Raw genomic sequence first — 120973 nt, 5'->3', positions numbered from 1 at the left:
GCATACCCGTAATATCAGAACAAAGCAAAACTCACACAAATAAAATATTAGCCAGACATGGTGGCACACACGAGTATTCCCAATACTCAGGAGGATGAGGTGGAATTGCCACAAGTTCAAGGCCAGCTTGGTCAATGAAATGAGTTCCAGACCAGCCACAGCTACCAAGAGAGATCCCGTCTGAAAAAACAAGCAGAAGTGACCTCCTAGGATGTACTGTACCGGCAGTGGCCAACCAATGCTAGGAAACACGGGGATGCAGCAGAGACAGGCTCCCAGGCCCAGAACTGTTTTGTGACTATAATCCTCCATGGGTAACTTAATCAGAACAGAGCCATCTCCTAGGCCATCCAGAGGATGAAATCTCAGCTACAAAGCCCCACTTTGTAATGCTCTGTCAGGAGTTCTCGTCTGGTATACAAATCTTCAAAGAAAGGTCACACACCAGAATAGCAGGAGGCTGCACGTCCTTGCCATCATTCTTGTCTCAACAAGGCCAACAGCCAAAGCTGGGACTTTACCAGATCCAAATCACATGTGTCACATCAGGTCCACTTGTCCATCCAGCCCAACCTACTAATAGGTAGGTTGGGTTTAGCTAGCTAGGGCTCAGTTTGAAATGGTTTGCTTTTATTACCTACAATACACACAGGCTGGTTCTAATCAACAAGAACACAAAACAAAAACTGATCATCACACATACTCTTATCGGGTGTGGTGGCTCACACCTGTAACTCTGCCCTCTGGAGGCTGAGGCAGAACAATTGCTGTGAGTTTGACACTAGCCTGAGCTACACAGTAAATTCCAGGTCAACCTGGAATATAGACTGAATGAGGACTGTGTCTCAATCCTCTCCAACACTTCTCTCCTAGGACCAAGCTTACCTGTCAAATAACTTATATGACCATTCTGTTTTCATTCTTACCTCCTAAATAGCCTCTCTCTCTCTCTCTGACACACCATTTTAAATGGGACCTATGATTATTTTTCTTATGACAGAAGAGGATTGAATTTACTTATTCTACCCTGTCCTTCCTAGCATTCATTACTATGCTTACTCCACAACTGATTGAATGGTACTGGGGGGTCAAACCAAGGGCCTTGCACTTGCTAGGTCTTAACTGCTGGTTAAAACATTTTATCTATGAATTAAGGATGGTGACTTAGCATGTGGGAGGCTGAGGCAGAAGGATCATTGTAAGTCTAGTCTGGGTTACAGAGTGAGACCCTGTCTCAAAATAAACAACTGAGCAACCAAAATAAAAAGCAAAACAAAACAAAGCAAGGCATGGTGCTGTGCACCTATAACCAGGAGGCTGAATTAGAGGGCTGATTTGAGTTGAGACTAGGCTTGGCTACATAGCAAGGCTTTGCCTCAGCCAAGAAAAGGAAAAGCAAAGCAAATACACACAAAATTAAATGACACATATTTAAATCCCTTAGTTCCTAAGCACTAGATTTGCCTCAAGATCACACTTCCTAGTCAGTATGGGTTTCCTACTTTCTTCCTGAATGTTCTCACCCTTTCCCCTTTACTAAGCCAAATGGCCTTACAGGTAGTGAGAATTGACTAGCCTTGCCCATATTTCCCAGGCTAAGTGGCTACGTGATCCTCCTGGCTCAGCATATTCCAGATGCCATCAAAGTCCAACAAAATGGCAGGGCATACAGCAGAATTGTTTATTGCCTTAGCCATACCTTTGTCTATTTAAGGAAATGCAGGCTCATTAAGCCACAGCCTGTGGAACTGCAGAGGAACCCGCAAGCAAAGGTTCGTGGGAAGAATTCTATTATGGATCCCAGCAGGGCTACATGGAGATGCATGCTAATGAAGACCTCAGTGCCCGAGTTTAACACGCTCCCCCACCCACATGTTCTTTTGAAAACTCTGAACAGAGATGGGAGGATAACCACTTCAAACAATTCCCTGCTCTGAGCTGTATTATTATTGTCTATACAGTATGTTGAGATTTTGCTGAGTCACTTATGAGTTCACTCTTTTATGTACCTGCTAACTCATAAGTGAACAAATTAGTATTGTTATTTGGAGACAGGGTCTTGCTACAGAGCACAGGCTGGTCTCAACTCTCCTTCTGTCCTCCCCAGCCTCCTGGGGTTATAGGCATTGGCCACTACACTCAGCTTTTTAAATGTTTTAATTAGAAATAATCAGATCTTTTAAGGGAAGCTTCGTACCTGGGCAACTAGTTTACTGTGACAGGATCTGCTGTTGCCAGTTCTAAAATCTGTATCACCTACATTTTGAAAGAACAAGCCAGTTCCATATTATATGTGCATATGCAGACTACAGGACCCTACAGCTTGATGTGCAAGCTCAGGCCTTGTGGTATGAGTTTGTTTTGCTTTCTGATAGAAAATTTTGTGACAAGTGATAAGCACATGGATAGAACAGAAATAATTATTACAAAAATCGCTTTATTTTTCAAACCCAACATCTAGTAAGAAGAGCAGCAGTGTCTGTCTTTATTACAAATCCCACAGAACAGTTAAGGGCAAGCAGTTCTGGTTGAGTCTATGAAAAATGGCCTCATCAAAACCTAACACACAATAGTTTCTTATGGGTCAGTTGCAGTGTGGAATCTTAAAACTGCACCAAAAAATGTTTGACTTGTAATGTGAAACATCAAGGGTTTATTGTGCCCTTTAAAAGTCATCTGTAACATTATGCAAGTGTGTGTGGTGTTTGTGTGTGTCACTAGTTCACTGAGCTATGTAGACCTTTCAGTGTTGGTATGTTTTATTAGCCAGCATTAAAATCTTGTCAATATACCACTAATCTCAAAATGGACTCCCCTCCCACATCCTCTTGGAGCTCTCATTTTATTGGAGAAAGTAAACAAGAGACAGGTAAGATAACGGGAGGCAGCTAGAACAGAGGATGGTGCTGGAAGTATGAGTGGCACGGCAGCCTTCAGCTGGCCAAGCAGAGAAACCTGAGTTGCCGCCCAGCAGTGGCTTTTAGAAACCACAGCCATTGTGCTGTGGCATTCACAGCTGTGGTTAGCTGCACAAGACAAACACTGGGAAGCGTGGCACTCATGGGAGGATATTTTCCAAAACTCTAATTTTAACTTCTAGAGTCTTACCATTCCTTTTTAAGGAACACTTCCTTCTGTTTAATCATGGTTTGTGAGTCATTCTCTCAAGTAAAAATGATGTATTAAAAAGATAGATGGCTTCACAGGGCCACAGCCCAGGTGATTTCCCTGGAGATGAATACTGTATTGCAGCATGTGACAAAGGCTGTGTGGGTATGACACTGAGAATGTGTGTGGGTTGGTTTTTGAGACAAGGTTTCAACTGGGTGGTGCTGGTTAGCCTGGAACTCCGAAGCAGGTTGGCCTTGAACTCACAGAGATTCACCAGCTATTGGATCCTAAGTCCTAGGATTATAGGTATGTGCCACCATGCCCAACTCAGAATACATATTGAGACCAAGTAGTAGTCATCCTCTGATTTCCACAAGTGTGCTGTGGCATGCATCTCCCCCTCCCTTCACACAAAATAAAAAATATGTGATAAAAAAGATACTAGTACTTGATATAAAGAGATCACATAATGTGGTAAACCAGCCTTTCAATGGGGACCCGTGACTTCCCCATGGTTGCTTGTGCCATCAGTGCATCTGTGAACAGGGTCAGCCATAGCTTTGTTCTTCTGCATGGCCTGGATGGTTAGGGGATCCATCAGGAGTGTGTTTAGAATCAGTGATTTTTCTAGGTAAGTTCTTGGGCTTCCACATCCAGCTGATTGGTAACTGGTGTGTACGGGTTCACTACTATCAACATTATGCAACTCGATTTCAAATGCTACTATTTTGGAGTTCTGTCCCCATGAACTCAATCAGCTGCAGTGATCACGTGCACAACCCAGACCCATTAACAGACCATCACAGGGTCTCCCTTACCCCAGGATAAGCAGGTGGTTATTGGCTGTTGAGGGAATAGATTTTGTTAGGTGTTGCAGTCACTTCTAAGTTGGTCATGTTCCTGTAGGTAACCCCAATTAAAATCAGTGGCTCACCAATCTTGATGTGGTGGACTTGCCTTTTGGCCTGCTGTTGGAGCCGGAGCTGGAGTGATTAATGTTTCTCTTTTGCCCCAGGAAAGTCCACACAACAGCTTCTCAGTTTATTTTGAGAATTTAAAAAAAGTGGATCAAATTTATATCACTGAGGCTAGGAAGAATCAAGCATGATGCAAACACTTGAATAAGCAATTAAAAAAAAAATTTCTGGCATAGGTAGCTTTTTAAAATTTGGGCTAGGGGCTGAAGAGATGACCCAGCAGTTAAGAGCACTGACTACTCTTCCAGAGGACCCAGGTTCCATTCCTAGCAACAACATGGTGGCTCACAACCACCTATAGTTCCATTTCCAGGGGATCTGATGCCCTCCTTCTGGCCCTCAGGTACCAGGCATGCAAGTGGTACACACACATACATATAGAAAAACACCCATACACATACACTGAATAAATAAAAATCTTAAATGAATAAACAAATAAATTGGGCTCATCCTAAGTTACCTTTTGGTTTAACATTCCCATGGCAAGGTTCATGTTACCATGGAGACTTGGTTTTTACTGAATGCATATTCCAAGCACAGAATACACTGTAACTTAGTTGCCTTCTCTCTTTCTTTACTGTGAACTTTGAATAATCACATGAATTCACTGATAGAACATTTTATGTATTATTCAGCTACAATTTTGACCTAGAGGAATATGAATTACTTCCTATCAGCCAAGATGCTCAGACAATATATGAAAAATGTATTAGGAAGGACAAATGAATTGTAAAGGTATTTTGAAACTGCTTATTTATCATTCTGCTTGGAAAGTTTCACTTTAAAACAAGGAGACACTCAAAATCATGACGAGGTTAAAAATCAGACAAGCCTTCAAGGCAACAATGCCCCACTGACAGGTGGGCAAGGACACTCCCGAAATATCCTGCCTCAGTGTCTGAGGCACCAGTCATCAGCAGAGCAGGATGGGCAACACTGCTGTGACATGACTTAAGTTCCCTGAGTCCCTCTTAGAGATGTGGAGGTCAGTGAGACTCCTGAAAATTCCTTAAGGCTCTGAACTCATTCATTTGCTGAGTCACTTGGTAGTTTATGGTACAGCTGTGACATCGCCAGTGTTTAATACTTCTGTTGACATGCTTCTGTTTACTCTGTTGAGACGGTTTTGCTATGTGTAGTAACTTTTCTCACTGTTCTGATCAAAGTCATGGAGGAATCATGTTTTGCTGTTGTTTTCTCTTTTGAGACAGCTTCTCCGTAGCTCTGGCTGGCCTGGAACTCACTATGGAAATCAAGCTGGTTTGGAATTCATAGAGATTTGTCTGCTTCTGTGCTGCAATTAAAGGGGTATGCCACCAAGCTTGGCCTGGGAACTGTTTTTTGGTTCACGGTTTCAAAGGATCAGAATATAGTCACTTGGCCCCATGTGCTTATGGGGAGTCCTGAAAGGACCTGGCCCCAAGGAAGGAGCCCTGATAAGATCTCTGCAAGGGGCCTGGTGGTGGTGGTGCACGCCTTTACTCCCAGCACTTGGGAGGCAGAGGTAGGCAGATCTTTGTGAGTTGGAGTCCAGCCTGGTTTACAGAGTGAATTCCAGGACAGGCTCCAAAGCTACAGAGAAACCCTGTCACAAAATCCCCCCCTAAATAAATAAATAAATAAACAAACAAACAAATAAATCTCTGCAAGGATCTGGCCTCAGAGACCTACTTCCAAATCCTGTCCCACCTCAAGCTTCTACAACTACGTAAAATAGCACTACCAGTTGGGACCAAAGACAAATACCAGCCTTGGGGAGTATGTCAAGCTGTATCATTAATGTAGCCCAAGCTGGCCTTAAACTTGCAACCCTCCTGCCTCTGTTTCTGAGAACTAGGGTCACCAGTGTGCAACTATGCTTGCCTCTTGCCTACCGGGGTGTCTGCTGATCCTCTTGGAGCTACAAAGTTGCAGTTTCCTACATTTTTTTTTTTAAACAGAGTAGTAACTGTTTAGACAAGATTAAAGTAGACAAATGTAAAAATTATCTTCCATCCCCACAGATGGACCTCTGATTGCTTCACTTGCTCCATGTTTTCAATTTTAAAAAGCAAAGTCCTGGTAACCTCTGTCCTGCTGTGCCTGCCTTCTCTGCAGTGATCAGTCATGAGTCCTAAGAGGGAGTTGTTCTCTCATAGCTGCCACTAAAAAGACATTATTCCTTTCCCAAGGAGCTTTTCTATGCAGATAAACCTTACCTCAAATTACTTCACCCAGATTTTAGCTCAGTCTCAAGTGAGGAAACCTGGTCTCTAAACACTGTCATTGAGTTAACCTGTTCTCACAAAAATGGAAAGCCCACAACAAAGGAGAGCATGAGAGGAGCTGAGGAGCCTATTGGAGATGGGGGCAGGGAAGTACCATTAGCCATGTGAGCCACATCACAATTACCAAACTCTGACATGGGGGTGCAGAGCAACCGTAGGAAATTCAAATAAAAAAGGGGGCATCCTAAGGGCCTGAACCAAAGTGGCTACACTCAGTGTGCATTAGACAATCTTTGACCTTGCCTCTCATCACAAACTGGTCTCCCTATGAGAAGAGACAAGTACAGACTAAATCTGTATCTTTGTGAGCCACAGACAGTCTTTACAAATGACCTAGGCCTGGTCTCCTTGACAGCGTTGGATGGCTGACATGTCTTGCTGTTTCTCTGGGTAAAACTGTTAGCAGTAGTGTAACACTCTTGGCAGAAAGAGGGGTTACAGAGCCCAAGACTGATCTTACATATCTAACTTCACATGTGACCCTGGTTCTTCTACCCTAAGGGGAAGGTACAAGTGGGACACATAGGTTAATTCCAAAAGGTGGTCAGAAATTAAACAGACTACTTAGGAGGTGAATGTAATGTAAGAGGATCATCTTTGGCTACAATACCATCCTTGGATAAAAGCAAGTTGAAAGTTGACTTGGGTGACATGATACTCAAAAAACAAAACAAAAACAAACAAACCCAGGCAACCTTCCCCTAAGGAACACTCTCCGTGACACACCCCAAAAGCCTAGAGCATAAACTGAACTCAAAGCTCCCAGAGAAACCAGCTATTTGGAAACTGCAGAAAAGCAGCTGCCCAATCGACACCCAGGGGTTGCAAAGAGACAACAGACCCCAGTTTCAACACAAGTGTGCTAAAGAAAACAGCAAACTCCCCCATTCTGCCCCTAATGAAACCCCTCTGCTTCCCTATACTTTGCCACAAAAACCCCAGCTTGAAGCCAGCCTCCTTATGTAACCAGGCAGGCCTCAAACTCATACTAAAGATCTGCCTGTCTCTGCCTCCTGAGTGCTGGCATTAAATGTGTGCACACCCATACTTGGCAAGAGGGATAATTTCTGAGAAATACTTTTTTAAATAGTAGAAAATATTTATTCACTGAAAGGAAAGAAAAAAAATAAGGAAAAGAAGGCTGGGGCATAGCTTAGGGTTTCCCTACTATGGATGAGGTCCTGGGTTAAATTCCAATACTGCGAAACAAAATACAACACAAAATATGATGAGTTATCTCCCCTCCGCTGACAGTCCAGTTCTTTTCTGTTGTAATCATTTCACTCTTCTTGTGCTGGGTATGAGCCAGCCTGCTGAGGCTGGTCCTTCATTCCATGTTACTGGGAAGAGCTGCTTCAATGAACAGTGACAATACTGTCAACTGTCACTTATTGAGGCCCTGACCTGAACACCTGAATTGTACTCACATAACCAGCATCTCATGAAAGGAGATGGGCTAAGGAAAGACACTAAGATCTCACTGAGATTTACAGATGCATGGAAATCCACCTTCTTCAGAGCTAGGCTGAGATCCTGCTGAAGTCTAGTTTGGATAAAGAACATGCCTGACTCACCTGCGGAAGCCACTATTTTCTTGAAATTGACTCCTTCCTTGACTTGTTAAAGGAAATGCTTATGACCTCACAACAGGAATCAGTGTGATGAGGAAGCTTTCACTTTTTCAATAGTTATACATTTTATTGAGTATTTTCATTCTTTCAGCCTGAATAACAGGATTTTCTATTAGCAGATGCATGTGTGACCTTGGTACACAAACCTAGTCTGAAAGGCAGCATTTTAGAGAGGTATACATCTATCTTAGCCTTAAGAGGAATCTATCACTCCTAGGGTAAGTACTGGATTAGACTCCCCAGCAGTGCTATCGATGGCTAGAGAGGACCACTCAGCTTCTGCAAACAGGATGTGCAGGAGCTGCTGCTCTGTCCTGTGCACTGGCTCCCTAGTCTTGAGATACCCTGATATTACAGCAAAGAGTATAACCAAAAACTGTTTCTCCAGAAAGAAAGTCTACAATAAAACACTGCTTTGTGCTGCTTGTTATTAAAAACAAAATTTATAGGAATTTATCTAGAACTACTACTATTCCAAAGTCAGCCAATTTAAATGACTCTCAGTCTCCCTTCAGCTAATCTGCCAAGCAGGCTTCTGCGACTAGGATCCACGCAGCAGAAGCAGTAGGAGGGCACAGTCTTCCACTGAGCTCCCCACTCTATTTACCTTTCCTACCCAGGAGCTGCAGCCCTGTGGAGCCTCCCCCACCACTGACATTGGACCCCACTTTAAAGATGGAGAGTTGTGTGTGCTTCAGGCTTTGTGGCAGCTGGAGACCATGATGGTCACTGGAGACCGTAAGTCTGAGTTGAGCTGTTCAAGGTCAGAGCCACAATGAGGGAACGAGGATCCTTCTTATTCTTGTGAACTGTGATCTTTCCTTTCAAGGCTTCACCTACAACAAAAGGCAAAGCATCCAGTGAGAACAGGCTAGTGTGAACATAACATCCAGTGGTTCTCTTTTTCTGTGATCAGAGGTACAAGACATGACTGTCGGCCTTCAGTGTCCTGGCACTGTAAATGAGAACCTACATAGGTCCAACAGTGAACACAAACCGATTCCACCAAACCACACCTGCTATAGGGCAAAGCCAGGCTTTCCTGAAGACACAGAGGAATGTCTAAGTGACCTTCAGTATTTATCTCTAGAGCAGGAATGGGATTTGGGAGCTCATTCCCTATGGAGTGATACTCTCTCAGCCTATATACACGGGGGAGGGTCTAGGCCCTGCTCCAAATAATGTGATAGACTCTGATGATGCCCCATGGGAGGCCTCATCTTTCCTGGGGAGTAGATGGGGGTGTTAGTGGGGAACTTGAGAGGAGAGGATGGGAGGGAGAGGGAACTGGGATTGGTATGTAAAATAAGATTGGTTTTAATTTAAATAAAAATTTATTTAAAACAACAACAACAACAGCAACTCTGGTCTCCATACTCAAAGGGCAGGTACTTTACCAGCTCCTTTTTTTAGTTTTAAACTTTCATTTTATACCAACAAACTTGGTCTGAATTTATCATTTACTGATTCTGAAACTGGGAAGGAGATACCACTTCATGAATTAAATAGACTTGTTTTAGTACATAACAGAGAGAAAATGAAAGTTATGCCATGTATCTACCTAAAACCATGAGATATGCTACAGATCAAAATGAATGAAGAGACATGCACAGAGGATGGGCTCAGCACTGTGTGAACCACATTCTCCCCAATGATCTGTGGACTCAAAGCATCCTCATCCCGCATCCCAGTGGGGCTTATATGCAGAAGTTCAAATGCCTTTAAAATTCATATGTAGATGGAATCTGAAAGAGTCTAAATAGTTTGAACAAGTAAGAGGACTCAACGTTTTTAAAGATGGTGTCCTCCTGGCCTAAAGACAGATGCATAGATCAAGAGAACAAAGTGTGCGCTCAGAAAGAGGCCCATATACATATGGCCCATTAATTTTTGACAAAGGAGCCAAGGTAATTAAATGGGAAAAGGACACTTCTGTCAAGAAATGAAGATGGAACAACTGAAAAGATGAATCACTAACTCTTAAAACAAACATGAGATAGATTATAGCCTTGTTGACAGCAAGTCTGAATGTTCCAGAAGCAACACAACATCCTTGCTGGAATCAGCTGACGTTTTAGGATCAGCACGAAAGACACATGCCATCAATGACTGACATACTAAAACTCATAAAAATGGTCTATTCTTTGAAAGACATAGCAGGAATTGGAATGAACATATTATTAATGTACCTATTTGATAAAGAACTTGTTTCCATTTACAAAAACAATTCTTACAACTAAACGACAACAAATAACCCACCTAAAAATTGAGCAAGAGGGCAAGATGTGGAAGCACCTGACTATTGCCCAGAAGTTAAGGGGCAGAGACTGGGGCAGGAGGATAACACATTCAAAGCCAGCCTGGTCAAGCCAGGCAAGATACATAGAAAGACTGTCCCCAAAATCCAAATCCTCACAAAATTCCAATAACAGATGAAAAAACGCTGATGTCATTAGTAATCAGACGAATACAAATTACATATACAAACACAAAGCTGGGCAATGACCCAGCCATAATCCCAGTACTCAGGGGGCTGAAGCAGGAGATCCTGGACCATAGAGTGAGGCTATCTCAAAGACAACAAAGAAAGTACAGATAAAATTATGCACCCAACAGAATTGCTAAAATAACTGACTTTATTTGAAACAGTGGCAAGAACTCACAACACTGGTAAGAACATTAAACATGAACTGCCTTAAATATGAAGCAGACATTGCTGCTGTTCTCATGTTTGAAGATAAAACAAAAGATCTCTCTTCTGCAGCCGTCATTTCAAAGATTAGGGTGCAATACACACTTACTGAAGTTAATTAAATGGTGTGAAGGGTCACAGTGGCAAACACATAATTCATACTGCTGAGCCCCCTTCAACTGTCCATACCTAACTAAAGTGCCAAGGCAGTGGCTGTCACAGTGGGCTAGATAAGAGTAATTAGTCAGTGTCAGGCAGAATAAATAACCATTGCTGCCAGAAGCGTGTACGGCAAGCTCCTGCTATATAGAGAGAAAAAGCTTGAGCAAGCTCCTGTAAGCACCCTGAACAAGCTCACTGTGTGTATGAGCATCCTGAGCAAGCTCACTTTATGTGTAAATACCCCGAGCAAGCTCACTGTGTAAAGAAACAGTCTGAACACAATCATATTTTTAAATTTAAACATGAAACAGATCAGGATTTTTAATACAAAACTGTTGTATAAACTGTATTAAAAAAAGTGCATTATTTTCAGATGCAAAGAAACACCACACATTAAAAGAAGTCTTCTGCAACTAAACCTTCTATCCTGGAGCACCCTAAATTCTAAAGTGGGTCATTCCTTTGCAATTATTTTTAGAATTAGTTTGTAAATAAAATAAACAAAAACCTAGTGAGTTTTGCTCCTAGACAAATGGATTCTGGCTGAATTCTTATTTTTGACAATTTCTTAGTTTTGAGAAATTCTTTATCCACATCTTTCTCTTTTTTTTTCCCCCTTGTTATTTCCTTTTCTTTTGATTTCTTTTTTTTTTTTTTCTTTTAAAATTGGAGACAGGGTCTCACTGTATAGGCCTGACTAGTCTGGAATTCTCTATGTAGAGCAGGCTAGCCCTGCCTCCTCAGTGTAAACCATTTGGTTTAGTAATCCTTCCTGCTAAGTATTCAGTCTACCCTCACAAAGAATCAGTCTAGTTTACTAAACAACATTGGCCATTGTTGAAGATATAAGCACAGACACACAGACATATCACACACAAACAATCTAGGAAGAAAAACTGCATGGCTATACTTACAATATGTCCCATGAGTATATTTTAGTGCCCTGGTTAGCCTGTGATGTCTGGGACTCCACACTTCACATTCTAACCTACAGTGTTGATCTGTAACATGGAGCTGACATCATAGAAGTATGATGGTGCACACCTGTAATGTCAGCACTCAAGAGGAGGCAAAAGGATCCGAAGTTCAGTTATCCTCAAGTACACAGCAAGTTCAAGGCCAGATTGGGCTACTTGAGACCCTGCTTCAAACAAACATCTTGCATGTTTCACCATGGATACCAAAATTCATGTATTGTACAGTTTCCTAAATAGACTCAGCTCGAACTCTACCTAAAAATCCTGCAATGCATACAATCATTCATAGAAAATACTTTTCTGCTAGGAGCGACCATTGCTGTATAGGACCTCTTGTGAAGACTGCCAGCAGTTTTTGGAGTAGCCCATTATGTTAAAAGAATGGCTGCCTTCAGTCCCAATCAATCCTTCCCTCCCCAACTTCCTGATAAATAGCACCTGGGCTTTCAGAAGTAGCTAACAGTAAGAAACATTCCATGGTCGGGTTACTTAGCAACCCTTCCTCCCATGCACTCTCCAACCTAGCTAGCCTCCTGCCTTATCTGCACATGCACTTTCTGACCTTGCTAGCTAGCATCCTGCACTCTACAGTTGCCTTCAAGGACTCACGTACAGGGACATTCCGTGGTTTGGTTATCAGGCAAATGGCCTCTCCCTGCTGAGTTCCCTCCCCACCAAGCTTCCCACTTCAACCACTATATAAGGTCTCTAAGAAAAATAAAATTTTGCAGCTTGATCAGAAATCCTGTCTTGCTGTCATCCTTGCATCTATTCATTCCAGGGCCTTCGAGGTTCAGATTCTTGTTGCAGCCCTGCTGGCCAGGGCACTTTTCAGCCATGCAAGATAAAATCCAAACAACCTGCTCAAGCCCAGCAACAAAGTAGGGTCCCTAAGCACACTGGAGCTGGCAAGATGGCCACACAGTAGAGCTAAGTGCCTTGGCACAGTGCCACCTTAAAGGACAGAAGAACTGGACTCAGCAAGTAATTCTTCTTTTACTGTAGCCCCTCAGCACAGCAATATCGATATGCCAAACATATAAACAGATAACAGATAAAAACAAAAGGCTACTACGGACTCATGCCATTAAACTCTGAACAGCAAATGGCGACACAAACTTATGCTGTTAGAATTCAACACAGCCTAAGCAGATGGATGCAGCAGCAAATGTATGTACAAGTTGACCTGGATAAGACAGTAGGGAGCCAGTGATTGAGGACAACCAGTAAGACTCCCAAAAGCAAGCAGAGCTGAAGTGGCACTCACAGAGATGCCGCCACAACAGCTGTATATGTAGATTACCTTGAATAAATCCTTAAGTTCTTAAGAAAGCAGGACAGTCAGCTCAGAAATGACCAGTCTAGAAGCTGCAGAGATGCAGGTCAGTGTTAGAGCATTTGCCAAGGCATCTGTGAAGCCCTGGGTTTGATTTCCAAGCACCACAAACCCCCAACCAGAAGATGTAGCTGGAGCATGAGTTAATCAGTCTAAGGGCCCTTAAGAACGAAAGAATAGATCTCTTTATAAACAGCTGTGGGAAAAGTGTGAATTTCATCTGGATGAAATTGTCCAACAAGGGAGTTTAAAATTTTGATGGCAAAATATCTTGCAAACATTCATTTCCATAAGCCTGCCATTCCAAAAGTCTCAAAAGATATCTACTGACCATGTGTTTTACAGTTTAAAGCCTTTAAATTTACATATCTAGGTCTGGTATTGGCTCAGCAGGTAAAGGCATTGTCAGCAAGCTAGAGTGAAGACTTGAATTCAATCCCTGGGACCCATACTGTGGACAGAGGGAACCCTTTCCTCTGACTGCCACACGTGTATTGTGCCACTTGTGCACCTATATATACAAATAAATAAAAACAAATAGCACCTACAGAGTACACTGTGTGTTAGTTTTTGGGTATGGTGCAGAGAATGTACGCACCACATAGCACACCTCTCCATTCATTTAGCATTTAATTTCCCTCATTAATGTTCTGTAGTTCTAAGATGTACAGGTCTCAAGTATTTTTTTTTCCTCTTTAAAACTACATCCATTTATTTATTTACTTAATGTGTGTATGTGGACACGTTTGTCACTGTGTGTGTGTGTGCACGCGTGTGCATACAGAGATCAGCAACTGTGAGTTGAGTCTCTCCTTCAACAGGTGGGTCTCAGGGATTGAATTTAGACTATCAAGCTTGGCACCTGAACCCACTGAGCCATCTTGTCAGTCCTCTGATGTGAATGTGAGGCTCTTCTTTCTTCATTCTCTCTACGTAATATTTTCTTTTGGTCTGGCTTCTAGAGGTATTTTGTTAAATCTGTTGATAAGCAATTTATGCTATTTATATGTGTGTTTATCTTATTTAACTTCTAATAACTTCAGTCTGTGGGTTCTAGTTATCACATGTAGGAAATCTGGCTATTGTGTTGTTATTATTTTCTGTCCTAACCCTCTTTTCCTGCTTCTCTCAGGGACTCCTGTCATTAGACTGAGGACAGGACACTTAGAATTTCCCCATACAGTGAGAAACTTGAAGCTTGTTTGTTAAATCTTCCCCTCATTTTGATATCTATCAATCTATGACCCCTGTCACTCAATCATCTATCTATCAGTCTATTATCTATTTAACTATTATCCATCTATTTATCTGAGAGAGACTTTCTTCAAGGCAGGGTCTCATGTAGCTCAGGCTGGCTTTGAACTCACAATTAAGCAGGGGATGACCCTAACCACCCACACCTCTACCTTAGGCATTTGCCAACACGCAGCTCATTTTTAAAGCACTTTCACTGACTGTCAAGTTTAATGACCTGTCCTGCTACTAATCCCACAGCCTTCCACTAAGACACCTCTGTCCACCTACCCAGTGACATTCATGTGTAGTGTCTTCTCATCCACTCATGTCATGTAGAAAATAGACTTATTTCAATGTGATTCTCTGCTAATTAATTCTGTCATTTCTGGATCTTTATGAGCTCCTATTTTCCTGCATTTGGTGTCTGACCAAATGCCAGTTATCAAGGACTTCATGAGGAGTGTCAGGTTTCATCATTTCCCTTATAGTCACCATGCTTCCTGTAATTTAGTTCCCTCTGAGGTTCATTTCAATGGTTTGCTGGGTGTGTGCAGGTAACCAGGATAACACATTCCCACACAAAGGACTGGTCTTTCTTGAGTCCCTGCTGAATGAATACAGTTCATAAAAGCAGCACTTTGGTTATGGAAACCTACAACCTCTGAGAGCCGCTGGAGTCATGAGCTACAGTGTCTGGGTTTGTCTGTCTGCTCTTGTGTACCTATTCTCTGTGCTCTTTCACCAGCCTTCAATGAGGATTAGAGGTCTTGTCTGGTCTGCTTGTCCTCTTTAGACCTCTTCCCTACAACAAACTTCTAGTCTCTATTCATTAAAAGGTGTTAAGCTGGTGGGGCTAGAGGGCAACCTTAGCATCACACAACTGCTTCACAACACTAGGAAAAGCCCAGACGCAAAGCATGCACTAGTCATCTTAAGGGTACTAGAAGAGCAGGTGGAATTACACATTCTTACCAGTTATCAAGTAGTTCTTTGAAATTAGAAGAGAGAATTGGGAGGAGCATGCTTAAAGGCTATCTTTCATCTCTCTCTAGTCTAAAACACATGAGGTGGGCAGGCCTGCTTTTAAAGTTCTAGTGTTAAGAAGACAAGCTGGTTATAAGGAAGACCTGTAAATTTACATGCAAATTCAACCTAAGCAGCAAAAATGAAAACAAAGCTGCATCCAAAGCTCTGGTCTGTGTTAGTCTCGGGTCAGTTGTGGTATGCTTCAGCTTGCTTCAGAGAAAGTGACACTATCAAGGTCTCATTCCCCCAGACAGCTCTGAAATCTGAAGTGAGAGGGGCTGGCGAGATGCAGCTTCCCTCCAATGGTCTCATCTGCACCTACATTCAACTTTTGCAGCAACAGTGAAATCAAAGCCATCTCAGAGTGTTGGGAAATGGGATATAGAGCTTAGCATAATGGTAATATGCAGTCCTTGCTCGGTTTCATCAAATCCTGACACTGGAACACAGACTGCTCAATTTTAAAAGTAGCATTAAGTATCTCTGACACTTAATGAACCCCTTTTAGCCTACTATGTCTGAACAACTGTACAGAACTCATGCTCCTGCTGCTGGACTCTACCAAGGCTCCATGTCCCTTACACATACCTTTCCTGGTATTTTCAACAGTCTCTCAACACATGGTTTGCAGAAATGAGAAATGTGAAAACAAGCTGAATCATGGCAGAGAAAAGATGAGTAAGTAAATATGGCAGCTCCAAGGAAGAGGTAGAGCAGTCAGCATGCAGAGAGCTGGGACAGGAGGATTGCTCTGAAGGCCATCCTGGGCTCTAGAGTGAGACCTTGTCTCAAAAACAGTAACAAATATGCATCATATAGGTAATGCTGTGTGTGTAAATGTCATTCAAAAGCAAAATGATAGGCTGTAAAAGATTCTTCCAACACCCTGTTTACATGCAGTTTTACAAGTATAACTATTTACATATAAATATGTAGAAAAGGTGAAGCCACAATACTTAGGAATGATAGTAAATAGCTTCTGCATAGTCACTTCCTTTCCTCTACTGAAATTCTCCATACAAAGTTGCCCCAAGTACAGTAACTACTGAGTGAGTCTCATACATTCTATTGCTAAGTGGTTTAACCACTTAGGAAATAAAACATTTTCTCTTAGTCATATATGCATGCTATCACTTACTAGTTATCAACTAAAGAAGCACTGTCTGGAGGCTAGACAAATGGCTCAGCAGTTAAGAGCATTTGCTGTTCTTGCAGAGGACCTGGGTCCAACCACCATATGGTGGCTCACAACAATCTGTAATTCCAGTTCCAGGGGCTCCAAAAGGCCTCTTCTTATCCCCACAGGCATATGCATGTATACAATACACTTACATACATGCAAACAAAATATCACATACGTAAAATAACACTTGTAAATTACCTTGTATTAGCTTTGAGGTACATAATATTCTTTATTTATTTTAGAAGATAAAAATTAGACTTAAGGGTTGACCATGTTACTCAATGGTTGAATGCTTGCCTGGTATGTGTGAAACTACAGGTTTAATCTCTAGCTCCTAAAAACAGAGCAAAACAAAAGACAGAACAAGCAACAAACCTATGACAAAATTGAAAACTTTTTTTATAACATAGATTTTTTTAAAACAAACTTATTTATTTATTCATTTTATGTGGTGTGTGTGTGTGTGTGTGTGTGTGTGTGTGTGTGTGTGTGTGTGTGTGTGTGTGTGTGTGTGTGTGTGTGTGTGTGTGTGTGTACCTGCATATGCATTGGTATACTATGTATGTGTGGGTGTCTATGGAGGTCGGAAGAGAACATGGGTCCTCTGGTGTTGGAGTTATAGGCAGCTGTGAGCCTCCAGATATGGGTGCTAGAATATGAAGCTGAATCCACTGAAGAGCAGCAAGTACTATTCACAGCTGAGCCATCTCTCCATTCCCTAACATACATTTGTAATCAAACATTAAAATACTTTAAACACACATAGACAGGCAGCTCTAGGACCTCCTACCTTACCATTTGTTATGTTCTCCTAATGAGACGTGAGTGACCACCATTCCCCCAGAATGAAGGGAATACTTCTCACCTGCTTTAACTGGAAACGGCTTTTCCAGCAGAAACACTGTCTGTTTCCAGTGTGTTTTGGTGCTCTGAGGGCCCGTAGAGAACACGACCTGCATCAGTAAAGTTCAGAAGTATCTGATGAAGTACACGATTTTTAATATCATGGTACATTAGTCTACTATATCAAATACAAGCTGCAACTGCTTACAACAGCAAAATGTTTCTGATCAAACACCTTGGGGCACAAATCAAACAGAGCACTCTGCATAATTAATCCTTATGAATAACTCATGATACTTACCCTGTTGTGGCAATTCTTCTCAAAATATATATCAAAGTACCCAGCAACTGCCTGTGATTTAAAAAAATATGATTATTAAACTAATTACATGATGTAATCACTAACTATTCAGCCTTTTAAGACTTGACAAATTAGAAACTGAAAAGACTAGATACCTCAGAAACCTAAATTTTTCTAGGAAAAGATGCTGTTAGTAAATAAATAATATAATTGGCTTTTCCCCATAGAACAGTGTGATAATAAGGGTAACAAGGCTAATCAAACAATCAATAAACGGCTTATCAGAGAAATAGTCAAGCAAGGCTGCCCAAGGTGGGAGGCTAGAAACAGAGGCCCAGCCAGACTGGCTGAAGACTCAGTTGAACAGCTTGCAGACAGCAAGGGCATCCATCCTGTGCCCTCCAGCTCTCCTCAGACTTCAGACATCTGCAGCTGAGGGCAGTCTAGGAAAGGCCTGAAGAGCCGGAGCTCAGTCCAGACGGTGACTCACAAAAACATGGATCTATGAGATCGTGGCTACAGTTTGGTTTGGGTTACAGAAGAAGCACTCTAATGCAGCTCAATTTGTTTTCATCTAGTTAGTCCAACTTCAGAGCAAATTACAACAGTTTTGTGATGGGATCAGTAGATGCAATTTTTAAATGTTAACTATTCATTATAAAAACATAATGAGCATAAGTCCCAGTACCCAAATAAATCTGTGTTTACAGAAATATCATATGCACGTTTTTGACAAAATATATGTGGAAAAACATACATATGAAGAAAATCATTGTAAGTAAGTCTAAGGGTTCCTGGGACAATACAAGAAAAATCTCCAAAATAAATAAATAAATAAATAAATAAATAAACACAAACAAACTAACACATTCAGATAAATATATATCTCACATTTTTTGTTTGTTTGTTTGTTTGTTTGTTTGTTTTGAGACAGAGTTTCTCTGTGGCTTTGGAGGCTGTCCTGGAACTAGCTCTTGTAGACCAGGCTGGTCTCGAACTCACAGAGATCCATCTGCCTCTGCCTCCCAAGTGCTGGAATTAAAGGTGTGCGCCACCACCGACCGGCATATCTCACATTTGAAAAAGATTTATTTTTTATGTGTGTTTGCATGTAGGTATGGGCACCATATGGTAATGATTCTTGTAAGATAATTACTGAAAAACACATTGATTAATCCGAAATGGAAAGTTTTAAGTCTTTTTTATTGATGGCCAAACCAAGGTGGGCATGAGCCTCTGAAGTCTCTTGGTGCCCATGCTTAAGGACACAACATTTTAAAGGCAAAACCCACAAAGATACATCACAATTCAATGAGGGTCACAGTAACCTTGACACGTTCATTCCTGCCAGAGGACAGTAGTTACTTTAGATATAACTTGCCAATTATTTTGGTTAATAATTCTGGACCATAGTCAGGGCAATAGAAATCTCAAATGTATGCCAAGGCAGAAGGGACCATGGAGGGTGGAGGTAGAGGGCTGAGAACTGTCTAAGCAAACACAAAATGGAGTGTGGGCTTATCTTAGTCATTTCAATATGTGTGCCTGATGTTTGTGGCAACCAGAAGAGGGCAAAGATCCCCTGAACTGTGGATCACAGGGGATTATGAACTGCTGAATGTGGATGTTGGGAACTGAACCTGGGTCCTGGGCAAGACCAGCTCTTGCCATTAGCCACTAAGACATCTCTGCAGTCCAATTCCACCTTTGTTTGTTTAAAACTTAAATGCTACTACTATTCCCTTTTCTTTTATATGGATTAGGCAGACTTAATTGGTTTTCAAAACTGGTATTAAATTAAGCTTACAAAGTGCTAAAAACAAGACATTGATTATTGCAAATTCACCAACAGACCAATTTGTGTGCTCTGCTGCTTTTGCAAAGAATGTGGAATTTTATTGATCTTGGAGGTCTAATTCACATTGAGTCCAAAGCAAATCCAATACTTAACCTCGAAGTTCATTACATTTTAGACACCATGAGGGAACGGAAATGCCATGGATACTTCTGCCAAACAGAATCACAAAGCAGAGGTTCCCAGACACAGATTACACCAGAAAGCCACGAGGTTACAGTTAGCTCCTTATTACAAATCCCTGTGTCTCAAATACCTACGGCACCTTCACAGATGAAGCCAGCTGCTTTCATAAGTATATTTCTGCATGCTTGCCTTGTTCACCACTGTATTCCTGGGGCCTGGCCCACAGCATTGCAATAAAGGTTTTCTGGGTGGCACTGAATAGAGATACAACTTGACTACACCACTTACCACACTGATCACATTCTGCCCTATCAGACTTCAGTCTGTTTTAAGAGCAAGGTTGAGGCATAGCTCAAATTTCTAGAATTCTCACCCAGCACCATTTTCTATAGCTCTCAAACATTTTTAGATACACTTTTAGTTCCCTATCTCTTAGACCCAGCTAGCTATATGTAGTTAGGATAACTGACTAAATCATTGTACTCTGTATACTGATGATTCACCAAAGAAATGAATAGAGGTAAAGAAAAGTGGTAACAATCTAATGATGTATTACTATGCTTTGTTTTGTTTTGTTGTCTGTTTGGTGTATGTTTTTAAGGCTGGCTTGTTTAGAAAAGAAGGAAAATGGCCAGGTACAATCTTCCTCTGGGAAGAGAGAAAGTACTGAGTTCAAGTAGTAAAATCAGCCATGCCCACACAATAGAATCCTCATTAAAAACCCTCAGACTTGGGGATGGAACTGTGTGCTTGGACAGTGGCTCACACTACCTTTGTGACAAGGGCAACTCTGGTGCTGGGACCTTCCAGACAGTCCCACCCACTCTTCTTTTGCGTCTATCATAAGACACTGGAAAAAGCAAACTGCCTGAGACTGAGTGCTAGAATTAAATGTGCGCACCAAGTGCTTATTTCAATGAACTGTATTTCTCCCCTTGGAAGTCACTCAAACTCAAGAACTGACTACCATGACAGAGAACTGGAAATGATGACATCTAGGTAATACCAGTGAATGACTGGAGCTGAGCTTAAGGAGAGCAGGTGACTCAGGAGGCAGGCACAGAATACATTTCTGTTAGTTTCCCTTAAATATCTTGTCAGCAGCAGTAGGGACTGCTTGGAAGAAAAAGGTATGAAAATCAAGTATCAAAAGTAGCTGGCTAATCTACAAAGTCAGGGTGATAATTACCCCCTCACACACACAGCTGTATCAGTCAGAGAAGCTTGAACGGCAAGGCTCTGAGGCCAAGAGAGGCGGAATAGGCAGCCACCAACGCCATAGTAAGAAGTGAGATGGTTAAAGATGACAGAGGACAAGTATGAGAGGAGAGATTGGCGGACAGGTGACCACTCTTGACATTGCTGAGAATCTTTTGATTCTGACATTCGAGGCACACAGGGAAGTAAGCCTGCTTTATTGTGGAGAACACTGTTCAAGCAGGAGCTCACATCTCTTGTGGGTGTCACAGCGGAAGAAAATGACACTAAGCAATTATAAACAGAATCATTTGAAAAGTCTCAAATTTTTAAGTCACATTTTGCTTGTTTACTTTGTATGCATAAAAGTAAGCAGTTCATTTTATATTCATGCATTTGAGGAATAATGAGTTAGAATTAGACAAATGACTTTTTCATGTGTGTCAGTGCGGCAGGTCCATTTTACAAAGGGGACATGGGAGAAGATGGCAGCCAACGAAATGAAATCAGTCTAGACTGTATGAGGAAGAAGGAAATTAAAAATCTTCATGATCACTATCACCTGCAGGGGGTAATTCATCATTTCTGTTCCTCTTTGGTATCATGTTCCACCAGTGCGTGGTTACAGCAGATACAATTAGGCAGCTGGCCACAGCCGTGGAGGATAATGTGCTTTTGATGGAGTTTATTCAAGCATGGAGAAACAGAGCTTGTAATCCATGTGGCAGGATATCTGCAGCAAAAGCACAATTCATCTGCTGTGGAGTATTTCTTTCAAAATCTCAACACTGAATTTAAACTCCGACAGATGAAGGGTCTAAAGCAAGCAGCAGATAATGCAAGGGAGGGTTCAGAGCTTATATCATAATACATAAACGCATGAAAACACAAACACGGGCGACACGGTTGCTGAACAGACAGCAGTGCTGTGATGACTGGCACAGAAATCAGCAAATGTGAGAGCTACAGCTTCCTCCCAAGGCTAACTATGCCTTAAATTATAGAGTCTTTCTTCTTCAATTAATTTCTATTCTATCCCAAGAGTGAATTTGTGTCTCCATTTGCTGTTGTGATCTCTCAAGGGGACAATGCATGCTAAGTGCTGTGCAACTCCCAAAGGGCAATGCCAGCCCAAGTGGTGTTTAGAAAAGGACTGAAAAACATGGGCGACAACAAAACACAAAAAATGTCTAAAAAGACCTCTTTCTGCAAAATCTCACTATAATACTAACTTATCCTCAGATACTGGCTGGAAAGCCTTTTCAGGTTTAGATCACATCCTTATTATTCCAAATTGCTTATGAACATAATGTTAGGAGCAAATAGAATCATCTCTTCAGAGTCTAAAGTAGAGTCTACCTTAAAACAAAAAAAACACCCGGGCGTTGGTGGCACACGCCTTTAATCCCAGCACTTGGGAGGCAGAGGCAGGGGGATCTCTGTGAGTTCGAGGCCAGACTGGTCTCCAGAGCGAATGCCAGGATGGGCTCCAAAGCTACACAGAGAAACTCTGTCTCAAAAAAAAAAAAAAACAACAAAAAACAAAACACACACACACACCCAAAAAAAAAAAAACCAACCAACCAACAAAAAAAACTCCATGCTATGTTACCTAAAGTGAGCTCAGGTACTTCTGCTTCAGCCATCCTGAGTAGCTTTGTCTAAAGACATGCCCAATTGTCCTCGCCTAAAACAAATATCTGCCATTTTGTACACTGTTACTTTAACACACCTAATGGTACATTCCTTCTGTCCTGTAAACATAAGCTATTGTTTTATGTAGTTAGTATTACTAATTGGTTCTTTTGAAACAGGATCTCATATAGCCAAGGCTGGTCTCAAACTCACTAAACTTCTGATCCTCCCACCTCACAAGTTCTGGAATACCAGGCTTATGTCACCATGCCTGGCTCTTAATATATTATGTATATGTGAAAAAAATGCACTTGAGTGCACAATGCAATGAGCTTCTAAACCAACTGTAGTTGTGAAATTCAAATGAAAAAATAGAAAGCAGCAGGATGTGGCAGTGCAACAGCCTTAATCCCAGGACTAGGGAGGCAGAGGCAGGTGAATCTCTGGGTTCAAGAGCAGCCTCATCTACAGAGCGAGTTCTAAGACTGCCAAGGCTATACAGAGAAACCCTATCTCCAAAAAAAAAAAAAAAAGAAAAGAAAAGAAAAGAAAAAGAAAAGACAAGGTAAAAAGAGATTAGAGGCACATGACATTGCAATGGCACTTTGTTTAATTCTTAAAGACTTAATTGGAGTGGAGCTTAGGGTTCGTTTATTCTTTCAGTATTATACAATGGCAGAATATTTGTTGGAGTGAATGCCTTTTATTTTCTTTCCCTTTCCCTCCTCCCTCCCTCCATTCCTCCCTCCCTCCTTCCTTCCTTCCTTCTTTAAAGCAGGCTTTGTAGCCCAGGCTGACCTGAAAGTCACAATCCTCCTGCCTCGGCTTCCCAAGTACCGGGATTTTCTTTCGGGGTTCTATCATTGCCATTGAGAAGTTTACTTGCTGGCTTTAGGCACAGACCCCCATGTCCCACCAGGCCCCACTTGTTCCTGGCTTACCTTGTCTTGACAGAGAAACCTATTATTGGGGGACAGAAAACCTATTACCACTATTTTTAAAATTCTCTTCTTATATTATGAATTTCTTACAGAATGGGTCTAGGGCTTCTTCTTCCCTTTTAATTGAGACAGAATTCACATATCATAAAAGCTACCTATCTAAATAAGGGTAAAGGCACGTTCTTCAATGCAGTCAAGAGTCACGTAGTATCACAGCCCTAGAATATTCTACACCAGTCCATGCCTACATTTGCCTGGTCTGAATCATTCACATGAAGGACTCACACAACATGCCATGCTGTAGCTGGCCTCCTTCCCTAAGCACAGTGCCTGCAGGTTTTATCTATACTATATGACTTCTTCATTTTCAGTCTTCACATCATGAGACAGAGTGCCCTGTAGCTCAGAGTAGCCTTGACCTCACTATGTAGCCAAGAATAGCATGATCCTCTGAGATTATAGGTGTGTAATATCCCCGACTTTCTCCATCACTTTCCTGAATGTATCTCAATTTGTTACTCATTCTTCCTGCATTTTAGTTACTACTGTTAATGGTAGCATGAAGTGTGAGCCACAATAAACTCTTCTTTCCTTGGATGTTTGTCAGGGTTATTTCATCATAGTAATAGGAATGAGGACATGTCTTGTCCTTGTCCTTGTATCTCCTGAGTTATTTTCTTTTGGTGTGAAACCTCACAGATCTTTTAAAACCTTGAAGATCTGCTGCCAACTGTACTCTATTGAGTTTTAGAATGTTTGGTTCTTTTCCATATTGGGCACCTTATTCTAAAAAAAAAACAAAAAAAAAAAACATTTTAAGTCCTTTCCTCCTGAACACATCAAGTCTAGTTCATTTAATGTTTATCTTGGACTAGAGCTGATCTTATCCCCTCCTGTTTCACCTGGTCCTTGGTCCATGTTGTCTTCTCTCTTTTAAATCAATGATTGCCTTTGATTATGTCCTATGCGCTGAATTTTTAAACTGCCAGTAGAAATAATTTTAGGCTTATAATGATAATCTTCTAGAAAGAGTTCTGAATTTATTTCTTAAATGCCCCCAGGGAACTAGCAACACAGTATTATTATAAGGCACTACTGGGGATCCAGACTCCCTGAGTCACGCAGGGGCTGTGAGGCTGCCTGCAGTTGTGGCAGTTCTCTGGTCTCTGCTCTACCCTATTCTTGATGTCAGTCTTTCAGGATTCCCATTGCAAATTCTTAAGAAGACAAGCACCCTTTCTAATTGCCAGGAGGGGAGGCTCCCAAAGGGACGGCATGAAGCTGTTCAGTTGCTTCCTGAGTGGCAGTGCCTGCCTAGCAGAAACAGCCATGAGTCTGTTTAACTTCTCTGGGTCTTCCTTCTTTCTCTGTACCCATCACCCTTGTTTTCTCCCTCCTCCCTTTCTGTGACAAGGTCCCACATAACCTAGGCTAGCCTCAGATTCACTATATAATTGAGGATGACTTCTGATTCTTCTGTCTCTGCCTCCCAAGTGCTGGATGACAGCCTGGTTCATGCAGTCCTAGGGATGGACCACTGGCCTCCTCGTATGCTAGGTAGACACTCTACAAACTGAGCCACATCCCCAGACCCCTTTTCAGATTTTCTTGTGAGTCTTGGATAGATGATATATTTCATGTGCCAAGAACAATAGAACATGTGTGCATGTGTTATGCCAAATAGCACCCAGAGTAGTGCCTAGGAAGGGGTTTTAGTGGTGTCACCTACACTTTATTGAAATGAAAGTTCTGAGAAAACGAGCCCAAAATGGGTCTAAAGCTGAATGTCTGCCAGAACCACAGTGTCACTGAAACTTCTCTGTGAGAAGGGAGAAAGATGGACTGATTCACTTCTGTAAACACTGTAAACCACACTGTGACTTATCTAGTTTATGCAACAGCAATTTAGCTTTCAATTCTTGACTCATCTTTCCATGAAGACTGAGGCTCCTGTCAATGCTCACATACACATGAGATGTCTGGAAACATCAGATATGTTAGCATCCTCAGATTTGAGAACCAATATTCACAATGATTTCTGTCAAAAAGATCTAAATTCTCATAGGTCATCACTCCAGGGGTAAGCACCTCTTTCAAAGAGGAAAACACCTGGTCAACTCACTTATCACAACCTAACAATGTCCACAAGTGGCCTGTGTGGCAGGGCAGGGGAGTGGCCTTTTGACTGCCTTAAGAAAGAGTACAATATTGCTCTTTAAATAAATACTTCAAATACTCCACCCTTACACTGTGCTTGAGCCTGTATGACTGTTCTGACACTGCTGAGTCCCAGCATGACACTGCCCCACCTAGACAACACGTTCCATCTAGAGTCAACGTAGCCCAGCGCAGCTCACGAATCTCTGGTTCCACACAGGTTGTTTTGGAACAAATGATGTTACAGTGCCTCTCTAGTACAATCTGTCTGGAGGCTCTGGAGCCAGGGGTCACCAGTTCTCCAGCCTGCCAATCTGAGGCTCCACCCACAGCCTGACTTTCAGAACTACCCTGATTCTGTAGAAGAGTCACTCAGATGCAGAGCTACTTGTTTTGTAGACCTCTGCATTCTCTTTGGCAATGTGTAGGCCGTTCTCAACATTTTAATCAAAGAACACACATCTTTGAGTTAACACAATATAGGAAACATACCTAACCTTTTAAAAGTTAAGATATGTTCATGATAGTGTTTCAAGGAGAAAATGTAAAAGCAGAGATGAACAGAGTGGCAAGAAAAGTGGAGCTGCAGATGAATGAGGGGCTTGGATAGTGCCCTGTGTGCTCAGTAGCTCCTGGAGTGTTGGGATCCCAGATCACCATCACTCTCCTGGCTCCTTCTGAAGATCACGTGCAGTTTAGCAAGATGCTCTAATGGAGAAGCATGTGAGGAGATAAAAGATGGGAAAATGGCCACTGGCCAGGCTTGCTTGGGACAGCAGAATCATCTAAACTGGGGTGGTTCCTGTTCCTGGGGACTCAGCCTACTTGAATTCTCAGCTGGTCAAACTATTGCATTGTATTTGTATATGATGCTGCCTGAATAGACTTGCCAATAAGATGCTTTCAGAATTCCAAAACCTTAGGAAGCAGCATAGGTTAAAAACACTTGTTAGCCAGAGGTGCTTGCATGCCTTTAAGCCCATCACTTTGGAGGCAGAAGCAGGCAGATCCCTCTGAGTTTGAAGCCAGCCTTGTCTACAAAGTGAGTTCCGGGACATCCAGGGCTACACAGAAAAACCCTACCTTGAAAAAAAAATGAACAACAAACAAAACACAAGACAACACAATAAAACAAAACCACACCCGATAACAGCAATTTTTATGGCCTTTGCCAAACAGTGTCAATATCATTTTAGAAACATTTTCAAACTATCATTCCATAAAATGTTATTGGGACCAGAAGAGGTGCAAGCCCTATTTGGCAGGCCACACAACAGCACTTACACAGGTCAAAGGGCATATATCAGCATCTGAGCATTGGATCCCTTCCTCTCAGTCTGTTCTCTCTTTAGAGGTTGTCTCAGTGTTGCCGTCTAAAGTGGAACGCAATTAATGTGGATTGCAATGGAGTCAGAACTAGTTTGAAAAACAGATGGTTTATTAGGAAGTACTCATGCAATGGAGCCAGTCCTGTACAGCCAGGCGGGAGAGGGAACAGAGAGCCGTATGCATGCGTCCCTCATATTTAAAGCCTTGCTACACCACTCTGACCATGCCCAAGTGTGTGTGGTCAGCATCTCCTGTGCCAGCCCTCAAGTGTGCGTGGTCAGCATTTTCCCCTACAGCGGTCCTTCAAGTTTCACCCAAGAAACCTGTCTCTGCAACTTCATGCCTTCTGATTCTGGGGCTTTATGCCACCCTTCTCTCATCCCCTTTACTGATTTCATTCTCTTGGTTTCATCTCTATGTAGTTCCTGCATGTGTTCCCTTTCCCACCATCTCCTTTCTGACTGCCCATGTCAATCATGGTCATTTCTTGCCTATGCTACTGGGCTAGCCTGCCCACCAGCTGTCTGCATCCACTCTGCTCCATATTCTAGCAAAGATCTTTTCTAAGTGCCACTCTGACCATATCACTTGGCTGACAGAGCATCTTAATCACTTCTCATTGTGTTAGGAGGAAAGCACAAGGCTCGTCTCTTCTATAAACACTATGGTTTATATGTACTAGCCAAGCTAGACTTCTTTTCTAAAAATTAACACATTACCTATACATACTAATGGGGTTGATCAGAAGCCTGATCCTTGTCTCTGCAGCATGCACTGATCAAATGACCTACTCCCTGAGTGGTAACTACCCTCTCATTCCCCTCCCACCAAATCCCCTGGTGTTAAAAATCATGTTGATTTAGCCTGAAACTTATATAATGAAACTTTCTCCTTGGTGTTCCCTTTGATTGAGGTGAACTTCATTCTCATCAGACTCATGAATATTGTGGCCACACATACTTTCTTCATTGCTATGTTCTCATCACATCTATTTACCCTGTTAAATATCTGTTAAATGTTAAATATCACATTTAAGATATTAACACATTAATATCTGTTAAATGCTTGGATTCTCTGCAGCTTGGGGCAATAAGAAGGCTGAAATAAATATTCTTACACATGCATATGAATGCACTTTTGCTGTGACCTATGCAACTTCTGTGGCTGAAGAGGTTGCTGAGTTTATAGAAAAAGACCTCCTGGGGTGGTGAGATAGCTCAGTGGGCAAAGGTACTTTTGGTCATGCCTGATGACCTGAGTCCAATCCCCAGAAACCTCATGGAAGGAGTGAGGCAACTTTTACAGTTGTTCTCAGATCTCCTGTAAAACTAGAGATAAATATAGTAAAATCAAATGAAAACCCAAATAGCTTGCTTTCTCTCCTGCCTTTGTTTTACCATCCAATGTCTCTCAGAATGCTGCCAGGCACAGCTCGGTGAGACACTGAGAACGCACTCTGCTATAAACTTACAAACGCAAATACTATATAGAGCCTTCTAGCATCCAGTACCCAGTATCAACAGTATCTTCTACACACACTCTTCTCTCTATGAACTCAACTGTTTTGAAGCAAGTGCCTCACAGCATGCCTCTTTAAACAGGACTTGTTAATGACAGTGCTACCAAATTCTCAGTCATTCTTTGGGGCTACCTAATATCCAAGGTGTAAACTGAGTTATCTGACTCTTCCAGTAATGGCTATGAACACAGAACTACTTGTACAGCTTACTACATGCCCTGATGCCTCCAGTTCTTAATATAAGTCAGTCAGTACCTGGTGATGCTTGGGACACAAAGGAGCAAAGACAAGGAACAGGCTCAAGTCTGGATGGCATGGTCATCCTGACAAGGAGACTGAACACCAGCTGCAGAAAAGTCAGTGAGAACCACTCTCCCCACAACATAAGCCTTCCTGAAAGCAGCCTATTACAACATCCACCAGCTGTCTTACTGAAATCTATGACGAAAGTTCAAGACAAATCTGACTATTTCTAAGCAGCACAGATGTGTTTTAATAATTAGTTTGTTTAGCTGATTAGTTTTGCAAGGTCAAAATTAGGTCAGCCTACACCAAAGAGTGTCAAGTGCTGATTTACTACCCGGGAATGAGTTTGGAATTAGCTGGTTACCATAGTCAGATTTGTCAAAAAGCCCTAAAAGAAGATTTGAAGAACAGTTGCAAAGAAACAAGCTCCTTCCTCGAGCCATTAGAAAAATGTAAAGCTTGATTAAAAAAATAAAGCAAAATAATGTACAATGGGTAAGGAATCATTGAGGTTTGACTGTAAACATTCTGAAGTTTATTCTCATAGCAGTGTTATTTGCCTTAAAAAACTGAATAGTGGAGGGGAGGCAAGAGGATCTCTGTGTGTTAGAGGCCAGCCTGGTCTACAAAGTGAGCTCCAGGACAGCCAGGGATGTTAAACAGAGAAACCCTGTCTTGAAAAACAAAAGAAAACAACAACAAAAAGACTGAATAGCTTGAAGGCCTGTCTTGACTCCGCACAAGGTCAAACTTGTGTTCTCAAAAATTGCTTCCAGCCACTTGTCAGGTACATCATGAAGAGAGGCAGAACTAAACTGAGAGCAACATGATTTTTAGCTCCCGCTTCATGCTCTTTCATCTACTTTTACGTTTTCAAAACCCTAGGTAGGAAGGCCCAGATTTCCTAGCAGACACTTTCCCATTAGGCCTCAGAAGACTGCCTAGCCACAGACAGAGGAGTCCAGTGCAGCAGTTCCTCTAGGCAGCTTCCCCACCTGCTGGGCCCAAGACGGTGAGCCCCTCAGCACTGCTATGAGGAGAAGGAAGGAACAAATATTTATGGTGGGAAGCAGTGGTTGACACTGGTAATGATAACCTTGAACTTTAACTCTGGATCTTGGAATAAGACACCAACTGCATAAGAAACAAGAATGCTTTAGTTTGGCCATTTAATGAACCCAAAGCATGTTTTAAAAGGGGCAACCTAAATGAATTTATGTGGCATATCAAATATGACTCAAATAAACTAATGGAAAAACTAGGAAGGAGTCTTGAATGCCAAACTATTTCCAAAGAGGGATGTTTCTAACAGACCAGCAGTGGCTTTTGGAGCTAAGGACAAATGCTGGGAACAGAGTAAGACATCACAGTCTGGGCCCATGTCTCTTGGGAAATCTAGAAAAGCCCAAAGGCAGAGCCTGTGATCACTATAAACAAGTTCTTACTGTCACTGTCAGGTGAAGGGTGTGGTTCCTAGCAGTACTCAGACCCCAGGCCTAAACCATGTACTACCACAATTCACTGTCACCAACAAGAGGCTTTCCCCATTCAGGTCTCCATGTCCCACAAGTTCTTCCAAGATAGGAATCTGTTTTAGGTGCCTGGGAGGAGACTATTTATGAGTAACGGGCTTATTAACTAACTCAGTGAGAACCTTCTCAGGACAGAAGGCTACTGGGTATAGTCACACACTCCTATAGTCCTGCTACTTGAGAAGGTGACACAGGACAACTGTAAGCTCAAGGGTACCTTGGGCTGTTAGTGAGAAACAGGCAACTCAAGTAGTGTTCAGTGTTCAGGGAACAATTTGAAACCCTCTGCTCAGCTGCCTACCAATTCTTCAACAGTCCAATAAGGGTGAGAACTTCTCTCTCAATCTGACCTCACTCTAGTGGAACATCCTGCCATGGCAGTGTCCTCTTCCTGCCACAAACTGTGAACCTGCCCTTATTTTGCTGAGCTCCCCAGGAAGCTAGATAGATGACAGCCTGATCCCATTCTCAAGACACTGGAGAGCACTTAGTCCTCTCCCCACCTGCCTCCAGAATGACCTTCTACAGGAATACTACCCACTTCAGTCTGAATTATTCTACTATACAATGACTACCATAATTATTTCACTTACAAATTGCTTTTATTTATGTCTATGTGTCTGTGTGTGGCTATGTACAGATGTATGGGTGCCCAAAGACGGTGCTGAATCTCTGGAGCTGGAGTTAGGTATCTGTGAGCTGCCATGTGAGTGCTGGGAGCAGTAAGAACAGTAAGTAATCTTAGTCACTGAGCCACTTATCTAATCAGTTAATAATTATATGTAGTATGAAAATAAATTGGAAAACTCATAATTAGAAGATAAGCAAGAGAAACATAGTCAGGGTTGGCTCAGGGTAAATATAGACCTTAAAAATGTGTTAAAGACAATCTTAGCAACAGAGGAGAAGCTACCTTAAATGCCCTCCCCTGATAATGAGATTGATGACTGACTTATATGTTACCCGATAGCCCTCATCCAGCAGCTGGTGGAAGTAGAAGCAGACACCCACAACTAATCACTGCACTGAACTGAAATCCAGTTGCAGAGAAGGACGAGTGAAGAAGAAAGGGGTCCAGACCAGGCTGGTGAAACCCACAGAAACAGCTGACCATCAGGGAGCTCTTAGTCCCCAGGCTGATAGCTGGGATATCACATGGGACTGATCCAGACCCCAGGAACATGGGTTTCTGGGAGGAAACCTCGGAAATCTACAGGACCTCCTGTAGTACAGTTCAGTACTTATCCCTAGCATAGGTGTGGACTTTGGGAGCCCATTCCACATAGAGGAATACTCCCTGAGCCAAGACACACGGGGGTGGGCCTAGGCCCTATCCCAAAAGGATACGACAGACTCTGATGATACCCTATGGAAGGCCTCATCATCCAGGGGGAACAGAAAGGATATGTGATAGGTAGGGTTTTAGTTGGGGGGGGAGGATGTGGTAGGGGAGAACAGGAGGGAGGAGGGAACTGGGATTGACATGTAAAACAATCTTGTTTCTAATTCAAATAAAAAATCTGCAGAAAAAAAAATGTGTTAAAGAAAGGAAAGTGTGGTTAAAGAAAGGGAAAAAGACCCTTCTTTAAAAAAGGGGGTTTTTTGTTTTTTTTACCAGGTGGTGGCAGCACAGACACGAGTTCAAGGCCAGTCTGGTCTACAGAGTGAGTTACAGAACAGCCAAGGCTACACAGAGAAAGCCTATCTTGAAAAACCAAAAAAAAGAAAAAGAAAATAAAAAGAAAGAAAAAATTTTGTTTGTTTGTTCATTTTTTGGGACAGAACTCATACCATAGGCTCGGTTGGTCTCGGTGCTGCTGTAATACTCCTGCCTCATACTGAGAGCATGCCCAATGGAGATGATTTTCCATTCTGGTGAGGGGTTTACAGAAGCTGCTCTGTAAAGGTGCTTGGCTCAATAAGAAACACTACCATTACATGAACAAAATGAAAGACAAACTAGAAATCCAGACTGGGCTAGGGAGATGCCCAGCAGGAAGGAGCACTTGCTGTACAAGTGTAAGACCTGGGCTGAAGTTCTAGCATCAGGAAGAAACTTGTGCCTTCTGCAGTAGAACTGGAGAGCAGAGCAGTGGATTTCTCTTGGCTCCAACCTAGCTCAAGTTGAGTTTCTCAAGGCAACAGGGAGGCAGGTGATTGAGGAAGACACCCATTGTCCTTCTCTGGCATGCACACACCCACCCATTGTGAGTATTTAGGCATTTTACTGGCCTGCCTTTGGAGTTTTGACAACATACACCCTCAGTTGCTGCCACTAAGAGTACCACGTGTGCCTCTTCAATATGTTCCCTTTTAAAAGGGCCCTGCCCATCTCCTATCCCTCTTTCTCTTTCTTTCTCTCCCTCTCCCCCCACCACTTCCTCTTTCCAGCTACTCCTGTCCCCGGAGGCCAGTATCCCCTCTCCCCTTTCCCCCTTTTATGATCCTTTTCCCTTAATAAAAAACCCTTCTGCTTGAACTCTGTTGCATGGTGTCTTTCACTCTTGAGCCGCTTTTTTAAAAATTATAAAACCCATCACACATAAAGAGTAAAAAACAAACAAAAACAGAGTTCACAAGATGGAGCTATTTGTTTTAGTTTTATAGTCAACAAAGTCTAGGAAATTAAAATTGCTTTGAAATGTCCATGTTATGTGTATATGTGTGGGCAAGCAAAGTGGGTTGTACAGTTGTGCAAAGAAAAGGTGTTTATTCATAGAAGGTTCTAACCACCTTGAGAGGCTCTACAGAAGCCGATCAGCCCGTAGTACACATGCTGTGGAAATTAAATCCAAAGGGTGTTCTTGTTATTTTGAAAAATCCAATTTTCTCTAGTTTTTTAATTAGGCCACAAACTAGAATCTCATCAGGAGAAAAACAATTGTGCATATATTTAAACATGCTTAACTCCTTAGAAATTGTTCATCTTGTCACTATGTACTCTAGTTTCAGAATAAGAAAGGCATTTAGCTTTTCTGAAGTTTATTCTTTCCAGTGCAAATCCACAGACTTTGTTCCCTCTACTTAAAAACAACAAACTCTTGCTCTCACAGCCCTTCACCGTCACCTGCTCTGCCTTTCACTGGCACTACCCATCATCACCAGGCCTTCCCATCAGTGGCACTGTTCTTCACCTGTTCTGCCCATCAGTGACACTGCCCTTCACTAGCCTTGTCCAAAACAGAAGGGGAACAGTTCTAATCAGACACCTATCCTCTGAGATAGGTCTGGACTGGATTAATCTTCATAAACATAGAGGCTATCTATTCAGAAGCAGCCTCAGAGGCCATGTTTGCATAACAGTTCCGGACCAAAGAGAAGTGAAGCAGACCCAAAGGGGTGAAAGACTTCAGATGACAAAGCTTATTAGGAGCATTAGGTGGAAGTATCCTGTTCATGTCAGGCTCCTGGTCAAGTAAGCATGGAAAGGAAGGGTTTGCTAAAAATGGAGATGCTTAACCAAGCATCTCGGTCCTCTCCAAGAGACAAGGTTTAAAAACTTAAAGAACTGCTTTTCTTTTTTCCTTAAAGGATTTATTATTATGTGTGTGCAGGTCAGGGGACAACTTGTGGAATTAATTCGCACATTCTCACCTTTCACTTTTATGTAAGTCCTGAGGATTGAACCCTTTACCAGCTGAGCCATCTCTCTAGTCCAGAATTTACTTTGTATTTGTTGCATAGGAGAAATGCCTGGTCTACTTCCTCAGCTAAATTTAGCGTGGTCTCTTGTTTGGACTGCACGTGAATTCAAACATATCTATCCTCATCTCCTTCAACAGCTGCTAGACTACTGGTTCACCATGTATGGGACAGAACACATGTCACGCTTGTTTTAGATGCATGTGTAGTCTGGCTGATTGCACACCTGTACTGTCTTATTTGTTCTTTTAGTGACTAGTACAATCCCACTAACAAGGCTTTTTAGGGGTCAAGGAAAAGGTAGAGCATTTGGTACATAAGTAAAACATGACAGCAGTTTCTATTCCTCATCAGTATAATACGACATCCTAGACCAAGTCAACCCAAATGACTGAAAACTGAGTGACAGAATGAAACCCAATTCACAAGTGCACTCTTCCTGTCATCACAGGAAGATACATTTTATTTTAAAATTATGTGAAAGAAAACTCTCAGAAGTGTTAACATTCAGTACTACATAGGAATATCTGCTTCTCAGTTGAAACTTACCACAATTCCCTGACAGCTTGTGCTTAACATGGCTTGGATACTCCACACAAACAAGCATGTTATCCATGCAGATAGAATTAGGCTACGTAGTGAGACTCTGTCTCTATAGACACAGAGACCTACAAATGTGGATTTCATACCATTTTAAAGGCCACATCTTTTCTCCTGTGCTAGATTGAGTCCTTAAACATGCCTAAATTAAATGTGGAGACCTACCAGGAGGCATAGGATAAGAACTTATGTTTTTGAAGATAAAATTGAATGTTCTCCATTGAGTATGATAGATAATAACCTAAAAAGGAAAGAAAAACAAAAAACCAAGATTGCCCACTACTGTCTATTAACTAAATTAACTATAGGAGACAGGGTCTTACAGCTGTGGCTGTCCTTCATCTCCTGAGGGCTAAGATTACACCACACCCAGCTGCAGGGACTTTTCTGAAGTCTACTCATCTATTAAGCAGATCTGTCCAGCGATAGCAAAGGCAAAGAGAGACTGTCAATGGCAATAGCCGTTCTCATTTATCACAAGCCTGGTAATTAATTCATTACTCTGCCAATCAACTGCACAGCTAATGAGATCTATGGAAGTAGGAAGGGGTGGCTTACCGTGCACATGGCTGTCTTTGTAGTTCTCAGGGTAAAATCGGAAGAAAACTCCAAGTCTGAGACAGATGTAGTGTGGCAATCTATATGCTTCCCAACACAAAGGAGAAAGAAAAAGATCAGTAAACAGGAATAACAAAGCCTGGCTAATACACAACAGCTGCAAACCAATTATTTCCTAACTTCTAATCACAAACCATTCTGAGGATTCTTTCCAAACTAAAGGAATATTAATAGTTAATGTTTCTTTAAATCAAGTTGGTATCTTCTACTTTGACTTCCTGTAAGTAATATCTATGAAGTCACATGCTGATCTGTCTGCTACTTTTGCTGACACACTAAAGACTTCAAATTTAAAACCTAGTGTTCTTTTTGCCACTGAAATCATATTGCATACCACCACTGCACACCACCTGGATCTGCTATGCTTCAGGTTATGACATTAATCTTCTTAGAGGAAATAGCAAGTTGAAAACACATGCTGATGAAGAGAAACCTTGTCAGGAAAATTCACCTCTCAGTGTATTTAAATAAGCTTGTTAGATAAAAGGAAAAGCCACAATTATTCAACCAAACCGCAGAACTATGGATTCATCTTAGAAAGAAACAGCCCATTCCTTTCTTTGTCTTCTGCCCTGGCTCAAGCTCTCCAAGGCACTTTTTAGGAAGGGTTGACAAGTGATAGGATTTATAGCCAAAGCGTGGATCATCACCCTCTTTTAGATAGTTGAAGAAAATTTTTAAAGAAAGTTACAGTATGGGAGGGCTTTTAGGTGTAGGAAGAATGGGGAAAAACAAACGATGTTGAACAGGCAAGTCTGACATCACAGAGCATCTACTAAACACCTTGGAGTTTCAGTCCTAAACCAGCTACTTCAACTATTCACAGTAGTTTGAAGGGTCAAGCAAAAGAGCACCAGGAGAGAACTCAGCACTCCCTTTCCCTACTCTCATCCTGTTCTGCAATAGGTCCAAGGTGGCTGTAACTGTTCCCCTCTGTTCTGACTCAAACAGCTCCACACACCTCTTCCTACCAGGGTACCAGGGCAGCAGAGCATGGAGTGGACATCAGTGTACCAGGCACCCAGCAGCACCATAGTTAATCAAGCTTGCTTGCTGAGAAGTTGCCTTTGTTCAGAGAATAGTTATATATTACAAAAGTCATTGACTAGAAGAAGATACTACCCTAAACCCACAGCTGAAATATTCACACATTCCATTATCTACTTAGACAACCAATGTGCTAAGAAACTCAAGGTGACTCCTCACTGCCAAGCTATTGTAACCCATTTAAAATCAACTGTCACAATAAATCCATAGGTTAACCTGGACTAAAGTAAAACACAAGTGGACATATCGCCCTACAGTTTCAGCTAAGTTCATGGTAATTAATCTAACAAGGCTGGAAGAAATCTGAGTAAGAAGTTAAACTGTGGAGCATAAGATAGGACTAATAAACTGTGGGAGCCAGCGTGATGCCAGGTAGTGGTGAGGCAGATGCCAGCACTGCAGATGCTGGCCTCCACCTTCAGGAGGCCAAACTATGTATAAGTGATTCAACCAGCTCCAGGACTTGGATTTGAAGGCTGATAAATGGAATAACGAGAAGTGATTCTAAGCAATGATGGCCCAGAAGCAAGTCTGACCCTTTTTTGGACAAAACTAAAATCAGAAGAGGCCCACATGGAAAATCAGTAAGAAGACATCCTGTTTTATGGCCCCATATCCTTGGACTCAGGCAACTGTGGACTGAAAGAATTGCCTTTTCACCTGTACTGAGCATGTGCAGACATCTACTTTCTCAAATGCCTTAAACAATATGGCCTACTACTTAAACAGCACCCACTTTGCAGTAAATTTAAGTGAAGTAAGCGATAATTTAAAGTGTATGTCAGGATGCATGCAGGCCACATGCAGACACTTCTTCATTTTGCACAGGGGTTTTCTGCACATACGTGGATTGTGGAATGTGCAGGGGGTCCTAGCATCAAGTCCCACAGACACAGAGGGAATGACCACACCTACCTTGATACTACAAGGGTCAGAAATAAGAGTCTTGTGATCTACAACTTCCACAACAGCTTCTGGAATAACTGCTCTCTTCATGCAGGACATGTTGAAGCCATAGACGTCATCCCAGAAGTCAATTCTATCAGTGTACTTGCTCATGTCACTCACAGCCACCAGGCTGATGGTACAAATGTCAGGGTAGACTGGAATAAAGAAAATGCCCATTTATGTAGCATCTTCTCTTCACTTAGAGGATGGTCTTAAATGGCTAAATATAAATATCAAACCTATCTATGTGGACTACTAGCAAGAAGAAATCAATGAAGACAATGAGAGAAGGAGATAAGTTCCCTAAGTGTCTATAATCATGATGGTAAAATTAGCATCCCAATATAGGCTCCTATTAAAATTACTAAAACAACCTTGAAATAAACACATTAATAGTAAAACTTAAAATATGACAACTTAAAATTGTTATTTCATATGTTCCTCTAAAGTACACATAAAGAGACAAACCATCTGGAAGTATGTAGCACCATGGAGTAGGGGAGGGGGGTCACACTGGAGTTTTATGGGCAGGGAGAAGACTGGCTCATACTACACTGTCTTATTTAATATAAAATGATTGCTAAATATGTGCCAGTCTAAATAAAAGACTATGGATACAAATTTCTACCCTTAAGAAATTTGTATTTACCAATTTTTTTGAAAAAAGGATCTCATGTAGCCTAGGCTGTCTTCAAAAGAGAAAGCACGAGGCATTGTGGATCACCTAGGTAGATGAGGCTGCAGGGGGGAAGTAGGCTACCATGTAAGAATGTAAGAATGGAAACCAGTTCAAAAGTGGGGAGAGAAAGGGTGCTCTAGCAGAGTGATAGTGTGCATCAGTCACCATTAAGGGGTGGCACTTGTATTTCTAACTAGACAAGCAGAGAGACCCAAAGCTCTCCATAAACCACTGCTGCAAACTGGACTTTATTTTAAGAATGATAACTCCATGAAACTTTTACCTAGGGTAGCACTGTGATAGGATTTCAGTTTTAGAACAACCACTGGAAGTGCTATGTAAAGAACCAATGGGAGGAAAACAGGCAAGTTCAGAATATGTAATGATTCAAGTGGTGAAAACCAGACTGCTGGCAACAGCATGAAGAGGAAATGGATCTGAAGGACAGTTAGGAGATGGAACTCAGAGATGGCCAGCAGAGATGAGCAGGGATCAGGAACAGTGCTTGGATTTAGCAGCTGAGAAGGCTATAAAAGGGCATCAATACGGGTACATCCATGAGGAATGTGTTCACTGGCACCGATGAAAATGCCAATGAGGAGATGAAACATAAGATGTGGAATCATCTGGGTCTAAGGTACAAACCTGAAGACTATGGGCATGCAAATAGAAATGTACACAGCAGAAGCCTACCAGACGCAGCACCAGATGTGTCACTAGCACCAGAATTAATGGCACAGGAGAAGCAGCAAAAGAGGCTGAGAGGGGACCAGAGAAGGAAGAGAATCAAGAGGGCACTGGAGGGATGCTGGGAAACGATTTAGAAGAGCTAAAGGAAATGCTGTGGGATAGTGAAGTTTATTATGACAAAACAACACACAGCTGGTTTCTTCCAACTAACACGACAATTAACTTCTCCTTTGAATAGCTCAAGCATCAACTTTTAGAAAATCCATGAATTAAAAAAAAAAAAAAGCATCAGTTACATCCATACCAGATGACAATAGAATAAAATAACCACAGAAACAGCCCACGGTCACCAGCCAACCTTCAGACTGAGAGTTGGCCCTCCATCTCACCCTTAGAAACTGGACTGCTCAAAGCTCTAAGCTACCTTTAAAATAGAGGCCAGGGTAAGAGCTGCATGAAAGCAGGACACAGGCCCTAAGGCTGCCTCACAGCTCAGCTTCTGCATGCATCCCCAAGAGTCATGTACAGGGTTGAGCGCTCAGGGCCATGCTCTCCTCCTCCATTAGCATGCCAAGCTCTCTGGCTGGCTCCATTCTGAGGAATATAAATTTGTTACTAGGATGCTGACTAACAACTGGCCCACTTGAGGCAGCACTGGGTATTTCAGTAACTTCTCATACCCTTCTGGATATTTGTGTCACAGTTGCAGCTTTCTCTATTATGGCCTGAGGAATGCCATGAGGCCCAGTTTTGTAAAGTCACCACTTTAGGTTTTGGAAGGTTTTGGTTGAAATTACCACTTTGTGTGGTTATTGTGAAAGCAGAATGGCTGTGTTCAATAAAGCCTTGTCCACAAGACAGGCAGTGGGTCAGACCCTGAGACCCTGCCAGAGAAAAGAGGGAAGACAGTGATGGTGAGATTTAGCAGGGTGGTTGACAATTACTGTTAGGAGTGCCACTGCTCCTGCAGTTCATGGGAACTAAACATACTGCAGCATTTTACATGGCCTGGACAGTCACATGACTTAATACAGTTCAAGGGCAGTTCAGAGCATGATTAAAAATCCTCACTGAGTTTGTTTTTAACACCGTCATCTGGTTTAGCAAGCTACAGCTCATGCTTCAATCCAGTCTGCTGCCTGGGTTTGCACACTCACTGAAACACCACTGTACTAGCATGCTAACCCATCAGCTCCAGCTGCACTGTGCTACAGCGCCAGAGAGAGAGAGAGAGAGAGAGAGAGAGAGAGAGAGAGAGAGAGAGAGAGAGAGAGAGAGAGAGAGAGAGAGAGAGGGCAGGAGTACGGCTTGTCACACTGACAAAACAACCTGGACTTTTACCAAAAACCGATGATCTGCCACCCCCTCAAGCTGTATGGTATGCTAGGGACACCATGGAGAACAAAGATGATCCCTTTGTAAGGAAAACTGACTGCAAGTCAGGTTTAGAGAAAAAAAAAAATCAAGACTTGTTTTTTCTTTTTCAAGTGCAGAGGCACAGTTTTCAAGTTAATTATATTTCAAAGGTATAGGAATCCTGGTTTTTGTTTTTCAACTCAGAAATGATTTTTTTCTTCTCTCAGAAACACATGAATATTCATAAAGATTTGTAATCAGTGCTAGAGGTCAATTGGGTTCAGCATCCACCTTGGCACAGCTGCCTAAATCTTGGGCCACCTGCCAGAACTCCACCAACCCTTTACCTTCTCAGTCTCAAACATTTGTCACTTGATTTTTTTTTTTTTTTTTTTTTGGTCAGATAAAAGCTATAATTGATTATGCCTGCTTGTAGGTGAAATCGGCCAAGTGCTGATTGGACAAAAGCAGCCAGTTACCAGACCATTTATAAATCCATGGCTTTGACATCTGTGTCCTTCTCGATTCACTGCTCAGAATTCATCTGTCACTGGAAGAGCTCATGAGGTGAGCAGACCAAGATGGGAACTCCTTCATCCCTAGGGAAGCCTTCACAAACTTCTGGGCCCTAAAGGCTGAGACTGAAGAGTACTGAGAATACAACTCTCACAAAACACCAGCACACAGGAGTCAAAGCCATGTAAACACTCACCAAATTATAGAGCAGGAGTAATTTGGAAATTAAATATTCATTTGGGAACTAGACCTATTCCTCCATATTACCTAATAAATAGTGATCAGCTCCATTAAAGTTTAAGTAGACTTAATATGTAGACAGAATATGTTTTGAAAAACTATGTACTGAAAGAAGGTCAACATTATCAGGATGTTTCTAGAAAGAAAAAAAAAAACACAATATAACAAATGTGGTAAAACATTGTAAAGATCAAATAGATAATTAAGTTCAGGAACAGCACTCTGAGCCCCAGGAACCAGTTTCCATGGCTTCTGTGTGATGTTTTCTATGCACAAATACACTCCATGTCTTACTGGATGAAGGTACCATGTTCAAACCCATTTCACCACTGTTTAAGGTGCAAGTCAATGTTGCTCTTGTTTCCAGCAAGAACACAGGACACTTAATACATAATGAAAAACCACTTTATACCAGGCACCTCGTCTAGACTTTGAGATGACTGTCTATAGCTGGGCTATAATCTGCACATTACAAAAAAGGAGACTGAAGATAAGGAGGCAAGGAACACCAAGAGAAGCAGTCTTTACTAGCTAAGAAGACAACCAGTGAACTGACATGCAAGTTTTGAGGTCTGCCCACAGACACCACGGACTTCCCACTGCATGCCAGCCCACTGTCTTGCTCTTCAAACGAGAGCTCCACCTCTCTAAAGCAAATGAGCACTTGTTAGAAGGGAAAGGAGAAAGAGCAAGTACATTTTAACTATTACTAAAACTAAGTGAGCAAAGCAGAAATGTATGAGTGACTGATCACAGGGTAGAAATAGAGTTGAAAGGCCAAAGTACAGCAGCTGGGAGAACAGGAGGCATCTAGGGTAACTTCTGGTATGTACAGGCCAGAGGCAGGGCAGGGAGGGCTGGCTGGATCCCTATGCTCTGCTGCTACCCAGGAGGCACATGGTAGAAGCTGGCTATCTTCAGCCTGCAGGAGGCCAGGCTGATAGGGGTGGAAGACTCTGGTAAAGGGGTAGAGGGAAAGTGTAAGGTGCATTTCCAGGGCACCTACACAGTGTAATGGGTCAGCCACGGGTCAGGTCAAGCAGCAGTTTCTGGCTATATCACTTCCCAGTTCTCTTTGTAGCATTCCTGCCCTTTAATAAGTCTCTTTTGACTGTTTGTGTTTCTCCCAACAAGTCCTCTCATCACACTGGCTATAAAGGGAAAGAGTACTGAAAATAAACTGCCTCTGGACTGTGTTCAAAGGCTTCTTCCATGAAGCCCAAGCATCTATATTTTAAGGAAAAGCCCCTCATGACTGTGTTGGTCCAGTGATCTGGAACAGGCTGCTAGCCATCCTACTTGGAAGTGGATAAAAGCTTGAAGGAGCCCAAAATGCATCTGGGTTCTTAGCAAGAGGAGAGCTGCTTTCACAGTCCAGGACAGTGCAATGACAAGGTGCAAAAACTGATCTTCCTGATAGAGGAAGATCAGTAGCTTCTCAACTTTCTTCTGCTAAAAATGATTTTAGGAACTCTTGCTGATTTTGAGCAACTTCCCAAAGTGGGTTACTTCTCCACGCTATTAGCAGATATAATCTCTTTCACCCCTGAGCATGTCAGGTTTGATTTCTCAGTGCTGGCTGGCTTCCACACTGCAGCTGACTTGCTTTGCCCTGCGGTAACTAGTAGACACTTTAAGAAGGATCTTTGAAAGCCGGTACATATCTCATTCTTCGAGCTCTAATTACTTATTTAGTCATTTGTATTTGAAAGGACATTCCATTTCTTGTTTTTATCAAAGGGTATGAAAAGGAAGCATAGGTAAAGAAGGGTAGTACTAAAATTCTTTGCAAATGACTGAATTTTTTACCCAGAAAATTCTTTTAGAAATAACCATCAGGCTCAGCAAAACCATAGGACATAATCTTAAAACAAAGCATTTGTATATTCTAAACCACAAGCAGGCAACTGAAAAATACAGAGCTTTGTACCTGCAAGGACAGCATTGTAAACACACAGGCTCACAGACCAAGGGGCTCAATGTAGAGGCTGTTTATTTTCTAACTGTCCTATTCATCAGATTCCATCTTAATTCTAAGTCCTTTTTACTTTTTAAAGCAATGGAGGTTAAAGGAGTGAGAGACCCTGTCTCAAAAAGCAAGGAGAGAGAAACTGAGGAAGATGCCCTACATCGAGTCTGGGAGGATCCACCAGTATGCAAGAAATTACACTTAGGGTAAGAGCTGGATGGATTCCCCACTTTAGTCCTTGTGACTTTGCTTTAGTATAGTCTGTCACATGGGAATCTACACACGCAGTCAACTTCATAAATCATTCAGAGCTTCCAAATTTCGGTTCTTAAGAACTCCTCCCTCAAGTCTAATGTGTTTGCATTCTATCTGATTCACTGGTAAATTACAATGATCAATTTACCGTGTGGATTAAGCTGTCTGAGGAAGGGTTGTCTGAAGGTTTTACTATGCTGCCCAGGCTGGTCTTGAGCCTAAGCATTCTTCATGACTCAGCCTACCAAGTGCTGGAACTACAAGTTTGTACCACTGAGCCCAACTGAAGGAACCTTACTTCATTTGATCCTTTTTTCCATTTAAGGCAAGGGCTTATGTTGCCCAGGCTAGCCTGTAACTCAGTGGACAATTGAGGGTGGCCTTGAACTCCTGCTTCCATCTCCCAAGTACTGGGATTACAGGTGTAAGCTACTATATTTGGCTTTGTTTTATTTTTAAATAAAATTACATTTTAAGTTGCTACTAAAATTAATTTCCTGCATTGTAAGAGGTGTTGGTTACATCTGTGGCTATAACCAGATTTTCCACTTTCTTTAACTTGTCCCCACACAGGAAGCAGAGACGTCTGATTTTTATTGCCCAGACTTCAGGATGCACTTTCTATACAGCAGGGCTCTTCTCCTGTCCCTGCCATCCCAGAGGCTTGCTACTTTGCTGGTTTCTTGCCATTCCTGTTTACTTTTCCACATACATTTCATAATCAGCTTAGAGACAAACCTGTTGGTGGGACAGCATTACAAACTTAGAAAAAAATCATCAGAAAATGGGAAAATACATATAGTTCTCATCTACAATTTTAACAACTGTTAGTAGTTTTAGATTTCATAAAATTTTACATTAAGGGTGAACTGGCATCTTCCGGCATTAATTCCATTAATTCTCTTTATCCAAGAACATAGTACTTTTTTACATTCATTTAAATCTTCTTCATGGGAGAGAGGAGGAGACAGATGAACTTACATTCACATCATGGACCCATTATGGTCACGTGGGCCCACAATACCGACACCCCATTCCACAATGCAATCATTCTTTCTAAAATTTTCACTTTACATAAAGTAAAACTTCACAATACATGAGCATCTGACGGCAATATTCGTTCATTTCATGCTGCTCATATTTTATTTCTTTTTTCTCCTAATTATATTAACAAATAGCATTCCACAGCACTGCCCAGGCAGCTAAATGCTGATTCTTCTGACTATACCCCCAGATGATCCTAATGTTAATCAGTTACATAAAAATATGGACTGAGCTAGAATCATTAACCTCCCTTTTATCCCTCCAGCTGCCATCGTCCCATGGCTGTGGGGGCCTAATGAATCTTACTGAGCACTCTATTTAAATGCATTAGCTGCTGTCAGTTCTTCAGTGAGATCAATGGACACCACTGGGGAGGTATGGTGCAGAAGGAGGTGGGGGTTCCCTAGAACCCCACAAGAGTCAGAAGTTTTAAATGCATTTTAATAGGGAAACAAGGTTTAGTGAAAATAACATGAATAGTGATTAGGTCAGGCAGATTTGAGTTTTAAAACCAGAAAAGTAAAAGAAATGCAGTCCTGGCCTCCTAATGGTGTCATCTTCCTGGACACCTTTTGATACTGTTACCCAAACCTCAAAGGGCTGTGGTGAAGATTACATATAATATAAGCAAGGGTGATGGTGACGACCACTAGAGAATCATCAAGTGATATTATTTCCTTCAGTCACTAAGAAGATCACAACAATCACAGACACCTAAACTTCTAGCCAGGTTAACAAGCAGAGATCAGAACTACTTTAAAGAGAATATATGATAAGTGCACCTTGAGAAAGAGGGAACACACAGAACACTACTAGAGTGCTCCACTGTCTGAAGGACCTGTCCTAGCTCTCCTGGTTTGGCCTAAGGACTTTCAACTGTACTGTAACTGCCTGTACAGCTACAGGGTACTATGGGCAGGAGGCCTGAGCAAGAATATCCCTGTTCTTAAGGACACCAGGCACCCAAGCACAATGCTGGGAAGTGCACATCTGAACACTACGTTCCCCCAGACATGGGAAAAAAAGACTTCCAAGTTAAAAGGGATCTGTTTCTAGTAGACTTACAGGTGGGAGGTGATTAAAACCTTTCTAGACACCTGAACTAAATCACAGAGTGGAGGAGCTTGTAAGCTGGTGAGGTAAGGGAAATTTGCTATTAAAGCCAATAGTCTCCAACCTAGTATGAAACATGTTATGGGCCTTTGGCTAAGATTACGAGTGGAAAACAGGAGCTAAATGACACAAGGATAAAAAAGAAAAGATGTTTCCGATACATTTTAATTTGAAAATTAAAAGCTTCCCACACCTAGTCCTTACCTTCTATTAAACAAACAAAAGAACCTTCTAGTAAAAGATGTCCTAACAAACCATGGCCTTGGAGTCCCCTATCTAAGTAACCAAGGCTCTTTCCGATGGGAACATCTTTCATCTCCACTGAAATTCTCCAAGCCATGTACAGTATGCCTGAAATTCAAAGGTTCAATAGGTTGCACCACATTGAAACCAGATTAAAACTCAAAGGTCGTACTTACCTGATCCTCCTTTTGTCAAGTATTTGCTCTTTGCATAAAGGACAGAATCCAACATCGACTCAAAAAGAAGAAAATAGCCCTGTACAGGGAGGAAGAGATGAGTATCAGGAATGGGCACTGACACAAGAGACCCAGTAGAGCAGCCAATGGCTGTGTCCACAAGTACCTTCTTCTCTGTCATGCAACTCTGCCAGTCACTGTATGTACAGTAAGTTCTATACAGTAGCACTGGAAGGCCAGGACTGAGTGTGTGAAGTGGACCCATCAGGTTTTACATACAGTACAAGAACAGAATCCGAACCTGCAATTCCACTTTTCAGTCTACTGTTTCTTGTCCAGTGAAAGGATAACTTCAGGCAGAAACTTTTTATCAGCCCTGCAGCTCTCTGGAATTTTTGCAAGATTAATTGGTAGTACTAGTCCTGATAAATTTTGTCTCTTGGGACCTGTCACACTGGGACACTCTTAGGGTAGAAACACTACTGGTGTCCACTGGGCAGAGCCATGAGATGTTACACATTCTGCCATGCACACGATAGCCCACCACCTGACCAATGGGACTGAAAACCTGGGCATAAAGTGCCATCTCCCAAAGTATTCAGTGTCTAAAGAGCTTTCTTTGATGTGCATACAGTTAGCACTAACTGGTAGCAAAGGGTCATTAAAAGAGGAAGAGGGAGGGGACGATCACTGTATCTATGTATTGCCAAATATTTTTTTTTAAATCAAGGAACAATAGGAATATTCACTCATCAATAAGGTTCACAGGGCACACCTGCACACTAGACGTTCTTGACAGAGCAGGGCCACTGCCCATACTCTGAGCAAGTGTCACACTTTTCCACTAGAATTCGCCTGCTACTTGCCATGCACCAGCATCTTCAAGAAAGTGATGGACAAAATTTAGTGTAACCAGATTTCAGGGAGTGGTGGTGAACCCTTCCCAGGGAAAGGGTAATGGAGTACACAGGAAAAGGAGACACTCTTTGGGTCTTAAACATGCCATATTCTATCAGCACACTACACAGTATACACTGTGCAGAAAGCCACACCCACTTCAGCTACTCTTTCCCCTCCAGGGCCACATCCTTGGCATCAGGGACAGTGTGAACTGCACTCTCCGATCAGCCCTCTAAGCTGTTTTCTCATCTGCTCCTTTGTTGTGCACACATTATTCCCTGGTGGGATAAACACGGTGTTATTAAATATATGAATTAACAGAACAAAAAAGGCAGCAAACCAAGAATCATCCTCATAAGCGAGTAACCCATCATAGAGTCTTCATCCAGTAGCTGGTAGAAGCAAAAGCAGAGACCTTCAGCTAAGCACTCATCGGAACTCCTGGAATCCAGTTGCAGAGAGGGAAGAGTGATGAACAAAGGGGTCAAGACCACGTTGGGGAAACCCTCAGAAACAGCTGAATTGAGCAAGTGGGAGCTCATGGACCCAGTCTGACAGCTGGGGAAACTGCATAAGACCAAACCAGGCCCCCTAATGTGGGCGTCAGTTGTGGGGCTTGGGCAGTCTATGGGGCCGCTGGCAGTGGAACTAGCATTTATCCCCAGTTCATAAATGGACTTTGGGAGCCCATTCCCTATGGAGGGATACTCTCTCAGCATAGATACACGGTAGAGGGGGAAAAGCTAGGTCCTGCCCCAAATGATGTGACAGACCTTGATGATCCCCCATGGGTGGCCTCACTCTCTGTGAGGAGTGGATAGGGTTGGAGAGATGGTGGGGGTTGGGGGAGAACAGGAGATTGGAGGGAGAGGGAACTGGGATTAGTATGTAAAATAAGAAAAAAAGAGAGGAAGGAAGGAAGGAAGGAAGGAAGGAAGGAAGGAAGGAAGGAAGGAAGGAAGGAAGGAAGGAAGGAAACAAGGAAAGAAGGAAAGAAGGAAGGAAATGTCCAGGCACCCATGCTGAGTTGCAGATGTGTTCAAACCATGGAAGCTAAGGCTCACGGAAAATTTCTGAATAAGTATGACAGTCAAATGCTAAACACTAAACACTACCACCTATTAATATGCCCTGTGTGTTCAAGGAACAGGGGATGTGAGGAATTCCACCAATGAATAATTACCAGTTCATACAGATCTACACACACAAATGCTTGTAAATGGGCATCTTTACATTAAGTAAAGTAAATCAAAACTGTGCCAAGGAATTAGTAAAAATGGGTTAGCCAAGGGATAGAAAGATCACCAGAAGTTGGGCATGGGTGGCAAATGCCTTTAATCCCAGCACTCAGGAGGGAGAGGCAGGTGGGTCTCTCAGTTCAAGGCCAGTCCGATCAAGTTCCAGGACAGCCAGGCCTACACAGAAAAACAATGTCTTGGAAAACAAAAATAATTTTAATTTAAAAAAAAAAAAAACAGAAAAGAGAAGAAGAAGAAAAAAAAAAAAACTTGAAGCACTGGAGCTTTGAGAGAGATGACTTAGCAGTTAAGTACACTGGCTGATCTTCTAGAGGACCAGCCTTGGTTCCCAGCACCCACATGGTGGCTCACAACCATCTGTAACTCCAGCTTCAGGGGGATCCAATGCCCTCTTCTGTCACCAGTCACTCATGTAGTACACAGACATATGGCTGGAAAGAATATCCCATGGTGAACAGTGCCTTGGGGAACATGAGAAGCTCCAGGAAAAAGGGCAGAGGGCCTTTTATCTCATGTGGATTTTGTTCCCTGGATTGTTCTTGGATGTGATCTCATGCATCTGTGACAAACACTGACATTCAATTTATAAGATTTGGTTATTGTTGAAGGTCAGATCAAAGCTATAGAACCCAATCAGGTCTGGTAGGTACACCTTGAATCTGGATATAGCCTTCTGTCTTTCTTTTATGCTTTCCCAGACATAATCTATACTCTGTACCAGACAATTGTGTTTAAATTGGTTTGTCCTGAGAAAGATCTGGGAAGGGGTGCTCTGTTAATAGTATGTGCTTACTGATGTTTATTTACATGTTTTTTTCTGAACTCAAACAACCTTCCTTGGATCATTGCTTTGTTACATTTGTGTGTAAAAGTACACAGAAACTGAAGTACAACTGTCCACAGCATTAGACTGTAGTCCGCCCCATTCTTTCATATCCTCAGATCCCAGGTTCAGCAGACAAGATCTACACAGGTCAACAAAAGTCGACACATACTTTCAGGCAAAACACTCATATACAAAACCTGCTTTCTTATACAACTCTAGACGACCTGACTGTGGGTAACTACTCACAATGGGCTAGATCCTCCCAAATCAATCATGAATTAAGAAAACACTTCACAGATTTGCTCACAGGCCAATCTGATAGGGTCATTTCTCAATTTGTGTGACATCTTTTAAAAGGACTCTAATTTATGTCAAGTTGATATAAAACTAGCTAATACCCTCAATACATTTTTCTTGTATTATTCATTTAATCAAACTAGATAAGAAAATATAAAACCTCTCAAAATGTCTTTATAACTAAGAAATACAATTTTAAGTGCAAATTATCCAAATCAGTTCCAATTTCAACTCTGAGGATCTCCTGTAGAGTAACCAAGGGATGTAGCTATGCATGCATAAACATCCTCTATAGATGCTGGATCTCTGCTCCCCAGTTTCCACCCAGTTGTTCCTGGCCAGAGATTTCCAAAAGCAAAGAATTCCATCAGTTCATATGCAGGACTAGGCATAGCCCCTGAGACACATGGAGACTAACATGTCTAATATAGACTCAGAGGTGATGGGCTTTTGATCAGGGCAGCAGGGACAGAAGAGACAGCTACAATATGTCAATTCTTCCAATTTCCACCTTCTTTACCTCTCTGCATGGCTCTCTCTGATCAGGATTTCCATTCTAATGCAAGATTCTGCCCCCATCTAAGCTTCTATTACACCAAAGTCCTTGGTAAACCTTAAGTTAAAGAACAGTTGGGTGTGGTGGAATGCACCTTTAATTCTAGCACTCAGGAGGATCTCTGTGGGTTTGAGGCCATCCTGGTCTACACAGTGAGCTCCAGGACAGCCAGGAATACTTACAGACACCATAATCACAAAAAAACAAACAAACAAAATACAGAGGAGCCAGCCAGTCAATGGGAAAACATTCCCTCAAACAACGAATCATACATGTCACAGACAGGAGCTTTGTCACACTACCTAAGACTCTGAGCTTGACAAGTTCACTGGTAAGTGGTTATCCTGCTATTCAGTAACTGCTCCACTGTTAATCCATTTAAATGGACTTTTCCATATCACTATGTTCTCTTCTTTATTATTCATTCACATCTATTTCCTTGACTATTTAGTCTCAGCCAATCATAAATGGCCCTATAATGTAAGCACCAAGAAGTTCAAGCACATGGACCACACTGTCTGGAGCAGCAAGTTCTGAATGAGCAACAGCATGTAATGCATATGTAACCACACTGAAACCTGCTTTTAAAATGGTACAAAATAAAATTACTTATCTAAAGTGAGTTTCTTGCTTTTTTTTTTTTTTTAACAAAAACCGCTGAGTACTAAGGGTGGTACTGACTGTGCTTTATAGAGAATATGTCATTTCATTATCTCACAGAACACATTTGTCACTGCCATCACCTAATGAAGAAATCAAGGCTTACAAATGGTAACAGCTTAAGACCTAAAAAAACCCAGTCACACAAACTTATGAATGAACTAAAGCAGAATGTGAACCTGCTCTGATGACAGAAGTCAGGTCTGAATTTCTATTTGATTTGCTTGACTGGAAGATTACATATTTGTATTAAGGTAACATGGGTACGGCAGGACTCAGGAATTCTGATATGAAAAACTTCCCACAGAACATGCTAAATGGGATAAGAATATTAAACTGTGGATCAGAATACTTCAGAGTGGCATTAACTTAGTGAGCAACCGAAACATTAGTGTAGAAGACTATGTGACATATAGATTATAAGTAAAGTGAAAAAATTGACACTGAGGAAAAAATTAATTAAAGTACCTCATTAAAAGTGAGTGGGTGACTAGCTGGGCATTGGTGGCGCACGCCTTTAATCCTAGCACTAGGGAGGCAGAGGCAGGCGGATCTCTGTGAGTTTGAGGCCTGCCTGGTCTCCAGAGCGAGTGCCAGGATAGGCTCCAAGCTACACAGAGAAACCCTGTCTTGGAAAACCAAAAAGAAAAAAAGAAAATAAAAAATAAAGTGAGTGGGTGACTAACCAGGATTCACAGGGGCTCCCAGAGACTGAACCAACAACCAGGAAGCCTGTAAGGGTCTAAGCTAGGTCCTCTGTATATATATTATGGTTGTGTAGCTTGGTGTTCTTGTGGGACTCCTAACAGTGGGAACAGGAGTTTCTCTGACTCTTTTGCCTGCTTTTGGAGCCTTTTTCCTCCTACTAGGCTGCCTCACCCAGCCTTAATATAAGGGTTTGTGCCTAGTCTTATTGTAACTTGTTTTGCTGTGTTTGGATGATATCCCTGAGAGGCCTACCCTTTTCTGAAGGCAAACAGAGGAGTGGATCTGGGGGAGAGGAGTGGGGGAATGGGATGAAAGGAAGCAGAGGAAACTGAAGTCGGTATGTAATATATGAGAGAAGAATTTTTTAAAAAAAAGTGACTGGGTGAGGATGGCGTATGAACTGTTAACAGCTACTTTCCTTCCTCTTAACTTTCCATTTTGCAACTTCATTCTACTAAAGGCTTCCAATGAGACTAAGCAGACTTTACTTTCCTGGGAACTGTCCTTGGTTCTGAACCAAGTCATTTATTACTGATACCAGAAAGCTTTTGCTACGAACGCCCCAATCATCTGTGTGCAATTCAGAGTACAATTTCACAGGCTGCTGCCTCACCTGTAGGGCACCATCTGGAAGGATTATACCTGATATTACCGCCTATGATGCTCATGGGGCATTCTTCTTTCAAGACTGACATTTACTTTATAAGATTAAATACCGCATTTGTCCTTCAAAACTTAAGAGCTACAAGAGAACCAGGGAACACACTGATGCAGACTCATTCATGAAAACAGGCCCCTGCTCCTAAGATGCTCATATCTTCCGGTACAGGTTCACTGGTGATTAAATAAAGACAGATGCTTTCAATAACAGCCTCTTTTCTAATTTGAAATGACCAAATGACTAAAACACCCTTGGGCAAAAAATGAAGTTACAAGACAGTTCAAAATAAAGTTACTCTGTAGAAAGACTGTTGACAGTCATCTGTCTACCAAAATTTCTGGATGAGCACATTCAACATTATGGTCAGAATCATCAAACTGCCCTGCAGAGAGCCCGAGTGGATTCAAGACCAAGTGTAAGAAGGAAAGGAATACAGTTTAAGAAAAATATTTTCACCTTCTTTGGGGAAAGGAACAAGGACTTTGACATCAAAACTTAGACCTCATCAAAAGGCACAGAGACACAAGGACACACTTACTCAAATAGCAGGAGTGTGTTCTAGTGCAGCCACTATGGAAATCAGTACAGAGGGCCTCAAAAAAACTAAACCACATCCACAACATGGCCCAGCTATGCTACTCTGGGGAAACAACAAAAGGATTTTAAACATAATGCTGACAAATCATAACCTGAGATATCTTATGCTAGGGACCATCTGTATTTGCTATGTAAGAAATCCACTTACACACACAAACACAGGCTAAAGGGAAGGACTGGGGGTGTGGTTCAGAGTTAAGGACTTGCCTGCCATGCACAACACCCTGGGAGAAGAATTAAAAAAAGTGATTGGGTAAAGATGGTGTACAAACTGTTAATAGCTACTGTCCTTCCTCTTAACCTTCCAGTTTGCTGAACTTCATTTTACTAAATTGTCACAAGAACAAAGCAAAATAAAACGGGAAATGGCAGGAATATACATGACTCTAATATAAATACTGAAAAAGTCCAGTAACATAAGTGCCCATGAATGTAAGTGTGGTGTAGAACACACAGTGCCCTGCACTTTATTCTGCCACACATGTGCATGAGCATGCTAACAAATGAGCATGCTGTGGACTACAGATGCACACAAATCCAAAAGGGCAATCACAGATTCTGGTGGAAGATGGGGATGGGTCCTGAGTAACAGGGCAAAGATAAAGGATACATTTTTTTTAGCATTTTTATATTAGCATGTAGTCAAAAGATGGTAAAACTGCATATGTGCAAAATAAACATTCGTCAAAGAAGCTACTGTTTCCTAGTACGTCATCTGATGACTGCCTTCTGTGTGAGGGAGAATGAACATGAGCATCAGCAGGGGCTGCTCCTGCTAGGCATCTAGTGTGTGCTGCCCACTGACTTGTAACACCACAGTCTTCCAGCCAACCCCTGATCACACAGTGCTTACTCTAGTGCCATGGATTTCTCAAGAGCAAGAGCCTCCTCTACTTGTTCTTCTGGAAAATGTTAAAGTTTAAAAACCTTTCTTCCACTAGATGGCACTCTGACCTGATCAATACAGACCCTTCCCCTTGCATTGTGGCAGTGTTTTAGGAAAATTAAAAAAGGAACAGCATCATCTCAAGACCAGAACACATCAGACTCGGTTCTCACAGCTAAAGGATGTAACGCATTTTTAAAGCAAGAGTCACTACATCAAACCAGGGAATAATAATCATAAGCAGGTAGTCACACTTAGGAGAACAACCAAAGTTATTAGCTCACACCTTTAGTCAAGACATCACATTAAAGAGACACAGCAGTGTGCTATAATCCCAATGTGTCTTCCTAAATTCATGTATTAACACTGAACCAACAATGTACTGGTATAAAGTAAAATAAGAAAGGCAAACATATTTTCTCTCATATGCAGACTTTGTATTTAATAAATTGATACACAGGACAAGAAAATAGACAGGAATATAAAGGGGAAGCCTAAAAGGGGGAAACTAAGTAACAGGAAGAAGGGCAAAAATCATGTTTTCTTTCATGTGAAGTGAACTTGATTTATACACACACACATTTAAATACCCAAACATCATTAAAGCAGAGGGGAGCCATGTAGGGTCAAGGGACCAGCAGGGAAGGGGAAGGCAGGCCAGTGGGACATTATTAGTAACATTCAATGACATACATATGTGAAAATGATACAATAAAACCCTTTATTTTATATGCTAACTACAAATTGACTATAAAAAAAAAGGGAGATGGAAGGAAAGCTGGGGGGGGGGAGCATGCCTATAATCCCAGCACTTAGACTAAAGCAGGAGTACAGTGAGTTCAGGGCCAGCCAGGGCTATACACTGCCAGTGTGAGGTCAGTCTGGAAGACCCTGTCTCAAAAGAACAGAACTGGAGATTTTTACAAAGTGACTGAACCGTGAGGAGGAAGCTGCTTATACTTGAGGCGGTGGGCTTGCCCCTTCTGTCCTTGTCTATATGAAGACAGTGTCCACCTCTAGAGCATGCAACAAAGGACACTATCTTGGCAGCTGACACTAGATCCTGACCAGACACAGAACCTGCCAGAACCTTGACTCTGAACTTACAGTTTTGTAAACTGAGTTTTTAGAAATTTTTATTGTCTATAAGTTACCCAGCCTCAAGTATAGTTCCATAAAGAGTGATTCCATAACACACACACACAATTTCAAGGCTATAGGAAATGGTAACTAGCAGTATAATTGGAGAGTTAAAAATACAAGACCTCAATCTTCCAAATACAACAAATAGAAAAGACCATCTTGTTAGATGTATCAGTAAGCTTCTATACTAATGGCATTTGCTGAACCTGGTGAAGAAGCTCAGGTGAGAACTGCAAGAAACTGCCCCATATAACAAGAATGGCCAAACGTAATGAACTCAGTAGCCCACCCAAACAGCTTGGTACTGGATGGCCAAATACTCCTCCTCACTCCACCCCACTTCGAAGGACTTTCAAATCAGACTCAGGGGAATACAAAGCCCTAATTTAATGCTTGATGTGGCTTGAAGAACTAAGCCAAAGCCAGTAATCTAAAATCATGTCAAAGTCAATAAGGTAAATTCCTTGTGTACTTCCTGTGTTTCAAGTTGACAAGAGGCTTTGTTCCACTGTTCGAGTGAAAGTTCCCAAGAATCTGTACCTATAAATGCTGACTGACTGAACTCCAAGGATATGGAAGGTTGGAATGCTGCAGGCCCAGAGTCAAATTATCTCAGGCCAGTTATCAGGCCCTCAACTGCCATTTATTACCTACCTCTATGTGATACAACATTCTGCAAATGTTTCTGTTAGGTAAACCTTTCAAATTCTTAGATGGAATCAAAATTTAAAAAACCTTTAAGAAAGGAAAAGGGGATGATCCTTGAATGTCCTGACTTAGAAAGATACCACCCTCACACTGTTGCTTGAAAGGAAGTGTGATTCAATAAGGAGCAGACAGTCAGGAAGCCACCCTCATTAGCTAGGACAGTCTACACAGAGCCCATGTGTGTGCAAGAAGTAGGAAAGAAGCAAAGCAAGGCACAGAGGCTACACAACACTCCATGGCAGTTCCTTCCCATCATTCCACACAATAAATGCAAGAGGATAAGGTGCAAAAGGATGTAGTTTCCAACCTGGTGGTAACAAGCACAACTTGGGAACACATGGACATTACTCAGTATAAAACAGGAATGGAATTCAAAGATGAACAAGTAAAGCAACAAGACGAGACACTGAAAACCAGGGAAGTGAGTGGAGGAAAGACTTAGCAACACTAGACAAGACAAAAGCACCAACCATCAGGAAGGACTTGAGGAAAATATAACCCGGCCCAAGGACTACAGACTGAAAAGAAGTCTTGTCAGGAGACCAGACACTCAAAGGCTGTGGCAGAGCAGATATATCAAAGACATGTCTAAGATGAAAAGTCAGAAAACTGCTCCCAAAAGAATATGGCCTTCAGGGACACTGGACACATGTTCTTCACATTCAGATACCCCTTTAAGGATTCCTCAGCCATTCCAACATGAAAACTAAAATACTGCAGAGAAAAAGAAATCAGACAGAAACCAGTTCTCTCCAAGACACTGCAAAGGTATTGTGGGAAACAGCCACAGTCTAAGTCCAGCAGCTAAGGCAAGAAGAAGACATCAAATCAGAAATACAGGACTCAAAAGAACATGAAAGAGAACTTGGGAGTGCAGTCATGTTTAAGAGATGAATAAGAAGTTAAGGATGGAGAGGCCATGGTCAAAGGACAGTTGGTGCCAACATTCTGAAACATGGATAGTGAATAGTGGTTAAGAACCAACACTAAAATCATATCATGGCATCTACAAGATGACCTATAAGCCATGAAGATAGGAAACACTGAAGGTACCACTGTCCTCATCATCCAGGGAGTCAAGGTCACAACTATTCTCCAAAACTGAAAGAAGTCAGTAAGAACAGACAAACTCAAGATGACTCTGAATGTCAAGTCCAAAAGGAGGGAGAACAGGATGAATCCTAGCACAGTCTCTGCAGGGCCAGGTCTGCTGTCCAGGAGAGCCATCTGGGCAGTTACTCAGCCATTCTACGCTTCACAACCCAGTCTAGCGACTCATTCACTTGCTTGTGTTACTGTCTAAAACCGAACAGCTGTTTCCTGAGATGTTAGGATACACCAGAACCATCTTGAGACATCTGCAAGCAGCAGCTCATCTGATCCTCACAAGAGCCCATGAAATGAGTGCTACTGTTTCTTCATTTTACGAAGCAGAAAACAGAGACAGAGAGGTTCCAGCACGTGCCCCAGAGAGAATGCATGGAGGCTAAGAGCTCAGGCAGTCTGACTCCCAGCAACATCCTCAACCAGCCATACAACATCTGCCTTCATATTTATACGGATATTCACAAATACAGCTGTGACAGAGCCAGTGACTTTCTTCAGACAAGTTCCCTTTCAAGAGAGCCCATCATCATTTATTTACATTGAGACCTGTGATGGAATCTGCCAGGACCAAGTGAGTTGTGGTTCATACTCTGGAGAAAAGCGGTTTAATAACAACATAAGCTGCAATCCACATACATGGATACTCCCTGAACCAAGACACACAGGGGTGGGCCTACCCCCTACCCAAGGGTTTGAGAGAATATGATGACCCCCTATGGAAGGCCTCGCCCTCCCTAGGGAGCAGAAAGGATATGTGATAGGTAGGGTTTTAGTTGGGGGGAGTGGTGGTAGGGGAGGAGGGGAGGGAGTGGGAACTGGGATTCACAAGTAAAACAATCTTTTTTCTAATTCAAACAAACAAAAAAGAATTAAAAAAAAAAAACATAAGTTGTGACGGCTGTGTCAGAAGCTTCAACTAAGTGCAAAGAAAACCGTGTGGTGAGCCCTGAAAGCATATGCACACATGTAACATATGGACTGAGCATATGTATGTATCTAGGAACTCTTTCTCTCTCTCTCTCTCTCTGTCTCACACACACACACACACACACACACACACACACACACACACACACACACACGAGGATTTGGAGGTAAGAGAAGGGGGAAATGATATATTATAATCACAATAAAATTTATAAAAATGGAATAAAATAAAATGGAGAAAGAGGTTATACAGGAACAGACTTGCATGTGTCTTTAGGGAGCAGACAGCAAAGCAGTGGCACTTAGCAGACAGCCGAGGTAAAACACTGCCAAAAATGAAGCAACAGAGAAGTAGTTACAATGCCCTGAAGACTCACTTGCAATAAAGAAGAAAATGAAATGCAAACGTTTAAGGCTATGTTGTCCATGCCCAGGTGACACCCTCTCTGAACTAAACACCAACTATTAAATCCTAATACTTCAAAAGCTCCCAAAAGTTACTACTATTTTGCTGGATTGTCACTATGTCCATAAAAAAAAAAAAATTATAGAAAATTTCAGCTTAAATTGTTTTAACAAACTTACTACATGAAAATATAGTTTATCATACAGAACTTTTTAAAAACCTTCAAATTTCCACACATGAAATTTGTCACTGAAAAGATACCATGAAGTTTGTATCAAAAATTTCTATCCATTGGTAAATACCATCATTTGATTATATACTTAAATATTCTGCTTTGACTCAAGATTTTAACACAATCTAAAGCTAAATAACACAAGTCAATGAATTCCACAGTGTAGGAAAGGCCACTGATGGCACAGCACAGTGGGCCAGGGAGGACAGAGATTAGGATGGAGACACTTGGTAGGCACAGCCCGAGCCCATCCTTCTTAGTGCTTGGAGTTGTCCCTACAAACCTAGAAAGCAGAAGAACATGCCTGCTACCTCCGCAGGGGTCACAAAGTCAGCACTATCTAAAACAGCTGTCACCATCATCACTTATCAAATATAATGAGTCAAAACTGCTACCATGTTCATCTAAAAAAAAATTAAACTTTACTTACCATCCACTCTGATATAATAACATCCACCTTTTCTACAGGAAGACTCACTTCTTCAATCTTCCCTTTAATTAATATAATGGTATCTTCAAGTTTATTTAGTCTGAAAGTTATAATGAATTAGATCAGCCTGTTAAATATCTTATTTACAAACTGTAGAAAGAAAAATCACCATATTTTACTTAACTCAAATAAGACATAGCACAGCTAGATTAGTGTAGCCACTCCAACACTTGTCCAGTTCCAAACTGTAGATCTCAGTGAACTTCTGTGGTTAGAATGGCCATTTTGAAGCCAGGAAGCATCACTTAGGGTTTTACACATTTACTATCCATTAAATAGAAAAATAGAAAAAAAAAAAAAAACTATGACAGGGTTCAAAATAGAAAAAAAAAAATTAACTCAGTGTCCTTTTCACAACTCATGTCCTCTTGCCTGCATTCTCTTTCCTCATCACCTAATATTAGCTTCTCTTGGTTTCCTTTCTAAATAATACATTATACCCACACTTATACCTGTTTACATACATACACTATATATTATAGGCTAGAATCTGCATATGAAAGAACATGAGGCATTTTTCTAAATTTGTGTCACCTAGCTTAATATATTTTCCATCCATTTTTCTTTAAATTTCATGATTTAGTTTTTGTCTACAGCTGAAAAATATTCCATTTCGTACATGTACCACATTTCATTCTCTGATCCTCTGTTGATGGCCAACTAGGCTGGTTCCATTTCCTTGCAGGCAGCTGACCAGAGCAGCAATGAACAGGGGTGCGCAACTATCTCTTTGGTAGGTAAGTGCTCAGGGTTGAATGGCTAGGTCATCCGGTAGTTACAGCTTTCGGTTTTTGAGGTTCCCTCCAAACTGATTTCCTTAATAGCCATACTAATTTGTACCCCCACCAGAGATAAATAAGGGAAATCTTTCCCCACATCCTCTTCAATATTTATTGTCATATTTCTTGATGACAGCTAGTCTGACTAGGGTGAGGTGGCATCAAAGTCATCTTAATTTGCATTTCTCTGATGCCTAGGGATATGGACAGGTTTTAAAGTCACCACTGGGCAGCTGTGCTTCTTCTTTTGAGAACTGCTTGCTTATCACACCATTTGCTGGCTTGAAGTTTTATTGGTTTGGTGTTGAATTTCTGCATTTCTTTGTAAATTCTAGGCATTAGTCCCTGCCTGAAGTATAGCTAGCAAAGCTTGTCTCCCATGCTTGGGCTGTCTGTATGCTCAGCTGATTGCTTCCTTTGCTATGCAAATGTTTGTTTTTTTTTTAATTAATGTAGTCCTGTCTGTTGTCATAGTTCTCACTACATTAAAATTCTATTCAGAAAGTTCTTGCCGGCCCCATGTTCTAGTTTGTTAAACAGACTCTGAAAGTGTTTAAATAACACACATATTTCCAGGATGTTCATGCTGTTTATTGAACGAAGCACCTGCTTAACTTTGTTAAGCCTGTTATAATGCCTGGGCATTATAAATGTTAATTGAAGGGTGCCCTAAAACATCTCTGACTAACAAGGCAGTAACAGTGAACAAACAACAATACTTCAGCCTGAAAAGAAATCTGCATTTATGAAGAAAACCCTCCTTTTTGTAGTTACGGTATCTTTAAAAACAAAGAGCAAGAGTGCAAGCAGAGTGACAAGGACAAGAAAGGCAAGGCTTCCCAGAATTACTGAGTGACAGTAATGAGGGAGTTGGAAGCCAGGGCACACAACACCTTCCCCCTACTGTCAACTGCCCACTCTCAGAAACTTGCTAACCTCCCTGGGCTATTGTAACTCTTGGTAAGAGACAATAAGAGCACCTGAACCATTCACTGCACAGGCTCCTAAGGGACCACCCATTTGTGACCATTGACACACCCCAAACATGGCACAGAACAGCAAAGTCACCACAGTGCGGAGGAACTGAGGACCTATCCCAATCATGCTACATGTTTGTTATCACAATACTCAAGGGGCTGAGACAAGAGGATTGCCACAAGTTCAGATTGGTCTGGGCTACAAAACACCAAATAAATAAAATCAACCAACCCAAAACAAAGCCACCAGACGGAAAAGAAAATTTCTTGTAACCTTGCCCAAAAGTACTCATGCTTGATGACAAACATATAATTTTTTTTCAATTCCCCTTTCCTGCAATTTAAGATGACAGAATTAAAAAGGCCATCTCTCGAACTCACTATATAAGAGAGCCTGACCTTGAACTCCTAGTAGTTTTCTTTCTTTTACCACTTAAAAGATTTTTAGTCTGCAGACTCATACTAAGGAAATGATGTGGAACACATGCTTCCTAGCCTGCCTTCTTTCAATAAGTAGCCTATGGGTAAGTGTGACGTAAGAGGGCTTTCTACTCATGAATTAGGTTCTCTGGGGGGCCCCTGTTCACATACCTTTAAATTCAGTCTGTAATATCATGGCTATCTTTTTAAAAAATTCTATGGAAGAAAGGATGGGCAAAGAAAAAAAAAATAGATCACCAAAAGGGGCTGTTTAGATGATTTCTGAAAAACCCAACAATCAAAAAAAAAAAAAAAAAAAAAAAAAAAAAAAAAAAAAGGAACAGTGGTATTGTTGGGCAGTGGCAGTGCACACCTTTAGTCCCAGCAGGCAGATCTCTAGTTCAAAGCCAGCCTGGTCTACAGAGCAAGTTTCAAGATAGCCAAGGCTAAAGAGAAACCTTGTCTTGAAAAACAAACATAAAAGAGGGGGTGGGGGTCAAGGGGTATTACATAGGCCCTTACAAAGACTTCTTAAGAAACCCTGCAGACACTTCAAGTGAGAACAGTTAGGTATGACTGATGCCAAAGCAGTGCCCAGAAGTCAGCAGGTGGATCTATCCTGATGACTCTTGTAGGTTTATATCCCCCAGACACTCGTGAGGACACATGTGTAAGACATCTGCAGCAGAGCAGTCATGGAAGCCTGTCTGACTGGGGAAGCGCAGAAGATAAGGTAGACGGATTTGGAAGAGGAGATGATAGTTAGGCTCTCATCCAGGGTGATGGTTATTATATGTTTATTTTCCTCTGTGATTTATGAATACTTATGTATTTTACTGCTCACTTATACTTCTGTATTTGTTTATATCTATGTTGTATTTCATGAAAAATGCTTAGTTTTGAATTTCTCAAGGGATATTTAGAAAATACTATAGCTGCTTACTATTTTCTATAACATAGCTATAAAGACTTCTTAAAGGAGCAGCCCACACCTAGCCACCCACCCATGTAGACATAGCTCAGGATGGCTGTGTGGAGACAAGATCTGCCCTGTGAACAGCTGTCTTTTCGGGCCATTTACGATATTGCTACAACTTACAATGCTGCCGGAATCAGCAAGCACCTGCTCAGATACGGATGTAGAGAGGAGAACATGATTCAAGGGTACACAGAAGAGGCAAAGTCCCACTGTTCCCAGGATTGTGGGTTTAGATTGCTCCTTGGTTTTCAGCACCAGATGACTTCCCCATTCAGAAAAGACCTACAGACTGAACTCAGAAACTCAAGTGCACCCCAGTCTTACTTTGAGCCTAAGAGCATTCTAAATGAATCTCTTTAGCAAATCTGCTATAAAACCAGTAAAGCTTCAATCTGTGAGAATATCTCCCCGTAATAAAAAACAAATTAAAAAACTCTTTAAGCAGCTCTCAACTAATCCAATAAGCACCAAATTATCGATTTGTTTCAGCATGGAAATTGCACTAGAACAAAACCCTCACCATTTATTTCCTGTCTTCAGAGCAGCAATGTCATTTACTTTGTTAAGATACTGAAGGAGGGGTGTCAAGAAAGCTGACATGCACCAATGTGCTTATGGAGAAGGTCAGAAGGAGAAGAGGATGGTAAGCATCATAGGGTGCATGGGATCTCCACAGTGGAGAGGCTGGGAGAGGTCCAGAGAAAAGACCTGGTAGAGTACTATATGGAAGAGGCAGGGGTCACACCAAGAGTTGAAAGGTGTGGCTGACAGAGCCAGATTTTCTTAAAGACAATGAAGAACCATTTATGTATCTTTAGAATAAGCAGTGAGGGATAGAGAGATGGCTCAGTTTTTAAAAGCTAGGCTCACAACCAAAAATATAATAAGTAGTGTACAATTAAGCTTGCAACCCACTTTTGCCCAGTGATTTAGATATACAGACATGGTTAACTTTTTTTTTTTTCTTTTTGGTTTTTTGAGACAGGGTTTCTCTATGGCTTGGGAGCCTGTCCTGGAACTAGCTCTTGTAAACCAAGCTGGCCTTGAACTCACAGAGATCTGCCTGCCTCTGCCTCCCGAGTGCTGGGATTAAAGGCGTAAACCCCCACCGCCTGGCCCATGGTTAACTTTTTATGAAACAAGAGAAAACACACAAGTAAAAAGCACAGAGTGTCAGGGGGATTCACAATCAAGTGAGTGACATTTAAAGGTGGTGACAGATGGTCCTAAAATCCACAGAAAAGAACACAGTGTGTCAACAAAAGCTGAAAGTAAATGACAGGAGGTGAGAATACTAATAGGTGTAGCACTGTTGAGCTTCCAATTCACTGAGCCAAACCATATAATTCTTCATCTTTTGTTGCCCAAACATATTAAAATGACAATTTAAAATGTAATAATAAAAGCAGAGGTTTTATAAGAGGGCATCAGAAAACAAGAGTTTGGTAATTTGGTAGGAGAGAAAAAAACAAATCAGATTGGCAAACCCATGAAGGATCCAGCACCCAAGTGCACAGCAGACTGAGTAAAAGCCATTCTTCACAACACAAACCCCAAAGTGAATATAGAGGTCCATGTGGTGGGTGTGCCCTGACCAGGCCTCCTTCTCCACCCCTCAGACGCCAGAGCCAGACCTACCCATTTCCTTAACCACAGATACATAATTCATCAAAAACAAATACTACCTGGTAGATAAACAAAAGGGGAGGGAGATACACATCTCAGAAGCAGGCCCAGGACAAGGCTACTGCTTCAGTTCCCCACTCTCAGTGCATCCATCCATCGGCACATGGCTGTGGAATCACACAAATTGCAATACAATAAGTCAACCTCTACCACAATAAAAACAGCAGCCAACAACCATCAGATTCAAGCAGCTAAGGAGGCTCCCAGGCCCTAGGAGGGCGACTTAACTGGCTTTGAACACGTCATGTCGTAGGTACTGAAAATTAGTCTACTCACTTACTAGGCAGGTGTTCACAGGAGCCCCTTATGTCCCTGCCAAACCAGAGGAGCTGGCATTTCAGGAAGACTATGTCAGGTTTATTCAGAGTGTTGCTAAATGTGCACCATCATTTTGCTTTGCAAGTGTTAGGGATGAAAAGATGAGTCTAGAGGGCACTTATATAAACAGCACAGCAGGTCAAAACAGGCTTCGGTTATACTGTTTGTGGAGCTGGGGTCAAGCCCAGGCCTCACATATGCGAGGCAGATGCTTGGCCGCTGAGTTATGTACCTCACGAGGCTTTTCTGATCTTGTTTAATACATTAGACAGAGGCACCATGAAAGAATGCACCTTCCACTTCACACTGGGGCTGAAAGTACCGCACTATGAACATGAGATAGATCAGCTTTCCCATGAAACTCTCCAGCTATGTCAAAGTCTGAATGATGAGCTAGCCATCCATAGCTGAGTTGAGGAGAAACCGGAGAAAAGGCAAAATACATCCAGCAGAGATCTAAGAGTGAGTGCAATATGTAACTGTCTGGCAGCTGAATAGCTTTGCTATCCTCATGTAACTTTATGTTTCTGAAATGATTGCTCTTTGCACAGTTAAAAACAATAGCAGGAAAACAATTCCTTTCTCTTTCATGTTTTAGTTTTATTTGCCAGTACTAACACCTCTGAAATCATAAGTACATTTTTCATATAGGCAACCTCAGAATAGCTGATCGAACTATTCTTAAACTTTAACACACCAATTTAAATTAAGTAACTGAAATGCATCTCACTCTAAACTCAATAGAAAGAACTAAAGAAATGTTAGCAGTTTATTAGTAGGAGGGAGAACGTACAGTTTGAGCCCTGGTAGTGAGTTATTAGTAACCGAGTTAATCTAAGATTCAAATACATGACTGATGATCCATTTACTGTTATGGTGTATTAGGTTATGTTAAATTCTCCCACAAAAACAAATGAACAGGATAAGTAACAGAACAGGGCTGTGATACACAAGAACATACTCAGAACTCCTGCAGTTGGGTATAGTGATCCATGTGTCATGTTTGGCTGGAACAGTGGATTAGGCTACACAGCTACCTGACATTTCGAGGAAATAAAAATATAAATTTTTGCAAGACATGCCTATTTTCTTCTCTGTGGCACCAATAAGGCTAGCAAAATAATGTCCACAATGTAACTTAAGCAAGGCAACCTAGCATATTGAGATAAAGACTACACACACAAGCATCAGTATTAGGATACCACTATTGCCTCTGAAACTAACCATCTGGAAACACACACACACACACACACACACACACACACACACACACACACACACACACACACACACACACGCACTTGCAAAAAAACAAAACAAAACAAAAAACAACCCTATGGAGTGACAAGGTATTCATTTCAGCAAGCAGCCAGAAGCAGTGGCCTGCCACAAATGCAGCACTAAGAACCGTGGTGGGAAGCTGCTTCCGCATCCTGGATGTCTACCTACCTCAGCTCCCACCACACACATGCAAGTGCAGGGGCACCACATTCTAAAATCTACTGCTTGCTCCTTGAGATGCTACTGTCACCCTCCATGAATGACAGGTCATGACAAAGTGCTGAGATGACCACAAAGGAAAAGAGACTAAAAGATAACTATTCCTGTGTATCACAGACACATTTCTTCCTGCTGTGGTGTCAAGGCTGTGTTGCCAGCTGGTGGAGCTTTGGGGAAGTGCTTGGGTAATGAAGGCATAGCCTTCACCAATTTAAGTCCACTTCATGATGTCTCAGGGACATGGAACAAAGAAACAGGGACTAGTTGGAAGAAATAGCTCACACTTTGAAAAAGTGACCCTGCTCCATGGGTCTCTCCTGACCCACACCATCAAGTGAGTTTTCCTCTGACCTTTCTACCAAAGTATTCTACTCAACTCCAGCATAATAGCACAAATCCAGCTGACCATGGGCCATGATCTTTGAAACAGTGAGCTGAATTAAGTTCTCCAGCAGAACAGAGATCATCACAGAACTGAAACCTGCACTTGTACATAAAAATTAGGGCTAGAACAATGGCTCAGCAGGTAAGAGCACTGGCTGCTCTTCCAGAGAACATGGGTTCAGTTCTCAGCACCCACATGGAGGCTCACAACTGTCCATAATTACAGTTCCAGATGCTTCAATGCCCTGTTCTGGCTTCTGGAGGCACCAGGCATGTTCACAGTACACATAGATACATACATACAAGCAAAATACTCATACACCCATTTAAAAAAAAAAAAACTAAAAAAAAAGTTCTTAAGCAAGATTCTAAGCTTGACCACTATACCCTTGAGTTCTAAAGTTCAGTTACAATAAATGTGAACATGATCTTGTGCAAACATGTTTCTAAATCCCTTTTCCATTTCAATAAAATACAAAATCCAATCGAAAGCACTGGTGGTCTAGTTTTGCAGAATCAAGCTAATGCATAAAGGAGCAATCTTATACACTGGAACTCCTGGCAAAAGTGTCTTCCAACCAACAATGAATTTTTGTTAATTTTTCTAAAATAGTTTTTCCTTGGGATGGTGCCTCTCATGTTTGTTTGCACAAGCGATTGAGATACCTGCTACAGAACCCCTAGACAGTGACATACTTAACTGTGCATCATACAAATGAGAAATAAAAACCCTTACAAAACTACAGAATGGTATATACACAGCCACAACTTCAGCTCACTTCCAGCCATTCCAGAATTTACTTAGTATAAAGGAGGAATATGCTGATGTCAGAGAATAAAAACGCAAGCTCAGTCTTTAATGTAACTGCTATGTGCTGAAGAAAGTATCACTGACAGATTTGCTCTGGGAAGTCTTGTGTTAATATCCTATGATAGTTCCTGGTTTTCTACTATAATCAGTATACTCTGTGTCAAACAGAATAAAAACAATTCCATAATAACAACTATCAGGAAGACTCCGCATGTAGCCCCAGCATGCCTAGCTCAACACAACTTAAGATTTTACTGTGCTGGTGGATTTTTACAAAAAGACAAATATGTTGACTATCTTTTACTAGACATTTAGTAAAAATTAGGAAGTGTTTACATTCTCAATTTCAAAATTAATTATAAATTGAGTGTTACATATACACCTACCTTATGATATCCATAGCCTGGTAGAGGATTTCAGATTGGTCAACTGCAATCACTTTCTTTGCCCCGGCTTTGGCAGCAAACATCGAGAGAATTCCAGTTCCACACCCAACATCTAGAACAACCTGAAATTAAAATAGATACTATTGAAAAGGCTTCTATTTTCAATTGCACAAAATGTGAGGTATTTTGGGATAGGAATACCTTTTGATAAAAAAGTTTAGCTTGCCCTTTCCGTGGACTCACCGCAGACCAGGTGAGCCACCCCCTGCTTTTACCCAATTCTTGTCCTAAGCGCCATCCACCCAGATCCCTCCAGGCTTGTCCCTGCTTGAAACAGACACGCCCAGGCAGGGTGGAGCTTCCTGAATCTGGCTTGGTTCAGGACACTCTTCCTTCCCTTTCCGTGGACTCACCGCAGACCAGGTGAGCCACCCCCTGCTTTTACCCAATTCTTGTCCTAAGCGCCACCCACCCAGATCCCTCCAGGCTCGTCCCTGCTTGAAACAGACACGCCCAGGCAGGGTGGAGCTTCCTGAATCTGGCTTGGTTCAGGACACTCTTCCTTCCCTTTCCGTGGACTCACCGCAGACCAGGTGAGCCACCCCCTGCTTTTACCCAATTCTTGTCCTAAGCGCCATCCACCCAGATCCCTCCAGGCTCGTCCCTGCTTGAAACAGACACGTCCAGGCAGGGAGGAGCTCCCCGAATCTGGGTACAGGCCACTCTTCATTCCATTCCCGGCGACCGATCCACCAAGAGGCCTAACGCCATCAGAGTGAGGAGGCTACGAGGAGAGGCAAAACCATCCAGAGCTTCGGACATTGAATTCCTGGCCCACACACACTACAGAGTAACAAGAGGAGATAGAGAGATCCTACCTGCACTCACTGGAAAAAGATATGGGAAGAAGACAGAATAAGAACCCGCTCAACAACAGAAAGACCAATATGACACCACCAGAATCTAGGGACTCCACTCCAGCAAGATCTGAAAAGCCCAACACAGTGCATGAAGAAGAGATGGACCTCAAAAATTATCTGAGCAAGATGATAGAGACCTTCAAAGAGGAAACAAGAAAATCCCTTAAAGAAATAGAAGAAAAAGTAAGCAAAAAATTACACGATATGGAGGAAAAGACAAACCAAAATATTCAAGAAATAAACAAATCTCTTAAAGAAGCTAAAGAAACCCAAGATAAAACAACCAAACAAGTGAAGGAAGCTCTTGAAACAGTTCAAAACATGAAAGCTGAATTAGACACATTAAAGAAAACACAGAATGAAGCGATGCTGGAAATGGAAAGGTTGGATAAACGATCAGGATCTAAAGATGTGAGTATAACTAATAGAATTCAAGAGACAGAAGAGAGAATCTCAGCTATTGAAGACTCGCTAGAGGATATACATTCATCAACCAAAGAAAACCTCAAGACCAACAAATCCCTAACACAAAATATACAGGAAATATGGGACACCGTGAAAAGACCAAACCTAAGAATAATAGGTGTAGAAGAAGGTGAAGAAACACTGCTCAAAGGTACAGAAAACATATTCAACAAAATCATAGAAGAAAACTTCCCCAACCTACAGAAAGATATGCCTATGAAAGTACAAGAAGCTTATAGGACACCAAACAGACTGGACCACAAAAAGAAGTCCCCCCGACACATAATAATCAAAACTCCAAATCTACAGAATAAAGAAAAAATATTAAGAGCTGCAAAGGAAAAAGGCCAAGTAACATATAAAGGCAAACCAATCAGAATCACACCCGACTTCTCAATGGAAACTATGAAAGCCAGAAGGTCTTGGATAGATACACTACAAGCACTAAGGGAGCATGGATGTCAACCCAGACTACTGTACCCAGCAAAACTTTCAATCACTATAGATGGAGAAAACAAGATTTTCCATGACAAAAACAGATTTAAACAATACATATCCACAAATCCAGCACTACAGAAGGTTCTGGAAGGAAAACTCCAACTCAAGGAACATAACTACATGCACAAAAACACAGGCAATAGATAATCTAATATTGCCAAACACAAAAAGAAGCAGGAGAGCAAAATCCACACACAATGACACCACCAACAATAAATCCAAACCAAACAAGAACCAACGAACAATGGACATTAATATCCCTAAATGTCAATGGCCTTAACTTACCCGTAAAAAGATATAGGCTAACAGAATGGATACGAAGACAGAATCCATCTTTCTGCTGTTTACAAGAAACACACCTCAACTTCAAAGACAGGCGATACCTCAGAGTAAAAGGATGGGAAAAGATTTTCCAATCAAATGGCCTCAAGAAACAAGCAGGTGTAGCAATCCTAATATCTAACAAAATGGACTTTAAACTAAAATCAATCAAAAGAGATGAAGAAGGGCATTTCATACTCATCACAGGAAAAGTCCATCAAGATGAAATCTCAATCCTGAACATCTATGCTCCAAATACGAAGGCACCCACATTTGTGAAAGAAACATTACTAAAGCTCAAACCACACATAAAACCACACACACTTATAGTAGGAGACTTCAACACCCCCCTTACACCACTAGACAGGACCACCAGACAAAAACTTAACAAAGAAACAGAGGATCTGAAAGAAGTCATGGCCCAACTGGGGTTAACGGATATCTATAGAGCATTCCATCCAAACTCAAAAGAATATACCTTCTTCTCAGCACCACATGGCACCTTCTCCAAAATTGACCACATAGTAGGCAACAAAGCAAACCTCCACAATTACAAAAGAATTGAAATAACCCCCTGTATCTTATCAGACCACCATGCATTAAAGCTAGAATTCAGCAACAATACAAATGGCAGGAAACCTGCAAACTTTTGGAAAATGAATAACACCCAATTGCACCATTCCTGGGTTGAGGAAGAAATAAAAAAACAAATTAAAGACTTCCTAGATTCTAATGAAAATGCAGACACAACATACCCAAATTTATGGGACACTCTGAAAGCAGTCCTAAGAGGGAAGTTCATAGCACTAAGTGCCCACATGAAGAAACTAGAAAAAAGTCACATTAGAGAACTGACAGAACAACTGAAAACACTAGAGCAAAAAGAAGCAAACTCACCAAGGAGGAGTAGACGCCAGGAAATAATCAACCTGAGAGCTGAAATCAATAAAGTAGAAACTAGGAAAACATTACAAAGAATCAATGAAACAAAGAGTTGGTTCTTTGAGAAGATCAACAAGATAGACAAACCTCTAGCCAAACTAACCAAAAGGCAGAGAGAGAGCACACTAATTAACAAAATCAGAAACGAAAAGGGGGATATAACAACGGACACTGTGGAAATCCAGAGAATCTTTAGGTCATACTTTGAAAATCTGTACTCCACAAAATTCGAAAATCTAATGGAAATGGACAGTTTCCTGGATAAATATCACTTACCAAAATTAAATCAAGATCAGATAAACAATTTAAATCGACCCATAACCCCTAATGAAATAGAAGCAGTCATCAAAAGCCTCCCAACCAAAAAAAGCCCAGGACCAGATGGCTTCACTGCAGAATTCTACCAGAAATTCAAACAAGAGCTGATACCAATACTCCTCAAACTGTTCCGCACAATAGAAGCAGATGGGATATTGCCAAACTCCTTCTATGAGGCTACAATCACTTTGATACCCAAGCCACACAAAGATAAGAATAAGAAAGAGAACTACAGACCAATATCTCTCATGAACATTGATGCTAAAATACTCAATAAAATATTGGCTAATCGAATCCAAGAACATATCAGAAAAATCATCCACCACGATCAAGTGGGCTTCATCCCAGGGATGCAAGGATGGTTCAATATACGAAAAACCATCAATGTAATCCACCATATAAACAAACTGAAAAAGAAAAACCACATGATCATCTCACTAGATGCTGAAAAGGCCTTTGACAAAATCCAACATCCCTTCATGATAAAGATCTTGGAGAGAACAGGAATAACAGGAACATATCTAAACATGATAAATGCGATATACACCAAACCAATAGCCAACATCAAACTAAATGGAGAGAAACTCAAAGCATTTCCTCTAAAATCAGGAACAAGACAAGGATGTCCACTCTCTCCATATCTCTTCAATATTGTTCTTGAAGTTCTAGCTAGAGCAATAAGACAAGATCAGGATATCAAAGGGATACAAATTGGAAAGGACGAAGTCAAACTTTCACTATTTGCAGATGACATGATAGTCTACATAAGTGACCCGAAAAACTCTACCAGGAAACTCCTACAGCTGATAAACACCTTCAGCAAGGTAGCAGGATACAAAATTAACTTAAATAAATCTGTAGCCCTACTGTATACAGATGATAAACTCAATGAGAAAGAAATCATGGAAACATCACCTTTCACAATATCCACAAGCAACATTAAATATCTGGGGGTAACACTAACCAAAAAAGTGAAAGACCTGTACAATAAGAACTTTGAGACTTTAAAGAAAGAAATTAAAGAAGATACCAGAAAGTGGAAAGATCTCCCGTGCTCTTGGATAGGCAGAATTAACATAGTAAAAATGGCAATTCTACCAAAAGCAATCTACAGATTTAATGCAATCCCCATCAAAATCCCAACACAGTTTTTCACAGACATTGAAAGAACAATACTCAACTTTATATGGAAAAATAAAAAACCTAGGATAGCCAAAACAACTCTTTACAATAAAAGATCCTCTGGAGGCATCACCATCCCTGACTTCAAGGTCTACTATAGAGCCATAGTTCTGAAAACAGCTTGGTATTGGCACAAGAATAGACAGATAGACCAATGGAATCGAATTGAAGACCCAGATATTAACCCACGCACCTACGAACACCTTATTTTTGACAAAGGTGCTAAATCCATACAATGGAAAAAAGATAGCATCTTCAACAAATGGTGCTGGCACAATTGGATTCGAACATGCAGAAAATTGCAGATAGATCCATACTTGTCACCATGCACGAAACTTAAGTGCAAATGGATCAAAGATCTCTCCATAAACCCAGCCACACTGAATCTTTTAGAAGAGAAAGTGGGAACAACCCTTGAACAAATTGGCACAGGAGAACGATTCCTGAACATCACGCCAGAAGCACAGACACTGAGGTCTGCAATTAATAAATGGGACCTCTTGAAACTGAGAAGCTTCTGTAAGGCAAAGGACACAGTCAGTAAGACAAAACGACCACCCACAGAATGGGAAAAAATCTTCACCAGCCCCACATCTGACAGAGGTCTGATTTCCAAAATATACAAGGAGCTCAAGAAGCTAGCCACCAAAACACCATACAATGAAATTAAAAAGTGGGGTGCAGAACTAAACAGAGATTTTTCAACAGAGGAATCTGAAATGGCTGAAAGACACTTAAGAAAGTGTTCAAAATCCTTGGCCATCAGAGAAATGCAACTCAAAACAACTCTGAGATACCACCTCACACCTGTCAGAATGGCTAAAATCAAAAATACCAATGACAACCTATGCTGGAGAGGTTGTGGAGAAGAAGGAACACTCCTCCATTGCTGGTGGGAGTGTGAACTTGTAAGACCACTTTGGAAATCAGTATGGCGGTTGCTCAGAAAAATGGGAATCAATCTACCTCAAGATCCAGCCATTCCTCTCTTGGGTATATACCCAAATACTGCTTGTCCATACAACAAGGACATATGTTCAACCATGTTCATAGCAGCATTGTTTGTAATAGCCAGAACCTGGAAACAACCTAGATGCCCCTCAACTGAAGAATGGAAAGAGAAAATGTGGTACATTTATACAATGGAGTACTACTCAGCAGAAAAAAGCAATGGAATCTTGAAATTCGCAGGCAAATGGATGGAACTAGAAGAAACCATCCTGAGTGAGGTAACCCAATCACAAAAAGACAAACATGGTATGTACTCACTCATATATGATTTTTAGACATAGAGCAAAGGTTTACCAGCCTATAATCCTCTACCCCAAGGAAACTAGAAATCATGAATGACTCTAAGGGATAAATGGACCCCAGGAATGGGAAATGGCATGAACTCCCGAGCTAATTGAGAGCATGAGGGTAGGGAAGTGGGTGCTGCCACAATAAGAGCACAAGATGAAGAGTAGAGGAGAAGAAATGGAGGAGCAGATATATTGAGTTGGGGGAAGAATAGAGGAGAGAGAGCAGGATGAGAGATACCATATCAGAGGGAGTCACTATAGGTCCGAGAAGAGATCTGGAACTAGGAAGATCTCCAGAGACCTATAAGGATGACACGATCTGACAGTCTGGGCAGTGGAGGAGAAGTTGGCCTAGAAACCCTTCCCCTAGAATGAGATTGATGAATACTCTCTATGCTATTCTAGAGTCCTCATCCAGTGGCTGATGAGAGCAGAGACAGACATCCACAGAAATACACTGAGCTGAAATCTGGAACTCAGTTGAAGAGAGGGAGGAATGAAGAACGAAGGGGTCTGTACCTGGTTGGAGAAACCCACAGAAACAGTTGGCCTGAAAAAGGGAAAGCATATCGACCCCAGATGCTCTTTGGGAGGACAGTACAGGACTAATCCAGCCCCCTGATCATGGATGCCAATGGGGAGGCCCCTGCACTCCTGGGATTTTTAGACATAGAGCAAAGGTTTACCAGCCTATAATCCTCTACCCCAAGGAAACTAGAAATCATGAATGACTCCAGAGGGAGGTGGACTGGCGTTTTGCCCTGGTGGGTGGGAGGGACTTCGAGAGCCCATCCCACTTGAAGGGATTCGCTCTGTCTCTGAACACATGGGGAGGGGCCTAGGCCCAGCACAGGAAGATTTGGTGGACTTGGTGGAACCCTGGTTGGGGGCCCTACCCTGCCTGGGGAGTGGCGGGTGGATGGGGTGGGGGGTAGGTTGGAGGTGGGGGAGAAGGAATGGGGGTGGGGGGAGGGAGAGGGAGAGGGAAAGTATATGTGAAAATATTAATAATTTAATAAAAAAAGAAAAAAAAAGTTTAGCTTTACTGATCAACTATGATAGTTTCTATGTGCAGAAACAACATATTATGGGGTTAATTTAAATTAATAATAGTTCAGTCGGCCATGGTCTTCTGCAACTAAGCCAACAATGCTAAATTAATAGATACTTTGCACAAACTGAGCAAATCCATCTCCATGGCCAGCATAAAGGTGCTTTACCCTGCTTATTGCTAAAGTCTAACTGGGGCTCAAACTGGATAGAAACAAGCCTTACAAGTTTGAACAAAAGGAATTAAAAGTAGATCCCATAAAATTTAAAAACAATTACAAAGGCTACTTTATAAAATGATAATGGAAGTTGGCTTCCTTTTCTCTGAAATAAATAAATAATAAAGTGAATGAACAAACTTTAACTGTAGATAGAAGCCAGTAGCATAAAGAAGGCACCTGACTGGGAATTTCTTCAATGGACTCCAAACAAATTAATTATGAGCATATGAGAGGATGATTAAATGTCACCCAAAGTTAAATTAATTGAGCTACCATATGGCCTCCACAGGAATTTTGAGAATTGAAACAACATTAAGAAAGAAGATAGGGAGGGAAAAGGAAGGAAGAAAAAGACCATTTTTAATTACAGCCACCTTAAAAGAAAACAACCACCATGCATCATTTGTTGGTGAAGATATGTGTGCCACAGCATGTGTGTGGAGGTCAGAGGACAACCTCAGGTGTGTCCTTGCCTTCTGCTTGTTTGGAACATCTCTTTGTTACCTACTGATGTGTGCCCCAGGAAAGCTGCCCAGAGCATTTGGGAGTTTCTAGAGCTGCCTCCCTTTTGCCCGAGGGGCTCTTGGATTACAGACCTGCTTCAACATCTAGCTTCATGGGGGTTACGGAGATCTAAATTCAGTCCTAATGCTTGCATGTGTAACTACTTAACCATCCCCATCCCATAACAATACTTTGAAAAACACATATCTACTATGCACTGTACAGTATGATAGAGAATCTGGTATTGTAACATGAAGTCTACTTAATATATTACAGGGGAAACATAGGAATAAAACCCAGGAAAAAATATATAATTTCATGGACTTTTAAAACAATGACATAAATATTTACATGACCATGCCACATAGCAACAACCAGGCATGTATGTGTGTGAATCTCCACACTGTAACTAACAAGTCCCACCCTAATTATTGTCTGCTGTACAGACACACTGCTTCTCAGTGCAAAGAACAAGGATTGCAAGCACTAAATTAGAGCACAAAGCCTGGGGTTTTTTTCAGTTCTCTGTTTTGAAGACATCAATTAACCTCCCTGTTTGAAGTAAACCTAAGACAAATTACAGGTAAAGCAGACAAAAGGCGCCCAGTTCCATGGTGTTACAAGATGACCTATGCATTATCAAATGAACTTAAATACATGGTACAGCATCTTCTATAGTCACAGCAACAGTGCAAGAGAAGAAAAAAGCTGTAGACTATTTAATATTCTGAATCACAAAAAAGTATGCCCTTAATGTGCTTTAAGAAGCTGAAATGTTTCACATTACAGTGACTTCTGAAAAGCCACAAATGCCAAGCAAAATTCATCACACTGATAAGGTCAATGGCTAATGCCTTGGGCAAAGTAGCAAGGAAGTGCTCACACTAGCCTGCCATTTCCTTACCTGGGCAGACTCTCTCAGTAGAATACCACAAACAGACTCCATATAGTTTGCCATGGTTTTTTGACAAGGCAAAGGTACCATGCTATGTTTGCTTGTTTGATTGGTGTTGTGTGTGTGTGTGTGTGTGTGTGTGTGTGTGTGTGTGTGTGTGTGTGTGTGTGTGCGCGCGCGCGCGCACTTGGGGTGCTCCCATATGTGTTTGCACCTGTGTATCCATTTACATGTATGTAAATTTGTACACAGAAGGCCAGAGATTGACTTGGGGTGCATTACTCTATCACTCTCCACCACTTGAGCCTAGAGCCGGAAGATTCAGCTTGTCTAGCTAGCCAGCAGAGAACCCATCTGTGCCTCTGGTGCACCTGGATCACAGGTGGGCTGCCACAGCACTTGGTAATTACATGGATGCCGGGAATGTGAACTCCAGTCCTCTTGTTTTTGTGGCAAGTGCTTTATCACTGATTTATCTCCCCCTACCCCAACACACACACACACACACACACACACACACACACACACACACACACACACAGTGAGATGGCTCAGCAGATAAGGGCACTTGCTACCAAGCCTGACAACCTAGAACCTATGCACACCCCACCATACACAATACATAAATGTAAAAAAAGAGATAAAGAATAAGTAAAACACAATAAAGTTTTTAAATAAGTTAAACAATATTAAAAACTGATTACAAGATGTCCCATAAAGCAACAAATTCAAAGGACTAAACCCTACAGAAAAAAATTCAAGCTTTTATAATATTTCACTCTAGTCAACATTATGAATTTTTAACTATATAACATAGTGAAATAATAATTAAGAGTATATGTTGCCATGGGATATAACTGATACATTCCAAGCACACAATCACCATAAATCAAAAACTACAGTCTAGGCTAATTGGATAGGCGAAGTTTAACTAGGCTCTACTTCTGTAATGAATGACTTTCAGCTTTACAAAAGAACCCCCGAATGGGAGCCCCATCAGCATCTTGGACAGAATGCAGCACCACAAACCATGTATCATAGGTTCCTAGGAAGCACAGCCTGGGTCAATCGTCCAGGACGGATGGTTCAACAACACTCACTCACCTTATCTTTGAAGATGTGTGGATTTTGGTATATGAAATCTCTGTAGCTTTCTGTGCGGACTTTGTCCTAGGATAGAGAGCAAAGCACTGTGTTTACAGGGACAGTTTGAGCAAATGATTCTTCTATGAACTTAGGCTGCTGTATTACACACTGCTAGCTTCCACAGCTACATTCTGCCTGGAAAACTGTGCTATTTAATTTTTTTTCTTTCTAAAAGAAAACAATAAAGAACAAAAATAGCAACAACACATAAAAGTTACTATACAAAAAGTAACAGTGAAAGTTAGATCTAGCAATTAGTTTGAAATATGCATGTCTTTCTCTTTCCACATATGGTCACCAAGTGATCATAAACACTAACAAAAGGCACCCTTTAAGCTGAGCCCGTTCCTGTACTGAAGCTACAAGAAAAAAAGGAACAGAAAAAATAAAATAATCCACACTGATGAAGTTTTTCTAAGAAAGCTACATCAGCATCTGACTTATAGTACTATTTTGTTTCTTGAAATGTCTGCAGTAGGAAATGATACTTCAAAGCCTGTAGGCCTAGAAGGAAATCATGGGAGCCCCGCGGTACACATTACCAGACTCCATGCTCAGGAGTCTCTCATAAGCGGTGACCATGCAGGCCTGCAGCATCCTCACATTCCTGCTGGCTGGTGACTAAGCTGAACCCCTAAGTCAGACACACAAAGGCTGCAGATGAGGTGGGGGAGGGCTCGGCAGCCAGGAAGGAGAACTGAGTATGGTCAAAACAGGTGCCACCAAGGAGAAATTCTAGCTTTGGGTTTCACAGAAAAAATAAAAACAGTCTGCTGGGCAGTAGTAGCACAAGCCTTTAATCCTAGCAATCAGGAAGCAGAGGCAGTTGGATCTCTGAGTTCAAGGCCAGCCTGGTCTACAGAGCGAGTTCCAGGACAGCCAGGGCTACACAGAGAAACCCTGTCTCAAAAAACTCAAAAATAAATAAGCTAATTAAATAACTCTGTTACCTCACTTTGAAAGATTCAGTCAAAAGAGAACTGAGAAATAACTGCAACTGTCCACTGGACCTTGTTATCTTTCCATACATAATGTATACACAGTGACCTGTCTTCTCATTTCCCCACAAAATAAACAGGAAACTTATATCAACAAAGACAATTCCTTCAAAATCTTTCCAACAGGTATCTTCAAAAATTAATTTCCTCTGGGTAATGGTGGTGCACGCCTTTTTCCTGTAACTTGCTCTGTAGGCAAGCAGACCTCTGGTCTACTGGTCTACAGAGCAAGTTAAAGGAAAGCCTCCAAAAGCTACAGAGAAACACTGTCTCGAAAAATAAAAAACTGAAAACAAAACAAAACAAAAGAACCCAATTGTCTACAAATTAATTCCCTCTTTTTTGGGAGGTGGGGGCAGTCCCTAAGTCCAATTAGTGTTGGGTATGGGGCAAATTGAGGGGGGAAAGAGGATGGGCAGGATTATGCTTCACTATGTGTGTGTGTGTGTGTGTGTGTGTGTGTGTGTGTATGTATATGTGTAATCATACATATAATATATATAACTGTATATATAAAATTCTTAAGAATAAAGAAAACTTATAAATAAAAATAAAACGTCCCTTTAAATGCATACCTTTTTGTACATTTTCTGCTGAAACAACAGAACTCAGAGTGTACATCAGTCAGAGGTACAGCACCTTGGAAGGCTCTCACCAATCACCCTGCCTCTCTACCATCCAACTCGATCAACAGCATCCCAGCTGCAGTCCTAACTGCACTGCCACATGACTGAGCTCTGCTCCTCTCTGTGGACTCTCCCATCATCTGCATTGTTCATGAGCTCATTACACAGAGTCTCAACTAAATAACTGATGTTTTGCTAGAAAAACTCACAATCATGAATAGGAAAGCTACTAAAGAACTGGCCTTGAAAACCATTTCCAAGCCAAGATAGTGGTGCAGGCCTGTAACCCTGCAGCATGTAGCAGTAAGGGCTGAAAGGTTAAGAGTTCAAGGTCATCCTTGGCTGCATAGAGTCTCAGGCCAGCCTAAGCTACCTGAGACCCTGTCTCAAACAATGAAAACCCTCAAAACAGAACAAACGTTCTGAAGATTTATTCTAACAGAAGACTAACAAGAGTGCAGAATATAATTTGGAAGGTGCCAGAAGCAAAGGAACAAAATCAGAGCTCTGATGCACAGGAGCCATGTGTGAAGATGAAAGGAGCTCAGCTCCATCCCTCAAAACAAGATGTGTCACTCTGGCTTTCACCTACTGTAGGTTGACCATTGTCTGCAGTTCTACCTAGGGTTTGAGCAACTAGCAGGTCCTCATTTGGACTATACTTTGCACCCTTCCTGCATGATCATCATGGAGGGAATTTTCCAAACTAGAGTTCACTTTGAGAAAAGAGCCTCCAGAGTACCTGCCTGGAGATATGGACTCTACATTGTCCTTAAGCCACACGCTGTAATTTTATACCCACACATAACACCTCAGGATGCACTGGCATATGAAGGAGAACACAAAGCCCGGGACAACTGCAGGTATAAGGAGACAACATAATAAGCACCCGCACTTCATGCTATTAAACAGCACAGTGACCAGCATGCCTGTGCACCCAGACAGTGACTGCCATAGCAAACACAGGCAGACTGGGGAGCAGCTCAGATCTGCATTACAGCCAACAACCCTTCTTCAAAGGCCCAGAGTAGCAAGAGCTATCTAAAGTTCATTTAACCCACACCCCCTCACCTGTGTCTTTAAAACTTAAACAATTACATTCATCCAAGCCCTAGAAATGAGATTGCAATTACGATAAAATGTCTGTGACCAAACAAGAAAACTCACCAATTAGTCTATAAAATACCTTATACTAAGTGCTTTCCAATCTGAAATTACTTGTCAGAATTGGGTAGGTTTTCCATAGTAGCAAGATACCACTGAACAGTTTCTTTGTGCTGAGACCTGATCTGGTTAAAAACTGAAATGCCTGCTCCAAGGCATAGCTACTTCTTATCGTAACCAATATCAAACCCATTAACATCAACAAGAGCAATCCTGTACCACAGAAAGGGAAACTGAGTCAGAGACAGTGCCTAAGTGATCCTCTAAAGATAAACAGCCTATCAGCTGGAGTCTTCGTGTACATCCAGGAGTTTCGCATTGGTCACATGTCACAGTCTCTAGTCACTGACACACAGGCACAAGAGTCCTAGGCAGAGCTTTGTTCTATGCAAAGCAGCCTTCTCTGATCAGTACAATTAGGAACACTTCCATCCACAGAACTTTCAGTGACCATGGCCTGTCTGGAAAAGGCTACACAAGTTCCACACCAAATATACAAAGGGCATGAAGCACTAAGTTAACAAGAGATCTAAAATAGCTAACTGGGCTTAGATGGCTATTTTATCATCTTTACAGAAAAAGTTATAACCCAAATATGAAGCATGCTGTTTCAGGATATTTGATCACACTGTGAAACTCTGAGACTGTGTTAATACAATTAACCTTGGATTGGGGACAGAGCCAGCAACTAGTTGATTAGCCATAAAGAATACAGAGGACCCAAGGAAACTGATAGAGAAGACACACAGGAAGGAGTAGGGAGAGACTTAAAGATTTACAGTCTTTTTTAGTCTGGGATATGTGGAGAAAGATGCACTTGCTGGCTCTCCAGGTTGCTCTTCCTGCACTCTGTGATTTATCAGGTTTTTACCCCAATATCTGACTTTATTTATAAACGAACAACTTAGATAAAAACAAGAGCATGCAAATTTCTTTTACACAATTAGTCTCATTTATATGATACTGTCTGTAATTATATACTGTCTGTGGTGCTATGCCATCATTACCCAGATGACAGCAAATGATATATGGTATTAATGGCATGACACTGCTTTAAAGGTCTTGGGCTTCCTTTAAATAGAATAATCTTTGGAATGAGGCTTTAGAAAGGATTTTTAATTGATTAATTTTAGGAAAAGAGAAGGTAACATCTGAAATTCCTAGAGATAAACACCTAAAAATTTTACAATCCAAAATTTGTTCTATTTTATGTTATCTTTAATATTTGATAAAAATGTACTGTCAGTAAGTAAAGTTAGAAACTACTTCTATCTTATATGGACATTACTACTATGACTATCAAAACTGAAGAGATTCAAATACCAGGTCTGACCACATCAGGAAACATTTCTTTATTATCAGTGATTCTGTGAGTTATAAGTCAGTCACCATGAATACTGTGAAAACTATTTTAAATTAAACTTTATAAGATGGTTACTTGCCCAGACCAAGTCAGCATTGCTATTTTTCCATGTTAAAAAACAACCATGCCATTTACTTCTTACTTAACACTGTAGATGTACCTGAGAAGACCAGAACCACAAGCAGTTGTTTTTCCCAATGTTCAATTTCAAGGAAAAAGTGGCTTCATAAAGAAAAGATGAATACTGACTTAAATAGGAAGGGAGTTGACACCTTTGTAATCTTTTCATCTGAGGAGCACTCATCTAAGCCCCAGGGGTATAACACACACACACACACACACACAAAGAGCATTAAGGCCTATTCTGTAGGTTCTCCTTGGCAGATTTGATGCACATGAACACACACACACACACACACACACACACACACACACACGAAGAGCATTAAGGCCTATTCTGTAGGTTCTCCCTTGGCAGATTTGATGCACATGAACTCTGTCCAACCTTTAGCATTTCTTCATGTATCCCATAATGCCCGTAGGAGCTGAAGTAGACACCATCTTCATCCTCTTGCAGGTCTGCAATGGCAGTTGTGGAGGAGCAGGTTCTGACATCTACGTTCATCACAAAGTCCTGAGCAAATTGTCTGTAATCAATTTGAAATACACCCTTGAGACAGGTTTATTGGACCATGAGAAAAGGCAAGGCTGGAGGATGAGAAAAGGGAGGAGGAGGGGGACAGTGTGCCCAGCATCTTAAATCCTTTTCTAGATGAAGCCCCGACGGCGCCCTCTGCTGGATCTGAAGCAGTATCTGGGTAACCCGTCAATGCACTGCTTTATTCAAATGTATTTTTCCTACTGTTCTGAGTGTTCTTAAAACGGGTTAAATGAGCAGAAAGCAGACCCAAGTTAGCTGACCCTACCAACTCCAGTTCTCACACTCAGGTGGTGACATATTAGTGATCTCCAATGTACACAAGAGTGAGGACAAAAGGGTAAAAAGTTTAGCTGGTGATAGGTGACTAAGTTCCCAAGCATAAAAGGACTAGGAACCTGGATGGACTCTGATCTCCCTAGCACAAGACATTCTGGCTAGCCATCAAATAGGAACTGAGGTACTAGCAACCAGCATACAGATCCAGAAGACAGAAGCTGGGAAGTGGACATACTATAGACACACATGTGCCCACCTCTAGACTAACAAGGTCCCCCAGGAGATGCAAGACTCCTGGAGAATGAGAACTCAGTGGGGTAAAAACTGCCCCCATCTATATGATTCTTTGGTCAAATTCCACACTACTGTCACATTTTAATTTTTTAAAAACAACATTTCAACACTGTATTTTCCCAACACCTAAAAAATAATAATTCTTCCATTTCTGAAAATCTAGGATAGGACAATTAAAGAGGAGAAACCAACTAGAAACAAGAAACTTGAAAGACAGGAAATATTAAAAACAAATATTCAAGAGGAAATTAGAAGAGCCACACATGCAAATTATGAAGTACTCACAGGTGCATAAAAATGCGATCTAGAGTACTCTATATTCACACACTATGAAATGCTGCGTGTCTTTAATACTCCTAAAGTAAATATATACATAAAAATGCAATTCTAGAGAAATATATATTCACACACTATGAAATGCTGCAATGCTGCATGTCTTTAGTACTCCTAAAGTAAATATATACACTGAGTGTCTAGCATCCCAAGTGTTCTTGCCATTAACTACACTACACCTAAAGCAGTGTCTGGTTGGACAGGTAGTTACTTCATTTTCTGCAGATCCTCACGTGCTCGAGCCAATGCAGCCTCAGCAGACAGCGCCCGCGCCTCCATGTGCTTCAGTTTCTCAACAACGGTTGTATTTTCACTGAGTCCATTGGGGTATGAGAAAGGAGTCGCCACTGGCTCATAAAGATCTTCTACATCTAAAAGGAGAGTGGACTTCATTATCAGGCCACCTCACAGCAGCACAGTGGGGACAAACAGGCTGGGAATAAAGGGCCTAAGTGCCTACAATGGTCAAGTAAGAAAAATTAAAAGCACATTTCACATACTTGACATCCAAGCTCCCTGATTTGATCTCAGGGAGTATGAGATCTGCTTTCCATTAGCTAGCTAAACTGAATATAGTCATGCACGGGTACACTGAACCAAACACTGGGAGAAGTTCCAGTGTTTACATCACACCTCACTCTCAAAAACAAACCTGAAATGCAAATAGTTATTCCTACTTCAGGGAAAATAAATTTCAAAAAAAGCTAAGTGACCAACTCAAAAGCCATACAGGTATGTATTGGAGAAGAGAAAACTCCACACCCGACTTACGCCCAGGTTCTTGATCCTAACAAAGCCACCTCCCAGCCTTTGTCCTTAGTCCCTGAATGGCAGATATCGCTTGCTCGGGCACATAGGTAATCTTGCTGGGTGCAACAAGAATGAGCCTAGAGGGTAGTGTGTGAAGGAAAACACACCAATACCATAGGGAAAACACAAGATCTCACTCAGAAGTGCATTTAAAACAGACCCTATAGAGGCAGAGAGAAAGAGTTGTGCCTCCATACCTAGGGCTGTAAGCTTTTACTTCAGATGAATACATTCAGGACTTCTCACGAATATGACTACAGCTGATTCCTTGATGTATACGTGACATGTGCCAAAACAACAGAGAACATTGTTATGTTCTCATCGCACATAAAAATGGTGGGTAAATGTAGGATGCTAATGTGCTTGACTTCGACAGCCTTTTCATAATGTCTGTGTTCACAGACAGGATCACAACCCTGCACCCTGAAGGTTACACTCAACCACACCTTCATCAAATGAGGAAGACAGGTCATTCCTTAAGGACGGAGTATAGATAAGGACTTCTACATACCCAAAACCTTCCCATCCCAGGCAAGACACTAACACTTTTCTATTGATATTATGATGCGGCCAAAATTTTAGGTTAAAACATCCATATCTTGTTGGGAAGTGGTGGTACATGCTTTTAATCCCAGCAGAGGATTAAAGGTGAATATTATGAGTTCAAGGCCAGCCTGGTCTACAGAGTGAGTTCCAGGACAGCCAGGACTACACAGAGAAACCCTGTCTTGAAAAACAAAAATAAGCAAAAAAAAAAAAAAAAAATCTTGATTTAATCTTTAATTTCATCATTAACTCGTACTAAAGAAATAATCCTGCAAACAGAGTTGGAGCCAGTGAGTCTTAAGAAACCCCAGAATCATCAGATTTCAAGAACTTTCAGGCCTACCTAAAACAACAAACACTGGTGACACTGTCCTCCTCCATGCAAGACTGGGGAGGAGGACTTGGCCCCCATTTGGATTTCTTCTGTGATACTTATGAAGACACTTCTTCAGGGTTGGGACCCAACAGCTAAGATAACCAGGCACACTGCTTCTCCAGGAGAAGCCCAAGCTGAACCCTGACACACACAGTGCTGCGACACTACCTCCATTCACAGACCACTCAGTCCCCAGCTGGTGCACTGTTCTGAAAGCTGTACAGCCACTACAGGAAGTGGGCTAATGGGAGATGACAATAAGCTTTTAAGTTTTATTTATTTGAATTTATGTAGTCTGTCTGTGCATCATATACATGCAGGTACTCACACAGGCCAAAAGAGGGTGTTGTATCCCTTGAAACTGGAGTTAGAGTTCGTTGTGACCTGCCATGTGGGTTCTGGGAACCAAAGGGGCAGTGTATGTTCTTAACCTCTGTGCCATCTCTCTGACCTCACCCTAAGCCCCACCTCCTATCCAGTCTAGACTACTGATGTAGACCCAATGTGACCAGCTGCTTATGCAATGCCTTCCCTACCAGTGTGGAATGTTCCTTTCAAATGGTCAGGCAGAATAAGCTATCCCTCCCTCCAATTGCATCTTTTGAGAAATCTGGTCACATTAACTACAAAACTAATACAAATTCTTACTTTGTATTTTGTTTCCAAATTCAAGCTCTTTGGCAATCCTGGTTTTATTTTGGCTATAATAAAAATTAGTCATAATTTAATAGTAATATGCAGCACCATTCAGTGATGTTTATCTTATAAACTGAAGGGAAAGAGAAGCAGTAAACAGCAACAGTAGAGTGTGGGCCTACTGCATGAAGCACTGAATTCTGTCAGGTACTCTACGGCAGTCAGAGATGCCTGTTCTCTTTAAGCTATTTGCTCCAAGTGTGGTTGCCCACAATTTACTCAGCCACTCCTTTCTGAGGGGGCATTTAGTTTCTTTCCATATTTTGAAATAAGGTACAATGCTACAATAAATACTGTGTATGTCTATTTGGAATGAGAGAGTAAATCTAACACAATGATTGGGAGTACAGTCTTGTTGAGGCTGGCAGTGCTTTGGCTTTGGGGTCAAACCTAGGATATGACAGGCAAGCACTCATCAGCTCAGCAATATCCCAGACCTGTGATTCACTCTTTCTGTGAAAACTCACAGCCTGCTGAGGTCCTTGGAGATGAAGCCATTATCTATGGAGGGTTGATCTATAGTGCCTGACACTGAACCTTCTATGAACCATGTTTTCCTCATCATACTGCATATCCATCATAAAGTTTAAACAATAAATAAGACACAGAAATAAATTAACAATGACAAATATAACAAGATGCTATAGTAAAAAATATATGAATATACTCTTCTGAAAGGACTACTTGAACATGAGCAGGGTGGTACTGCAACAGTCAATCCTATAACTACAACTAAAGAGTGGATAGTATACACAGTGTGGACATACAGAACAAAACCAGGAAGTGCAGGCCAGAAAGAGAGAGAGCTGGCTGGCACAATACTTCATCATGCCTCCCAGAACATCAGCCAACTTAAAACTTACAAACTGGTTATTTTCAGAATTATCTGTTTAATCGACCAGGTAAAACAAGGGGAAAAAAAATGTCTTGTAGGGCAGGGGTTGAGGGGACAATTAAGGTCCATTTTCACAAAACATTTTGCTTTCATTTGTTGTAACAAATGGCCTGAGGCTAGCTAAAATAGATAAAAATTCACCTTACCAAACTGAAGCAAAAGGTCATCTTCCAACACTGGCTTCAGGTACTCATCTTTCTCCCAAGGCACAGGGTTGTATATGGAATTCATATACTCAACCGTAGGATTCTGGATATGAAGTTAAAGCACACCGTATTCATTGAATGTAATGACAAAGCTCTCTAAAAAAGAGTGGGGAACTTAAGCAAAAAAAAAAAAAAAAAAAAAAAAAAAAAGAACTCAATACTGCACAAGACTGCACATCTGTGTTTACCTGCCATCTTAAATGGCTGGAGTATATTCTCATATTGTCTGATGCAGGGAAAGTGAGCCCAGCTCAAACATTCATTTAAATAGGACAGAGAATAAAATGTTTGAAAAAAAAATTAAACAATGTAGGAGAGATGGGTCAGAGGTTAAAAGATGGCTCAAAGGTTAAAAGCAGTGGCTGTTCTTCTTTCAAAGGACATGGGTTTAATTTCCAGCACCCACACAATGGCTCATAGCCATCTGTAAACCAAGTTCCAGAGAACCCAACATCCTCTTCTTCTGGCTTCTGCAGGCACAAGGAATTCAGGCAGAACATTCATACACAGAAAATAAAATAGAAATTTTAAAGAAGAGAATAAACTGTGAAAAAATAAAACAAAAAAGTACATCCAAAGTACTTGGAATCAGACTAGACATTACTTAATTATACAGAATGCTGACAGTTCTCCTTTTACCTGACAATTGCTTTTTGAACAGTACTGATTCAACACAGTTAAACATGACAACAGTAAACAGCGACACCCCTACCTGGAGCTACCTGTGCTCTTTCCTCACGTCCACAATTCCCACAATATGAAAAATGCCAAATGAAACAACCATTCATATTCAATTAAACAATCAGCACAGTGCCATGGCAACCTCTGAGAACATCATAAATTCCCATATAAAATTATTAAGTTTCAAACTTACCTTAAGTCTAATAAAATTTATTAGTTTAATGTATCCATAAAATTCAAGTCCTAAATGGAAGAAAAGACAATTCACTGATGTTAATATATTTGTTTTAACTGATATGTAAATGCTCCTCCAATGAGATATCTCTGACTTCTAAAGTATCACTTCTATTTGGAATTTGGTATTAAGAATTAGAAACTGGCTGGGCATTGGTGGCACACACCTTTAATCCCAGCACTCAGGAGGCAGAGGCAGGCGGATCTCTGTAAGTTCAAGGCCAGCCTGGTCTACAGAGTGAGTTCCAGGACAGGCTCCAAAGCAATAAGAGAAACCCTGTCTCAAAAAAAAAAAAAAAAAAGGAACCCTGTCTCCAAAAAACAAAAAAAGAATTAGAAACTGCAAATTTGATACTTGCAAATATTTTATCTGTGAAATAGCCATAGTGCTTCTCTTGCATTTTTTAATTATTAGAATGTTTGATGTGGGAGTATGGAATTCATGTCAAGGAGGGGGTGATAGGTGTGTGTACTGGCTGTGTTCTTCCACTTTTGTGAGTCTTAGGGAAGCAAACTCAGGCTGTCAGACTTGTGTGGCTAAATGGGTGATCGTGACAAGCATGAGGCCGGGAGTTTGCCACCACATAAAACACCAGGCAGAGTGGTGGCCTCTTACAGTGTCAAGGCTTGGGAAGCAGAGACCAGCTAGGTCTCCAAGCTAAGAGTTCAAATGTGAGACCCTGCCTCAAAATCCAGGAAGTGGAACGCAATCGAAAAAGTCACTGATATCCACTTTGGAGAAATACACACAAAGAAAAATGAAGGGTCTGGAAAATTTTCAAATTTGAGCCTAAACTTCACAAGCAAATTTGTCTTTATTTTGTGAGATACTCACCATGTTTATGGACCATACTATCAATATTAAATTGATGCTCCAACTTACAGTGTGAAAATGTTTCCTCAGCAGACGAAAACAACCTGAAGAGACAAGCAATAATCTCCTGGGACAGTCTTCGGGGGAAGTCAAAATACTAACCACCCGCCCCCCAAATTACCCAAAGACTTCTGGGTAACATAGCTTTCTCTAATACCATGTGTGTCTCTCAAATCACAAAAGTCCCCTACTTAATTCTTTCTCCTCCCAATGAAACGGCACGGCACATGCTTTTAGACTCAAAGCACACAACTGCACATCTGGCACATTCTCAGAGTGCCAGAATTCAAGTGACCCTGGTTGTCACACAGCACCTGCCTTGCAATGTGAAGAGTAACACCTCGTTGTATGTAACCTCCAACACTGAAGGACATGAAAGACAAGGATATACAGCAGAAGCTGCCTTCTTCTGTCTGCCTAGCACACAGGTAATTCTCAACAAATGTTTGCCAAGATAGGTCATTTGGGTTGTCCTCACAGCCTATCATAGGGCACTGCACTATGGAGGCTCAATAAATAGTGTGTAGTCATTTCTCCTCTCCAATAGGAACGCTCTACGCTCTACATCACCAGTCTACATATGCCCCTAATACCGGAGGCTCAGCAGCACTGGTCAATGTCAAACACCCCTTTTTCATGCCCACACACCCCGAAGTCACTTTCTTGAAACTAAGATGGAGGACATTAAGTGGAAAGAAGGTGTGTAATGGGAATATAAACCGAAGCTTCATGACTTTGAACAAGTAGGGGGCTCTGTTGCCACATTTCCCCTAAGAACAAAAGGCATCAATCCCTCCCTCAATCATGGAGGTGAGACAGGGCTGTTTAAATGGCTCAATGGAACATTCCAAGTCATATTACAGGATGGTAGAAACAAAAGCTCTCTTCCAGACTATGCACTCCCAAAATCTGTTACCCAAGTAACAGGATTAAAACTACCCATACTGTGCCTTCATGGAAACAGAGGACTCCATCCCTGATTTAAGACTAAAGTGTGGTTTTTTGGTTTGAGATGAGGTCTAGCTAGGTAGCTCAGGTTGGCCTGGGAGTCGTGGCCATTCTCCTGCCTCAGCCTCCAGAGTGAACGGTATTAGGATCTGTGTGTTGGAGGTGGGGGTGAGGGTTGCCAGGGCTGAAGAGACAAAACCATAGCGACTCCAGGCTCCGCCCCCCGGGCCACGTGAGCGGTCCCTGTCAATCAGCAGCCACGCGTGGGCCAGGGCCTCCGGCCCGCCACGTGCTCGCTAGTTCCGCGGCGCGCTTTCCACGCGGGCACGAACCTGTCACAGAACAGGCAGGGCGTGTGCTGCCGGCCGTGCGCGGGCTCAGCGTCCTCGTCCTCCCAACCGGCGTCGTCTCCGCTGTCCGACAGCTCTGGGGGCTCCGGCCCCAGGTCGGCGCCTTGGCCTGCGGAGCACACAGTCAGCACCCGGACCCGCGCCAGCCCGCCCTCTCGCTCGCTCGCCCTTGCCCCGCCGCCCACGCGAGGGACCCACCGTTCCCCGCCGCCAGCGAACACATGGCCGCCGACCAAGCGCGCGGCCGCACAGCGCGGCACCGGAGCCAGTAGCGAGCGCGGGCGCGCGGTAGCCACGAAGCAACTGAGACGCCGGTCGTGCGCTGACCCGAGAGCGCTTCCGGGTCACGTGGGACTGGCACCGCTCCTCCCCCCCCCCCCCGCATCGTGAACGCATGCGCAACAGCAAGGTTGCGTTCGAGCTGACGCAGCGCCCTCTGGCGTCGGAGGTGGCCAGTGCAGGCTAGACTCGGAACTCCAGGTTCCCCTACACAGATGGCAGGCTCAGGGAAGAGCCTTTCTGCCTGACAGGTAAATGTGCACTGTTGATGTCAAATGGAACCAAACCCCACCCCTACTAGGGGTGTTACAGTGGGAAAGTGAGAACATGAGCAACACACACACTCTAGTTTGAACCGTATCTCAGTGACCCCTGCCTTCTCTTGGCCACAGTAGCCTGAGGGTTACAGAAAGGGTCACATGTCATGTGTGTGAAAAGTTTAGGCATTAACTTTATCCTGCACCATGGAAACTGGTGGACTGTTTGATATGTGCCAGCAAATGATGCTGTCTGCCCTGGTGATGGGGTGATTCCCACTTCTCGGGCTGCCTCCTTTCTGATATTCCTAGTGTATCAACCCATGGAATTCCCTCAGACAGGTGGCAGCGGTAATTCTGAGTAGGTAGTGCCTCCAAGCTGCAGACTGAGGCAGGACTATGCATCGGCATGTTTGAGGACATGACCAGCTAGACCCGAGTAATGCTTGCCATCAGCTCAGCTCAGCTCCCCTTCACGCACACCCTGAAGCCTGTGTACCGCTGATCTCTGAAGCTCTCCAGTGGGCAGTTCCTCCCTTTTCTGTTCCACCACTAGAACTTTGCTCACATGGCCGCGGTTTATTTTTTTAATAGTTTTATTGAGAATTTCATACAATGTATTTTGATCATATCCCTCCCATTCCTCCCCTTAACTCCTCTCAGACCTACCCACCTCCATGTTCCTACCCCTCACCTTTGTATCCTTTTTAAAAAGTAATTAACTTGGGTTTCAGTTTCTGGGGTCCTTATACTCTGGCTGTGGGGAAATCCACTGGAGTGTAGTCAACCTACCAGAGGCCACACCCTTCAAGAAAATGCCCTCTCCCTCTCCCATAGCTCCTCAGTTGGGAATGGGAACTCATGAATCCCCGCACCCTCCATGTTAGAATGTTGACTGGCTTCATCTTGTACAGGCAAACCATAGCTGCTGAGTTGGTGGGCAGAGAAAGAAACCATTTCTCTGCAGTCTTCCCTGATGCTCTTAGTCTTCCGCTATCTCTAAAAACAGGTTGTGTTATTCCAGGCACAGCCTGTATCTTTCTTACTGCTACCTTCTATTTACTTATCTTCTCCATTTCCTCTCCCTCCCCTGCTGCTCCTCTTTTCCCCCTTTCCCGTGGACCATACTCCAGTGACTCACAGAAGAGCATAGAGCCCACCAAATGTTAACTTCTAAAGCACCCTGACATTCTAGGACATCGCCAGAAATCTGCTGGCCCCCTTGGCTAGTAGACTGCCCACTAATTTATCAGAAACTTGATAAGCACTTGCTGAATATATTAGTGAATGTATGCCCTTTCTGTACCTGGGCCCATCCCACTTTCCTTGGATAAACTTCTCTCTCCACCAAGGCTCATTTTTCTCTGTTGAAGGAACCCGGTGAATCACAGTGATGCCCAGATGATGACAATGACAGTAATGCCACCCTGGAGGTTACTGGGCCAGAAACTTCTGTGTAGCTGACATCTCACCATCGCTCACTGTTTCAGAGATCTGAGTGTGAATTTGCTCCTTAGTGCTTGATGTGCAGAAATAGTAGAGAGAAATTGGCCATGGAGTCTGGTTGCTTTCAGAGCCTGCCAAGCTCAGCATATTCTTAGGTGTATCCCCAAAGGCTGCTTTACTTCTCGGGGCCCAAGACTGTTATGATGGAAACACGTTCTGGTTCTTCCATGCCCAGCCATGAGGCAACCCCACTCACAGGAAGTAAACTTCTAATTTTGAGACAGGTTTTACCATATAGTCCAGGCTGACATTGAAGCATGGTCCTCCTGCTTCACCCTCCCTGGTGTGAGGATTACAGGCAGGCATCCAGCTCTGTCTCCTAGCAGCACACATTCCAAGATGTCAGTCTGCTCTAGAAGACTTAACACTGACAATGCCCACTGTCTTCCAAGAATGTACACCCATACTGTATGGGATGGTATTCACTCGGTAGTGTCCACCAGAACTTGAGGTGTAACTGGGACAATAGACTCAGCCACTGGAGTCAAGTGACTTGGTTCCCCAGTACAGAAGTTAAGTTACACCTGCTGCTCCATGCTGGAACTGGCACCATGTGCTCCTCTGGGCACTGACCCTTCCTTCTGTTTTCCTTCCCTGCCTGTTTAAAGTGTATCAGCTCAGGCTGGGAACATAGCTCAGTTGGTAGAGTGCTTACCTAGCATGCATGAAGCCTTGGGCTCAGTCCAGCACTACAGAAGCTAGGCATGATGAGGCACACCCGTAACCCCAACACTTGGGAGATGGAGGCTAGAATATCAGAAGTTCAAGGTCATCCTGGACTATTGATTGAATTTGAGGCCAGCCTAGGCTACCCCCAAGACCCTGTCACAAAACAATAGAAAAGCATACCACACTGAGTCTTTCAGTTTAGAGGATTTTAGATTAACCACTGTTTGCAGTTAATCTTAAGGCTCCTAGACCATTGGAGAAACCCAAGAATTTAAGTTTTATGTGTCCACAATGTTCTAAATTAACTGGAATTCTCTAGAAATAGATGGACCATGGGTACTTTTACAGGGTGGTTAAAGAAACTAGCTCCAAGGCACTGGATAGATGGATCAGTGGTTAAAAGCACTTGCTGCTCTTTCAGAGGACCTGAGTTCAATTCCTAGCACCTATATAGGTAGATCTGTAAGTCTAGGTCCGGGGTATCTGATGCCAGCTTCTGGCCTCTGAGGGAACACACATATGGCAGACACACAAATAAAAAATAAATACAAGCTAAGGGATCAGGCTGAGTGGGGTTAATCTCGCTCAGCCCTGCCTTTTCCTAGCTTTAGCTTTTCAGCTGTAGACCAGTGTATAAGGTGCTAAACCACTGTGTGCCCCAGATTCCCCATCTGCAATATGAGGATGAGAACAGAAATTTAATTGAAAACAAAAAGATATGAGGACAACAGTATGGCTGTATATGATTGCTGGAGTTAGAGTGCCAAGCACATACAACCTAAGATTCTGCAGACACCGACAGTGTTAGGGGCTGGGATGCCATCCCCAGGGGGCCACGCTGCACCTTCCCATTAACACCTCCAGTTTTCAGCAACTGAAACAGCACCCCGGGTTTGTCCATTCACTTTTATTCCTCCACGAATCATAACTTCAGTGCTGACACAGAGTAAAGGCACAGTGTTCACTGAGCTATAGGCAGCTCATCAGCACCATGGAGCTAGCTGGGAGCCTAGACTATAAACACGCTTCATGAGCACTTGCCTGCCTGGAGGGGTAGGGCGATACTGCTCAGGCATCTCTGTAGGAGTGTGTCAAAGCTGGTCTCACCACATGAGGCACAGGGGCCTCCAGTGGACATGGAAGTCAAAGAAAACCACAGATCCCTGTTCTCAACCCACAAACTCCAGGTTGGTGATATAGACCTGTCCTTCCATAGCTCCCTGGATGACTTACAGTACAACCGGTACAACATCACCAACCAGTGCAGAGATGCACAGATGAGGAGAGGGACACCATGAAGGACCATAGAGAGACTTTTTATAGACCCCAAAATGACTGATTTGGTGACAGGCACTGAGGTCACAGCTTGGGCACATCACTGTCTTTCCCCAGGTGGAGGATGGCCTTATTTTCCAGAAGTTCCATTTGTCCGCTGCTGGGACTCACCAGGTTGTTCAGCATGGCTCTAACTACTGTCACCACAGGAACAGAGTACCCACTGGCCCATGAGACTGGCAGAGAGCCGAAGAATTTCCTAACCAGCCATTCGCCTGGACGAGACTCTTGCCTGTCACACAGTAGGACTCTGGAAGACAGAGAAAGGCAGGGAAAGAGATAGCACATGTGCTCTGACTTTATGGAAACTTCAGATTAACTTCTGCTCCCCAAAACCTGTCGGCAGAAGCCCTAACCCCAAAGATAACTGTATTTGGGGATGGCCCTTACAGAGGCAATTAGAGCTAAGAGGTACTGAGGGTAGGACAGGGCTGCTGTCCTTACGAGGACACAAGATAGATATCTTTCTACACATGCACAAGAGAGGCCACGTGAGGCCACATCCAGAAGGTGGCACTGCCAACGAGGAGGAGGGGCAGACACCAACTTCCAGGCTTCGAGAAAATCAGTGCACTCATGTGGTAGTTGTAAAGTTGGATTTGTTAACTGGTGTGGGGCGGGGGTACATTTTAAAAGGCATGTAGCAACCACTTTCAGAAAGTTCCAGATGATTCTGAGGTAGCCACAGGCTACTCTTTTTCAAAGCTGAAGAGTGGGTCCTTCAGAGAAACAATTCATTAGCCAACCTTGTTCAGATGTCTTAGCTGTCAGCCTCTCTACTTACTCCTAGCAGGATAAAACTTACCCCGGCCGAAACACTGAGAAGCGATCAAACTTTAGTTCTTCAACCTTGGCTTCCACCTCTCCCTGTTAAGATTTAAAATAAAATAAAATAAATCAGTGTTTGACCAAGACCAAAGCACTCACAGAAGGCCTGAGAGGGAATTACCTGGGCTTCTGTGGCTCTCAATGGCAGCCTGAGTTTGAGAGTCTGGACAGAAGGAAGAGGCCATTTAACCCTGGCACACTGAGAATGATCTGCTACTGGTCAAAATGCAGAGAATAACTGTCAGCAGAATGCTCAACCACAAATGGGACATCGACATCACCCCTACACCCCCAAGCCTCAGTGCCCTCTGTAGAGCAGGAGAAGCAGAAAGATTGTAGGAGCCAGAAGTTAGGGTGGACCTGAACAAAACAGTGCATTCTAGCATGGAGGTGGGTGGGGTTGACAAGTGCCCACCCCTAACTGAGGAGCTATGGCCAGCTGATGGCTTCTGGGGGAGGGAAAGTGAGTTTTATGGGTGTGACCCCTGGTAGGTTGGCCATGTCCCTGGGGCACTCCATTATTAATGTCTAAACAGACCCAGAGTAAGTAAATGAAGCATCAATCCAACTCCTCCCGTCCCTCCTCAGAGCCAAGGGTAGTCGCTTCCACACAGTAGATCATAGATGACCCCGTGTCAATCACTTATAAGCATTAGCAACCCCCTCTTTCCTAGATCTTAAGAAGAAAATGAAGTTACAAATAGAAGATGCTTTAAATTATAAAGCCGTCAATTTTCACACCAGGCATGTAATCAGAGAGGCCAGGGGAGCTATAATGTGACAGGTTTTTCAATGTCCACTCAGCAAAGACACTAAGGTGATGAAGGGGTAGACATAGGAACCAATAAAAAATGGAGGCAAGCCTTCAGGGTGTTTTACCTGGAAAAAAGTAGTTAAGGAAATGGGATCCCTGAGCAATGTCTATGTCTACAGTGAGGAAATGACTCTACAAATGATGGGCATTTATAAAACATCCACTCCAGGTCCAGGTGAGGACGACTGACAAATGGTGCCTAACCAGATGAAAGCCCAAAAGGCAAGTGCGCTTCTGAAAAGGATTTCACATGGAGGAGTCTGTGGCCTGGTAACCTCTCAGGCACTGCTCTTACACTGAGGACCGAGAACCATGTCTAGGGACACACAGCACAAAATCGGGTCTGCCCTCCTGCATCAGCAACTCTACTTCAATGTTAGGAAACAAAAACTCCTTGTTAATATCAGCTATGACCACATATTGCACTGCCAAGAGGCATGAAATTCTGTCCTCCTGGCCAGAAGAAAGTGGAAGGAATGTTGTCTCCAAGTCTGAGAGGCCATGCCCTCCAAGGGCAGGGTTGCCTCTACTCCCTCCACCCACTATACTGAATAATTCATGGAGAAGACAGCTCCTAACCATGCTTGCTTTTGAAGTATGTTCTCCCAAAACAGTCCCTGCAGCTTTGAAAAATACACAGTGTCTGTGTGTGTGTGTGTGTGTGTGTTTTAAAGATTATACTGGTTCCTTAGCATTGTCAATTACTCTATGTCTATGGAAGACAGAAAATGCACAAACCTTTACTTGTAGGTATAAGAAACTGCTGGACTTATCAGCCCCCTTTGAGGACAGCAGGTTGAAATGTTTGCACCCTCCCGCTTTCGCCAGCTCTGCAGACTTCAGCACATAATCTCGGTCAACACGGACAAAGCCATCCTGGGGAAAAAAGGACCTGATTATTTCCAAAGGTTGCATGTTCATGTTAGAGATAATTCCCAGGGTTGAGTGGCAGGCTGGGAGGCCTGGGGGAAGTGGGATGTCACACTCGGAAGCCAGACTTAGACCCTGGGGAAAGGCTCCAAGTTTGATCTTCCAGATGGCACAGCAGCTTCAGCAGCAAAGATTAGCTGCACTACACCACAAGGATGCCAATGAAACCCAGACAGTGAACAAACCTACAGGGACCTTAGGAAACCATGAGGCTTCGCTGGAAAGTCTGCTCTCAGTCACATGTGTGCCTCCTCTTTGCTCACTTTTATGTATTTATTCCATGCCTCAGCATTGAACTCAGGGCCTCACACACAACCAGGAAACACTCTGCCAGGGAGCCACAGTGCCAGCCCATTTCTTTTAACAATTTTACAATTCTGCTTTCTCTTTTTTTCTTTCCCTGTGTCAGCTCTACCATGCTGGGGTCTCAGGGTACCACACAGGAACATGTGAGAATGGAAATTTTGATGTCCAGTTTACGTGGAGCCTTTACAGAATACTTTAAATATTATATGGCAATGCATATCTTTCGATTTTTAAAAAACTGTTAAGTGTGTAATTTAAAAATGTTGGAAAGGGCTCAAGACAGCTCAGGGGGAAAGGTGCTTGCCACCTTGAATCTGTGTTCAATCCCCAAACCCATGTAACAGTGGAAGGAAAGAACCAACTCCTCTGGCCTCCACAAGTGTGCTTAGCTTACACACACACACACACACACACACACACACACACACACAATTTTTAAGTGTTTGCAAAAGGCTGCTAAGAGTCTGAAGACAGCCTGAGCTATAAAAACCAACAAGGTTGGAGACTCCCTGACTCCCTCCCTTAACCACCCAAGGTTTAGCCCAGTGAGGACCTTGCTGAACCTTCACTCTTAATTTACATCACAGAGTCAGAGCTTCAAAACGATCTGAATAAAAAGGTAAATCCAGGTAGGATAAAAACCAAACCAACAACAGAACTACCTAGTTCTACCTAGAGAAAAGAGAGAGGGTAACTCCAGGGCCTAACTGAAGAACACATGCTTTCACTCCCTAAAGTGAATTGAACCCTGGTCCTCTGCAAAAGCAGTAAATGGCTGACCCATCTGTCCAGCCCTGGAACTCATCTCTTACCCAGGAATCATCACTATCTTCTTTGGTGTTTTATACTTTTGACACCGAGACCTAACAACTCACTTGCCAGCCCAACCTGTATGCTGACTCAAGTTCATGTTTCTGCTTTGTAACATTAGTGTGGAAACAGCCAGGGGATGTGGTGCGTGCCTGTAGTCACAGTACTTGGGAAGCAGGGGCAAGAGAATCACAGCAAATTTGAGGCCACCTTGGTTTTTATAGCAGGTTTGAGAACAGCCAGGGCTACATGGCAAGACGATGTCTCCAAAATAGAAAATAAATAAATAAATGTGTAAAGTTGATTACTTTGACTTCTCTAAATGGAGATTTTAGACATGCTGAGAGAAGACAGGAAAAACCCCAAACTAAGAGAAAAATCCTCACTTGCTCTCTCATATTTATTTCTTTTCCTTACTCTAATTAAAAGCAATTTTAATAACTGGTTTATTATTCACAATGCATTTAATTGGCTAGTAGCAGAAATTTTGTCTTGTGTTAGCACAATGCTTGGATTATTATAGTTGTCTGTGTTCTGATGCTTTTTTTTTTTTTTTTCAGCAGCTTCTTTAAAAATAAGAGAGGCTCAGCCAATCGAAGGTCTCCAGACCGACGCTATCTCTCTCACTTAATCCAGGACCAGGAGAGGGATAATTTGATTAAACTGAGACCCTAATTTATTTGGCTTTAGTTCTGGATCAACCTCTCCTTAATAGAGTGCTGTCGCCCCCAATTGTGTGATGGAAATTAAAGTGACATAAATGCCATGGGACTCTTTCAATCTGATTAGCCAGCGGAGACACATCAATACCACCCCAGCCATCAGACTCTGGCGTCCTTCCTTTCACCAGCCCGGCTAGCAACTGACAACGGCTTCTTGAAGGACCAGCACCCACGCCAACGTGTGGGCCCCCATCCTCAGCCCATCATCCCTCTCAATGGGCCCTGGTGACAAGGTGTCCACACCTTTCTTCAGGGCTGTTCTCCAGACAAAGCTAAATATTGTTTTATTAGCAATCAATGGCTGTTAATCCCAACAGACTTCACAAATCCTCTGAGCCCTCAAGCTCATTATAAATCCGCACTTTTCCAAGCGCACTAAATTTTGAATTTCACTTCCTTCACTCTGATGGCGTGGCTTTTTAGCTGCTGAATTAGACTCTAAAGCAAAGGGTCAACGGCTTCCAAGGACTCAAAAAACAAGCAGAAATGAGGTCCCTGGGACTGGCTACAGACACCAATGTGTGCTAGGTTTGGAGGAGGGGCAGTTGGCATAAGGAAGATTATATTTATCCAGTGGAAAGACCTAGCTTTAATCTTACTCCTGTTCTTGTTCTCTACTACTTAAATTAAAAACAGTAGAAAAAAAAAACTTCTGAAGCCACTCCATACCCCAGGGTGTTTTTCAGAAAAACTGTACCTCACAGTCTAAGCATACAACAAGAGAAAAACCAGGCCTCTCTTCTGAGAGTATTAAGCCCATCGTGTTAGTGAGTCTTCAAATCCCATAGCTAATCTGTCCTACTCTAAGATGGAGAAGTTTTTTAAAATAAGGGGTTAAGTTTTCATGGTGTGTTTCTTTCCCAGATCTCCTCAAAAGTGCATACATCTTGGCAGAAATGAGTCTTATTAAAATCCAAGCGTACAGAATGCATCTTCTAGTCCCAATGTTTGAAAACAATCTAACAACACTACAATACTGTGGCTCTGGAACAACTCATCTTTGTTGCCATTTTCTTGTTGCTTTGAGATAGGGTCTTATGTGAATAGGGTCTCTGGCTAGCCTCAAACTCACTTATGTAGCCAACAATGATGTTGAAGGCCTGATCTTCCTGCCTCTACCTCCCAAATGTGGGAATAATAGGCCAAGAACAACTCAATAAACGTGATGTTTTGAGTGAGAAATGCCCCCATAGTCTCAGGCATTTCAATACTTGGTCTCCAATTGGTGGCACTAATTGTGATATTTCAGAGATGTGGCCTTGTTGGAGGAAGTATGTCTCTGGAAAGCAGGCTTTGAGGTTTCATCCCAGTGGGCTCCCTGTTTCTTGCTTGTGGTTCAAAACCTGAACCCTCAGCTTGCTGCTCCAGCAACAAGCCTGCCACCTGCTGCCTCTGCCCTGCCATCAAGTACTCTAATCCTCTGGAACCATAAGCCCAAATAAACCCTTCTGTAAGTTGCCTTGGTCATGGTGCAAAAATAGAAAGGTAACTAATACAATAAGATAGCTAAGCAGTGACAGGACCAGAGAACATTCTGGAACAACCAACAGTCTCCAGGCCCTTCCTGAGAAGGAAGACCTATCACTATGTAAAGGGTCTCAGCTGTGATTCTGTTTGGGATTCTCATTCCTTCACCTCTTTTCAGTTTAACCCTAGAGTGGAAAATAGATGCTGACAGAAGAATAAATAATATCACCTGACACCCTACGTGTGTCCTGGGTGGCAACTCTCTATCTGATGTAGAGAAATGAAAGACAGCTCTTGCTTAGAGAAAAAGCATGGAAACTTAAGCCAAACAGCAGCTAAAGATTCATGAGTTCATCACTGCACTCACATCAGTCCTTCTTCTGCTTTGCAGTCAAGGAATTCTGCAGGTGGGAGGGAGTTTGGTGTTAGACAAGGAGGAATGCTCAACAGACACTAACCTACATACTCAAGGCTACATAGCTACCTGTTTTCCCACAGGCCCTGTGATCTGGGTCCCTAACACTATCAAGGATTTCAGCACTTCACAAGCCTCCTCCTGAACATCAAATAACACAGTGGAGCCCAGAACAGGGCTGGGCATCTTACCCTGTAGAGGAGTGGGTACAAATATGCTGGCTGTGAAGACCTGTTAACACCTACACTAACCCACAACTAATCACCGAACTGAACTGGAACCCAGATGCAGAGAAGGACGAGTGAAGAGCACAGGGGTCCAGACCAGGCTGGTGAAACCCACAGAAACAGTTGACCTGAACATCCGGGAACTCTTGCTCCCCAGACTAAAAGCTGGAATACCAGCATGGGACTGATCCAGACCCCAGGAAAATGGGTTTCTGTGAGGAAACCTAAGAAATCTACGGAACCTCCTGTAGTTCAGTACTTATCCCTAGCATAGGTGTGGACTTTTGGAGCCCATTCCACATAGAGGAATACTCCCTGAGCCAAGACACATGGGGGTGGGCCTAGGCCCTATCCCAAAGGATACAATAGACACTGATGACCCCCCATGGAAGGCCTCACCATCCTGTGGGAGCAGAAAGGATATGTGATAGATAGGGTTTTAGTTTGTGGGGGGCGGTAGGGGAGGACAGGTGGGAGAAGAGAACTGGGATTGTCATGTAAAACAATCCTGTTTCTAATTCAAATAAAAAAAGTTGGAAAAAAAATAGAGAAATAGATGAAAGATTAAAAAAAAAAAACCTACACTGATCTGCTATTGCACAAAAGTAGCCATACAAAATATGAAATGTAATGAACCTGTGTATGTTCTAACCAAACCTTATTTATGAATACTAAAAGTTGAACTTACTGCATTTTCAAGTGGCATAAAATTTTCAGCCATTTAAAGACATCTGTTGGTCATAGGCCATACAAAACTTGATGCCAAGTGGCATTCAGCTCCCAGGCTGGATTATCAGAGTGTATTACAGCAACCAGAAGCCACGAGGCCCTACAGATGTCTAGTAAACATTGCAACAGCTGCATTAGTCACTTTAACAGCATCAAGCATTTGACAGTATCCGCAAACCTGGGCTGCTAGAGTTCACTGCAAACTAGAGCTACAGGAAGGGGTGAAACTACGCACTCAGTACCCAAAGCCTTCTTATACTGCACACAAGGGAACTGCATTTGCCCAGCAGTGTCTTTGACTTTTGTTCTTCAAGGTATATTTGGTTTCCAAGGGTGTCTCAGCCTTCTCTTGGCCCATGTGCAAGCTAAAGCAAGATTATTAGAACTTACAGTGCTTGGAAAACACACTTCTGGAGGCAGCATCAGCTCACTTCCTGCACATCCTCGTGGTCCTTTGACTACTAACTCATTTCTCAGACTATTTACCTGGCTGCTCTTTGCCCTTTTGTGTTCATTAACACCTTTATCTTTTCAAACTGATTTTAAAGACAAACAAAAGGGTAGTTTAAGAGGTAGGAGCTACTCAGATTAAAAAACTATTTTCCTCTGGTTAGAACTACAGCTTCAATGCGACATTTAGCATTTCCCCAACACACTATTTTGTCTTGTTCTATGCTTAATGCAGCAGTTCACTTTGCTGAGTCATCGCCAAAGTCAGACTTGTGCCTGAAGCTGAAAGCTGCAGTGTGCGGGACACAAAGGCTCTTCATTGCTTTTGGAGGACACACTTCTTACACCGACCTAGGGCAGAAAGGACGGCACTAGCTGAGCAGGAAAGGACCCCTTCTAGAGGAAGAAATTCAATTCCTGGGAAAGCAGAACTTTTCTGCAATCCAGTTCCCAGCCCTGAGCTCCCAGGGTGGAAGTGCAAAACTGCACAGGACACAAACATCCGTCTCAACTGAAACCACTTCTAGAATTACCTTTTGTAGCAACAAGAAGCCCAGAGAGACACAACCAAGCCACTACTCTGCTCATAGAAACCGCAGTTCAGAACCACATCAATCTACTGATTTATAAATACTGCTATAAGTGGGGCTGGTGAGGTGGCTCGGAGCAGATACTGCATTTTCAGAGGACCTGAGTTCAATTCCACATACCACGAGGCTCACAACTGCCTCTAACTCCAGTTCCAGATAGATCCATACCCCTGGCCTTCATAGGTACCTGTAAAGCACACAACACACACACACACACACAAAATAAATAAATAAAAATAAAATCTTAAAGACAAAAAAAAAGCTAGTGTAAATCACTATAAAGGTTAATTTTGTCAACTCGACCAAACATGGAAGCAAACCTATATTTAGTTAACTGGGGTGGGAAGACACAATCTACGTGTGGGTAGCACCATCCTGTCAACTGGGGTCCGAAACTGAATGAAAGATGAAGATGAACCGGGCTCTTGAATCATCTTTCTGTTTCCTGACTGAGGCCATAAGAGGACCAGCTGCCTGGGGTTCCTACCACCGGGCCCTCCCCTCCTAGATGGACTGACCCCTCACACTGTGAGCCAAAATAAACCTCTCCTGCCTCAGGTTGCTTTTGTCAAGTATTTTGTCACAGTGATGAAAAAGTGGCTAGCACAATCATTATGGCAGAATCAATCCCCTCCATGTTTAATAGATATGTGGACTCCAGCAAGCAAATCCTGTCAGAGAAATAAACAATACTCAAGATCTAAACTGAATAAGATGTAAAAATGTTTGCCCAGGATCTGTATTATATACCTTGACTTTTAACTATGCAGTAAACTATAGCTCCTGGATAGGGGCTGACTCAATTTAGCACACCATTAAAGAGAAAATAAAATGTGTATTAAAGCAGTTTTGCGTCAGTGAGGGCTGAGTCATCCCTGGGCTGAATCACTGCTGACGGCTAAGTCATCACGGGGGCTGACTGAATCGTGCCTCTGGGTTCTGATGATCTAGTTCCCAAGTTTAAAGGATGGCTTGCAAGCAGGTTGAAGCAAATGATTGAGAGAAAATGCTTCAAGCCTAAAACATTCATTATGGAAAGAAACATAAAGCTTACCACCCACATATGAGCCAACTACTTTTGCCCAGAGACTGTGGGCTGCTATCCTTACTCAGGGGATGTGGTGATGGTTGTAGTATCTCCATAGGCAGGGTCATGCAAATATCTGTGATGTAACTGGCATTCAGGACTGAACTCAGAGGTTATTCCAAAGACAACTTTATCTGCAATGCCCCATGTATAATATAGATGGAATCTTAAACACATTCTACGTTTAAGCACTGCAGTATGACCCAAGAAAAAGCAAGAAAGGAATCCTCCAGGCTGCAAAGATGGCTCAGCAGTTAGGACCTCAAAGTCAGTTCCCGGTACCCATGCCAGGTAGCTCACCAACACCTGTAATTCAGATGCCCTTTTCTGGAGTCTGCAGGCACCTGAAGTCTCTTATGGCCATAACACTCAAACACACACACACACACACACACACACAAACAAGCAAACATGTAAGAGAAATAAAATAAATCTTTGAAAGAAAGGAAGGAAGAGATCCTTGATAGCACTGGCCAGTGAGAAGAGACAAGGGCATTTCTTGCTCACCGCTCCAGCTTTCCTCCTGGTGGTGCCCAGGCAACAGAATCCAACATCATGACCTTGAAAGGCAGAAGCGTAGTCATCCAGCTTCTCAAAGTCCACCACTTCTTGATTCTAGACAAAGGAGGGCACAGTGGCATGTAATTCCATACATATAAGAAAGAGACAAAACACCCTTCAAGATGTACAGAATAAATGACAAATGATTATGGAAGGGTCTAAATTCATAACATGAAATACACCAAATCCCTTTTTCCACAAAACAAACAAACAAACAAAAAAACCTGGAGTTGGATATCAAACTCAGTGGCCAAGTACTCACAAGGTACATGTGAGGCCCGTATGACCAGCAATGAAAAACAATTTAATCAGGGATACACATGTATATTCACAGAACATGTAACTGCAGTAGAATGAGCCAGATTTCAAATATCCAGGTCATGTGTACCTTACCTCTGGGAAAATAAAAAATTAATCTATACTTTACCAGGAAGGAAGCCATTCAGGTAGAATGTGGGCACAGATGGTAAACAGAATCTCAAAGAAGAGGCAGGTTCAAATCTTAGGCCTGGTATTCACAGACATGCAGCTGTGACCAAGTTTTTGTTTTCTAATTAAATTTGGGGTTTTTTTGTTGTTGTCATTTATTTGTTTGTTTGTTTTCAAGATAGGATTTCTCTGTGTAGCTTTGGAGCATATCCTGGCACTTGCTCAGTAGACCAGGCTGACCTTGAACTCACAGAGATCCACCTGCCTCTGCCTCCCGAGTGCTGGGTTAATTAAATTTTTTAAAATTTATTTTATGCATATGGGTACTTTGCCTGCATCCGTGTCTGTGTACCACATGTGCATAGAGTCAAGAGGCACAGAAGAGGATCCCCTGGAACTGTAGTTAACAGATGGCTATGAACCACTACGTGCACAGTGGGAATCTAGCCCAGGTCCTCTGGAAGAGCAGCCAGTGCTCTTAACTTCAGAGCCATCTTGCCAAACCTATGGCTAGGTTTTGTTCAGCTGTAGTGTCTTGGTGTAGTGTCCCTTCCGTTTAGTTAATTCCTGTACTACCCTCATCAGAATTAGCCAGAAAGAACCTGAGACAAAGGCATCTTCCTGGGACTTGTTCCAACACCTGTGAGTCAGCCTCTGCAGTTTTGTACAGCTCCCTCCTCAGTATCTCTGTTTCTCTCATGTCTCTCTGCCTCTTCCTCCCTCCATCCCTCCCTCTCTCTCCAGGATAGGGTGGCCTCAAACCTCCTATGTAACTGAGGCTGACTTCTTAATCCTCTTGCCTCTATCTCCCAAATGCTAAAATTACAAGTTTGCTCCACAGGGGCCTTGTGTGTTCTAAAGCAAGTACTCTACCAGCCCAGCTGCATCCCTAACCCCATTCCGTTTTCCTCCATGGTCTTTCTAATCTACTCTGAAATTGACATACGCTAGGCAAAGAGTGGTAGACCCTGCCTGTAATCCCAGCATTGGCAGAATGAAGAAGCAGGGGAACTGAGTTTAAGGCCAGCTCACACTAGCTAGAGGAACTGTCTCAAACCTAAACATCCTGTATCTAGGAGTATAGGCTTGCCATCAAACTTGCAGTGCTCCATCACCCAGGAGTTCAAATGAAATCTTGGGTCTGTCACAATCTTCAGTTCCTTCAGGATTTTCCTGGCACAGTATATACTACACTAGAGAAAACAACAACAAAATAAAGCCTACTTAAGAGATGTGCCACCAAGACTCTACTCTGAAAGAAAATTGCAACCTTAGGCTCCACTTGCCAGGGATCTCCCCAGGGCTCAGGAAACTAGACTATGGAGTCCACCCAGCACCCACCCGAGCCCAAATAGAGAGGTCTATTTAAACCAGAAGTTCTGACGCACCAAGCATTTGTAAAATGAAAGACCAAGAAACCCCAGGAAACAAGAACACGGATTTCCAAGTGTGTCCACCAGTCAAAACGTTCCTCTGTGGGGCCCACGGGGCTGGAGTGTGGTCCCAGCAGCACACTACACTGTTTAATTTGCAGCAGTTGATAGGTAACTCTTGTTTACTTGAGAACAAAATGTACAGGGAAGCTCTGACTTCAGATACTTAGGCATTATTACCAGATGGAATTCTGGAGGTCCCATTTGCTTAACATGAAAGTGTAGCTTACAAGAAAGGCAATATTGCATTTACAGACACAAGCCTGGGAAGTGAAGCGGGGTGGATTCCTACTTGGGAGAAACTCCACCTGTCCTTGTCACACTTGCCCACTCTGACATTGTGAAGCACACAGGTAGGCAAAATGATCAAGCAGGGTGCAAGGAACTACAAACAGTGGCTTTCTCTGACGGCCATTCCCCACTCCAATCAGGGTTCTAGACACCGGAAGGGCATTGACACTGTAAGATAAAAGACAGGCCTATAAGCCAGGCACAACCCAGGGATTTCCAGAAGGGGTCTTCTAGATCAATCGTGCCCAATTTTGATCATTTCTCCGTGTTCGCCACCACTGGCAAGGGTCAGCCCCTGGATAAGGACACCTTCACCTCAGCAAAATGATTAGGGCTACACTTTTCTTTTAGCCCCAGCTCAAATACCCACCACATTTTTATAAGCTTCCTCCTCGAATGTGAGCTTCCTCCGACCAATGAGCGTGACTTTGGAAAACAGGTTCTGTCCCAGGATTTCTTTCAAAAGTATTTTGCCGGTTTCCCCGCTGGCGCCCAAAATAAAGACGGATTTATTCTGCATCCTGAAGTCTTCCCGAAGCTTCGGCAGAGCCTCCTTGTCCGCCATGCTGGGGAAACAACACCCACAGGTACGGTGTCAGAGTGCTAGGCGACAGTCTGTACCCTGGGGAACAAGGGTTGTTGATCTATTGAACAGAAGAAACTCTACATAGTCCCAGCCCAGGGAAAGTGCTGAGTCACAGCAGGGCTCGGGACAAAGGCCAATCCTGGCACCTCAAACGTGCCCAGCTGAATGGCAAAGGTGTCTCTACCCCACCGGGCCTCTTACACCACAGTAACCCGGCCCGCCTGGGCACGGCTGCAGAGTCCGGCTCCAGCCCCTACCCGGGGTTACCTGGGGCCAGCCCCGGGCCCCTCGTCCCCACGCTGCTGCAGGAACATAGAGACCACCAGCGCGGCTCCCACCGCGCCTAGCGCCGAGAGGCCAGGCATCTCTCCACATGCGGCCCCGCAGTCTCCCCTCCCGGCCTGGATCCCCGGAGAAGACCAACCATAGCCTACCCGCCGCGGTGTCTTCCGGGTGACAGCGCGCTCGCGGCCACGCCCCACCGAGGGCCGGAGCTGAGCGCCGGACCCGCCCCTGCGCCGGAGCTGCACCCAGACCCTGAGCCCGCCGCCCGGCTGTGATTCAACCCACCCCAGACCTTTTCCCCCATTAACCTGCATGATCTCCCTAACCACCTGAGGACACAGCTTTCAGGTTTCAGCTAAAGGCATCCCTTGATCCCCCAAAGTATAATTTCAAAATCTTGCATTTGGAAGGCGTCATCTCACCTCATGTTAAGAAAACGCGACCCTTCTCAGGGTGGGGATATAGCTGTAGCTCACTAAGTTAGTTGAATCCTTCCCTGGCATGCATGGAGCCCTGGGTACCATCCTCAGCATTAGCTAAATTGGATGTGGTGGCACAAGCATGCAATAAGACCAGCAGAAAGAGGCAGAAGGATAATCCTCCTTGGAAACATAGTGAGTTCTGAGTTCTAGGACACCCTGGAATGTATGAGCTCCCTTATCAAGAGCTGGGGATGCCTTGTTGGGAGGAAGCTCTCAGCAGATGTGGGAGAGCGTGGTGCGGGGTAAGATCAAAACATATAAACATATGAAACTGTCAGCAAAGTAAAACATTACAAACCACCATGAAAAACAAAACTATTTCTTGCCCCTTTAAGGACACATACCCTCTTCTCTCAGGTCAGAAGTCTGCCTGACTCTGACTAGTTTTCAGATTGTTCTCCTTGCCCAACTCCCCTTCTGGATGGTTGAGGAAGTTTCCAAACCTGATCCTGGAGTTTGATCGTCAATCCAGGATCAATGGTTAGAACATAGCTATCCACAATGAGCCTGCCCTGGATTATGGATGGATACATAGAGATTAGAATTCTGTGACTCTAAGATATTATTTCAACTGCATTTGTGTGTGTGTGTGTGTGTGTGTGTGTGTGTGTGTGTGTGTGTGTGTGTGTGTGTGTGTGTATGTGTTTGTGACGGTGGGTGTATCAAGGTCAGAGGGCACCTTGCAGGATTCTGTTTTCTCCTTCCACGATGTGCTTTTGGTTGATCAAATTCGGGTCCTCAGACTTGGTGGCAAGCAAATTTATTCATTAAGTCATTTCCCAGACCACCCAAGAATGTAATGACTCTGAACAAAGATGGATTGTGCTGTGAGCATGTTGTGACCTAGGAGCACAATGGAACCCAGGGCTCCACACAAGCACTCTAACTGAGCACATGAGGTGAGCCCCCCCCACCCCCCGGAGAAGAGGTGAGACTTTTAAAATGGGGTGAGATGATGCCTTCCAGTACAGGATTGAAATTATACTTTGGGGGACCAAGGGTCAAAGGTCACTCAATCTAGAAGTCAAATGAAATGTGCCTTGTCCCTACCTGTTTATTAGGTGGAGGCTTGGCCTAGGCTTAGCCAATCAGCTGCTTCTACACAGGTTTTTCCACTTTGGGGGAGCAATACAAAGATGCAACAAAGCCAGGGAGTGGACAAGGGAGTGTTTAGGATTATGGCTGGTGTCCTGTGAGCCCCTGCCCTGTTTTGCCTGTCTTAACTGCTATCTGTTAGCAGAGCCTGTTCTGCGGCCTTCCTATTATTGTGACTATAAATTCTTTTTTTCCTTCTCACTCCAGTCAGACAGACCCTGCTGCTTACAGTTTAAAACCATGGCAACAGGGAGCACATCCCACTGAGCTGTCACAGTGCCAGGTTGTCAGAGGCTCAGCCATTGCCTTCCTGGAGACTGTCATACATCCTCAGATCTTGTCTGTTCACATGCTCTTGGGGATTCATGTATTAAATCCTGCAGAGAGCAAGGTCATTCTCCCCTTTCTTTTTCAAAATTGTGATTTAATGTACATAAAATAAAATGCCCAGGTTCTAAAGGTTCAGGTCATGATTCTAGAATATCATATACCGTGGCTAGGCACACAGCCCAACACTAGATCTGGAATGCTGTTATCCCAGAAGCCTTTGTGCTTCTGCTTTGGTGACCCCTCCCATTGGAAGCCCAGAGCTCTCCAATCTGAGTTTTGCTTCAGAGAATCACAGGGCCCTTCCCTACCACTCTTGGGTCTCAGGGTTTGGGGATTTTGCTTTGTTTTACATAGCTTACATGTTTAATATCCAATGGTTATAGGGCTGTATAATCAATTCCATGGGTCTCATGCACTTCATGGCCTACTTCCTTCATCCAAAACACAAATAAACAACAAGCAAAAATACATATAGCCAGGAAGTCTTTAGTTCCAGCGCTCAGGAGGCAGAGAAAGAAAGATCCCTGTGAGTTTGAGCCTGGTCTACATATTTTAGCTCCAGGACGACCAGGGCTACATAGAGCAACCCTGTCTCAAAAATCATGTAGGGGCTGTTCAAAGGATCTACATGCAAAGACACTTGCCCCAAACTTGGCATCTCAAGTTTGAGCATCAAGCCCCACATAGTAGAAGAGAACTGAGGATTGAAAGTTGTTCTCTGACCTTCATATCTGGTTACTACACACCCACCCCTCCCAATAAATAAATAAATGCAATAAAATTATTTCAAAGTACATATACTTAAAAGTGTGCCTTAGACCCATGTTTGCCCATTTTTTTGTGGCCCTAGAGCTGTGCCCTGTGACATGTGGGTCAGTCAGTCAGTCCTGAATGTTTCTGAGTACCTGTTCTATGGCACTGTCTCCTCCTCAGGGCATAACATGTTGCCACCTTGGATTTTGCTGGTAGCCATGGCAACTAGAACACAGCAATGCAATGGTAGCCAATTTGATGGTAAAGATAACATCAGTGGGGCTATTAACATTCCTAACAGATGTTTTAAAAGTCATAAAACCCGATGGGCGTTGGTGGCGCACGCCTTTAATCCCAGCCCTTGGGAGGCAGAGGCAGGCGGATCTCTGTGAGTTCGAAGCCAGCCTGGTCTCCAAAGTGACTGCCAGGATAGGCTCCAAAGCTACACAGAGAAACCCTGTCTCCAAAGTGACTGCCAGGATAGGCTCCAAAGCTACACAGAGAAACCCTATCTCGAAAAACCAAAAAAAAAAAAAAAAAAAGTCATAAAACCCTCATCCTCTTGCTGACCCCAACTGCAAGGGACCTTAAGAGAGTCTAAACTACATTCAAGAAAGACCCCACAATGTAACTTCATGAAGTCACCATCCATGATGAGGTTTGTCACTGTGGCAATGCAGTATTTTGGGAGTCACCCACACTCCTGCAAGTAACTCTTCACCCATGTTCTGTAAACAACACCCCCCAATAAACTCACCAAGTTGGACTTCAGTAAAATCCTACCACTGGTGTCCTTTTGGGATAAATTGAAAGAAAAGTGAACACCACAGTTGCATGCCACTATTCCAATAGACGGGATGAACCCACATCCCGTGGGTTCATTGTTTGCTTCCAGCTTTTTCTGTTATAAGCAAGGATCTGATCTTTTTTTTTTTTTTAAACAGTCTCACTGTGGATATGTTTTCATCACTGTCCCAGGGCTGGGGCACAGTTTCAGGCTTTGCTCACTTGGTATCATCAGCTTTTAGAGTCAAACAATCCCTCATCACCTTTTTAGCCAGAGTTCTACATTGTAGCACACACAGATGCCCATTTTGAGTGTGTTTCACGGTATCACTTTCAAGCTGATCTTGTGACTAAGACCTCACCCATGAGATGGGAGCAAAGGGAACATGTGCCGGTCTGAATCAGGTTATGGAGGAAGCCTCCTCCTTCCCCATCATTCTCTTTCTTCCTCTCTTGAGATAGACTGTGAGTGAGGTGCTGGTGAGGCAATGCTGTCCTGGAGGAGAGCAGGGCAGGGCACAGAGTCCTGGAGAGCTTCATAGAGCAAAGATGCCTACCTGTCCTGTTGCCCACCCTCCTCTGCAAAGTGGGGGGTATAGGGAAGCAACCTCTGCCATGCCAGAGCCACCAACAGCTCAGACAGAATTTCCCCAAATTTAAGATCTTTTAGTCAGTCTTGCCAAGGGATTATTTTTCGAAAGATACACTCTGTGCTAAGCAATAGAAAATTTTCCAGAATGAATGGGGTATCAGATCCAGTCACTCTGCCCCTGGAGGCGAGCTTGTAAATGCTTAGGGAACTGAAAGAAAGTCCAGGTGATTTAAATACCAAACATCCCCAGGGACTGGAGCTCAGTTATCAGAATCTCCAGGTTCAATCCTTATGCACACTCACACATACACACACACACACACTAAGCATAGAGGCACACACTTGTGCCAGTATGTAAGAGGTGGATGTAGGAGGGTAGGAGGGCAGAAGTTCAAGGTTATCCTGGGCTACATAAGACCTTGACTCTCTCTCTCTATTTCTCTCTCTCTCTCTCTCTCTCTCTCTCTGTGTGTGTGTGTGTGTGTGTGTGTGTGTGTGTGTGTGTGTGTGTGTGCGCGCGTGTTAGTCTGTCTGTCTCTCCCTCCCTCTCTGCCTCCTCTCTTTCCCCAAGTGTCCATAGGGTCAATGGAACTTTTTCATCAAGGACCCGGGTTAATGCAATGTGACAGGCTGTCAGAGCATCGGGGCCATAGACACTCAGAGAAAAGAAAGACTTACGAATGCAGGAAGACCTGCCTGCCAGGACAAGGTTTGTCCTGGTGTCTGACCTGGGTGAAGCCACTTTATTTACCCTGGCCATCATTCTCCTATCTGCAAAACAGAGGTTGTTTTTCATATGTGTGTTTTGCTCCAGAGAATAGGCTTAATAGTGTTGTGTTATGAGTATCGTTGGGATACCCATGATGTGTAGAGATGCAGAATCTCAAAGAACTCTAAAAACAGAATGGAGGGGCTAGCTCATGGAGTTGGTCCTCACCATGAGGACCTATGGGTCTTCACTTTGGATAGTTATTTTAATTACATTTTAACTAACTTTCTGTTTCAAGTGTTTGAAAGCCCAACTTAAACTGTCTTGAGTGGAAAAGGAAATGTACACGATAGCTTTGGGTATGACCAAACTTGGACACTCAGTCATTGGTCCAGAACCCAGACCCTTCTCATTGGTCTCTGTTGGCTTAGGTGAGCCTCTTAGCCTTTCTGATGTTGGTTTTTCCATTGGTGGAGTTGAATGATAACAATGACCTCATGGCATCCTCTGGAAAGCATCCACTCTCCTGCTCATCGGAAACAGAGAATGACCATTAGCAACCATCTTCCTGCGCTTGGATGCGGAAGCACAAAGTGGAGATTTCTGCTCTGGCTATTCCAGGGCAGCTCTTCAGGAAAATAATGACAAATGAAACTAGCAAATAAGGTTGCCTGGGCTTGCCCTTGACTTACTAGCTCAGGATCGGTAGGGTTTTTGTTGTTTTGTTCTCTATATCCAAATCTCTCTCTCTCTCTCTCTCTCTCTCTCTCTCTCTCTCTCTCTCTCTCTCTCTCTCTCTGTGTGTGTGTGTGTGTGTGTGTGTGTGTTGGGATGCCTGAAAGAAGCCAAAAGAAGGCATATGATTCTATGGAGCTGGAGTTACGGGCGGTTGTGAGCTGTCTGAAGTAGTCAGCTTAGAGATTGTCATACATTCTTTGGGGGCAGGTGGGGGGTGGCTGTTCTGGAACTCACTCTATAGACCAGGCTGGCCTTGAATTCACAGAGATCCACCTGCCTCTACTTCCAGAATGCTGGGATTAAAGGTGTGTGCCAACAGCTCAGACACACTTAAGAGCCTGGGACTAGCTGCTTTTGTGTGTTTGTTTGTAGCACGAGTTCTTTATTTATTTATTTATTTAAATTACAAACAAGATTGAATTATATGACAATCCCAGTTCCCTTCTCCCTCCCTTCCTCCCCTACCACCCTCCCAACTAAAACCCTACCTATCACATATCCTTTCTTCTAATCTACACCTGACTCAACCTTTCTGCTCCCTCATGACCTCAGGATCCTTCCTTTTCTTCCCTTCTCATTCTCATAGCTCCCTCTCCCCTCTTCCTATGTTCTCAATTTGCTCAGGGGATGGTGACCCTTTCCCCTTCTCCAGGGGACAAAGTTTGTCTCTTTTAGAGTCCTCCTTGTTTACTAGTTTCTCTGGCAGTGTGTATTGTAGGCTGGTAATCCCTCACTCTATGTCTAAAATCCACATATGAGTGAGTACATATCATGTTTGTCTTTTTGTGATTGGGTTACCTCGCTCAGAATGGTTTCTTCAAGTTCCATCCATTTCCTGCAAATTTCAAGATTCCTTTTTTTTTTTCTGTCTTGTGTATTACTTCATTATGTAAATGTACCACAATTTCTCTATCCATTCTTTAGTTGAGGGGCATCTATGCTGCTTCCAGTTTCTGGCTACTACAAATAGTGCTGCTATGAACATCATTGAACAGATGTCTTTGTTGTATGAATGTGCTTCTTTTGGGTATATGCTTAGGAGTGGAATTGCTGAGTCTTGTGGTAGACTCATTCCCATTTTTTTGAGGAGTCGCCATACTGATTTCCAAAGTGGCTGTACAAGTTGGTACTCCCACCAGCAGCGGAGAAGTGTTCCCCTTTCTCCACATCCTCTCCAGCATAAACTGTCATTAGTGTTTTTGATTTTAGCCATTCTGACAGGAGTAAGATGGTATCTCAGAGTTGTTTTGATTTGCATTTCCCTGATGGCTAAGGATGTTGAACACTTTCTTATGTGTCTTGAAGCCACTTTATATTCCTCTATTAAGAATTGTCTATTTAGTTCTGTACCCCACTTTTTAATTGGATTGTTTGGTGTTTTACAGACTAGCTTCTTGAGTTCTTTGTATATTTTGGAGATCAGCCCTCTGTCAGATGTGGGGTTGGTGAATATCTTTTCCCAGTCTTTGCGCTGCTGTTTTGTGTTGCTGACTGTGTCCTTTGCCTTACAGAAGCTTCTCAGTTTCAGGAGGTCCCATTTATTAATTGTTGATCTCAGTGTCTCTACTACTGGTGTTATGCTCAGGAATCGGTCTCCTGTACCAATTAACTCAAGGGTATTTCCCACTTTATCTTCTAATAGGTTCAGCCTGGCTGGGTTTATGTTGAGGTCTTTGATCCATTTTGACTTAAGTTTTGTGCAGGGCGAAAGGCTTGGGTCTATCTGTAGTCTTCTACATGTTTGCATCTAGTTATGCCAGTGCCATTTGTTGAAGATGTTCTCTTTGTTCCAGCGTATATATTTGGATTGTTTGTCAAAAATCAGGTTTTGTAGGTGTGTGGATTAATATCAGGGTGTTCAACTCTATTCCATTGGTCTACCTGTCTATTTTTGTGCCAATACCAAGCTGTTTTCAGGGCTATAGCTCTGTAATAGAGCTTGAAGTCAGGGATGGTGATGCCTCCAGAAGTTCCTCTATTGTACAGGGTTGTTTTGGCTATCCTGGGTCTTTTGTTTCTCCAAATAAAGTTGAGAATTGTTCTTTCAAGGTCATTGAAGAATTGTGTTGGGATTCTGATGGGGATTGCATTGAATCTGTAGATTGCTTTTGGCAAGATCCTGCCTATCCAAGAGCATGGGAGATCTTTCCATTTTCTGGTATCCTCTTTAGTTTCTTTCTTTAGAGATTCAAAATTCTTACAGTACAGGTCTTTCACTTTTTTGTTTACTGTCACCCCAAGGTATTTTATGTTGTTTGTGGCAATTGTAAAGGGTGATGTTTCTCTGATTTCTTTCTCCACCAATGTGTCATTTGTATATAGTAGGGCTACAGATTTTTTTGAGTTAATCTTGTATCCTGCCACTTTGCTGAAGGTGTTTATCAGCTATAGGAGTTCCCTGGTAGAGTTTTTTGGGTCACTAATGTAGACTATCATATCGTCTGCAAATAATGAGAATTTGACTTCTTCCTTTCCGATTTGCCTACTTTCCCTTGGTCTACTAGGAGGCGGGGCTACAGTGTCTCCCTACAATTCCCCTTTTAGTCTAAAAGAAGGATAAAACTTAATAGTGTAAAACATCCAAAATTAACAATCATAAAGGTGAAATACAAGAAGATACAATAATCTGCTATTGCATATCCTAACTATGTCTATTCTGGCTAAGCCCTAAAGTCATGTGGAAAGGGTGTCTAACTTGAACACCTCCTTCCAATCCCAACTCTAAACAATAAGAAAGTTATTCCAAACGATCAATCTCGTTATTGCCTTGTGCCAGTGGGCCTGGCAGACCCGTGTGGGATCTGACAGAAGTAACAGGGGATTACTTCTGTTTCTGATTGTTTCCTGTAATTGCAAGAACAACGAGGTTAGTTTAGTATTATCAGGGACGAATTCTGCAGTCTCTATGTGTAAGACGACTCTCTCTGTATATTGGGAATCAGTAACTATATTAAGAGGTTTTGTAAAATCCATAAGTACCATGAGAATTGCATATAATCTTGCCTTCTGTACAGATGTGTATGGACTTTGAACTATTTTACTTACCTCGTCTGCTTTATAACCAGCCTTACCTGATTTGTTAGCGTCAGTGTAGAAGGTAAGAACTCCAGAAATGGGAGTTTGTCTTACAATGCATGGAAGAATCCAGACTGTCTTTTTATGAATTTAATTCTGTTGGTTTTGGGATAGTTGTTACTAATTGTTCTCAAAAAGTTGGTAAGAGCTATCTATCTGTCAATATTCATTATCCTTCCATAAGGAGGAAATTTTATCATTAGTTAAAGGTACTATAATTTCTGCTGGATCTTTTTTAGTCATCTGACAAAGTCTTAGTCTCTTCATCAGAATCCCAGAAGGGTATTCTCTGGATGGCAAGATAACCAGAATGCAGTCTAAATCAAGGTTTATCCGATCTACATGCACATCCAATATTCTGTTTTCTACCCATTGTAACTCTTTTTCTGTCTCTGCAGATAATATTCGTGGACTGATTAAGTCCTTATCACCTTTTAGCGCCATTTTTAAATGCTTTAAGTCATGTCCTTTTACACCAATAATCGTCTGTAATTGAGAAATTTCTCCTAGTAACTTCCGAAGACTGTTAAGGGTTTGATAATGGTCCCTTCTAATTTGTACCTTCTGTGGTCTAATTCTTTGTAAGTCTATCTTATATCCTAAGTAGTTAATAGAATCTCCTCTTTGTATCTTTTCTGGGGCAATCTGTAAATCCCAACGAGGCAGAACTTCCTTCACCATTTTAAACATACGTTCCAAAGTTTTCTTATTAGAATCCGATAAAAGGATATCATCTATATAATGATAAACAAGAGATTGTGGAAAATTTTTATGAATTATTTCCAAAGGTTGCTTTACAAAGTGTTGACACAAAGTAGGACTATTTAGCATCCCCTGAGGTAAAACCTTCCACTGGTATCTCCGAACTGGCTGTGAGTTATTAAGAGTTGGCACTGTAAATGCAAACTTCTCTCTATCACTTTCTTGTAATGGTATAGTGAAAAAGCAGTCTTTCAGGTCAATTACTATGATCCGCCATCCTTTAGGTATTAAGGAAGGCAGTGGCATTCCAGGCTGCAGAGCACCCATAGGCTGAATTACCTTATTTATGGCTCTCAGGTCTGTCAGCATTCTCCAGTTACCTGACTTCTTCTTGATAACAAATACAGGTGAATTCCAAGGTTTGGTAGATTGCTCTATGTGACCAGCCTCTAGCTGTTTCTGTACTAACTTTTCTAGAGCCTCTAGCTTTTCAGAGGTGAAAGGCCATTGCCCTATCCAGACCGGTTCATCTGTAAGCCATTTTAATGGCAGGGCCTTTGGTTCCTCTGAAGGCCTACCATTTGTATTTAGTGTCTGTACAGCCTGGATAGTTGGTAACCATTTTCCATGGCGTCTTACCCGATCCTTTCTACTATCCAGCGATTTTCTAGAATTCGTATCTGACATTGGAGGGATGTTAATTTGAGTATTCCATTGCTTTAAGAGATCACCACCCCATAGATTTATTGCTATATCTGCCACGTAAGGTTTCAGTCTTCCTTTCTGTCCTTCCAGTCCAATGCAGACCACCGAGTTAACACTCCATCAAACTCTAGATAGAGTACCAATTCCTAAAAATTAAGAGGCCATTTCTGAGGCCAAGTGTCTCCCAAGCCCTTAATAGCTTTACCATTAATTTTTATTTCTAACTGGGGCCTAGAATCATTAATAGAAGCTTGCCAAAATATGCGTTTCTCATTTTTACCAGTCACATGTGATTCTTCTTCACTATGCAAACTACCATCTAGAGCAGTATCATTTTCCACAATAGGCAAGGAACTATCTATTCGTCCTGTGAGAGATTGTCTCCCATTGCCATTGGGAACAATCGGACCTTTCTTGCTGTGGGGGACTGCTTGAGGCCCCCTTCAGAGTTTTCCGACGTTAACAGGTTCCCTTGTATGTCCCTAGTCGATCTGCATTCTGTGATTATTCTCCTGTCTTTTCATGTGGGCATTTAGCGCTATGAACTTTCCTCTTGGCATTGCTTTCAAAGTATCCCATAGGTTTGGATATGTTGTGTCCGCATTCTCATTGAATTCTAGGAAATCTTTAATTTCTTTTTTTTATTTCTTCCTGGACCCATGAATTGTGCAATTGGGTGTTACTTAATTTCCATGAGTTTGTAGGTTTTCTGTAGTTCATGTTGTTAATTCTAATTTTAAAGCATGGTGGTCTGATAAGACACAGGGGGTTATTTCAATTTTTTGTACCTGTTGAGATTTGCTATGTTGCCAAGTATGTGGTCGATTTTAGAGAAGGTTCCATGTGGTGCTGAGAAGAAGGTAAATTGTTTTGTATTTGGATGGAATGTTCTATAGATATCTGTTAAGTCCAATTGCGCCATAACATCTATTAGCTCTTTTGTTTCTTTGTTAAGTTTCTGTCTGGTGTTCCTGTCCAGTGGTGAGAGTGGGGTGTTGAAATCTCCCACTGTAAGTGTGTGTGGTTTTATGTGTGATTTGAGTTTTAGTAATGTTTCTTTTACAAAAGTGGATGCCTTTGTATTTAAGGCATAAATGTTCAGAATTGAGACTTCATCCTGATGGATTTCTCCTGTGATGAGTAGGAAGTGATCTTCTTCTTCTCTTTTGATTGATTTTAGTTTGAAGTCCAATTTGTTGGATATTAGGATTGCTATCCCCGCTTGTTTCTTGGGTCCATTTGATTGGAAAATCTTTTCCCAACCTTTAATTCTTAGGTACCCTCTGTCTTTGAAGTTGAGGTGTGTTTCTTGCATGCAGCAGTAGGAAGAATTCTGTCCTCTTCTCCATTTTGCTAACCTGTGTCTTTTTACGGTCGAGTTAAGACTATTAATATTGAGGGATATTAATGACCATTGATTTTTCATTCTTGTTTGTTTTTGATTTGGTGATGGTAGCGAGATTATGTGTGGGATTCTATCCCTTTTTCCTTTTGGCTGTTGCCTATATTTTTCTGGTTGTAGTTAACTTCCTTGGGTTGCAGTTTTCCTTCCAGAACTTTCTGTAGGGCTGGATTGGTGGATATGTATTGTTTTCCATGGAAAAGTCAGTTGTGATTCTGAGAGGTTTGCCTTTATAGGTTACTTGACCTTTTTCCTTTGCTGCTCTTAACATTTTCTCTTTGTTCTGTATTTTTGGTGTTTTGATTATTATGTGGCGAGGAGATTTTATTTTTTGTTCAGTCTATTTGATGTTCTGTAGGCTTCTTGTATTTTCATTGGCATGTCTTTCTTTAGGGTGGGAAAGTTTTCTTCTATGATTTTGTTGAATATGTTTTCTGTGCTTTGAGTTTGATTTCGTCAGCTTCTTCTATACCTATTATTCTTAGATTTGGTCTTTTCACGGTATCCCATATTTCCTGGATATTTTGTGTTAGGGATTTGTTGGACTTAAGATTTTCTTTGGTTGATGAATCTATTTCCGCAAGTGTGTCTTCAATTCCTGAGATTCTCTCTTCCATCTCTTGTATTCTGTTGGTTATTCTTACATCTGTAGTTCCTGATCCTTTACCCAGCTTTTCTATTTCCAGCATTCCCTCAGATTGTGCTTTCTTTATTGTCTCTATTTCAGTTTTTAGGTTTTGAACTGTTTACTTGAGAGATTTGTTGATATCTTGTATTTTTTGGTTTGTTTTTTTCTTTCATTTCTTTAAGGGATTTTCCTATGTCCTCTCTGAGGTCCTCTATCATTTTCCTGAAGATGTTTTTAAGGTCATTCTCTTCTGGTTCATCTGCTTTGTGATGTTCAGGTCTTGCTGGTGTATGGATCCTAGTCTCCGGAGGTGTCATATTGAGTTTTCTGATGTTGAATGTGCTTTTACCTTGTCCTCTTCTCATCCTTTCTTCTGGTGGGTATAGCAGGAATTTCTTGCTCTCCTGGTGGGTATGGGATCAAGGTTCTCTTCTGGTAGATGCAAACAGATCCAATACTCTGATGTCTGTCCTCTTCTCGTGGTTGGAGGTGTCACTGTTACCAGGGTACCGGCAGTGTTCGGGTGTGTTGGGACCCTCTGGGCCAGCAGATGGAGGCAGAGCTGACACCGGGCCTCGGTGTGTCGGATTCCCGGGACTAGCTGGTTTTAAAGCTGCTGAAGAGAGGTTAGCAGAATCTTGAGAGATGGCTCAGTGGCTAAAAGCACTAGCTGCTCTTCCAGAGGTCCTGAGTTCAATTTCCAGCAACCACATGGTGGCTCAAAACTATCTGTGATGACATCTGGTGCCCTCTTCTGGCCTGTAGGCATATAGAACACTGTATATGTAATAAAGAAATAAATCATATATATATATATATATATATATACTATATATATATATATCATGCAGCAATACACACTCAGTACTGTTTAGTACTTCATATATTACTGACATCACTTGCAGCATCCTTTGAGAGGGGTAAGAGGAAGGAGGGAGGCAGGAAGAGAGAAGAACAAGCAGTCTTTTTAGAAACACACAGTAGACAATATTCATTTTACAGGTTATATGGGTAGAAAGACCAGGGGCAATGGCTGCAAAATCCATCACAGTTCTGACATGACACTGAGTAGATTGGTGTTCAAGGAGGGTGGGCATTGTGTAAGCTCCTGCGTAGCTGTACACAGGAGACATATTGAGCCAGTCCTGCCTCAGCAGCTCTGGAATAATTGCAGATCCAAACCATGAGAGGGCGCCAGAGAAGGCAGAATTGTCTGTTCATTCCACCCAAGTTCTCTGGGTTGTTAGTAAATGAGACAATTATGTGCTCGAGTTTACTGTCGAATACTTTCAGTGCAAGTAGGATAGTTCATAAATAAATAAGAAATGTTGGCGTGTTTGGAAAGCAAATTCACTCAGCTGCTTTCGTTGTACCTGGTGTTAAGTTAAACAGCCAGATGAAATCACATTTTCTGTTGAACCCATTTGTAACAGAGATTTAAAACTTCATGCTACTCTGTGTGGTAAGCTGTCTTTTCGGGGCTGCAGTTGGAGCCAGCCCAGCAGCCCTTGGTTCATACCTGAGAGGGGGAGTGTGGATAAAGAAAGGGCTAGCTAAAGGAGTTAAGAGATGAGACAGAGACACAGGATAAATGTCTGGAGGACCATTCAATCCATACTGAATGTACCCTTAGTTTATTCTTAACAATCTTAAGTATCCAACCAAAAGTGGGGACAATGGCAGAGGACTTCTATTATCATGTATAAGGGGCAAAGAGACTTATTTCCCTTAATCCTCCAGGTATTCAGTAGCCATACCTGCCATCTGGCCTTCAGGGTTGAGAGCAAACACACCTGGGCCCAAGTCTGTTGTTATTTAGATAAGACATCTGCTACCAAGACCAAAAAACATCCTGCAGCAGCCAAGCTATGTCTTATAGGTAATAAGACAGATTTGAACTGTCTGAACTTGAGGCAAGATGAAATGGACTCCTTTTCATGGGTCCTGACAACTTCACTTAGTTTTTATCTGGAATTCCTACACCCTCCACCTACTAGACTCTTTAGGGAAGTGTGCAATGGCTGAGTCCTCTTAGCACAGGAGTTTTAGGTGGAGACCTCTTTTGGTTTGGGTTAGGTACCCCATCCCCTGCTTGTAGTAATCATTGGAAGCTTATTCCTTCACCTGTGAGCTCTATGCACACACCCCTCTCCAAACAAGTCCCCTAGAAACCACAGAGCCCCTCAAGTCCCCACCTACATGTGGGGGGCTTTTCTCATCTCTGAACAACATACACATTTATCCACCCCCTAGTGACAAAATTTAAACAGTTTCTGTTCAAATGTGTTCCCAGTGTGTCCTATGAAGACTGGAAGAGCCAATCAGGCCTAAACCGGTTTTGCGTGCATGCACAGTAAGGCAAAGTGTGTCCTCTGGTCACCTTTTAGGAAGAATCTCTATTCACCATCTTATGCCTATTCATAAGTAGGGGTACATAAGATTAAAAACAGATGCATTGTGGGGAGGGGCATGCACAGTAGAGAAATAATTACATAACCTATCGCTATCAATCAAAATAGAGTACCACCCAAACCCTGAATATTAGCAACCAACCAACTCCTTTTCTTGAACCCATCCCCCCATGGTAGTTTGGATGTAATTGGCCCCCATAAGCTCAAAGGAAGTGGCACTGTTAGGAGGTGTGGCCTTGTTGAAGTGTATGTGGTATTGTTGGAAGAATTGTGTCACTGTGGGGGGCAGGCTTTGAGGTCTCCTGTGTTCAAGCTATGCCTAGTTTAGACCATTTCCCGTTGCCTGTGGATCAAGGTGCATTAACTCTCAGCTCTCTCTCCAGCACCATGTTTGCCTGCATGCCACCATGTCCTGCCATGATGATAATGGACTAAACCTCTGAAGCTAATGGTTTCCTTTATAAGAGTTGCTGTGCTCATGGTGTCTCTTCACAGCAATAGAAACTCTAACTAAGACACCCCTCCCCATGGGGCTGGAGAGATGGCTCAGTGGTTAAGAGCAGTGACTGCTTTTCCAGAGGACCCAGGTTCAATTCCCAGCACCCACATGGTAGCTCACAACTGTCTGTAATTCCAGTTCCAGGTAGTCAGTCACCCATAGTCAAAGTGCCAATGCATATAAAATAAAGATTAAAAAAATTAAAAAAAGACACCCCTCCCCAGGAAGCCAAAACAATAGTTGGGGACCCTGAGGATATTCACATACTTGGCTCTCTGTCAATCTGATCTTTACTCCAAATAAAATTATCTTGTTACTTTTTCAAATCTCTGTGAGTCCTTTTCAATTCTTTGGATAAGAAACCCAAGAACCTGAAAACACCCGGCCCAGACTCTGATCACAGGTGACACACAGCCCAGACCCTGACCACAGGTGACACACAGCACAAAGTCTTTGGAAGACAGCTGGCTCCAGTTTATCACCTGCCTTGTGTCCCAGGTTCCTCATCTGTGAATAGTGAATCTCCCATCACTTGTGCTGTAAAGAATAAATGGATAACCCATTCAGAGTGTTGTAATTATGTCTTGGTTATTCTTCAGTACTACCTAGGCTCAGGATTCCAGTTGCAGACACTACAGAGCAGGAAGAGGAGTCATACCTATCTAACCCACTCATTTTACAGACTGAGAAGATGAAAGTCTGCCACCTGCTGGCTGTGATAGCAATAGTGACATTCTTTAAACTTCCAAAGTGTTTAATGGGGAATGAATCCACTGCAAAGCTGTGGGAAGAGTTAAAGAAGGTAATGTACACAAAGCTCTCTGCAGTACACATCTCAGTGCTCGCTGCCTCTTCAAGCTATGGTATGGCATCGTTGCCTTTGCATTGTGGTCACCATAGTTCCTGACAGAAGGAACCTGTTCCTGGTGGCTGAGGGTTTCAGTCCAT

General features: G+C 42.4%; 2 protein-coding genes across 4 annotated transcripts; both read right to left on the bottom strand.

The window, feature by feature from the left end:
- Positions 1-8026: 8026 nt before the first annotated feature.
- Positions 8027-88470, bottom strand: Prmt3 (protein arginine methyltransferase 3). The gene is made up of 16 exons (XM_027410503.2): positions 88311-88470; positions 88095-88221; positions 86776-86858; positions 85900-85949; positions 84966-85068; positions 81708-81867; positions 80438-80579; positions 75740-75805; positions 66019-66140; positions 57719-57818; positions 45416-45494; positions 37102-37289; positions 35080-35166; positions 17743-17793; positions 17464-17551; positions 8027-8822 (listed from the first exon to the last, which is right to left on the bottom strand). Exons 1-16 carry the CDS (start codon positions 88333-88335, stop codon positions 8713-8715), a joined length of 1581 nt encoding a protein of 526 aa, XP_027266304.1. The 5' UTR covers positions 88336-88470; the 3' UTR covers positions 8027-8712.
- A 3244-nt stretch (positions 88471-91714) lies between these two features.
- Htatip2 (HIV-1 Tat interactive protein 2) lies at positions 91715-105324 on the bottom strand. 3 transcript variants are annotated; one of them, XM_027410505.2, is made up of 6 exons: positions 105268-105324; positions 104618-104813; positions 102041-102148; positions 94539-94676; positions 92964-93025; positions 91715-92408 (listed from the first exon to the last, which is right to left on the bottom strand). In XM_027410505.2, exons 2-6 carry the CDS (start codon positions 104810-104812, stop codon positions 92183-92185), a joined length of 729 nt encoding a protein of 242 aa, XP_027266306.1. In that variant the 5' UTR covers position 104813; positions 105268-105324; the 3' UTR covers positions 91715-92182. The 3 variants fall into 3 exon arrangements, with proteins under 3 accessions (XP_027266306.1, XP_027266307.1, XP_027266305.1); XM_027410506.2 differs by having other exon boundaries at positions 105258-105294; XM_027410504.2 differs by lacking the exon at positions 105268-105324 and adding an exon at positions 105101-105251.
- Between the last annotated feature and the right edge of the window lie 15649 nt (positions 105325-120973).

Source organism: Cricetulus griseus, chromosome 3, assembly GCF_003668045.3.
Source record: "Cricetulus griseus strain 17A/GY chromosome 3, alternate assembly CriGri-PICRH-1.0, whole genome shotgun sequence".
NCBI lineage: Eukaryota > Metazoa > Chordata > Mammalia > Rodentia > Cricetidae > Cricetulus > Cricetulus griseus.
This window is presented reverse-complemented; position numbering and strand designations above follow the sequence as displayed.

Bases quoted from the DNA above. Each gene is read 5' to 3' on its own strand.
- Htatip2 (XM_027410504.2), bottom strand. From the start codon at position 105,198: ATGCCTGGCCTCTCGGCGCTAGGCGCGGTGGGAGCCGCGCTGGTGGTC. The intron at 93,026-94,538 runs GTTTGTGCATTT...AAATCTTAACAG, and splicing joins TCTTATACCTACAAGTAAAG to GGAGAGGTGGAAGCCAAGGT. The intron at 92,409-92,963 runs GTAAGTTTTATC...TCTGTCTTCCAG, and splicing joins TTCTCAGTGTTTCGGCCGGG to AGTCCTACTGTGTGACAGGC.
- Prmt3 (XM_027410503.2), bottom strand. From the start codon at position 88,335: ATGTGTTCGCTGGCGGCGGGGAACG. The intron at 85,950-86,775 runs GTGAGTATCTCA...TCTTCCATTTAG, and splicing joins TAGTATGGTCCATAAACATG to GACTTGAATTTTATGGATAC. The intron at 17,552-17,742 runs GTAAGTATCATG...TTACTGATGCAG, and splicing joins AGAAGAATTGCCACAACAGG to GTCGTGTTCTCTACGGGCCC.